We start from the raw sequence: 121801 nt of genomic DNA on the forward strand, positions 1-121801 counted from the left end.
CTTGGTATGGTGGTGGGGTTGATTCTATAAGAGGGAAGAAGGGATATGGTGTTGGGAGGGTGGTCTTGTAACAACCATTGTAGTTTTAGTTTCTAATGTTGATTTACACAGTAGAAGTTGCTTACAATACATTATTGCATGGTATGACCACAGCAGCAGAGAGGATGTAAGGGGTTAAATAGTTGCTCTTGTCACAAGGGAAGATGCTTGGTGTGGACAGGGGCTGCTGTGTCTTTAAGCAGAGGACTGGCTCTGGGGGAGGGGTGCACAGCCTTTTAAATTCTGCTACAGCTGAGAATCATTCACAGTGAGCTGAGATGTGTGAATGAGAAAAAACCAAAAGGATGCTGCCCACTCATTGTGATCAATAACGCCGGGCACTGCCCGCCACACCTCCTGGAGAGGGGCACCAAGCCACGGAACATGGAGCAGAAACAGCTGACAGAACCACAGAAAGTACTGATCCGGGACAACTGGCAGATAGTGAGCCAAGACCAAATACACCATGGCACTGTTCTCTTCACCAGGTAAGGCTGGAACTGGCTCCTGTGCTTTAGAGAGAAGGCTGGCACTGGCCTCTGTGCTGTGGAGAGGAGGCTGGCACTGGTCTCCATGCTTTAGAGGGGAGGCTGGCACTAGCCTCTGTGCTGTGGAGAGGAGGCTGGCACTGGCCTGTGTGCTTTAGAGGGGAGGCTGGCACTGACCTCCCTGCTTTAAAGGGGAGGGTATCACTGGCCTCTGTACTGTGGAGGACAGGCTGACACTGACTTCTCTGCTGTGGAGAGGAGGCTGGCGTTGGCCTCTGTGCTTCAGAGGGGAGGCTGACACTGGACTCTTTGCTGTGGAGAGGAGGGTAGCACTGGCATCTGTGCTTTGGAGGGGAGGGTAGCATTGGCATCTGTGCTGTGGAGGGGAGGCTGGCACTGGCCTCTCTGCTGTGGAGAGGAGGTTGCCACTGGCCTCTGTACTGAGGAGGGGAGGCTGGCACTGGCCTCTGTGCTGTGGAGGAGAGGGTAGCACTGACCTCTCTGCTGTGGAGGGGAGGTTGCCACTGGCCTCTGTACTGAGGAGGGGAGGCTGGCACTGGCCTCTCTGCTGTGGAGAGGAGGTTGCCACTGGCCTCTGTGCATTAGAGGGAGGCTGGCTCTGGCCTCTGTACTTTGGAGGGGAGGCTGGCACAGACTTCTCTGCTGTGGGGAGGAGGCTCACACTGCTTCTTTACTTCAGAGGGGAGGCTGGCACTGGACTCTGCTGTGGAGGGGAAGGTAGCACTGGCTTCTGTGCTATGGAGGGGAAGCTGGCACTGGACTCTGCTGTAGAGGGGAGGGTGGCACTGGCCTCTGTGCTGTAGAAGGGAGGCTAGCACTGCCCTCTGTGAAGTAAGGTGGGTGAGGTTACTGGCCTCTGTACTGTGGAGGGGAGACTGACATTGGCTTCTATACTGTGGAGGGCAGGTTGGCACTGGCTGTTGTGGAGGGGAGGCTGGAACTGGCCTCTGTGCAGTGGAAAAGAGGCTGGCACTGGGCTAGTTGCTGTAGAGGGAGGCTGGCACTGGGCTTGGTGCTGCAGAGAGGAGGCTGGCACTGGGCTTGGTGCTGTATAGAGGAGACTGGCACGTGGCTTGGTGCTGTAGAGAGGAGGCTTGCGCTGGGCTTGATGCTATAGAGGGAGACTGGACTCTGTGCTGTAGAGGGAGGCCGGCACTGGGCTTGGTGCTGCAGAGAAGAGGCTTGCACTGGGCTTGGTGCTGTAGAGGGAGGTTTACACTGGGCTTGATGCTACAGAGAAGAGACTGGCAGCCTGGCACTGGGCTAGGTGTTGTACAGAGGAGGCTGGCACTGGGCTTGGTGCTGTAGAGAGGAGGTTGAAACTGGGCTTGTTGCTGTAGAGGGGAGGCTGGCACTGGCCTCTATGCTGTAGAGGGGAGGCTGGCAGTGGGTTTGGTGCTGTAGAGGGAGGCTGGCACTGGGCTAGGTGCTGTACAGAGGAGGCTGGCACTGGGCTTGGTGCTGTAGAGAGGAGGCTGGCACTGGGCTTGTTGCTGCAGAGAGGAGGCTGGCAGTGGGCTTGGTGCTGTAGAGGGGAGGCTGGCACTGGGCTTGTTGCTGTAGAGGGAGGCTGGCACTGGTCTTTGTGCTGTTGAGGGAGGCTGGTGATGAGCTTGTCGCTGTAGAGGGAAGGCTGGCACTGCGCTTGGTGCTGAAGAAAGGAGGCTGGCACTGGGCTAGGTGCTGTAGAAAGGAGGTTGGCACTGAGCTAGGTGCTGTAGAAAGAAGGCTGGCAGTGGGCTTGGTGCTGCAGAGAAGAGGCTGGCACTGCGCTTGGTGCTGTAGAGAGGAGGCTGGCACTGAGCTAGGTGCTGTAGAAAGGAGGCTGGCAGTGGGCTTGGTGCTGCAGAGAAGAGGCTGGCAGTGGGCTTGGTGCTGTAGAGAGGAGACTGGCACTGGGCTTGGTGCTGTAGGGAGGAGGCTGGCACTGGGCTTGGTGCTGTAGGGAGGAGGCTGGCACTGGGATTGGTGCTGTAGAGGGGAGGCTGTCACTGGCCTTGGTGCTGTAGAGAGGAGGCTGGCACTGGCCTCTATGCTGTAGAGAAGAGGCTGGCACTGGGCTTGGTACTGGAGAGAGGAGACTGGCACTAGTCTTGGTGCTGTAGAGAGGAGGCTGGCACTGGGCTTGGTGCTGTAGAGAGGAGGCTGTCACTGGGCTTGGTGCTGTAGAGAGGAGGCTGGCACTGTGCTTGGTGCTGTAGAGGGGAGGCTGGCACTGTGCTTGGTGCTGTAGAGGGGAGGCTGTCACTGGGCTTGGTGCTGTAGAGGGGAGGCTGCCACTGGGCTTGGTGCTGTAGAGGGGAGGCTGGCACTGGGCTTGGTGCTGTAGAGGGGAGGCTGTCACTGGGCTTGGTGCTGTAGAGAGGAGGCTGGCACTGGGTTCTGTGCTGTAGAGGGAGGCTGTCACTGGGCTTGGTGCTGTAGAGGGAGGCTGGCACTGTGCTTGTTGCTGTAGAGAGGAGGCTGGCACTGGGCTTGGTGCTGTAGAGAGGAGGCTGGCACTGGACTTGGTGCTGTAGAGGGGAGGCTGTCACTGGGCTTGGTGCTTTAGAGGGGCGGCTGTCACTGGGCTTGGTGCTGTAGAGAGGAGGCTGGCACTGGGTTCTGTGCTGTTGAGGGAGGCTGGCACTGGGCTTGGTGCTGTAGAGAGGAGGCTGGCACTGTGCTTGGTGCTGTAGAGGGGAGGCTGGCACTGGGCTTGGTGTTGGTGCTGTAGAGGGGAGGCTGGCATTAGGCTTGATGCTGCAGAGAAGAGGCTGGCACTGGGCTTGGTGCTGTAGAGGGGAGGCTGGCATTAGGCTTGGTGCTGCAGAGAAGAGGCTAGCAGTGGGCTTGGTGCTGTAGAGAGGAGGATATCACTGGGCTTGGTGCTGTAGAGGGGAGGTTGTCACTGGGCTTGGTGCTGTAGAGAGGAGGCTGGCACTGGGCTATGTGCTGGAGAGAGGAGGCTGGCACTGGGCTTGGTGCTGTAGAGAGGAGGCTGGCACTGGGCTTGGTGGTGTAGAGGGGAGGCTGGCACTGGCCTCTATGATGTAGAGAAGAGGCTTGCTGTTAAGCTTGGGGGTGTAATCTCCACAGTCAGCATACAACACATAAGCTGACGTGAAGGAGATACACACACCAGCACAAGGGATCAGGATATCCCCAGTTTAGTGGAGGAGAGGACTGACTCCAATAGGAGATTGTGGTGCACAGAGCCGGTGCAGATCTGAACAGCCACAAACACTTTCGTAATAACGTCTCAGCGCAAAGTAGCGCTGAGCGCATAAACCAGGACTGAGGAGATCAGGACAGGTAGACAGAATGAACGCTTGCTAGCTAGCGATTACTTAGCGACAGCAAGCGTCCAAGACCAGACAGACTGGAATGAGGCAGCCAATGCGTTGCGGCGATGGCGTGCCTCACAAAGACAGGACAGGAGAGACAGGAATAGCAGGATCGAGATAGATGAACGTAACACAGATAAATATACAATAAGTATGTTTTCCTAGCGTATTACAATTACAGCTATCAATGAAACTATTCGTAACGTCTGACTAACATATGTATATATTGGCAATGAACCGATATATGACATAAGCAGGAACTCTGACTAAGACTGAAGTAATACAGGGAACAGGACTCAGAAGGATTCGCTATCTCTTCGCAGAGATGAACGCAATCCACAAACAGGACCAGGAACAGGATTCAGAAGGATTCGTTATCTCTTCGCAGAGATGAACGCAATCCACAAACAGGACCAGGAACAGGATAACTAGCTCAGCACGGGTGTTCACGATACGCGCAAACTACCAAAACGTGCTGGAAAACTGACTAACTGAACACAGGAAATAAACAGTTCGTGTACGTATATATCAGCGACACTGATATATTAACGTAACACGAATACAAGGAAAATAACAAAATGCGCAAGTATGCGTATATATTGGCGATGAACCAATATATGACACAAGACAAGCAAGTAGCAACTTCTAGAACAAGAGCAGAACTAGGAGGACTCGCTGACCCCTTCGCAGGAGTCAGCGCAGTCCACACGGACCAGGAACGAGGTGGGGCACGAGCAGAGTAACAGATAGAGTCTGAAACTATGATAGCCCATGAGGCATTGCAGGAAGCAGTTCTTTATACTGAGGTCATCCAATGGGAGCAGACCTGCAGATTCCCACACAAGTGAATGGTAATTAATCACAGGCTGATAGCAGGAAAAGGCAGACAATGATATGCAGCCTGCAGGAAAGGGACCGCCCCTCCACTGCAGCAGACAATGTTTGTTTACACAAAAGCATATTAAACTGTCATAAACTTCAGAGCGACTGCAGATGGAATCAGCAACTAGTTTAAGTGCAAACCAAACTATGCAAGCAAATGCATGTAGTGACATTAGAACTGCTTGGTTTGCAATACCAGTGCAGTCAGCAGTAAACGCTGCAGAAGCGATCATAACAGTACCCCCTCCCTTAAACGCGGCCTCTGGACGCCTATGAAAACTGACATATTTCTCCTGAACCACCCAAACCAAAAAATCAGAAGTGGGAAATCCAGCAAACTGATCTGACTGAAAATTCATGAAGGTCGGATCCGTCCGACAAAACCAAATTCCCGAATCAGTCTCACCAAAACTAGACCAATTGGAACCAGAACCTACCGAACCATGCCCGTCAGCACTACAAGCCTCAGTGTGACACCCATCAGAACCACGACTTCCAGAAAACAACCCCAAGAAACTCTCTGCGCGATACCCACCGCCTTCCAAGGACTGTCCAAAAACGCCAAAGCCTTTGCAATGCCCACCGGAACTGTCCCTACCAACACAAAACCCACCGTTGAACCAGTCCAAGGTACCAGGACAAGTTTCCTCAGAGATCTCCCAGAACACTTGGAAGCTCCAAAGAGATCCCCACAGGTCAGAACGCCCCTTAGGCTCACATGGAGAACTATCAAGAACCCCTATGGAACCCAGGGCAACTCCAGAGTCAGGGTCACAAGGACAAACATCAAGATCAGGGCTTTTAGGGACCAGAACCATCTCCGGGCATGCAGGCCAACCGGCAACATCAGAACATGTCTCCACTAGGGAAGCACGTGAGCACGCTAACACAGACACATCTGGGCAGTCTGGCATACGAAGCACATCTGGGCACACCGGCACAAGAGAAACCTCTGGGCATGTCAAGGAACTGCGAACCTCAAAGTCAGTCAAGACAGGACCGAAACCAGAACTGGGCAAAAAAAATTCATCATGACTAGACTTCATAGTTACTGGATTCTCACTAAAAACTGCAGGATCAGACTTAGATGTCGCTGATTCCAGCAGGGTTATTAACAAATCATGTTCAGGGGCATTTACAAGACAGGGCAAATCTTCTGATGTATGCACTGAACTAGACAGGGTTCCCATAGCTTCTTCTGGACTAGACAGAGACTCATCAAATACACTGGACTGGAGCTCATGAAGGGCTGCAAAACAAGTCAGTATTGCAGCAGCCCCCACTGAACTAGGCAAAACTGAGTAACTCACTGGACAGGAAGGGGGCTCTGGAACTTCTGCCACACCGGCCAGAGAACCAGAATTTTCCAGGATACAGGGCTGGGTTTCAGAAACACTCATTAACCCGGACTGAAATTCTGAGATTTCTATTATTTTTTCCAGCGAGTCAGAATTATCCATGTTACAGGGCAAGACTTTTGAAACATTCAGAGGACAGGGCTGGAGTTCCTCGGCTGTTACAACACTGGAGAGGGACTCAACAACATTGGTTAAATCAGACTGTGTACAGGGCAAGGTATCTAACACACTTGCTGACGAGGACAATATTTCAATAGCTTCTGCTTCGCTGGGCAGAAATTCATCAAGTTTTATTAGAGCAGACTGTAATTCCAAAACAGCTGCTAGACAAGTGAATATTACTGCAACACCAACTGAGGTAAGCAGTGCTTCAGCCTCCTCTGCTAAAGGGTTTAAAGTATCCAAAGTACTGGGTGAAGCATAAGACTCTGCGACCACAGCTTCACTGGACAGGATCACTGAACAGTCCATATTGCAGGGCAAAACCATGGAAGCACCTGCTGGACAGCATAATGATTCTGTGACCTGAGTTTCATTGGAGAGATCTACTGCACAATTCATGGTACAGGGCAAATTTATTGGAAAATTTTCTGAACAAGGTAATAATTCTGCGATTTCAGGTTCACATAGCAGATGCTCTGAGCTATTCACGAAACTAGAGCGAGGTGTAGAAACAGGAAGATCAAGACACAATGTTTGCGCATCTGAATCACCATTCATTTGTAAAATTGGAAAATTCAGATGCTGGGGTTCTGAGTTTACTAGACAGGATTGCTGGGACTCGGAAACTGATGTAGTGCATCTATTGGCATCTGCTGGATCAGACAGGAGTTGAACTTTATTAACACAGGTAATTTCTGCAGAAGTGTTTGCAGAGACAGGCAAGATTTTTCTGGTGTCTGTTTCACTAAACAAAGAGTCATGAGTACTGGCTAGGCTGGACTCAAAAGTCAGCAGGACCTCTGGGTCCTCTGCTGAGAAATTTGTGCAGGGCAAGATTAAGGAAGTATTAGTAATTTCTGTCTTACTGGGAAGTAACACTGAGTTATCCATGGTACAGGGTGGAATTACAGGAACTTCAATTTCACACAAAAGGAGCTCAGAATCACTCGCTGAATCAGCCAAAGGTGCTGAAGCAGGCGAGTCCTCAGGAACTGAGGAAGTGGAACAATCTCCACTTGACAGTGTGTCTTCCCTGGTATCAACTGATTGAATTGCATAAAAATCGTCCAGAATCATTCTCCACACATCGATCAATGGAGCCACAAAGTCATACCCACACACACCAGTTTTTATTAGGTTATAAGCAGACTTAATGCATGCATTCAATACTAATTCACTTTTTGCACTGTAAAACTGACAAAATGAACTTGCATCTTTCTTCCATTCATAGACCAGAGCTTCCATCTCTCCTTTCTCAAATGGAGGATCCCATACATATTTAACAGCTGAGCATTCCGGCTGATCATAGTTTGCAAATGTGTTAGTGGCAGAAACATACATTGGGTTATTTAGCAGGTGATTGGCCGATTTCTTATTCCTAAGGATCTCCAATACCTGTAGCAAGTATTGAACTGTAGTGTATGCAAATTTCCCTTGCTGCACGAATAAATTGATCTGTTCAATACTCTGTAATATATCTTCATAATCATATTCAGATAATTCATTTAAACAAGAACCTTTATTTTCCCTGGCTAGCAATGAAAGTTCATTAGTAGTTTCATAGGTCCATTTGACTCCCCTGAATGGTGACTGAATTTCATTATCTGCTAATGGTGGAGTCTCGTTACAGATCTGATGCGCAGTCGCCAAGGGCAACGACTCCGCTGATTGTAACGCTTTTCTTTTGGAGCGTTTACGTTTGGCTTTAGACCCTGCTGCCTTAGCAGAAGAAAAGTTATCAGAACAATTATCTGCTTGCTGATTATTTTTGTAGGCAGTAGAAGGAGCAGCTGATTGACAAGCTGCCAGGAGCTTATCAAAAGGGCTAGGCAAATCGGTTTTGCGCAGCCAGTTATGGATCACAAACGCTAGAAATTCCAGTGGTCTTTCTCTTAAATTGGTATGATCCAAGACATCGTAGGCCCACTGAAACAATCTTCCCTTAAATAAAACATAAACTAGCTGGGGGGCCCACGTTGAAACAGGAGTAGCCTGGAGCTCAGGATTGGCCAGGAACCTGGCACATTCAGAAAAAAACTCATTTTCTGTTTCAGAATTGAGCTTCTCAAATTTCTTAAAGGAACAGGAACCATAACAAACAGTGTCATTTTTGCTGGGAACCCCCCCCACAATGGGGATTGGTAATGGGGCTATCATAATGTTAAGCTTGGGGGTGTAATCTCCACAGTCAGCATACAACACATAAGCTGACGTGAAGGAGATACACACACCAGCACAAGGGATCAGGATATCCCCAGTTTAGTGGAGGAGAGGACTGACTCCAATAGGAGATTGTGGTGCACAGAGCCGGTGCAGATCTGAACAGCCACAAACACTTTCGTAATAACGTCTCAGCGCAAAGTAGCGCTGAGCGCATAAACCAGGACTGAGGAGATCAGGACAGGTAGACAGAATGAACGCTTGCTAGCTAGCGATTACTTAGCGACAGCAAGCGTCCAAGACCAGACAGACTGGAATGAGGCAGCCAATGCGTTGCGGCGATGGCGTGCCTCACAAAGACAGGACAGGAGAGACAGGAATAGCAGGATCGAGATAGATGAACGTAACACAGATAAATATACAATAAGTATGTTTTCCTAGCGTATTACAATTACAGCTATCAATGAAACTATTCGTAACGTCTGACTAACATATGTATATATTGGCAATGAACCGATATATGACATAAGCAGGAACTCTGACTAAGACTGAAGTAATACAGGGAACAGGACTCAGAAGGATTCGCTATCTCTTCGCAGAGATGAACGCAATCCACAAACAGGACCAGGAACAGGATTCAGAAGGATTCGTTATCTCTTCGCAGAGATGAACGCAATCCACAAACAGGACCAGGAACAGGATAACTAGCTCAGCACGGGTGTTCACGATACGCGCAAACTACCAAAACGTGCTGGAAAACTGACTAACTGAACACAGGAAATAAACAGTTCGTGTACGTATATATCAGCGACACTGATATATTAACGTAACACGAATACAAGGAAAATAACAAAATGCGCAAGTATGCGTATATATTGGCGATGAACCAATATATGACACAAGACAAGCAAGTAGCAACTTCTAGAACAAGAGCAGAACTAGGAGGACTCGCTGACCCCTTCGCAGGAGTCAGCGCAGTCCACACGGACCAGGAACGAGGTGGGGCACGAGCAGAGTAACAGATAGAGTCTGAAACTATGATAGCCCATGAGGCATTGCAGGAAGCAGTTCTTTATACTGAGGTCATCCAATGGGAGCAGACCTGCAGATTCCCACACAAGTGAATGGTAATTAATCACAGGCTGATAGCAGGAAAAGGCAGACAATGATATGCAGCCTGCAGGAAAGGGACCGCCCCTCCACTGCAGCAGACAATGTTTGTTTACACAAAAGCATATTAAACTGTCATAAACTTCAGAGCGACTGCAGATGGAATCAGCAACTAGTTTAAGTGCAAACCAAACTATGCAAGCAAATGCATGTAGTGACATTAGAACTGCTTGGTTTGCAATACCAGTGCAGTCAGCAGTAAACGCTGCAGAAGCGATCATAACACTTGCACTGGGCTTGGTACTGTAGAGAGGAGGCTGGCACTGGGCTTGGTGCGGTAGAGAGGAGGCTGGCACTGGTCTTGGTGCTGTAGAGGGGAGGCTGGCACTGGCCTCTATTCTGTAGAGAAGAGGCTGTCACTGGGCTTGGTACTGTAGAGGGGAGGCTGTCACTGGGCTTGGTGCTGTAGAGGGGAGGCTGTCACTGGGCTTGGTGCTGTATAGTGGAGGCTGTCACTGGGCTACGTGCTGGAGAGAGGAGAGTGAATATTTGCATTGAGGTGGAAGTTCTGCGGTTGTCCAGTGTAAGATGACCCACAAGGTTTTGCTAGAATTGCTAGAATGGTGCCGTTTTTATTAACAGCTGGATGCCAACTTGCCTTGAAGAGTTAAGCCTGCAGTCATGGCCAAGTTTTGAGAATGGCACAAATGCTGATATTCACAAAGTATGCTGCTTCAGTGTTTTTAGATCTTTTTGTCAGATGTTTCTGTGGTGTACTGAAGTATAATTACAGGCATTGCATAAGATTCATAGGTTTTCATAAACAATTACATCAAGTCAATAGACTTCTGATTCTGATTCTTTAAAGAGTTAATGTTTGTAGTGTTGGCTCTTCTTTTTCAAGACCTCTGCAATTTACGATGGCAACCTGCATCCAGCCTCATGACCAAATCCTAACTGATGGCAACCTATTTTTTTCATAATCAATGCTTGGAGTTTGTGAGACTTTGCAGGTTTTTCTTTGTCCACCCTCCTCTTGAGGAGCTCAATTGGAAGGTTTGAGGAGTTTTGTGGCCATGGGCCCACAATGTCAATGTTTTGTTCCCCAAACCGCTTAGTCACTTTGGCCTTACGGCACAATGCTACATCATGCTGGCAAATGCTTCATTGATAGCTGTGTTCTTAGGCAAAATTGTGAGTAAGCCCTCTTCCTTGCATGAGAAGCAGCCCCACACATGAATGGTCTCAGGATGCTTTACTGTTGGCATGACATAGGACTGATGGTAGCACCCACCTTTTCTTCTCCAGACAATCATTTAGCTAGATGCATCAAAGATTTGGAAAGGAGCTTTATCAGAGAAAATGACTTTACCCCAGTCCTCAGCAGTCCAATTCCGGTACTTTCTGCAGAACATCAGCCTGTCCCTGATGTTTTTCTTGGAGTGAAGTGGCTTTTTTGTTGCCCTTTTTGATGCCAGGTCATCCTCCAAAAGTCTTTGCCTCACTGTGCATGCAGATGCACTCACACCTGCCTGCTGCCATTCCTGAGCAAGCCCTGAACAAGTGGCACCCCGATCCCACAGTTAAATCAGCTTTAGGAAACCATCCTGGCACTTGCTGGACTTCCTTGGGCACCCTGAAGCCTTCTTCAAAACAACTGAACCTCTCTCCTTTCTTGATGAAGTTCTTGATGACCCAATAAATGGTTGATTTAGGTGAAATCTTAGTAGCAGCAGTATCCTTACCTGTGATATCAATACCAACCTCAAGGTTCCCCATCCTACCTCTCCATTTGCAACACAATAAGGAGTAAGAACTCAAAGCTCAAGTGTTGCCAGAACAAGAAATAAGAAGAGTCCTGCCTCTCAAACAAGCTTTCTGTTTTATTAAAAATTGCAAACCATTCACATTTATGAAAAAAGGGATACTAGGACCTGAGTTCACAGATCACGGCCAGATCCGCCAAGGGGGCTACAAACCTTCTAAAGTGTTTTATTTGTCTCCTCTGTGGAATAGATTCATAACTCCTGTATCTCCCAATGTTGAAGCTTCTCATAGTTACGTTTCTGAAATAATGTCAGCTGGTGTACAGGCCTGTTATTCTGCCTGGCAGAATGATTACGAGATTAAAAGGATGAATCATACAATGTATCTTATGAATTATCTCTCGTCACCTATTTCTCACTTTATCTGTAAATTAATGTTTAACACTTTCAAAGCAGAAAAAAAAACACTGAAAATAGGTTGTTCCTGATTAATTTAACTTCAGTATCACTTTTCTTGCCATAATTTTATGGCAAGAAAAGAGATTTTTTGTTGTTGTTGTTGTTGTTGTTGTGACGTGCTTAAAGGAACCTTAAGTTACATGTGACATGTGGCATGATGAAATAGACGTTTATGCAAACAAATACCTATGCTGTGGTCCTTTTCTTCTTTCTCTCCCTGAAAGAGTTAATATTCAGCTGTGCAAATGACAGTTTTTCTCCAGTCGGGATCCAGTCGGACTATAGCCACCCTCCCTCACTGATAAGGAATTACAGCCAGAAAAATCTATCCTGGCAGAGAACTGGGCTTCTGCGAGCAGGGGGTAGATTAAAAATGCCAATAGTTTATATATTTGAGCTCTCTGACACAAAGGACAGACTGTGTCATTGAGCTGAGACCAAACAATAAATCTACTTTTTAAAGTTTTTAAAACGTATCATAAAACTGTGTGATATCTAAAAGTCATTTTTAGAAGTAGGAGGATAGATAATTGTTTAACTCTTCAGTTTATTTTCACTTAAGGTTCATTTTAAAAGGATATGTATAGATACAGAAGCATATATAAGACAAGAGAAAAAAATTGTGAAGCATCCCTCTAAGTTCTGTTTGTAACAGGCCTGAGTAGATTCATCATGGCCATCACATGAATGGGACTCCTGTTGTGTCCTCTGTGTGGGCACAGAATCATGGACTGCTTCTGTAATGTGACTTCTGTATAACATGAGTTGTGAGTTGGTTGTATCTGACTTTCTTCAGGTCTCTTGCAGGTTATTTGAGTTGGAGCCAGACTTAGTCTTCCTCTTCCAATATAATTCCAGTCATTTCTCCAATGTCCAGGAATGTCTAGGTTCTGTGGAATTCACCGAACACATCCGGAAAGTGAGTAACTATTTCTACCTTCCCTCTCTGCCACTTCATTCTTCTTCCCTTCCATCTTCTCACTTTCCTGTCCTACCTTCTTGCTGCTCCATCGTTCCTGTTGTATCTTCTGGTTTTCCTTTCCAACTTCTGGCGTTATGATCTTTGATGTGTTAGCGTTTTACCTCTTTGTCATACATTGTTGCTTTTACTTCCCAAGCTTCTGGCCTGTTTCCATTCCATTCTTCACCATAATTTTCATCCCAACCTCAAGATTCCCCACCCTACCTCTCCATTTGTTCCCATTATTTCTTGCAGTTCTCCATCTGGAACTCTCCATCTCTCATTCCACCTTCTTGTCTTAGCATACTGTTGCAATCTCGCTCTTGGTGACCTTTCCCAATCTGATCAACCTCTCTGCTTCCACAGCCTCTCCCTCCTATCTTTCTATTTTCTGTCCTTTATTGCCTCTTGCTCTTCATGCTTCACATTTTCTGACTTCTCTATCCTTCCCTTCTCACCTTCCAGTTTTTTTTCATACACTCGCTCCAGTTTTTGGCACCTCTATCCATTCCTTACATCCTGCAGAACTCTTTCTATTTTGCTATCTTCTGGTCTTGTGATGGTTCATGTCCTAATCACAGCCTACTTATCATTTTCTGCTTCTATATCCACTTCTATTTCCCTTGTGTCTTCCTACCTCATCCTAACCTAACCATACAGTTACTTGTCCTATCTTTATGACACCTGTCCCAATGTCTGACCTCCCATCTTACCTTTACACCCCTTTCTGTTTCTTTGGCCTCTAGAATCTGTCTGTTCAGCTTTCCTTTGTCATTATAAGTCTTTCCAACCCAACCATGGCCTCTCTGTCCTCTCTTCCTGTCTTTCTATCGATCCTTTCCCAAAATGTAAATGTTGTAGCTTGAAAATCCTTCCTGTCCCTTCTTAATTAGGACTCTTGGTGTCCAATAATTGGCTCCCTATCTTAGTTCCCTGCCCGATATTCATGTAAGTCTATCTATCCCTCCCCATCTTCTGAACTCACCATCATCTCTTTCCCTCATTCTCAGGTCTCCATACTTTTCTTCCACGTTCTTGCCTCCTCATCTTTCCTTTCCTATCCTCTGGACCCCATATATTTTCTATCCCATCTCTTGGCTTTGCCATCCATCCCTTTCATCTTTAGTCTTTTCCATAATTCATAGCCCACCCTTTACCCTTCCACCTTTGCATTCTCCTGTTTCCCGCTGTGCCTCACATTAAGGCCTTCTCATCCTTCCTGAGTTTACTTCTGACCTCCTGAAATCCCCCTGTAGCCGTCACCCTATGTAGACTATTCCATATTTCTTATTCAACCTATTGACTGCTGCTGTCTCTGGCCTCCTTATTCTACTCTCTGTCCTTTGTCCCTTTATACACATGAGATGGATTCCTAAGAACAATAAAAAGAGAGTGGCTGGATAGCCACTGGCACAGGAGACCTGGGTTCGAATCTCATCTCTTCCTGTTCAGTAAACCAGCACCTAGTTGATAAGGAGACCTTGGACAAGACTCCCTAACACTGCTACTGCCTACTGAGCATGTCCTAGTGGCTGCAGATCTGGGGCTTTGAATCCACCAGGAAAAAAGCGCAATATAAATGTTTTTTGTTTTGTCTTGTCTAAAAAGCTTGCTGATATATTCAGCTTGGTAGAAGGTGTGATGTCTATCCTGAAGATGAGGGAACTGAACCATGAAGGAAACTGAACATTTCATTCTAAACTATTCCAGAATGTTGCATTTCCAGATTACCTGGATTAATGAATTGCATCAGACTCATCTGTTCAGAGTAATAAGACCTTGTAAAAATCTATTGTTATGAAAAGACAGATTTGCTCAGTCGAGTCACGTTCATGGATTGGTTTCCTCATTTTTAGACTTGTGTGCAGCTGCTGTGAATGAACATTCTGCAGTTATGCCCCAGTGCTTGTATCTTTTCTCTTTGAGTGACATGTTATTGGCCTGCTGTCATGGGTCACTTCATGTGACAGGTAATCTTTGCCCCCCAGGTGATGACTGTTATTGATGCAGCTGTCAATAGTGTCGACTCGCTGTCGTCTCTAGAGGAGTATCTGACAGGACTGGGCCGCAAACATCGTGCCACCGGTGTAAGGGTAGAATCATTTAAGGTGAGCTATCTCCATACTAACTATTGATCTATTCTACACAGCTTGGCTCCCCCATACCTAACCACTGACCTACATACAACTTCTCTGTCCCATCCTTAACCACTAATATACACACACAACAGCTCCACCCCCATACCTAACCACTGATCTGCGTACAACAGCTCTTCCCCCAATATGTAACCACTAATCTACATACAACAGCTCTTCCCCGTATACCTAACCACTGATCTACACACAATAGCTCTGTCCCCATACTTAACCTCTGATCTACACACAGTAGCACTGCCCTGTATACCTAACCACTGATCTACACCCAATAGATCTGTCCCCATACCTAACAACTGATCTATACACAACCACTCTCTCCAAAACCTAACCACTAACCTTCATACAACAGCTCTGCCCTGCATACCTAACTACTAATATACATACTACAGCTCTGCACCCACACCTAACCACTGACCTACATACAACAACTCTGCCCCCATACCTAACCACTGATCTACACATATAACCGCTCTCCCCGAAACGCCCCTGCATGTGACAGAACACCTGGGAGCTGGGCGGAGCTATGCAGCTGCACGAAGGATGGTGTTGTGAAGAGAGAAGAGCTGGCCTGACTCAGAGATGGAAGCAGGTAACATAAAGGGCTTGATTTATTAAGCTGTGCTGTTAAGTAGCGCACCTTAATGTGAAGGAGCGGCCACTAATGCATGCCTTACATAGCAGCGCTTGCAGCTATGTAAGGAGTGTGCCTTCCTTAGGAGCGTGCCTTCCTTAGGAGCGTGCCTTCCTTAGGAGCGTGCCTTCCTTAGATAGGAGCGTGCCTTCCTTAGATAGGAGCGTGCCTTCCTTAGGAGCGTGCCTTCCTTAGATAGGAGCGTGCCTTCCTTAGGAGCGTGCCTTCCTTAGATAGGAGCGTGCCTTCCTTAGATAGGAGCGTGCCCTTTTTAGATAGGAGCGTGCCTTCCTTAGATAGGAGCGTGCCTTCCTTAGATAGGAGCGTGCCTTCCTTAGGAGCGTGCCTTCCTTAGATAGGAGCGTGCCTTCCTTAGATAGGAGCGTGCCCTTTTTAGATAGGAGCGTGCCTTCCTTAGAAGCGTGCTTTACTTAGACACGAGCGTGCCTTCCTTATGCTGGGCATACACGGCTCGAGAATGCGCCAGTATCGAGCCAGCGGCTCGATGCCGGCGCGTCACCGCTTGTCGATTTCCGCTCGACCCCGCGGGCGCAGCTAATCAGCGTTTCGTTTGCTCCCATTGTTCGGACAGGTTGAATATTATCAATCGAGCCATCAGCAGCTCGATTGATAATATAAAACGAGCCGTGTATGCCCAGCATTAGATAGGAGCGCTTTACTTAGATAGGAGTGTGTCTTCCTATACATAGTTACTATGTATAGGAAGTCACGCTCCTATCTAAGTAAAGCGCTCCTATCTAAGGAAGGCATGTTCCTATCTAAGTAAGGCACGCTCCTATTTAAAGAGAACCCGAGGTGGCCTTGTATTACGTAAGTGGGGCACAGAGGCTGGTTGGGCACACTAACACCAGCCTCTGTTGCCCCATCGTGTGTGTCAAAGACCCCCCTGCTCGCCGCTATACCCCCGCAGAGCTGGCGACACGCAGCGTGTCGCCAGCACAATGTTTACTCTAGCGCTGTCTGTCAGCGCCGCTCCGCCGCCTCCTCTGCATCGCCGCTACCCGCCCTCGTCCCTTCCCTCCCGCTGATTGGAGGGAAGGGACGAGGGCGGGTAGCGGCGATGCGGAGGAGGCGTGGGAGCGGCACTGACAGACAGCGATAGAGTAAACATTGTGCTGGCGACGCGCTGCGTGTCGCCAGCACTGCGGGGAGTTTAGCGGCGAGCAGGGGGGTCTTTGACACACATGATGGGGCAACAGAGGCTGGTGTTAGTGTGCCCAACCAGCCTCTGTGCCCCACTTACGTAATACAAGGCCACCTCGGGTTCTCTTTAAGGAAGGCCCGCTCCTTGCATAGCAGTGAGCGCTGCTATGTAAGGTGTGCATTAGCGGCCGCTCCTTCACATTAAGGTTAATGAATCAAGCCCATAGTGCTCTCCATATCAGGGATGAGGACAGAGAAGCAGGACCCCCCGCCCCCCTTATTCCCCAGGCCCTGTAAGATGGTGGGAGTCATGCGGGATATCGCTATGCATGAGGGGGCCTGATGATTAGGAATGGTTAATGAAATGCAAATAATTCAAGGTTGATGCAAATTTATGCAGTTTGAAAATGGACCAGTTGAGGGTACAAAATTGTACAGACTGTAACATCACCCTCCATTTCCTGTTCCCTTTTGTCACAGGTTACCATTCAGCCCTCAGACACTGAGGATATTCTTAAAGGACAACTGAAGTGAAAAATATGGAGGCTGCCTTATTTATTTCCTTTTAAACAATACCAGTTGCCTGACTGTCCTGCTGATCTCTTTGGCTGCAGTAGTCTCTGAATTACACAAGAAACGAGCATGCAGCTAATCTTATCAGATCTGACAATAATGTCAGAAACACCCGATCTGCTGCATGCTTGTTCAGGGTCTTTGGATAAAAAGTATTAGAGGCAGAAGATCATCAGCATAGCAATGCAACTGGTATTGCATGGCAGCCTCCATATTCCTTGAAGGAATTTTAAAACTGCAGACAAAGTAACATTTTGGATTGGTTGATGAAGTCCACACACAATACAATGTTGATTGTATTTACAATCGATACAATCTGGAATCTCGTTTAGAGATGGGGAAGCCGCCATCACTTCTCATTTCAGTGGGAGAAGACGCTATGCTAACTCTTTAGCTAATCCTGTAGGAAAAAAGGTTTATTCCAACAACGTCACTAGATGTAACATTCTCTCCGAAATGCAGGATTATTTGCACAGGATAATCATAAGTCCCTTAGACAAACAATTTTTAATTGTTTATTTTATAACAAAATAGTGCATAAAAAGGAATACAGAAAATGACAAAAAAGGAACAGATTAATATTGTAAAATATAAGCAAAATAAAATATAATAACTGCGTAAAGTCTGAGCAGTCACCACCATGTCCTTTGGAATAAGTCCAAGAAGATGATATAAAGTTATTTTGTTAATAGTCCAAATATAAGCCCGGGTCCAGTTGGGCTCACAGGTGGATCTGTGATGGATGGATCAGCATTGAAGGACCCTATCAGTCTGTGTGTTCAAACTCTTTAACCCCTTCTCTCCTGGGGTGGAGACTCTGCCATCTAATACAGTTTCACCCCTCTCATTAGAGGGAGAAATCGGTTTGCAATATGAGGACATATTATAATTCCCTGACCGCAGGTCAGGCAATGAACATGACAACAATTTTTTAACTTATCATGTTCTCTCGAAATGTATACATACCAAACACTGAGTAATTATTATGTTGTATGCCTGAGATTTCCATATCTCTTGGCCGAAGGCAGGGGCGTAGCACAGGGACGTAGCAATAGGGGTTGCAGAGGTTGCGACCGCATCGGGGTCCTTGGGCCAGAAGGACCCTCCCTCAACTGCAGTATTAGCTCTCTATTGGTCTTGTGCTCATAATAATCACTTCTATAGATACTTTGAATAGCAGTGATCATTAACAAGCTGTTCCCCATCCCCTTCTTGCACCTCTGACACTGTAGGACCCATTGGCAGGTTTTGGTGCGCCGTGTCAATTATGTATAGAGTGTTTGGGGGGCCCCAATGTAAAACTTGCATTAGGGCCCAGAGCTCCTTAGCTACACCACTGGCTGAAGGTGCTATAATGAAGATTGTCACCTTGACACAATCGTGTTGTAACCAGCAACAATCCCACTACATTTTGTACGGCTGGCACTGCAGAAATTAAGGTATGAAATGACGATAACCTAAATTATGTAGTTCTTGTTGAATTAAAAGAGACATTATATTCCCTCTCCCTCTGCAATCCTTGGTGGCTGCTTCCTGCTCTCTTTGACGCTGTCAGGGGGGAAGAAACTTACAAGAGCTTATCAGTAAGCCTTTCAAAAGTATCACAGCTCTAACCTGGTGTCTGCATGTTGCTCAGCTAGATTGTTGCAGGAAGGATTTTATGGCTCGATTGTCTCCTTTCTGGTCTTTGAAATGTCATTCCTGACAGAAACACAAAAACTCAAACTTAAAGAGAACCTGAGATGAAGCATGTCAAATAATTGATACTTATCTGGGGCTTCCTCTAGCCCCATGATCACCGCTGCCTCCCTCACCATCCTTCCGGGTGGCTCTGTTTGCCCGCTATTGGCCCCAGTAATCTTCTCTCAGTCTCATCAGTCGAGGTCTTCTGTGGATGCCCGGTTCCGCACACGCACCCATTGCATTCACATCGTCCGTCATGCATTAGCCAATGCCAGTGTTTGTGAGTTCACCGTCAGGAGAACACTGACCAAATTTAGTGAGCATGGTGACAGGAGAAAGTCACTACTAGTGTTGGTGTTGAGTTCCTGCATTTGGAAACCTGGATAATTCTGAACACCTCGCTTCATCACTTCAGCACCTAAGCTAGAGAACAGAGTCACATGGTTGAGGTCCACATCACTCTTCCTGAAACTCCAATGCTGCCTCCCAAATCAAAAGAAGGAAGCATTGGAGTCGAGTGAATCGTGGCACAAGTGACCTTCCCGTGACCCTGTCCAATAGCTTGGGTGCTGAAGTGCAGTGTTTGGCATAATTCAGGCTTCCAAATGCAAGATCCCAAATTTAAACACTATCTGCTATCCAAAAAGAACATTGCTTCTTCATTTACAGTTGGGATGAAAAACCAAAAGGCTACCGGAGAATGTTCTGTAAATGGAGGAGATAAAAATAAAACTTTTTGGCTTGAATGAAGAGTGTTTTGTTTAGTTAAGGTCTTAACACTATTCCATCATGAGAACCTTATGCCATCTGTGAAGCATGGTGGTGGCAAAGTCATGTTTTAGGCCTCCTGTCCCACTTGTGGACCAGGATGGCTTGTACGATAAATGAAGATAGAGAAGGTAGTGTACATCCACCATAAAAAGAAAAACAATTTCTTTCATCCATGTTAAAATGCATGACAGGCAAAGTAATTAATTAAAATGTAGGAGGGTGTACACACTCATGAAGGGCCGATAGCTTTTTCGCACCACTTCACGCAGTACTTCATCAAGACAATGAGCACAAATGACAACCTCTCTTGGATGGCTTGTCTTCATTGATGGAATAATGAGTTGTGAATTACTAGAAAATTCTAAATAATATCAGTGTCCATCTAGTAACTGAAGTGAAAGAGGGATATGCAGCAAGACATTACCCTAAATACACAAACTGATCTGCCAAAGAATCGTTAAATAGCATTCTAATAGATTATAGGACTTGCAGACCATGTTTTGGGTCATCTTTAGGCCTAGATACTGAAGATTCAAAAAGGATCACAAACACCATTCATCATGCAAAAATGAAAGTATTTTTGGTTGTAAAAAAAACCCTAACCATTTTTGTGGCCATGGTTTGAGGGGATAATACACAACTCACACATTTTACGGATGTTGCAGTACCGTGTGTTAGGTTTCTGGTACGATGTGGGAGTTTGGCAGCTTAGTCAAAGTTCAAAGACTGGCCAACACACTGGACTATATTTCCAGACGTCTTTATTCCATGCACCACCGATAACCTGACAATTGTTTCGGGGCATTTCAATATAATCCTTTATCAAGGCAAGTCAAGTGTCATGACACTGAATTGCACTGAAACAATTGTCAGATTGTCGGTGGTGGATTCAATAAAGACGACTTGAAACATAGTTTGATGTGCTGGCCAATCTTTGATTGTGCATGGTATGTCCTTGGCTGCAGCACCCACAGCTCATGAATGAGGTGTGCCTACACAAACTTCAATGACTCCCAACACACTGCAGTCCCATGTTTCACAGTGGTGGGCCCGTTGACATTGCAGCGAAGTCTCAGTCTAGAGGTGACATTGGTAACCATTCTCTTTCCTGCAGACTGTGGGGGAGTCTCTGCTGTTCGCTCTGGAAACGGGTCTGGGAGAACTATTCACAGAGGAAGCACGAGAGGCCTGGAGCCTGCTGTATGCCACAGTGGTGAGCGCCATGAGCTGCGGGTGGTACAGAGAACCACAAGGAGACTAAGAGAGGAAGATGGGCGGTGGAGAATGCCGGACACCAGTCTCTGGAGATCTCATTGTGTACGGACATGGCTGTGCAATGACCGAGAGCCGTGTCACTATACATGTGTGTCTTGTGTTGTACATTGCGTGTCTGTACTGTGCTGTGTCTGTACAGTCTCTATATAGCGGCCTTGTCACATTGTCACTGTAACCTGGGTTCCTGTGCCATCTGGTGCCAGATGCCCCATTATTCACCCAACAATGTACAGAACCTACCAGAAAATGCCACATACACCATGTTTGTGTTGCCCGCAGCAGCCAGTCAGATGTTGTCCCTCAGAGGGTTCTCCAAAGGACAAAGTGCTCTACCAACAGTTTTAAACTCCCGGTTGCAATGGTGACACAGCAGCAAATTCAGTAACTTCTATATAAAGAGGTCATTAGGGGAGGTACGGCTGGCATCTGATTGGCTGCTGTGTGCACCAATGTGTAATGACATCATGTATGGTTTGTGGGGGTTTTCATTAATAAACTGGAAGAAACCATCATGGTCTCTTTACTGGGGGGGGGGGGGAGTGGAAAGAATTTAGCTCATTTGCCATATAGTTCTGCAATGACCCTTTGCTGTGACCCGTACCTGAAGCATCACCAGCTGCCCCCACAGCACCAGCCACTGCCTTTTGTATCTCCATCTGATGCACATAGAAACCAATCAGATTCACTTCCCCGGAAGCAGAGAGACAAGAGGACCCCGGCAGGGACCAGAAGAACCAGCGGCTCTCGTTTTCTCTAAACTACAATCTGATTGGCTAATAGAGGTCATTCTGAAAAGGTTTTGGTGATTGGCACGCTTCAAAGATGATCCACTAGAACACTTTAATCCGGAATGCAGATTATAGATATAGTGACCATGCACAGGACACACAGGTAATTATATACAGTTCCAATAATGTTCCGGGCCAGCCTCCCGCTCTCCAGCCAAGAAATGGGGTTTGTAAAAGGGTGGCTGGCCCGAAACAGCCTTGGCCATGTGCCTGTTGCCATCATCACTGGACACACTATAGACTTTTGAACCTTGAACTTTCTAGTCTGCCTGGTTGCAGGCCCGGATTTACATCACAGGAGCCTATAGGCACTGATGTCCTGGCACCCTAGAATTCGCCCTCCATGAACCTACAAACATCCTCCGAACTGCACCACAAGTGTGCTGGCTGGCCCATCTGTCACTCCTCTTACTTCGCTTGCCCATCATAGGTAACTACAGGTGTCCCTTAGCATTAAGTAACCAGAAGTACCCTAATATTAAGTAGCTAGAGATGCCCCCAAGTATTAGGTAACTAGTGGTGCCCCCGACTGAAGGGAAATCTGGTCAATAGAATGTTGAGATCCCGGTGACTAACCTCTCATTTCGATACTCATCAGGACTCTGCATAGGGAAGGAGGGAGGGAGGCACTTGGTGAGGGGAGTGAGATGCCTTTCCATTATCAGGCTCCTTTAGGAACGTATTCCAAGAATGTAGAAAAAGGCACTCCACAGGCTTCAAACTTGCGTTTGTAGTTTATTGAGCTTGACATACTACATGTTACGGGTCACCTGACCCTTACTCAAGTGTCAGATGACTCGAAACATGTAGTGTGTCAAGCTCAATAAACCACAAACGCAAGTTTGAAGCCTGTGGAGTGCCTTTTTCTACATTCTTGGATTACTTTGTTTGGCAGGAGTGGTGTACCTGCAGGAAAAGAGCACCGGCAACTGCTACCTACAATACGGTATAGCAATCCTCTGGGTACCAAGGTGACTATTGCAGTCCTTTAGGCACGTGTCTACAGTAAACTGGCCCTGCCTGGCTGTTGTTACCTATATATGCTTAGTGCTGGCTTTTTGAAAGGAAACCTATGCCATCTATTGGGACTATATGTAATTGCCTATGTGCCCTGTGCATGGTCACTATATCTGTAATCTGCATTGAAAGTGTTCCGGTGAATCATCTTTGAATAGTGCCGGTCTTATTTGACATTGTATCTGTATCCACCGGTGCTTGGGTGGGTTGACCATCATTGCACCTACAAGTAACACGGTGGGAGTGGGTACAAATGTTTAGTATCACTCAGTTGTGCAGTAACAAAGTACTGTGACATTTCAGAAAGTCAATACAAACATTTTATTTGCCAAAAGGTTGATACTAATTAAAGCTATGTACAGTAGTGGCCAAAATGTAGCCATGTTTGTATTGAGCAAAACTCTCTTCTGGTGCATCAGATTCCTGCCATTCAGCTGAAGATCTGCTTATTTGTTCGGGATTGCTGTCCTGTTGCATGACCAAATTTCAGTTTAATTTTCTGTACCATGTATCGAGCCGCTGATGCTGGGAGCTGATAATTTCCGACAGGTCCAATGACCCACCGGATCGATTCCCCGCGGGCGGACAATAGTGAGGAGTCGAGCGGAAAATAAGGAAGCGCCTGCGGGGACAAGCGGGAATCGATCCGGACGGCGGCGGGAGTCGATCCGGTGGCTAATCGAGCCGCCGGGTCGGCCCGTGTATCCCCAGCATTAGTTGTTGCACAGGTGGCCTTTGATTTTGGAATATTCTGGCATACAAAGGAATTCTTGGTTGACTCTGTGACTGTAGATGCAAGAGTACCCAGGTCCTGTAGATGCAAGACAAGCCTAAAACATCACTCTTCCACCACCATGCTTCATGATTGGTGTGAGGTATTTGTACTGATATATTGGGCTCTATTCACAAAACTTCTACTAAATGAGTTATCACCTAATTGATAAAAAATAACCTTTAGGCACATTTACAAGCAAAATAATCACTCAAAGTAAGTTGTTCCTGATGAACTTCATTTCAATATTAATTTTCTTACCTTATATACCTTTATTATTTTTTTTGCTATTTGGGAGCTTGAAAAAGTAACTTAGATAAAGTGAAAACAGGTGAAAAGCTTTGTGAATCATGCCTATTGTGTTTGGTTTTTCCAAATTTGGTGTTTTACATTGTGGTGAAACACCTCTACTTTAGTCACCTCTGACTGAAGTTCCGGAAGACTTGCGGTTAGTTCATATGCAGCTTTGCAATCCTAAGCCATGTTCTTTTTGGTGCATCAGAAAAGAGGAAGAGAAAACAACACAGCTACCTTTTAGCCACCGCTGCTCACAGTAATCCAAAGATTGTGTTGGGAACAAAAGTTTAAAAGAAGTACTAGAAATCAAGAGACTGAAATAGCAAGATTTCCAAGCAATAAGTTTCTGCTTCAGATTTGATTCTCGTCCATTCAGTAATCCAATAAATGGTCTAGGACTTTCTCCTTCCTTTGATAGTAGATCTGGGTTAGTATAGGCTTAGTGATGGAAAGGCTCAGTACTAGTACTGGATAGGCTTGCTATTACTAGAAAGGCTCAGTAGTGTGGGATAGGCTCAATAATGGACAGGCTTAGCAGCAAATAGTGGGTAGGCTCAGTAGTACCAGATAGGCTAAGTATTGGATAGGTTCAGTTTTATTGGACAGGTTTAAAAGTACTAAATAGGCTGGTAGTTTTAGATACGTTCAGTGGTGGTTCATATGCTTAGTAGTGGATAGGCTCAATAGAGGATAGGCTCTGTATGGATATGCTCATAGTACTGGATATACTCAGTAGTGGGTAGGCTCAGTAGTACTGGATAGGCTCAGTAGTGGATAGGCCCACAGTACTGGATAGACTCTGAACTGGAGAGGCTCTGCAGTGGATAGGCTCAGTAGATGATAGGCTCAGTAGTGCTGGATAAGCTCTGTAATGGATAGGATCAGTAGGAGATGGGCTCAAAATTGTATACGCTCAGAAGTTAATAGTGTATGTAAAGGATAAGCTCTGAAGTGAATAGGGTCAAAAATATAAAGGATCTGTAATGGATAAGGGTTGCTAGTGGTTATGCTCTGTAGTGGATAGACTCAATATTGGATAGTCTCTGAAGTGGATAGGCTCTGTAGATAGGCTCATAGTACTAGATATACTTAGTGGTGGATAGGCTTAGTAGTGGATAGGCTATGGAATTGATAGGTCCATAGTACTGAATATACTCGGTAGTACTGGTTGGGTTCAGTAGTATTTAATAGGCTAAGTAGTGGATAAGCTCTGTACTGGAAAGGCTCCACAGTACTGAATAGGCTCTGTAGTGCAGGATAGGCTCTGTAATGGACAGACTCTAAAAAGGATAGGCTCAAAAACAGAAAGTATCTGTAATAGATGAGGGTTAGTAGATGATATGCTCAGTAGTTGATAGGCTCTTGAGTTATTGGGCTCAGTAGATAGGCTATGTAGTGGATAAGCTCAGTAAAGGATATGCTCTGTAGTGGATAGGCTCAATTTTGGATAGTCTTTGGAGTGGATAGGCCCAGTAGAGGATAGCTGCAGTAGTGGACTGGCTCAGTAACGTATAGGCTCTATAATTGGCTCAGTAGAGGATAAGTTCTGTAATGGATGGGCTCAGTAGAGAATAGGCTCTGTAATGGATAAGGGTTAGTAGCGTATAGGCTCTGGAATGGATAGGCTCAGTAGTGGATAGACCTTGTAAGTAAAAACCTCAGTAGTGGATAGACCTTGTAAGTGAAAACCTCAGTAGTGGATAGACCTTGTAAGTGAAAACCTCAGTAGTGGATAGACTTGGTAGAGGATAAGCTCTGGAGTTATTGGGCTCAGTAGAAGATAGGCTCTGTAGTGGAGAGGATCAGTAGTGGATAGACTCAGTAGTGGAGAATTGCAAGAGGTGAGTGCAAGTCTGAGGTCAGGTTGCCCAATAGAATTAATGTACCTATTTTCACCAAGGTATTGCACTGATATGTAAACATAGTCCATCTCCCCACTCCCACACATTGATTGAGGCAAGCGTTCTGAGTGGTACGCATACATCCCTAGCGTGACCCCATCCTTTATGTAATTGGCGATCGTGAGGTGAGCCAAACAGTCCTCATTTCACCATAATAAGACTAGAGGAGGGGAGTGGTCTGTGTTGTCCGGAGCAGCCACTCCCATCATGTCCGACTCTGAGAAGATGGAAGGAAGCCCCATCACCTGCGTTAAGCTGAGAGCCAGTAGAGTTTCTAAGGTGCTGACTGATCAGTACCCACAAGAGGCCATTCTAGACATGTTACTGCCAGGGGAAAATATTAAAGGGAACCTGATGTGATGGAGGCTGCCATATTTATTTCCTTTTAAGCAATACCAGTTGCCTGGCAGTCCTGTTGATCTTCAGGCATACCTAGTGTCTGAGTTAAAACCCTGGAACAAATATATGGCTAATCGAGTAAAACTTGAGTCAGGGTCTATGGCTAAAGTATTAAAAATACCGGATCAGTAGGGCTGCCAGGCAACCGGTATTGTTTAAAAGGAAATAAATATGGCAACCTCCATATCCCTCTCACCTCGGATTCCCTTTAAACCAGGGCTGTGGAGTCGGAGCAATTTTGGGTACCTGGAGTCGGAGGTTTCATAAAACGAGGAGTCGGATGATTTTTGTACCGACTCCACAGCCTTGCTTTAAACTATGTGGGGCACACGCTCTACAGACACTCTATAGACACTCTGACGGGATCACATATGTGAGCTCCAGGTACCACCAACGGTAGTGGATTAATCCATTACACAAACACTATACACAGACGACACATACACCGTACAAGCACACACACACACACACTGAACACACACACACTGAACACACACTGAACACACACTGAACACACACTGAACACACACACACACACACACTGAACACACACACACACACACACACACACACACTGAACACACACACACACACACACTGAACACACACACACACACACACTGAACACACACACACACACACACACACACACACTGAACACACACACACACACACACACACACACACACACACACACACACACACTGAACACACACACTGAACACACACACACACACACACACTGAACACACACACACACTGAACACACACACACACACACACACACTGTACACACACACTGTACACACACACACACACACTCATACATACACACACACACACACACACACACACACACACACACACACACACACACACTGAGCAGCACATGAGTCAGCTCTGGTTCCCACCAATGATGCTGATCCAACACCTGAAATCTCCCTGGGTGATATTTACTGAGATTGCACTATTGATGTTGTGGAGGAATATTTGTGTGTCGGAGCCTCGTGGTCAGACCATTCGATCATGGCTGAAATATCCACCGGAATGTATAGAAAGCATGTATAATGCTTGTCCAATGCACTGTGCAAATATTCACCCCACTACACCTAAAACATTGCTGACATGGTTGCAACTGTAACGTCACCACACCCAATATAACTTAGGTCATATAAAAAAAGGCAGTTTTACTTACCTTGGGCTTCTACTGGCCCCCTGAAGTCGTCCTGTGCCTGCGCCGGTACTCAATGATCCTCAGGTTCCCCGCTGCGGCTCAGTTTCACTTTCGACGACTGAGCCTGTAGCCGCCCACTGTCGCGCGTCCTTGGTTGCACTCCCGCCGCTGGTACAGATTTTCTCATGCTGCGCAGGACACTCCCGGTGACGGGAGCGTAAACGAGGACACGCGCGGTAGGCGCAGTGGCTGACAGGCTCTGTCGCCAAAACTGATCCGCGGCGGTGGACTGGAGGATCGTTTGGTAACAGCGCAGACACAGGGCGACTGCAGGGGGCCGGTAGAAACCCCAGGTAAGTAAAACTGCCTTTTGTATATGACTTAAAGGGAAGGTCCGAGCAGCTTAAAAAGTCATTTACTTACCCGGGGCTTCCTCCGGCCCCTAGCAGCCACTATGTCCCTTAATTCAATGCATACAAACAACGGGGTTTTTTAATGAACCAAAGTTCTCTATTATTCTTTAATATAATCCTTCAGAAAGCAGGTGATAAGCGTAGATATGACATCAGACCTTCACTTCACAGAAAAAATGCCTGACACGTGTTTCACGGCCGTAAGCCGCTTCCTCAGAGGCACATCACATACAAACATCCAAGTCGAGGACATAAAAACACCAACGCAATCTGAAATGAGTGAAGAGAACCACCTTCAGCGCCGATCCCAATGTGAATGGGCCGCAACTATGTCCCTCGCCGCAGCTCCGCACTCAGTGGCGCTCACACAGGCGCAATACGACCTCGTGAGGTTGGCCTCTGCAGCGGAGAGGACCGGGAGCCAGCGGCTGAATGCGGAGCTGCGGCAAGGGACATAGTGGCTGCTGGGGGCAGCCCCAGGTAAGTAAATGACTTTTTTTTAAACTGCTCGGACCTTTCCTTTAAGTATCCACTTTAAAGTGGACCTGAACTCTTGCACAGAAAATAAGGAAAACTGAGAGGAATGCACCCTGTGTGTTTATAGAGAGGAGTCTGTCTAATTCCACCTCATCTTCAAGTAATCACAAGTGTAATTTGATCTCTCAGCTGTGTCCGCACAGAAATTCAACAGATACAGCTAATATGTAAAATTAATATGCAAACAGAGTGTAAACCCTTTGTCTGCTTCCATGAAGGCAGGAAGTAGGCACACTGCGGATATATTGCAGGAGTTCTGTAAGCTGTAACAAAGAAATGTTTTTCTTTAAAGGTTATTATGCTGTTGCTTATCATTTAGAGCAGAGAGGAAGTTCTGAGTTCAGGTCCACTTTAATGTATAAAGACTGCTTTCCCTCCGGTTTGTAGCAGCGCCAATCATTTTTGGCCGAGCTTTAGGGGCGGCGACTTACTGCCCGGGAAATAAACGTGATGTGAGTTTCTGATGGTCATTCCGCCAGTACCCCGCATGAAGTGCGCAGCACATAGACAGACACAAGTGGCCACATACCTCATGTAAAATTATATTTGGCAAAATTCAGCAACTTCATAAATAACATCTCAGAGGTGCAAAATGCGTACGCGGTCCCCATGCAAACGCAAAAAATCCAGCCAGGGAGCGCAGATCACCGGAGGAACGTACATACACATATGGAACATACAGGATCAGTGTTTCGGGGGACAGACAGGTGAAATGTGAAGTGGGAGGAGCCTAGGTGTGTGGCTCCACCCCCAGGAGGTGACGCTATCTACAGCAGAATTCCTTGCGCACAGCTGGTTATATAGTGACCTCAGCAACAGTCAGCAGGCGCACAGTCTCAGCAGGAAAACTTACACTGGACGGAAGTTCTCTGGCCACAAGAGGGCGCCAAGACACAGACTGCTCTCTACACTGAAATGCAGCCCGACTCACAGAGGAGAGAGGAACCTCGGGGCACAGTGTGGCACCCACACATCTTCTGACAACACCTCCTTGTGCCCAGCATGTTATGGACCGGTGTCATCTGAGCTTTCTGGGGCCTCTTCATGCACCTCCCCGGGGCTGTCGGCTCGAGTTTCCAGGGCCCCATATGAGGGATGAGCAGGAGAGGCCAGAGGCGAGAGGTCCTGTTCTTGAAGGACTGACGCAACAAAGACCTGCACAATACAGGAAAACTCGTTATAATGCCCTTTGTGCACAAATGTATTACACATAGGGGGCAGCACTGGGCTCTGGAGGAGAGGGTGACAAGGGACAGCACGGGGCTCTGGAGGAGAGGTGGACACAAAGGGGACAACACTGGGCTCTGGAGGAGAGGAGGACACACGGGACAGCACTGGGCTCTGGAGGAGAGGAGGACACACAGGGGACAGCACTGGGCTCTGGAGGAAAGGAGGACACATAGGGGACAGCACTGGGCTCTGGAGGAGAGGAGGACACACGGGACAGCACTGGGCTCTGGAGGAGAGGAGGACACACGGGACACCACTGGGCTCTGGAGGAGAGGAGGACACACAGGGGACAGCACTGGGCTCTGGAGGAGAGGGGAACACACGGGACAGCACTGGGCTCTGGAGGAGAGGGGGACACACAGGGGACAGCATAGGCCTCTGGAGGAGAGGGGAACACACAGGGGACAGCACTGGGCTCTGGAGGAGAGGGGGATACAGGGACAGCACTCAGCTCTGGAGGAGAGGGGGGCACACAGGGTACAGCACTGGGCTCTGGAGGAGAGGAGGACACACAGGGGACAACACTGGGCTGTGAAGGAGAGGAGTACACACAGGGGACAACACTGGGCTCTGGAGGAGAGGAGGACACACAGGGGACAGCACTGGGCTCTGGAGGAGAGGGGAACACACAGGGGGCAGCACTGGGCTCTGGAGGAGAGGAGGACACACAGGGCACAGCTCTGGGCTCTGGAGGAGAGGAGGACACACAGGGGACAACACTGGGCTCTGGAGGAGAGGGTGACAAGGGACAGCATGGGGCTCTGGAGGAGAGGGGGACACAAAGGGGACAACACTGGGCTCTGGAGTAGAGGAGGACACACAGGGGACAGCACTGGGCTCTAGAGGAGAGCGGGACACACAGGGGACAACACTGGGCTCTGAAGGAGAGGGGAACACACAGGGGACAGCACTGGGCTCTGGAGGAGAGAGGCACACATGGGGGGCAGCATTGGATTCTGGAGAGTGGGACATGGGGCCAGCACTCAGCTCTGGAGGAGAGGGGGACACACAGGGGACAGCACTGAGCAGTGGGTGATAGAAGGACAGAAGAGAGAGGGCACTTACACTGGACTGTAGGGTGGAGGAGATGCTGCTTCGCTCCGTGTCCTGTGTCGCCACATCCCCTCCCTGCTCAGACATCTGTAAACAGAAAACATGAAGGTGAAACATCGCCCGTATTATCCCCAGAGACCCCCTCCCCATACAGCTACATATGCACGCTGGAATTCAAGTGTGATCTCAGCCCTTCCCTAACATTGTGGACTCCATTTTCTGAATATAGTGGAACCCCCATCTTTCTTACAGAACTGAGCCCCAAGTATTTCAGGGTTAAACTATCAGCCAAACACATCACACAAGACCACTTCAGGTGATGTGCATTCCCCTGTGTGTTTTCTGCATGGAGAGAAAGGGTAAGAGTTTAGACCAGGGTGCTCAGGATATATTGTATAGTCAGTCCTCTGCGGTTCATGAAGGGAGATAGTAGGGGTGGGGCATAGACTGAGCCACTCCTCCCACTGACTTCTAATGAGCTTAAAGAGGAACTCTAGTGAAAATAATGTAGTAAAAAAAGTGCTTCATTTTTTACCATAATTATGTATAAATGATTTAGTCAGTGTTTGCTCATTGTAAAATCTTTCCTCTCCCCGATTTACATTCTGACATTTATTACATGGTGACATTTTTACTGTGGGCAGGTTATGTAGCTGCTCCTAGCTGTTTTGGCTGTTAGAGACAGCTGTAAACAGCTAATTCCTGTCTGTGAACATTGTTACATTGTGGCAGTTTGCCCAGAGTACCGCGGTACTCAGAGCTTCTTGTGGGAGGGGTTTCAGCACAAAATCAGTCATACAGCGCCCCCTAATGGTCTGTTTGTGAAAATCATTATATTTCTCATGTAAAAGGGGGTATCAGCTACTGATTGGGATAAAGTTCAATTCTAGGTTGGAGTTTCTCTTTAAAGGACAAACACCAAGTTATTCTGGAAACCTACCAACAGGTCTCAGTGCCTCTAAGCAGCAGAAATTTTGGAAGAACTGGAATCTAAACCCATTGTTAATAGACGAGACATGACATTTTATAGCGGAGTGACTATTTTAAGTTTAATTGTGACGTTTCTATTTTTTATTGCTCGTCTTCTCTCCCTCTCCGCTCAGAATAGAAACCAATAATGTATGTGGGGCTAAGTCAGGTGGTAAGAGAGGATGGCATCACTGAGCACCAGCTTCAAGTGGGATGAAACTCTATATTAACTAAAAAAATTCAAATAAATCCAATAAGAAGTTACTTATTTAGCTTACCTACCCTGTTGTTTGTGTTCACTGTCAAATTCCATCGTTTCTCTGTGTTGCCAAAAGTGACATCACTTCTGCCCCCTTTTTATTTTAACCCAGCTTGGTGTTTTACAGATTACTGTCCCTCCCACAGCAAACATGACATAGATAATAGGCTTCTCGCTGGGACCCTTTGCGGCCGTGCTCCCATATGTGAATGAGTGTGGTCACACTGCGCAGGCGCTGGACGGCTCTGTGCCTGTGCAGTGTGGCCATGAGTGAGAATTTCGAACTGCCTGCACAGATTTTTACTGATTTGTATAAACAGGCAGAGTGTTGGTAGTGTGTCACCACCAGGGGGAGCTCTAATATCCACATAGCACATACATGTCAAACTCCGGCCCGCGGGCTAAATCTGGCCCTCAGAGCCATTAAATTTGGCCCTCAATTAGTTTCCCCACTTTTCATTATGTTTGGCCCACTCTAGACCTCCAGGGAAGCTATATTGGAGGTGACGCCCTAGAACATCAGAGAAGCCATATGGGGAGGTAGGGGGAAAGCACTAGACCCAGGGAACTGTATAGGGGAGGATGGGGGCCTCTACACGCCAGAAAACTATATGGGGAGGGAGGACTACTAGACACCACGGAACTGTATAGGGGAGGGAGGAGAACCACTAGACACCAGGGAACTGCACCAGGGTTGGAGGGGGGGGCGTAGATACCTGTGAACTGTATGAGGGAGGAAGGTGGCCAGTAAACATTGAGATTGGCCCATAACTAGGTAACAGTGTACAATTTCGTCCCACTTTGCATTTGAGTTTGACACGCCTGACATAGCACCTTCCACCTCACCTGATAGCTGGACGGTCTCTTCGGTCGCAACTTTCTCAAACAAAGTCCAAAGATGGAGAAGAGTAAACAGCAGAGAAGAGTGACAAATGTGAAGAGCGTGACCGGATGTGTGGACCCTGCAGAAATAAATTATATTACGTGACCACATGCATCCACTCCTTCTACACCTTGAAACCACATGACTCCACCACATCAGGTGATCACATGACTCCCCCACATCATGTGACCACATAACTCTTTGTACACCACATGCCTACATGACTCCTCACACCACGTGACTACATGACACCACCTTATAATGTGACTGCATGATTCCCTCTACACACCATGGGGTTGATTCACTAAACCGTGCTATGACAAATAGCATGCCTTATCAGAGATGGCACGCCTTGTCAGAGATAGCACACCTTATCAGAGATAGCACGCCTTATCAAACCGTGCTATGACAAATAGCACGCCTTATCTAAGTTAACACGCCTTATCAGAGTAGCATATCGAGCGCTACAAACGTATGCCTGCTAATTGGCAATGAAGAGAGCTCCACTCGCCCTGCCCTGAGCCCCTGCGGGTTCGTATCGCTCGCTATACTACTCTGATAAGGAGTGTTAACTTTGATAAGGCGTGCTATCTCTGATGAGACGTGCTATTTGTAATAGCAGGGTTTAGTGAATCAAGCCCCATGTGACTACATGACTCCGCCTTATAACGTGAGCACATGACTCTCCAACATCACAGGACTACAGCAAGCATATTAGTATAAAATGTCCAGGAATCTCCTCCGCCTACTACCGCTGAAGACATCACTTTGTATTGTGATGAAACCAGGGCCGGATTTTCCATTTGCACCGTTTGCACCATTTATGCCTACAGGCAGGGCCGGTTTAAGCAACAATGGGGCCCCAGGGCAAAATAAACCTGGGGGCTCCCCAACAGATACCCCGGAACAAAAATCGGCATTAAGGGACCTTTTTTGCAGCTGGTATAGTCAGGGCGTGAAGCCCCAATCGGTCGGAGCTCCACATTCTGGCTATCCCAGCCTGCATGGGGGACAAGGGGTTGAAAAGTTTCAGGAGGAGGGACCCCACATAATTAAAAAAAAAAAATTCCCACACTAAACATAAAAAAATAATAATTGGGAAAATAGGAAAAAATGCCAGGGATCTTCATACAGCCATATTGCGGCTGTATAGCGATCCCTGGCCAAATCGCCGCGGCTGCGTATAGACCCCCCTGGAAACCCCGTCAGGAAATGTATTGCTCTTTCTTTTGATACATGTAAAATTACACTACCGTTAGGTTTGCTACTAAAAGTGACATTTACCGCATTTTAAAGTATACTTTTTTCCTTCAAAACTTTAAAATCGATTTTCTCAAAAACTATAAGGTCTTTTTGAAAAAATTGTTTTTTCCTCTTATTTCCAATGATCTCATTAACATATCCTGCAAATTTAGGGTTTCTTGAATTTAAGGTGGATTTGCTATTAACCGTTAAAGTCGGTGGGTTTTTAAATGTGTATTTTTTTCCTTTGAAACTTTAAAATCGATTTTCTCAAAAACTATAAGGTCTTTTTGAAAACTTTTTTTTCCTCTTGTAGCCACTGGGGGCCCCTACAAGCTCTGGGGCCCTGGGGCAATTGCCCCCTTTGCCTCTATGGTAGCGCCGGCCCTGCCTACAGGCGCTTGATGGTTCAGATTCCAGAGCAGAACGTAAATGAGAGGCTACTCACCTGGCTCTCTGCATTCCACTGACGAGATCTCTCTACAGCCGGGGTACATCAAGCTACCTAATACTTGGGGGCACCTTTCGTTACACATTTAGTTACTTAAAGGGGAACTTCAGCCTAAACAAACATACTGTCATCAAGTTACATTAGTTATGTTAATTAGAATAGATAGGTAATATAATCTCTTACCCACCCTGTTTTAAAAGAACAGGCAAATGTTTGTGATTCATGGGAGCTGCCATCTTTGTCATGGGGGCAGCCATCTTTTTGGTTGAAAGGAGGTGACAAGGAGCAGGAGACACAGTTCCAACTGTCCTGTGTCCTGATAACCCCTCCCAGATGCACACGCTAGGCTTCAAATGTCAAATTCAAAATGTACAAAAAAAAAAATTGCACCAAAACAGCAGAACGAGAACAATAACATCAGAAATCCCATCATGCTTTGCACAGCATCAGGGGAAAAAAGCCCGGGCAGTTTTCTTCTGTGCAGCTAAAAATGAGGCTTGTATAAAAGAAACAAAGTTCTGATGCTGTGAAACTGTTAAAGAAACACCAGGCCTTTTCAGCGCTGTTGAGTCAATTTTTAGTCCGGAGGTTTACTTTAATGATGAGGATACCTCTGGCTACACACCACTGAGGGGCACCCTTGGCTACCTGGGTACATATTATTTATGTAGCTACCTTTCATGTGGGTGCAGAGAGAAGCTGAAAGATGGATCTACCTGCGCTAGGTAATCTTGGGAAATATAAGGAATATAATTACCTGATTTCTTCCTCTGGATGAGTAATTTGGGGTTTGGCTGTTGTCGGCACCCAAATTACATCAATTCTATTCAAATTCAGGCTGCGCCGCTATAGCCATAATTAATATTACACCCTATGGCGGTACCCAAATCAGGCCCTGGAGGGCGAAGTCTAAGGTGCCAGAACATCTGTGCCTATAGGCTCCTGTGATGTAAATCCAGGCCAGGATAAAACATCCCATACAACAGTTTCAGCTGCCTTAGAGCCGGTTCACACTCGTTTTAAAAACTCATCCGTGAGATACGTTTTTAAAGCTCTGCAGAAACGCAGGAAGCGGATCCTATGTTAAAAATAGGACCCTCTTCCACTCTGAAGAGCCCGGAAGCCGACAGAAACATGGGGATTCTCCATTGGGATGCAATAGACCATTGGGAATCCTCAGCAACAGAGAGAGTTCTCATTGGTTCATGTTGAACCAATGAAAATTCTCCCTGTTGCTAGGCAGAATTGGCCTGTTGCAGCCTAGGAGAGCCTCGCTTCTGCTGGCCTCCAGGCTGTGGAAGGGACCGAGTGGCGGGACAAGCGGTGGCGGTGAGACAGGTGAGCGGCGATGCGTATGTACCGACATGATCGACGTGCAGACGTGGAACATGCCCTACCATCCAGATCAGATCCATGTCAATCGGATTCGTTTTTCATAAAACCGGATCCATTTGACACGGATCCGATCTGGAACCTGACAAGTGTGTACCGGCCAGTATTCTTTTCTGTGTATATGCAGCTGACATCATACAGTGGGTTGCAAAAGTATTCAGCCCCCTTGAAGTTTTCCACATTTTGTCACATTACTGCCACAAACATGCGTCAATTTTATTGGAATTCCACGTGAAAGACCAATACAAAGTGGTGTACATGTGAGAAGTGGATCGAAAATCATACATCATTCCAAACATTTTTTACAAATAAATAACTGCAAAGTGGGGTGTGCGTAATTATTCAGCCCCCTGACTCAATACTTTGTAGAACCACCTTTTGCCGCAATTACAGCTGCCAGTCTTTTAGGGTATGTCTCTACCAGCTTTGCCCATCTAGAGACTGAAATCTTTGCCCATTCTTCTTCGCAAAACAGCTCCAGCTCAGTCAGATTAGATGGACAGCGTTTGTGAACAGCAGTTTTCAGATCTTGCCACAGATTCTCGATTGGATTTAGATCTGGACTTTGACTGGGCCATTCTAACACATAGATATGTTTTGTTTTAAACCATTCCATTGTTGCCCTGGCTTTAGGGTCATTGTCCTGCTGGAAGGTGAACCTCCGCCCCAGTCTCAAGTCTTTTGCAGTCTCCAAGAGGTTTTCTTCCAAGTTTGCCCTGTATTTGGCTCCATCCATCTTCCCATCAACTCTGACCAGCTTCCCTGTCCCTTCTGAAAAGATGCACCCCCGAGCATGATGCTGCCACCACCATATTTGACAGTGGGGATGGTGTGTTCAGAGTGATGTGCAGTGTTAGTTTTCTGCCACACATAGCGTTTTGCATTTTGGCCAAAAAGTTCCATTTTGGTGTCATCTGACCAGAGCACCTTCTTCCACATGGTTGCTGTGTCCCCCACATGGCTTGTGACAAACTGCAAACGGGACTTCTTATGCTTTCTGTTAACAATGCCTTTCTTCTTGCCTCTCTTCCATAAAGGCCAACTTTGTACACTGCATGACTAATAGTTGTCCTATAGACATATTCCCCCACCTGAGCTGTAGATCTCGGCAGCTCGTCCAGAGTCACCATGGGCCTCTTGACTGCATTTCTGATCAGCGCTTTCCTTGTTCGGCCTGTGAGTTTAGGTGGACGGCCTTGTCTTGGTAGGTTTACAGTTGTGCCACACTCCTTCCATTTCTGAATGATCGCTTGAACACTGCTCCTTGGGATGTTCAAGGCTTTGGAAATCTTTTTGTAGCCTAAGCCTGCTTTAAATTTCTCAATAACTTGATCCCTGACCTGTCTTGTGTGTTCTTTGGACTTCACTGTGTTGTTGCTCCCAATATTCTCTTAGACAACCTCTGAGGCCCTCTCACAGAGCAGCTGTATTTGTACTGACATTAGATTACACATAGGTGCACTCTATTTAGTCATTAGCACTCATCAGGCAATGTCTATAGGCAACTGACTGCACTCAGATCAAAGGGGGCTGAATAATTATGCACACACCACTTTGCAGTTATTTATTTGTAACAAATGTTTGGAATCATGTATGATTTTCGTTCCACTTCTCACGTGTACACCACTTTGTATTGGTCATTTACGTGGAATTCCAATAAAATTGATTCATGTTTGTGGCAGTAATGTGACAAAATGTGGAAAACTTCAAGGGGGCCGAATACTTTTGCAACCCACTGTACATAAATTTAATGACTGAATGTACAGAACTAAGCTTTCAAAATTTTAAGTTTCTTCATCAGGCATGATACAGAACTGGATCAGAACCCTACAGAACGGAATGTTACATGGCTTGTTGTAGGCTTATTCAGCAATCTGACACCATGTCGTTTTGTCACACACAGTTTTACCTCCTCTAAAATGTACAGAAATGACCTCATCAGGCAAAAAAAAAAAATGATTTACCTTGTTCCTATCCTTCTCCTTAACATACGTAGCAATTTTGGTAGCAATAGTATGTATGAGGGCTTTGCTATTAACCACTAAAGACGGCACGAAATTACGCAAACATTACACGAAATTACAAATGGATTACACAAAATCAGCTGAATGTCCAAATCGTAATTATGTATGGTGAAAATGTACACAGAATTCGTAAATAGCAGTTTACGATCATCACTAGATAGCTCAGTAACACGACCCTGTATTGTTGCTGGTTTTCAAACCTTCAGACTCCATGTGACAGCATAATTCTACCCTATCGTGTACAGCCATGACTATAGCACAGGTCAGTCCCCCTCCTCCCAATCTTACCCAGTCGAAGGACGGAGAAGAAGAGTAGCCAGAAGATGCAGAGGATGGGCGCTGCCAGGAGCTGTCGGGCGGCTGCGTTGTGTATGCTGGGGCTCAGCTTGGTGGGGATATAGGCGTAGTATATGTTATATCTGTCTGTCATGTGCTTCAGGAGAAGATACAGGAGACCTGCAGTGAATGACAACAGAGGGGCACCCTCATCAGCCAAGACATGGGGGTAAACTGAGGGGGGCTGAAAACATGGGGGGGGGTTAGAGAGAAACAGGGATATGGGCGGTACTGAAACTCAATGAGGGTAGCAGGAGACATGGGGAAGGAAAGGGGGGGGGGAGTGCAGGGACATACAGAGTAATTGGAGACATGGGGGGGGGGAGGGAGGGGGTTCAGGGACACACTGAGAGTAGATCACAGCCATGCTTACCAAAGGGTGCAATAACCGGGCACGTAATACTGTAGGTCATCACCACAGAGAAGACACACGTAGTCCAAGCATATTCCAGACCAAACTGAAATTCATAGGCCTGACTCTGTAATGAGACACCCAAGAGTCAGCAGTCATATCCAGAACAAACACCTCCCACAAGGATCAGCTATTGACAGCTAAAATGAGCCCCTCCCACAAGGCCCAGCTACTGACACCAAGAATGATCCCAGAAACAAGAAAGCCTAGCACATCTGGCCCAGAAAAGATGGGGCAGAAGCCTTCAGGACCCAGGAACACCCCCAAAAAATCTTGCTGGGACTCCAGGTAATTAGGCAAACAAGTATGGGGATTGGAGAGAATCCCACTTATTTATACATAAGGCAAAGTACACTTTTGAAAGAAACAGAAACCCGCCCCCACATGTAAATTATCTGCCCTAATGCCCTAAATGCAGTTTACAATATGCAAATATATACCATTGTGTATGGGAATGCCCTGTGGTAATGATGTTCTGGTGAAATGTATGTGCGCTTGCACAAGCTAAAAGAGTGTGCAAACTCAAAAATGAAAGGGGTCCATTCATACTACTATTTAATTATTGGTATAACTGACTGACACCTACAGTATGAGCCCTCCCACGAGGATCAGCCCTCTTCCACAACATTCAGCAGCTGTCTATAATGAGACTCCTCTCCCCCAAGCAATGTCAGTAAAGATCAGTACCCGCTTCACATGTAGACGTTCTGGCACAGATTTGGCAAGGCACAGGCGCACCGCATATACAGTGAGACCCGGAATCCGGAGTAGCTCCATAGCTGTGCCAATCAGACTGGCAGTGATGACATAATTTACAAAGAACGCTCCATTGTTTGGCAGGAAAACACATCTGAAACAGAAAAAAGCTGTCATATATGGTAAAGGATGTTGGGTGGGGGATGGAGGGCACAGAGGATGTTGGGTGGGGGAAGGAGGGCACAGAGGATGTTGGGTGGGGGTTACAGTGAAATTAAGGATTAATGTATTAAGGTAGAACTTACTGAAACTTGACATTTGTGGCCTCCAGGAAATGAACATCAAACAACCATCGGAAAAAAAAATCCAGACTAGAAAAAAAGATGACAAATGGGAAAGGTTAATTTTCTTCTCTAGAACTGGAATTCGTATTACAAGATGAACAATCCATCAGAATGTTTCCCCCACAGTCTGGGAACAATTACAAATATGAAAAGTGATTTCCACATGGACATCTTGGCTGATTGACATACATAATAAGTGACAAGAACATGTATATATCCTGGAAGATCTCTCTGGACTGGGTGGAGAGCCAATCTTTATATGCATGGTGTGTGTGCTCAAAGGGAAATCAATCACCCCTCTTTACCACCTGAACCTGAGAAGCATATTAAATATAAAACGAGTGGACCTCTTACACCGCCACTGCCAGCCATCACCTATCTCACCACCACTCTTGTACCCCTGCTGGTCTCACCACCCGTATGAATCCCCCTCCCCTCCTCATGCCGGTCCTGTGACTGTTAATATCCCACCACTACTGTAATAAACTAAAGTATTAAGAGCAGTGGTGTGCTTCCTATACCCCCCTCCCCCCCCCCCCCCGCACACCCCCCTGCAACCGGCCACTACTACTTAGCCACCAGTGGTTATCCTTCCTCCTCAATGCAGAGCTACAATGAAGAGGAGTAAGTTGAAGGCCTAGTTTTCCCACCAATCCTGCAATCCACCCTCCATGCTTTTCTCTTTGGGCGTTGCCTCTCCTGTTTCCTCCAGGTTCACTCCACTGTGTTTCGGGTCTTCCCTCTGCTTCTTAATATAATGGCAACAGAGAGCAGGATCGAAAGCAAGGGCAGAACACAATGGTTTCAGAAGACACCGCACATAAAGTAACTATTATTTACATGTTAATGCATTATTTCTGTGCACTCTTCCAGCAGACTCAATGAACAGAAACAGACGAGAAGAGCACATGATGGGGAGTACACAAGATGGTAAGCTGCCTACGTAGACAAGTCTCATCCTAGATAGGATGATGAGAAGACAGTCTGATGTCCCCCTGAGCCTAGGAACCTGCCATGGATGAGTACTCCGACGACTTTCCTTCTTGGATAAAGATTACTGCAAGAAACCGTGGGTGAAGCTCAGCCAAGTATGAAGCTACTGTCCATCTCCTGCTTCTCCAGGGAACCCAGTCCAAGAAAAACGTTTCTTCACCTTCAATGTCTTCTTATCACTCAGAATGTTTTGGCATTTCTTTTGACTATCATCAGGGATGAAAATTCTCTCATGTGGGGTTATGATTGACACACAGTAGAATTTTCCATCCAAAAGTCTCCTTCTAAAAGATGGACTGTTGCCATGGACAACCAGAAAAGCATTCTTTTTTTTTAGAAGAAAAGACCTTGAAACAACTGCCAATAATAAAAAGAAACCCTAATAAAGGATATTGGAGGTGAAAAACAGTTTCAGGACTTCCCTATAGAAGCAGAAGATGGACATCACTGCAGAGGGAGTACACATTGTATCTGGAGAGGCTACACCACCCCAAAGACAGACCCTGAACCACGTGAGCGCCAACAGCCTGGAGATAGAGACAGGGTGGCACAGACAGACATGGAAGCCCCGAGAGGAGAGACTGTGCAGGCAGTGTGACCAGGAGGATGAGCCCCATTTTCTACTACACCGTAGCAAATACGCATCTGTGAGGACTGAGCTCTTCCAGAGGCTCTCCACCCACAACCAGGACTTCACCTCCATAGATGAGGAGAGGAAGCTCTACATCCTACAGGTAGAAGAGGAAACAACCGTGCAAATAGCTGCCCGATATCTCAACACCTACCACCAACTGAGAGGAACATGATACCCCACAGACTGTATAACCCTTGTACCACCCCCTATACCCTCCTTACCCCTATGGACAATATATCCAAGCCCCCTGTACTGTCCCATATAATATAATATATATATATATATATATATATATATATATATATATATATATATATATATATATATATATATATATATATATATATATATATATACCGTACATACATGCTCCACACCCTTATGGACTGTATACCTGTCCCTCAATCCCACAACCACCCCTTCCCATGCTAATGTTTTGCTTTGGTAATGCTAAATGTATTTGGTCCTACCGATAAAGCTTATTTGGATTTGGCTTCATATTATTCCACTACTCCTGTAGTAATCTTCAGTCATCAGGGCACTTATCCATGACTACTTATTCACCTCACTGAGACACTTTCCTGTCTGCACTCCACTAGCTTCAGCATGAACGTTATGGAGCAGGACGTACAGTACATGTTACAGACTCACTTGTCCTTCATCAGGGCAGCTGTCTGCAGGTTAACCTATATGAGCTCACCAGTAAACTTCAGCCCACAGACAAAAAGCAACCAGAAAACTCATCCATTGTGTGTTCTCTGGCTCAGAGGGACGTCCGTCTGTCTTCTAGCTATCCTATATTGGCACACCATCCACTATCTCAGCTAAGGTCTGTCTGAATAGGTATCTAGCCAGCCTGTGTACCTCCCATTGTGTGCACTCCTCTAGTCTGTCTTTCCAGAACCTGTTGTGAACCCCTTCTTCCCATATGATCACTGCCTGATCACTACCTTAAAGAGGAACTTTAGCAAAAAGGGGTAAAAAAATAAATCAATACATTGCAAAGTGATAAGTTAAAAAAATAGAAGAGAGATCAAGAAATGATTGATATTTGCCATGTAATTTGTTCATCTTGTTTAATCCACAACCAGCCTGCATGCAATCATCTTTACTGCTGGCAGACATTAAAAACAACAACACACACAAAAAAAAAAAACAGACAGCACCAACTGCCATTATCTATAACCACCCCCCAAAACAATGCGATAGGCTAAAAGGCTGTTTTTATAAACATACATGTGCACAGAGGGAGATACTGGTTACTTGGCACTTGGACATTTCCCATAACGCAACAAGGTTTACAGACAGGAAACTGTCAGGACCATAGTCCTGACATCACCTGACATCACACTGTGGGAGGTGTTTCACCACAATATCAGCCATACAGACCCCCTGATGATCTATTTGAGAAAAGGTAAAGATTTCTCAGGGGAAAAGGGGTATCAGCTACTGATTGGGATGAAGTTTAATCCTTGGTCACGGTTCCTCTTTAACTTTCTTCTTTGTGTACCATTAGAAGACTCATTGACCAATGTAAGCTACATTACATTGTATAAGGCAACAACTCTAGATTTCTATTTTCAGCCTGTGCTATACTCTACTCCCTAAACTGAAGCAAAGCCAGGAGACATATGGCAATCCTAACCCCTGCGTGTCTTATAGATAAATCTGTATACTGGATAATAAAATCACATTACAGACTAAGCCCAAGTTCTGGCATAACTGAAAATCTTTTTCACAGGAAACAATATGGAATTAGCAACGGGAAACAGGTGCATTGGGTGTGATATCTATGGTTGCAGTACCTGGTCAGACCCAGAGAGGGCAGAATGATGACCATGAAAACCAGGAAGAAGTAGCACTTGTGCATCGTTAGTCGGTTCTCGCTACATCTGGAAATAAAGTAGCCGAGAATTAGAAGCTGCAGGATGGAGGCTATACACTGATCACACAGACAGGCCATTACCTGGTCCAGTGACACTCCATGAAGGCAGAGTAATAGACGATAAATGGCAGACACACCGAGAACATCCATAGCAACAGGGTGGGCAGGAACTGAGTGATGACTGGGTTCTGGGGAAAAACAGAAGTGAGAGGGTTGCCACCCAACACATGCACACGCTACCCCAACACATGCACACACTATCCCAACACATGCACACGCTAGCCAACACACCCACATGCAACCCAACACATGCACACACACCTCAACACATGCACACGCTAGCCAACACACCCACATGCAACCCAACACATGCACACACTATCCCAACACATGCACACGCTAGCCAACACACCCACATGCAACCCAACACATGCACACACTATCCCAACACATGCACACCAGTGTTCTCCCCAGAATTTCTAACCAGCCGGGTGGCATGAAAAAGTAGCCGGGTGGGGAAGTAAGGTCACGTTGGGTGGAGTTGGAGGGTGATGCTGGGTGCCACTACTAGGTAGGGAGGGGCAGGGTGGATTGTGTTGGGTGCTACTTGGTAGGGACGAGTGTAGGTGGATCATGCTGGGTGCTTTTGAATGAGGAAGTGGGTAAGGAGGAAACACACTGGGAACTACTGATGAGTTACACTGGATGATCTCACATGCACACAAGCATGATGTACACATGCTTGTTGCTTGTCTATGTGCTAAACAGCGTGTACTACAGAGGGGGAAAAAAGGACTGGGAAAGAAAAAACAAGGAGGAATGTGTGAGAGACAAAGGGAAATGTGTGAGAGGGAGAGACAGACTAAAGGTAGAAGAAAACATATGTATATCAGTGTGGAAAAGGAAGGAGGGGGGGCAATAAAAACAACACTGTGTGGGTCAGAGAGGAGAGGATTGCAAGCAGTACCATCTAAATATGAATGTAATACAAGAATGCAGCACTCTCACAGCTCCTAACTTGCTCAGCACACTGCAGGTCTGCAGACAGGTTTACATCAATGTAATATCTCTGAGCAGAGCAGTTGGGGGAAGGACAGCAATAGGAGCTGTAAAAATGTCTGTCTCCTCTCCTCCCAGCAAAGCGCATCTGAAAGGGGGGCATGCCTAGAGGTGACGCTACACCAGGCACAGCAGCAGAGGCAGCTAATGGCTATCAGTCACCACCTTACCAGGGATTAACAGATAACCATCTGCCCTGCAATGCTGTCTCCCCGGCATGAGCGAGCGCTGCCCCACACTCTTCCCTGTGCTCTGACATCTGACCTGCGAGGCTGGAGGTGAGGCTGGAACACATGCTGGGAAGTTTGCTGGGATGTGAAGACTTGCTGGAGGAAGGAAGAGGGCCCGTCCTCTGCATAATAGTCATGCAGATCGGGATGGGATTCACTAGCTCCAGCTCCTTTGAAGTTCCCGCGGTGCCTGTAACTTCAGTTACCAGACTCTCCCCGCCCCTCTACATCACGGTAATGCAGGAGCTGAGAGGAGGGCGGAGATAGTGTAAGTGACAGCGGCTGGCTCCAATAACACAGCCGCTGCTCACTGCATTGAATGTGGAGAAGAAAATCTGATGTACGCTGTAACCACAGGCGGGCGGGAAGCTGAGACCAGCCGGGCGCTCCGCCCGGGTAATAGGCTCTGGGGAGAACACTGCACACGCTAGCCAGCCCAACACACCCACATGCAACCCAACACATGCACACACACCTCAACACATGCACACGCTAGCCAACACAACCACATGCAACCCAACACATGCACACACTACTCAACACATGCACACGCTAGCCAACACAACCACATGCAACCCAACACATGCACACACACCTCAGCACATGCACACGCTACTCAACACATGTACGTCACCCAAAACAAGCACAAACTACCCTACACATGCACATGTTGCAAACAAAGCACACTACCTAACACATGAACATGCTGTGCAACACATGCACACTCTACCCCAAACAGGTTACTCAACATATGCACACATTGCCCAACACATGCAAATGCTACCCAACACGTGCACACTCGTCTGGACCCGTATGCAAAGATTTTCTCCTGAGTTTTCTCCGAGGTGATATTTTCAAACTTGTCAATAAAATGCCTTTTAAACTACCAGTAAGCAAAAAAATACTCAAAATAATTTGGATAACACTTTTTCACTTACTTTTTGATACTTTTTCCATTGCAAAGTACTGGAAAGTTATTCTAAATCGAAGATGAAAAATTACCTCTTAGGAGAAAACTCAGAAGAAAAAGTTAATTGTACAGTGGCTTGCAAAAGTATTCGGCCCCCTTGAAGTTTTCCACATTTTGTCACATTACTGCCACAAACATGAATCAATTTTATTGGAATTCCACGTGAAAGACCAACACAAAGTGGTGTACACGTGAGAAGTGGATCGAAAATCATACATGATTCCAAACATTGTTTACAAATCAATAACTGCAAAGTGGGGTGTGCATAATTATTCAGCCCCCTTTGGTCTGAGTGCAGTCAGTTGCCTATAGACATTGTCTGATGAGTGCTAATGACTAAATAGAGTGCACCTGTGTGTATTCTAATGTCAGTACAAATACAGCTGCCCTGTGACGTCCTCAGAGGTTGTCTAAGAGAATATTGGGAGCAACAACACCATGAAGTCCAAAGAACACACCAGACAGGTCAGGGATAAAGTTATTGAGAAATTTAAAGCAGGCTTAGGCTACAAAAAGATTTCCAAAGCCTTGAACATCCCACGGAGCAGTGTTCAAGCGATCATTCAGAAATAGGAGTATGGCACAACTGTAAACCTACCAAGACAAGCCCACCCACCTAAACTCACAGGCCGAACAAGGAGAGCGCTGATCAGAAATGCAGTCAAGAGGCCCATGGTGACTCTGGACGAGCTGCCGAGATCTACAGCTCAGGTGGGGGAATCTTTTTATAGGACAACTATTAGTCGTGCACTGTACAAAGTTGGCCTTTATGTAAGAGTGGCAAGAAGAAATGCATTGTTAACAGAAAGCATAAGAAGTTCACTTTGCAGTTTGCCACAAGCCATGTGGGGGACACAGCAACTATGTGGTTGCTGTGTCCCCCACATGGCTTGTGGCAAACTGCAAACTGAACTTCCCCCAACCAGGTGCTCTGGTCAGATGAGACCAAAATTGAACTTTTTGGCCAAAATGCAAAACGCTATGTGTGTCGGAAAACTAACACTGTACATCACTCAGAACACACCATCACCACTGTCAAATATGGTGGTGGCAGTATCATGCTCTGGGGGTGCTTCTCTTCAGCAGGGACAGGGAAGCTGGTCAGAGTTGATGGGAAGATGGATGGAGCCAAATACAGGGCAGTCTTGGAAGAAAACCTCTTGGAGTCTGCAAAAGACTTGCGACTGGGGCGGAGGTTCACCTTCCAGCAGGACAATGACCCTAAACATAAAGCCAGGGCAACAATGGAATGGTTTAAAACAAAACATATCCATGTGTTAGAATGGCCCAGTCAAAGTCTAGATCTAAATCCAATCGAGAATCTGTGGCAAGATCTGAAAACTGCTGTTCACAAATGCTGTCCATCTAATCTGACTGAGCTGGAGCTGTTTTGCAAAGAAGAATGGGCAAGGATTTCAGTCTCTAGATGTGCAAAGCTGGTAGAGACATACCCTAAAAGACTGGCAACTGTAATAGCAGCAAAAGGAGGTTCTACAAAGTATTGACACAGGGGGGCTGAATAATTAAGCACACCCCACTTTGCAGTTATTTATTTGTAAAAAATGTTTGGAATAATGTGTGATTTTCGTTCCACTTCTCACATGTACACCACTTTGTATTGGTCTTTCATGTACTGATTCATGTTTGTGGCAGTAATGTGACAAAATGTGGAAAACTTCAAGGGGGCCGAATAATTTTGCAAGCCACTGTATATGGCCCCCTGATGTCTCAGTGGTGTGGCAGACATGAAAGCTGCTGTAACAGCACTAGTATATCATTAGGTTACAGCTGTGAAATCATGGAGGAGGGATGAGGACAGGGAGGGGGTAACACTCACCCGCAAGTTCTCTACAGGACGGGTGACATTGAATCGGTCCATAGTGCTGACAATGACAGCTGGGGTGGTGAGGAAGAAAAGCAGGATAAATAGCGCCAGGTTCACACCTGCAAAACGAGCCCACCAAACGGGCCCCGAGACAGCCAGATTCTCCCTGGGGAAAAGAAGAACAGTAAGATCACCACACCTGGACAGAAGATCATCATAACACAGAGGACAACCACCACAACTATATCCACACCTGGACAGAAGATCATCATAACACAGAGGACAACCACCACAACCATATCCACACCTGGACAGAAGATCATCATAACACAGAGGACAACCACCACAACCATATCCACACCTGGACAGAAGATCATCATAACACAGAGGACAACCACCACAACCATACCCAAACCTGGACAGAAGAACATAACACAGAGGACAACCACCACAACCATACCCACACCTGGACAGAAGATCATCATAACACAGAGGACAACCACCACAACCATACCCACACCTGGACAGAAGATCATCAAAACACAGAGGACAACCACCACAACCATACCCACACCTGGACAGAAGATCATCATAACACAGAGGACAACCACCACAACCATACCCACACCTGGACAGAAGATCATAACACAGAGGACAACCACCACAACCATATCCACACCTGGACAGAAGAACATAACACAGAGGACAACCACCACAACCATATCCACACCTGGACAGAAGAACATAACACAGAGGACAACCACCACAACCATACCCACACCTGGACAGAAGAACATAACACAGAGGACAACCACCACAACCATACCCACACCTGGACAGAAGAACATAACACAGAGGACAACCACCACAACCATACCCACACCTGGACAGAAGAACATAACACAGAGGACAACCACCACAACCATACCCACACCAAGGAGATCCATCACAGAGAAACCCAAAGATCATAACAGAGGTTCCCTAACTTAGAGGATATCTGCCACACCCAAACCAAGGAACACATCCTCACAGGCCAGAGGAAGATCACCACATGGGTACACAGCCAGGGGAATATCACAACATGGGTACACAGATAGAGGAAGATCACCACATGGGTACACAGCCAGGGGAATATCACAACATGGGTACACAGATAGAGGAAGATCACCACATGGGTACACAGCCAGGGGAATATCACAACATGGGTACACAGATAGAGGAAGATCACTGCATGGGTACACAGATAGAGGAACATCCCCACATGGGTACACAGACAGGGGAAGAGCAGCATATGAGCACACAGACAAAGGAAGATCAGCACATGAATACAAAGACAGGGAAAGATCACCACATGGGTACACAGAAAGGGGAAGATCAGCATCTGGGTACATACAGACAGGGTAAGATTACCTCATGGGTACAAAGACAGTGGAATATCCCCACATGGGTACACAGGGGATGATCAGCACATTGTACACAGAGAGGATGATTACCACATGGGTAACACAGACAAAGGAACATCACCACATGGGTACACAGATAGGGGGAGATCAGTACATGGGTACACAGACACGGGAAGATCAGCACATTCAGCACATTGGTACACAGACAGGGGGAGATCACCACATGGGTACACAGCCAGAGGAAGATCAGCACATGGGTACACAGCCAGAGGAAGATCAGCACATTGGTACACAGGCAGAGGAACATCACCACATCAGTACACAGACAGGGGAACATCAGCACATGGGTACACAGACAGGGGGAAATCGCCACATGGGTACACAGACAGGGGAAGATCACCACATGGGTACACAGAAAGATCAGCACATGGGTACACAGGCAGAGGAACATCACCATATGGGTACACAGACAGGGGAAGATCACCACATGGGTACACAGACAGAGGAACATCCCCACATGGGTACATAGACAGGGGAAGATCACCACAGGGGTACACAGACAGGGGAAGATCACCACAGGGGTACACAGACAGGGGAAGATCACCACAGGGGTACACAGAAAGAGAAGAAGTGGAGTACGACATGGACAATATCTCACCAGATCACATCATTAGGTGCTGGAGCATAGCGTAGCCCCCACTGGTGGGAGTGGAGGACAGGGGTGACTGAGGACTGCTGAGGAGCCCAGCGGCAGTGCGGATGACTGTAATCCTGAATGATCCTGCAGAGAAAAAAAATGTCATACCTTCATCATCTGCCCATGTATTTCATTATACAATCACATCTATGTCACACTATCGCACAGCAGAAATAGCATGTGATCTCTGTGTGACCAGTGATCTCTGTACAACGCTATGGATTATGTGAGAGCTATATAAATGTATAATAATGATAGTGTGTAGCTGTGGTGGGGGCATTAGAGTGTAAGCTCCTCTGGTGCAGAGGCTGATGGGAGTGGATCAGTGATCTCTGTACAGCGCTGTGGAAAATGTCAGAGCTATATAAATGTATAATAATAATAATAATAGTGTGTGATTGTGGTGAAGATATTAGAGTGTAAGCTTCTTGACTCAAATTAAATGTATTGTGATTAGCAGTGTGAGATGGTCATACACTACAGAATACGTGTAGACTGTGCACTAAGCAGTACAGGGCACATGTAGCGGACACTCGCGGCATTACGGGTCACTCACACGGCCGTCATCCTCTCGTCCTGGAAGGTGATGAATGCGATGCCGAGACGTTTCAGGGGGATGCGATTTCTCTCTGCTGTGAACTCATCAGTCAGTTTCTCTTCCAGCTCGGCGTAGTACTGTTCTGCTTCCACCTGGAGGCAGCAAACCAGAGGGCAGCTATGACAATATATATAACCTTTTGTTTGTGCTATTCAAAACATTGTATTAAACTTTAATCGTATTATTAATCAGTCAGAACCGGAAAATCGACAAAAACATATTGATTAATGTTTCCTGCATCAGCAGATTCCAGGCAGACTTCATCATAAATAATACGATTCACAGACATTTGCAGGCTCTGGGGGCAGGTCTAGGGGACACTGCTGTGCCTGCCTGGGATATCAGGGGGACTCACACACCAGAATATATGCATACAGATTGTTTCAGACTCAATGGCCCTCATCAGTGCATGGCATGAATTAATGTGGCTCTATGTGGTAGGACTTGAAGCACCCAGAGTTACAGATTGCCCAGCAAGCTCATGGTGAACCAGAACTCCTAGGCCTTATCATATGTTTACTCCAACCTGAATAATCGCAAATATCTTCTGTTTTAAGAAGGTAAACTTCTGTTTTGCAAAGCAGAATCTAATGACTGAAAATGACTACAAACTGCATTTACAAAGACATACATTTGTAAAATCAGCATGATAGTTCCACCTCCTGGAGAATTTGTGATACTGCAGCCTCTATTCAAAATGATGAAACCAAGGCAGCCAGCCAAATGCTAACAGGAAACACAATATCCAGTGCTTGTCAGCTTTCTCCAGAACTCACCCTGCCCTCCCATGAATGTGCCAACATTGTCTAGAACTCACTAGTCCTCTCATTATCTCACCAACAGTTTCCAGTGCATATCAGCTTTCTTCAGAACTCATCAGCCCTTGCATGAAATCACTGAAAAACTCTAGAACCCCCCTGCTCTCTGTCTCTGTAGCCCGAATTCGAACACACAAGCCCTCATCAGCAATCTCCAAGACTTACCAGCTTTCTCTAGAAATCACTAGGCCTCTGATGAACTCACCACCACCAGCTTTCTCCAGAACTCACTAAGGACTCATAAACTCACTCACAATCCCCAGAACTTGCCAGCAGCTTTCTTCAGAACTTGACGGGCCTCGGACGGGCCTCTTCTTAACTCACTAATAATCTCAAAGACTTTCTGGGTTTCTCCAAAACTCACCAACCTTCTTCTGAACTTGCCAACATTCTCCAAAATGTATCAGTCCTCTCACAAACTCACCCGCCCTCTTTAGCACTCACCAGCAAAACTCTAACCTAATTAATTTCAGCCCAATATTCTCCAGAATCTCCACAACTTACTAGAAATCTCTAACCTAGACCATCTTTATCCAGCAATCTGAAGAACATACCAGTTCTCGCCAGCCTTCTCCACAACACACCAGCCCTACCAGTGTCCTCCAGAACTCATCAGAAATGTACTGTGTGTTGCTGGAGTGTGCGGTCAGAATCAACCTTATAAATAAGTTTGCAATTACAGGAATTTGACTTGGCGGTTGCCAAGAGAGCCCGAGGTGGGTTTTAAGAACGCTATTAGGACACAGAGGCTGGTTCTGCATACTATCACCAGCCTCTGTGTCTGTACTGTGCCCCGAGCCATCCAGCCCCCCCCCCCCCCCCCCGCTTTGGAGGGAAGGCACGCGAGTGGGGCGCGGCGATATATAGGAGGTGGGGGAGCGGCGGTGACAGGCTTCACAATTGTAAACAGCCTGCTAGCGACAACATGTAAGTCGCTAGCACAGCGGTTTTTTTTTTTCTGGGGGACAGCAGAGCGCAGGGTGGACGGCTGGGGGCACAGTACAGACACAGAGGCTGGTGATAGTATGCAGAACCAGCCTCTGTGTCCTATAGCATTCTTAAAACCCACCTCGGGTTCTCTTTAACTCTTTAAATTCTAGTGTGGTTCTGCATTAAACATGGCTACCGCCTGATGGTCAGTTTTAGTTGCGACTGACTGGTATCTCACTCCCGAAGGCATAAGCTGGAAGATGGAGTGAGCAAGGTGAGATATGTCCTAGGCAATTTAGCTCACTCTCTTCCTGCACCTGCAGGGAAGTTAAACTACAGCCAATTATTCTTTCAGTAGGCCAGTAGTATAGTTGTATGTGGTGTATGTGTTGTTGCGGGGTGTGTGTGTATATGTGTGTGTAGGAAGGGGTCGGTGCCGTGTGTGTGTGTGGAAAGGGAGTTCTGTGTGTATATGGCTGCTGTATGTGCATGATGTGTGCAGGCTGTGTGTATGGCTGCAATGTGTTTGTGTGTGTGATCTGTACTGTGACTGTGATATATCTGGAGAGCTAGATTTAGGAATGTGGACAATCTATTACAGATAAAGTCAAGGACATGTGAAGACATGCCTGCAATGTGTGGAAAGACCAGAAGGTGGCAACATTGGAGCCTGCACTCCCAGTTAGAGATGGGAAGTTCGGATCTTTTCAATGATCCGGATGATTCGAATCGGATCATTGAAAAGATCCGGATCTTTGATCCGAATCTCGGATCATTTTACTACCGAAGCATTCGGGGTGAAATGACTAGCAGGACAGGTCTTTCCCTGCTGTGGACAGGAGAAGGGGAGGGGGGTGGACACACAGAGAGAAGGGGAGAAGATGGACAGAGGGCAGGGAGTGGACAGAGAAGGGAGGAGGGACGAGCAGAAATGTTTGTGCACACAATACCCACATGCTGCAATCATATGCTTTACATGTATTTATTTCACCTATATGCTCATCTGTGTACTTTCTATGCAAACGTCACACAGTGAAGGAAAGCATTCCCAGAAGATAAGTGCAGCTGTTTAGTGCCCAGTGGAGGAGGATCATTTTGCCCTGCAATCACAGTGCCTGCAAAGTTACTGAGCTGTGCTGAGCCAAAAGCTTCAAATGTGATCACTGTGCACAACTACGGAACAGCCAGCCTATAATGAGAAGCACGTTTCAGCCAGTATGTGTGCTCTACACATATCTGGCAGTGGCACCCATGTCCCCTCTCTCTTATCTACCTGCTGTCCCTGCAAGGCTGGCTCCCCTCCAACTCAGCTATCCATCCCTGCTCTGCTTCCAGGACCCCGCTGCCCGCTGAGAGGGGGCGTATCGCTCCTGGCCCCGCCCCTTTTGCGATCCGAATCGTTCATTTTGATGATTCGGATGATCGACTCATTAAATAGATTCGGATCAAAGATCCGAATCGTTCATGATCCGGACAACACTACTCCCAGTGCCCACAATGACCTTCAGAGGAGGTGTAATGCTGGATACACACGGTGCGTTCGTGCACTCGATTTTCCCGTCGATTCCCGTCGATTCGTTTATTTCCAACATGTCCGATTTGGATTTTGATGGATCGTTAGGTCGATTCGCATGCAAAGTATGCCGAATCGACCTAACGATCCATCGAAATCCAAATCGGACATGTTGGAAATAAACGAATCGACGGGAAAATCGAGTGCACGAACGCACCGTGTGTATCCAGCATTAGATGTTCTCACCACTGACCAGCTTTGGAGCTCTTTTTGACTGTTGCGGATCACCTACCGTCTGAAAGCCACAGCAGTCACAGGGGCACAGTCGGGCACATGGATGAGTCTTAATGAAGATTCTCCCCTCTTTTTGGGACTGTCCAGCGAAGTACATGCGCCCCTTCATAGCACGGCGCCTGCGGGGGAGGGAAAAGCATTACACACTACCAAGGATAATACATTCCATATAACATGTGTAATGTACACACACGTTATGTAGCCTTATCATGCAATGGTTGAAGTAACACATTAGTGGTGCACTCCACGGCATAGTGTACCAAGGATGGAGCGTCATGCAATCGATGGGTTGTCCATCTGCCACCTCTTCCCCTGATGGTCCTTCTGACGCACTCCTTGGTACAGCGCTGTTACGCATTAGTAATGTATAAAATTAGTCCCACATTTATGGCATACACTCCACGAAGCAGTCTTATGGGGTGTCCCAGTTTAACCTAAGGCTCCATTCACACTGCCCATAAAAATCTCCAATTTATCAGAACTGAACGGAACAGATTCAAAGGGATAGAAACGGATTCCATGTAAATTTTAGTCCTGCACGATTTTTCCAGATCGCCCAGATGAAGCGAATGGCAATGGAGGCCAACAGAATCAATGCTCAAAACTATGAGGACTGAGGACGTCCAATCTCACTAGGGTGTTTGCCACGTGCGTTTTGCAAAATACTCACCTGCTGCCATCCGTTCCAGTCCTCTGCCGCTGCTGACGCTATCCATTCGGGTCACTGCACACTAGAAATGCCGGTATACTGAATTCCAGAGCATCATGGGAAGCATCAGGCTCCCACTGAGGTGCTCAGAGCTCAGTCACTACTGCTACTAGGCACATTATTGACCTGAGGAAGTTGGAGTATAGCCCACGAAATGTGTTGTCTTTTTGAGCAATAACATTTTCCTGCATACACAGGCCTAGATGACCATATATAGGTAAGCAAACCTTACCCCATTTCCTTTATTATTGTTTTAAGCATCTACACACATTGGGCACCTCTCACCCGAGTACCGGCTCAAAGAGCACAGCTTGTGCAAAATTGCATTTGCTTTCGCTTGCCAGAACAGTGGGGCCGATTCATGCTGCTCCCCTCTCATCGGAGCATGAGGAGGCCTACTCACAGCTCCCCCGGTAATGTGCAAAAATGTCTTGCGCGGTCAATACAATACTTACCTGGGGCTTCCTCCACCAGACACAACCCCCCCCTCCTCCCGTAGCCGAGGTCTCCCGGCATTCCCTGGGTCCCTTCCGTGGTCCCGCTGGCAGCTCCGGAAATACGGTGACTTCAGTTAAAGTCACGCATGCTCGGCCCGTGCACAGGGCTGGGCCAAGACAGAGGCGAGGGAGGCTCCAGCCTCAGGGCACAGTGTAGAAGGGGGCAAACACAACTCACTCAGCTATCATTACCCTATTGTGTTTGAAGCAGAGAGAAATAAGAAAAGGGGTACATGGCAGTGACTGCAAGCCAGATAACTGGAGATTAAGGTGTAGTTCGGGGTGGGGGCCCTGGAGCACCTCTAGTCTAATAGCAAGCAGTGTGTGGCAGCAGGGGTGGGAGGGATGGAGGGGTGCACTTAAGTGTCTCAGCCTTAGGTGCTGGAAAACTGTGTCCCAGTTCTGCTCGTGCACACACCCAGCGCGTTATCACGCTGGTCACCGTAAGCGGCCTGCGCATACGCGATGCCAGGAGACCTCGCGGGCAATGAGGGGCTGGAGGAAGCCCCAGGAAAGTCCAGATTTTAATTCTATGCCTCTGCTCAGGGTCCCTTTAACCCTTTCAGGACCAGCCGCCTAACCCCCCTTTAAGGAACAGGCCCTTTTGCATTGGAGGGGGGGGGGCGCATTTAGAGGGTCAGGCAGCCGGATCCTGTTAGGGCTTGCTGGTGTGTGCCCCCCCTGTGTGGCCAGGTGTCCCCCCTTTCAGCAGCAGCCATAACCCACCTTCCAGGCTCCAGCGATGAGCCGCTGCGGACACCACCGTTCTCTCCGACATCCCCACTCGTTCTGACGCTAAGTCCCGGGTCGCGGCTTGATGACGTCATCAAGCCGCGGCTGGGGACTTACGTCACAACAAGCAGAGATGCCGGCAAGAGCGGTGGGGAGCGCCGATCATCGCGGGAACGGCAGGGAGGTGAGTGGATCCTCTTCTTTCCCCCTACCGCCGCAGCTGTCAAAGTGATCACTACGATCCGCCGGCGATGGCTGCTGATCACTCAGGGGAGATGTCAGCTGTCATATGACAGCTTAATCTCCCCCTCCGGGTGTGCACGATCGCGTCGGGAGTGGAAACGGCGGGCCGGCGTATATTCTACGCCGCATCAGGCTAGAACAGCCACAAGTGCGGCGTAGAATCTAATGCACGCGGTCCTCAAAAGGTTAAAGACCCTGCATATTCTGCCAAGAGACAGCAAATGCAAATTTGCACAAGCTGTGCCAATAATTGAGCCGATGATGCTAAGTTTGCAGCCAGAAGAGTCAGGTTCAGCTTGGTGAGCACACTTCTTCTTATTGCTTCCCTGTGATCTCGCCGCCAGGAGACTTGGGCGTAGGATACAGACGATATATGGCTTATCCTGCTGCTGCACAAGTCCCGGCGGTGTTAAATACTATTCCCCCTCCAGGTCCACGTGGATGGTGGGGAATGATGTAATTCGGCTTCCACCTATTGCTGGTGGCTGAATTACAGTGTTTTAAAAATAACTTCAGCTCAGTCTTCTAACGGTGCCGAAGTTACTTACTGTGCGCCGCTATTGCTGTAATTCCTATTACCGCCTATGGTGGCGCCGGCTGCACTCAAATCTACTGTGCTGTTATTACAGCGCTCGCTTCTTGTTATTTACAGTGTATGAATCATACCAGAAACAAGCATGCAGCTAATCTTGTCAGATATGATTGGCCTCAATTCACTAAGCTTATCTCCTGTCTTTAATAACTCTTCTAGAGTTGTTACCATAGTGATAAGGCATGTAGTATTCAGGAAACCTTTTACCTCAGGCAAACCTAAAGTTAACTCTTCTGTCTTTAAGTTAACTCTTTAATCCTTAAAATAACTCCAGAGTTAAAGACAGGCTGTTCATTAACTGCATGTGAAAATAACTACAGAGGAGATAACTTAACTACAGAGGAGGTAAATTAACTACAGAAGAGGTAACGTAAGGAATGAAGAGATAAGATAACTCTCTTACTAGTGGAGGTAAGTTTTCTCTTGCCTTATTATCTCCAGCATGATCTTAGTGAATTGAGGCCATTGTCAGAAACACCTGATCTGCTGCATGCTTGTTCAGGGCCTGTGTATATTACAGAAAGAGGATCAGCGGGAGAGACAGGCAACTGTCTATGTTTCCTCAAGGTGGCTCTAACATATTAGGACCTGATAATGCGGACCTGAACTCAGAACTTGCTCTCTGCTCTAAAAGATACGCAACAGCATAATAACTTTTAAAGAAAAAACATATCTTTGTTACAGCTGATACAAATCCTGCAATAAATCTGCAGTGTATCTACTTCCTGCTTTTACCAAAGCAGGCATATTGTTAACATCCTGTGCTTTCAAATTAACCTCTCTGGTGTGGCAATCAGCTGACACAGGGGAAAGATCAAATTACAACTTGTGATTAGACACAGAGGAGGGGGGAATTAGACAGATTAAACTCTCTAAATACATACAGGGTGCATTTCTCTATGTTTTCCTTCTGTCCTGTGCAGGAGTTCAGGTCCACTTTAATAAATCCGTCTGTTTCCTTTAAGCAGCACTCTGCAGTTATTAGTGGGATTTCTACATTTAATTCAGAAGTTTTTGTTTGCTAACTTTAATACAAAGAAGAATTAAAGATTTAAATGGCAAATTTTACTCCTGATTTATTCCTAGTCCAGTGGCACTCATTGGAATTCTTTTTTTTTTTTTTACAGTGCTGGGAGGAAATTGTGGGTGGAGCAGCAGGAGGGGTCTGAGAAATGGGAGGGGTTACGTAGGCAAGGCAATGGCAGGAAGCAAAGTGTAAAATCCTAACCTTTTGATGTCAAGTTTCATGAGGCGCCGGACATCATAGCAGAACTGCACATCAGTGACGGTACAGCTGGGATACGCCTCGCTGAGAGCACAGAGAGAAACATTACAAGCCTGTCCCAAAGACCCTCCCACAAGGAACTTCAGCATCACACAGAAGGCATTTTACACCACAGTGAGTCACTAATAAGAGGGGACACATATTCCTGTCCAAGAAAGACTGCACATCATCACCAGGGGTGAAGGTGTCACTATCAGTGTCAGGGGTGGAGGTGTCACTAACAGTGGGAGGGGCAGAGGTGTTACCATCAGTGGGAGGAGCAGAAGTGTTACGCTAAATGGGAGATTGACTAGAAGGGTCGGGAGTGTCGCTCTGCATGGGCGGGATAAGGTACCAGTGGGAGGAGCAGGTGGAGGAGTCACTCACTGGAAGTGTTTGGTAATGAGGGAGGTGTCGGAGATCTCGCGAGGGATGCGGGTCACCATCAGTGTTCGTGCCACCTGAGGAAATAAGTGTTTGGATAAGAGATGGTATGAGGGTCATCAGACACCAGTATGGGGGGGGGGGGTCACACAACCAGTGACATCTCTCTTACCTTCTCATCCTCCCGGTAATGCAGCGAGGCGGAGTGATGCCGCATGCACAGAACTGTCATCAGGAAATACAGGAGCGCAAATACACTATGCAGCCACAGGAAGCGGTCCCTAATGGGGTGACAAATACAACATGTCACTGAGCGTCATAGAAAGTCCTTGTACCCCCCATATTCTCTGACTACTTACTGTACGGGGACATTGACGATGGTGGTCCGCCCGAACTGAGCGGGAGCATCACCTGCGGACACAGAGGGGGAGGGGGTATCAATGGTCGCTACGGCAGAGGCGGATAGTAAGGGAATGGTGGTCACTTACCTAACAGATCTCCTGAAAAATTGACTGGCAGAATGACCGACACAGAGAGGACACAGACCAGAAGCATTAACACCAGAAGGTGGCGCTGATAGGACAGATAGGTGATGGCGTCTATGCCACATTTACTCTGAATTTCTTCATCCCTGAGGAGAGATGATACCACAACTAGAGTTATCTGATACTGCATCCACCCCACATTGGCACTCCTGCCCCCACCATACTGCCCCGTCCCTTACATATTCAGTTTTCCAACCTCACCATCCTACCCAGTATGTCCATCACAACCAACATCAACTACCCTAACCCCATCATTCCCCCTTATCCTCCATGTATTCTACCCCACCCCATACCCAACCCCCATCCCATGCCTATATCCACCCCGACCCTCACCACTCCTCCTCATCCTCCATGTATTCTACCCACCACCTAACCCACCTCATACCTCAAGCTACTCCCCCAATGCCAATATCTACCCCAACCCCACCATTCTTCATCCTCCATGTTTTGTACCCTCCATCTACCCCACCACACCATCTTCCACCACAACCTGCAATACCTAAATCTACCCCACCCTAAACATCTTAATATACCATAATGTGACTAAGCATACCATAATGTGCCTAAACACACTATAATTTGCCTAAATATACCATAATGTGCCTAAACATACCATAATGTCCCTAAAGATACCCATAATGTGCCTACATTTAACATAATGGTCCAAATGCAATTCACTTTTTCGTCTAGAGAAAATGGGAATTGCATATTCACTTGACAGTCAACCTATTGGGCCAATTAAAGTGCAGGATTCTCATCCTTTGAAGCCACTAAACCCACCAGGGCTCAGGGTGGGTTCAGTGGAGAGCTTGTTAAGTTTAACGAAGCGCTCATTAAAGTATAGGAGCATAGCCTAATTTAGCAGCGCACTCTATGGCAGCATAGCGTCGCTGGAGATAATTACCATGCGTTGCTGTCACTAAGCTTAGTGAATCAACCTCAATGTGCCTAAAAATACCAAAATGTGCTTAACTTACTCATAAAGTTCCTAAACATACCAAAATGTACCTAAACATACCCATAATGTGCCTAAACATACCATAATGTGCCCAAACATACCATAATGTGCCTAAACATGCCATAATGTGCCTAAACATAACATAATGTGCTTAAAAATACCCATAATGTTTCTAAACATACCATAATGTGCCTAAACATACCATAATGTGCCTAAACGTGCAAAAATGTTCCGAAACATACCATAATGTGCCTAAACATAACATAATGTTCCTAAACATACCATAATGTGCCTAAACATGCAATAATGTTCCTAAACATACCATAATGTGCCTAAACATACCATAATGTGCCTAAACATACCATAATGTGCCTAAACATAACATAATGTTCCTAAACATACCATAATGTGCCTAAACATACCATAATGTTCCTAAACATACCATAATGTGCCTAAACATGCAATAATGTTCCTAAACATAACATAATGTGCCTAAACATACCATAATGTGCCTAAACATAACATAAGGTGCCTAAACATAACATAAGGTGCCTAAACATACCATAATGTGCTTAAACATACCATAATGTGCCTAAACATACCCATAATGTGCCTAAACATGCCATAATGTTTCTAAACATACTCATAATGTGCCTAAACATACCATAACGTGCCTAAACATAACATAATGTTCTTAAACATACCATAATGTGCCTAAACATGCCATAATGTTCCTAAACATACCATAATGTGCCTAAACATAACATAATGTTCCTAAACATACCATAAAGTGCCTAAACATAACATAATGTTCCTAAACATACCATAATGTGCCTAAACATGCCATAATGTTCCTAAACATACCATAATGTGCCTAAACATGCCATAATGTTCCTAAACATACCATAATGTGCCTAAACATACCATAATGTTCCTAAACATACCATAATGTGCCTAAACATGCAATAATGTTCCTAAACATAACATAATGTGCTTAAACATACCATAATGTGCCTAAACATAACATAAGGTGCCTAAACATACCATAATGTGCTTAAACATACCATAATGTGCCTAAACATACCCATAATGTGCCTAAACATGCCATAATGTTTCTAAACATACTCATAATGTGCCTAAACATACCATAACGTGCCTAAACATAACATAATGTTCCTAAACATGCCATAATGTGCCTAAACATACCATAATGTTCCTGAACATACCATAATGTGCCTAAACATGCCATAATGTTCCTAAACATACCATAATGTGCCTAAACATAACATAATGTTCCTAAACATACCATAATGTGCCTAAACATACCATAACGTGCCTAAACATAACATAATGTTCCTAAACATGCCATAATGTGCCTAAACATACCATAATGTTCCTAAACATACCATAATGTGCCTAAACATGCCATAATGTTCCTAAACATACGATAATGTGCCTAAACATAACATAATGTTCCTAAACATGCCATAATGTGCCTAAACATACCATAATGTTCCTAAACATACCATAATGTGCCTAAACATGCAATAATGTTCCTAAACATACCATAATGTGCCTAAACATACCATAATGTGCCTAAACATACCATAATGTTCCTAAACATACCATAATGTGCCTAAACATGCCATAATGTTCCTAAACATACCATAATGTGCCTAAACATAACATAATGTTCCTAAACATACCATAATGTGCCTAAACATACCATAATGTTCCTAAACATACCATAATGTGCCTAAACATGCAATAATGTTCCTAAACATACCATAATGTGCCTAAACATAACATAATGTTCCTAAACATACCATAATGTGCCTAAACATACCGTAATGTTCCTAAACATACCATAATGTGCCTAAACATGCAATAATGTTCCTAAACATAACATAATGTGCCTAAACATAACATAAGGTGCCTAAACATCCCATAATGTGCCTAAACATAACATAAGGTGCCTAAACATGCAATAATGTTCCTAAACATAACATAAGGTGCCTAAACATACCATAATGTGCTTAAACATACCATAATGTGCCTAAACATACCATAATGTGCCTAAACATGCAATAATGTTCCTAAACATAACATAATGTGCCTAAACATACCATAATGTGCCTAAACACTCTCCCGATCATCACCTCTCCTTTGGAACACACAGCCTATCCGTCATGCTCCAAGCCTGGAAATTTTCAAACATACCCTCAAGACTCGCCTATTTAGGCAAACTTATAAATTTGCTACAGCTAGAATTTAAAGCTCACTGCCTCATCTACTAACCCCTTTGTCTAATCCCCCAAAGTCTCAAACCCACTCAGGGCCGGTGCTACCATAGAGGTAAAGGGAGCAATTGCCCCAGAGCCTGTAGGGGCCCCCAAGGTGTCTCCTCCCTTAACTGTTGCTCCACGGGGCCTTTCCAGAGTCTTTGGCAGAGTAGTGCCTCACCTGTGCTGGTGGGCAGGTGAGATGCTACACAGCCAAATGGCCCAGTAGGGAAATTTGGCTGCTACAATGGGCCCCTAATGCTGCTTTTTGGTCGGGGGTTTCTGTTGGAGGGCCCCTGGGTTAATTTTGCCCTGGGGCCCCACTGTTACTAGAACCGGCCCTGACCCCACTACCCTCTAGATTGTAAGCTCACAAGGGCAGGGACCTCCCCCTTTCATTTCCTGTTTCTGTGCAATTTATCAAATGAACATCTATCAGTACTGCTGATGTTATTCAATCTACGCAACAGTTGTATGTATCGGTACTTGTTTCACTGGTTGTCCCGATTGTACAGTATGTTGAACAGCTTTTGTGTCTATGCTCCCCATTGTTGCATGTTTTGCACTTTGTACAGCGCTACAGAATTTGTTGGTGCGCTATAAATAAAAGTAAACATACCATAATGTGCTTAATATACCATAACCTACTTCCAAAATACAGCCCTACAGCAAACCTGGAATGCAAATAAACTGGTGCAATAAACAATTGCATCTACTGCATAATATGTTGGTGCCTTATAAATACAATAAATAAATAATACTATAATAATAATTACAGTCCTAATCATAAATATGACTTTCCTGACCCCCCCCCCCCCCCTTCCTATTTATCCAATAACTGATCTGTTTGGAGTAACGTGCATCTCCCCCTCCAATTTGTTTGAGCCAATCACAGCTGCTTACTTCATCTGATAAATGGAGGTGAGCCACGAGCAGAAACCCTGCAAGTGAGAGAGACAGAGAACTAGTTACACAACATGCTTAGCCAACCATCCAGACATACAGAACGTACATGTCACAGTGGACAATACCATACTGAGCCAATCATCCAGACATACAGTGATACAGGCCAAGATATAGGACATACATATCATGGTAATAACCTACTAAGCCAGGCATTTGCACACACACACTAAGATACAGGACACAGGGCTATCATGATTGGAAAGATGGGGGCAGGACATGAAGGTGGAGAAGAAGGGAAGAGAGTTGAGAAAGAGGAGGTTCTGGATCTGAATAGGAAGGAGAGTTAGAGTTTTAACAGTATTAGGAATTAGGGGATCAGTTAGTGGAAGTGGTATTACTGCCTCCATTCTGGAATCTCATGTGATTAGACTATGGGGGAGTCAGAAGACACTCACTGGATCTTTGTTGCTGAGGTCTGGTGGACTGGCCTCACATGGTGATTTCTCCTTATCACTTGGCTCCCCGTAGAATAGCGACGTAAGGCTGCAGAAAACATAAAGATCCTACGTGAATATCTGACCATGATTAATGCTCCCTCCACCAAAGCGACCACCAGTTCAGCCGCATCCTGCATTCCACCGCATGCTTTCTCCTCATCATATCCTACGGTGCTTTATCTCATCTTGTGTTCCACCACCTCATCTCCCTCCTTCTCTCTCCACTTTACCTCCACTCAAATGCCTTCACCTCATTTCCATTCTTCTCCCTCCACCTCATTTCCCTCCTTCTCATTTCCCTCCTTCTCCATCAACCTCATTTAATTTTCTTCAAGTGCCTCTTTATTGTGCATCTTGAAACTGCCATACCACATTTTTTCAGAAGGTTCTTGCAGCATGCAAGATTTAGAAAGACAATAAATGGCTTTAGCTAGCCATTCACCATGAGTGAAAGAAATGTTTTTTGTGTTATAGTTCATATTTAAAAAAAAATGGTTAAGAAATCATAAATTCTGCCAGGGTATGTAAACTTATGAGCAGAACTGTAAATCATTATAGTAATAATCCACCTCTTCTCCTCCTCCTTTGTGGCTCCACCTCTTCTCTAAACATGTTCTTCCATCTCAGCTCCTTCATGAACCTTCACGTCACACCTTTCCATGTGCTTCAACCTAACCTTCAATGGCTCTAACTTCTCCTCCTTTCCATTTTCTACGCTTATTCTTCCACCTCACCACCAGCCCTTATCCTCAACCTCCCCACCTGCCATGTGCCTTAACCTCCCAACCCACCATTTGCCTCAACCTCAACACCTGCCATTTACCTCAACCTCAACACCTGCCATTTGCCTCAACCTCAACACCTGCCATTTGCCTCAACCTCACCAACTGCCATTTGCCTCAATCTCACCAACTGCCATTTGCCTCAATCTCACCAACTGCCATTTGCTTCAACCTAGCCTCTTCCCATATGCTTCAGCCTAACCTTATTTCATATAGCTCTAAATCACCTCCTTTAATTTTTCTCCACTTGTTCTTCCACCTCACCACCTGCCATTTGCCTTAACCTCATCACCTCCCATTTGCTTCAACCTCCCCTCCTCCCATGTGCTTCAAGCTAACTTCATCTTATGTACCTCCACCTCACTTCCTACATGTTCTAAAAACTCATCTCCTTCATGCTCTTCCACCTCATACTTTATCACATGCCTCTACTGCTCCTTCTCATCTTCACATTGTTCTATCTCACTTTGTCCATGTTTCTGCATCTCACTTTCTGGCAGGGTTCCACCTATCAACTCACCTTGTTCTATATTTCTCCACCTCACCTCCTGCATGTGCTTCCACCACATATCCTTCCTTATTTCTCCACCTCATCTCACATGGTCTTTCAGTTCTCCATCTCTCATAAGGATGCATCTAACTTCTTCCACATATCTCCACCTCACCTAGTTCAATGTTTTTACACCTTTTCTCCTCAAATTTTCCTCTACATCACTTTATGCCCCCATGTGTTCTTCCGCTTCCCCTCTTCTCACATGGGTACACGTCACATCATGTTTGCCCACCTTACCTCCTCCCATTTTTCTTCACATGTTATACCGCCTCACTTCCTCAATGTCCTTCCACTTTCCCTTTTCTCATGTTACCTCATCTCCTCCCATTTGCCTCCACCTTACTTCCACCCATGTGCTTGGTCATATCATCCCGTATCCCTCCACCTCAGTTACCCCCATGTCCCTCCACTTCATCCTGTCCCATGCGGGTCTGCCTCACCTTTTTCCATGTGCCACATTTTGATCATCTGGTGAATTTGTAAGTCTCTGATTGGTAGTTCACTATCATTTCCTCTTTCAGACTACACAGAAAACAGAAGTAAAACATGAACGTAACCTTATATTCCCCATGTGCCTCCCCCTCACCTCCTCCCCTGAGCCTCTGCCCCAACATATTTCCCATGACTGTGTCTCACCTCATTTTCCATCCATGCCACCCTATCCAGTGTCTTACACGCCACCTAGTCCCATGGGCCTCTTCCTATACTCATTCTGTCCCATCCACTATCTCCTACTACACCTTATCCCACTTGTCTCCACCTCTTTCCATTCCCACATGATTCCATTGCAAATCAGCAAAGAACCCAGCACCCACATCATCCACATTCATATCAGACACAGAATGGAGAGCCTGGAACTCTTGGATTTCACAGGCTAATGCTTCAGTACAGAAGATACTTCCAGTCAGCTGCCCTTCCATATTGAGGGCACTATGAAGTCTTCTAAGGGTACAATACATGACCACACATGGGATGGATCTGGTCACCCCACCCTGGGTTATATACGCCATAGCTGTGCCTGACACATGAAGGGATGGTTTAATTAAAGACACCAAGCGCCCAAAAAGACCTTCACCAATTCACATTACTCATATGAGGTCCATCTACGTCGTACAGCTGGGCTGGAGAAAGAGTTCACGAGTCAAATGTAGCCAAAAGGAATTCAAATGGGGTAGAGAGGTGTAAAGAGGATAGCAAAATAGGGACAGATATGTGACTTAAAATGTTAAAGGTGGACAGGCAATGAAGGGGTACGGAGGAAGAAAGGACAGATGGAAAGAAGACAGGGAAGAGGAGGGGGGGGGGGGGGGGGCAGAGAAGCAGAAGTAGAGGGACACTGGAGAGAAGAGGGGATAAAGAGAAAACAAAGGGAAATAAAAAGAATAGGGAGAAAGAGATTCCACCTGTCATTGTCTATAAGGAGAGCAAGGCGACCATAGTCCCAGGCGGCTTTACGTAGACATGAGAACACCAAGAGCAGCACCTGCAGAAAAGACAAGATAGCAAAATGAAACATCTAATATCATAAAATTTTTCAGCCTCTTCTAAATCAAGCAGCCTCTTACCAGCCAGGCCAGGAAGTTGATGGCAAGGACAGTCGGCACCCCTCCAAACGGCAAGCCTTGGAGAACCGTGCTGTGCGATCGAGCACTGTAGCACTGGTCAGTTATGTTTTTCAAAGGCTCTTCTGTTGTCAGATGCTCCACAGAGGTGGTAAAATCAAGGTTGGTGTCCATATTGCTTCTGTAAAATAATAAACTCTTATTTAATGAGACAGGATATCGATGAACTTGCCAAAGTTATGTTGGACAAAGTAAGAATGAAAACACTACAGGCTGAAGTGTGGCACCTCAAAAAACCCATAAGATCTTCTGCTCCAGGTGTACAAAACGTCCTCAAGCTGTTCTGAATGCCCCATGGAGACAGCAGCTACTGAAGGATGCAACCAAACAAGTCACTTTCAGGGGGACTGTTTCTTTACTATCTTTGGGGATGCTTCTCTACTAAAGATGATCGTTCACAAGAGAAATCATGCAAAAGCCATCCTCTGGTTGCAATCTATTCTTATTTTCCCGGAAGGCAAGTCACAGGTTTGTAAATCTACCAAAGGAGGTAGTTGATCTCATTTTCTCCATTCTTACTCTATTCAACACAACGACTGGACAGCTTGGATTAGCAATGAAAATGCTAGAATACAATAACATAACTCAGTTGATCCATTTGTTGTCTATAGTATGCACAAACAAGAATAGCCAGGCTCATCCTTTTAGGACTTAAAGGGACTCAGAGCTGACAAAAGCAAAAAGATTTATACATACGCCCATACGCTCAGATCGCCCCCACGCCACCGTCCTCCTCTGCCCACAGCTTCGTTATCTGGTCCCTGCACTTCCGTCAGTCCGGGCCAGTCTACGCCGGAGAAGTGTGCCCTCTACGTATCTCTCCAGCTGCTCCTGGAGAGATACGCAAGAGCGCACTTCTCTTACATCAGACTGGCTCTGACTGACGGAAGTGCGGGGACCCGTTCCCGAAGCTACTGGCAGAGGAGGACGGTGGCGTGAGAGCAAACTGAGCGTATGGGGCTGGAGGAAGCCCCAGGTATGAATAAATCTTTTTGCTTTTGTCAGCTGTGGTACACTTTAAATAAGAGAAAAGGGGGGTGTAGGAACCAATTATTATGAGGGTACTTAAATGCTGGTGAATTAGTCCAGTACAAAACCACTGCAGTCCATTCTGGATGCTGCTAAGATCCTCCCCTTTTTGCAAACGACTACAATTTTGCAACCTAGTTGTTATTAACCAATACTAAAGTTCAAACTTGTGAGTGTGTGTTTTTAATGCAGATGGCTATAGATTGTTTGTCTATAGCGTGACCTCGATTAAAAAAAAAAAAAACACAGGTGATTTAAAGGGGATGCCACAACTCTATTCCCAACACAGCTCACAGACAAGGGATATGTATGCAGATGGGTTTAGGGCGAAGGAGGTAGACCATATTATGGTACATAATTGTGATTAATAACAAAAATCAGAGGTCGCAGTCAGTCTTTCCAGCAGTGGATATTCTATAGGTAGCCTTAGTGTTGATGGTCTTAAGGTGAGTATTAACTAAACTATTTTAGCGAATGATCAACCTTCTGACCTGGCAATTGTGATCGGAAAAATATGATTGGGCACATAAACGGGCTAAAAAAAAAATAACCTGTCCAATAATTTTAAATGGAATTAATCCACATTACAAATCAATGAAGTGATCAATAAATCGATCGGTAGGCCAATCGTTCACTAAACTCTATGGGCAAGGAGCTGTAGCTCCTGTTTACTATTACAAAACATGAACTGGGACACACGAGAAAAATTCCCAGTGCATACAATCGTCAGAACATGGGCAGCTTGACCAAAGGGAATGTGCAGCCGTTTCGAGATCTACCAATCTACCAGACTTCCATTCTATACTGGGACAGCGATTATGAGGCTGTGGCTGGCACTGCCCTGAATATCACTGTGTCACATCACTATGAAAGTACCTTGTCATGTTCTACTGATCAGCTGGGCGGCCTCTTCATGACTTCTGACCTCAGGTGTTCCCACAATGCACTGCAGAAGAGGGAATAATTGTCATGTTTCACAACCTGCACCAACCCACCAAAATAACAACTAAACTTCCACAGTCACTAATACCACATACTTCTACTAAACCCAACATTACTTTCTTCTACTACCACACCCAGCCCTGCCATACCACACCGAACAATATTGTCTACTATTACCACACCCAATTCATCACCACTACACCACAATTCCTTCCTACTACACACAACCTTAAACCGCTGATGCCACACCAAACATTACTGTCTACGATTACCACACCCATCTCATCACCACTACTTCACCATTCCTTCCTACTGCACACTACCTTACACCGCTAATACCACACCAAACATTACTGTCTGCTATTACCACATCCAACTCATCACCCCTACACCACCATTCCTTCCTATTACACATAACCTTACACCACTGATACCACACCAAATATTACTGTCTACTACCATCACACTCAACTCATCACCACTACACCACTATTCCTCCCCGCTACATAAAACCTTACACCACTGCTACCGCACCAAACATTACTGTCTATTACCATCACACCCAACCTATCAGCACTACACCACCATTCCTTCCTACTGCACACTACCTTACACGACTGCTACCGCACCAAACATTACTGTCTACTACCATCACACTCAACTCATCACCACTACTCCTCCCGGGTACATACAACCTTACACCACTGATACCACACCAAACATTACTGTCTACTACCATCACACTCAACTCATCACCACTACTCCTCCCGGCTACATAAAACCTTACACCACTGCTACCGCACCAAACATTACTGTCTATTACCATCACACCCAACTTATCAGCACTACACCACCATTCCTTCCTACTGCACACAACCTTACACCACTGCTACCGCACCAAACATTACTGTCTACTACCATCACACTCAACTCATCACCACTACTCCTCCCGGCTACATACAACCTTACACCACTGATACCACACCAAACATTACTGTCTACTACCATCACACTCAACTCATCACCACTACACCACCATTCCTCCCTGCTACATAAAACCTTACACCACTGCTACCGCACCAAACATTACTGTCTATTACCATCACACCCAACTTATCACCACTACACCACCATTCCTTCCTACTGCACATAACCTTACACCACTGCTACCACACCAAACATTACCATGTATTACCATCACACCCAATGTATCGCTACTATTCATCCCTACCATGCACAACCTTACACCACTGCTACCACACCAACCATTACTGACTACTACCATCACACCCAACTGATTACCACTACACCACCATTCCTTCCTACTGGTCATAACCTTATACCCTCTACCAATGCCTAACCTTAACCACTCCCCCTAGAACCTAATCTTAACCACCACCTTTGGCACACACCCCGGACCAGGAAACCTTAAATACCCCCAATCAATCCACTGAAAATCAAAACACGAATTTTCGGGTTCCACCATAGGCACCATATAAGTACCAGCTATGGGGTGAAATTTAGGGGGCTCCCGACACCTGCTAAACATCGAGGGCAGAGCCACCCACAACGCAAACTACAGCAAATAGCACCTTGGGGTGAGGAGGGGGTCACAGTGTCCACTGGTTGGGGTGAGGAGATGGCTACAGTGTTCCCTGGTTTGAGTGATTGGGTGATGGGATGAGGAGGGCAGTGTTCCCTACCCTAATTGAGCTGAGAAAGGTGACACAGTGTACCCTGGTTGGGTTGACGAGGGGGCACAGTGTTCCCTGGTAGGGGTAATGGAAGAGGTTACAATGTTCCCTGGTTGGGGTGATAAGGAGGCACAGTGTTCCCTGGTAGGGGTAATGGAAGGGGTCACAGTGTTCCTTGGTTGGGGTGATAAGGGGGCACAGTGTTCCCTGGTTGGGGTAATGGAATGGGTTACAATGTTCCTTGGTTGGGGTGATAAGGGGGCACAGTGTTCCCTGGTTGGGGTAATGGGGGAAAGTCAGTGTTCCCTGGTTGGGGTGATGAGGGGGTTCAGTTTCCCTGCTTGGGGTGAGAAGGGCATAGTGTTCCCTGATTGGGGTTATGAGGGTGGCACAGTTTCCCTGCTTGGGATGAGGAGGGCACAGTGTTCCCTGGCTGGGGTGATAAGGGGGCACAGTGTTTGTTTCCTGATTGGGGTGTTGAGTGTGGCACAGTTTTCCTGCTTGGGGTGAGGAGAGCATAGTGTCCCCTGGTTGGGGTGTTGTAGGGGGACACAGTGTTCCTTGGTTGGGCTGAGGAAAGGGCACTGTGTTACCTGGTTGGGTAATGAAGGAGGGGGCACAGTTGTCCCTGGTTAGGGAGGAGGGAGTACAGTGTTCCCTGGTTGAGCTGATGCGGAGGGGGGGGCATCGGGATCGGTGGTCGCGTGAAGTTGCCCCCCACCCCCGTTACTCGGCGCATCTCCAAATCTCACCTGTCGGGCCGCAGCATCCTCCGAACACGGATCACTCCAAACGCCACCGCCTCCTGACGTCATCAGTAGGCGGGCTAAGTGGGACCCGACTGACTGTGTGCTCCGGTACAGCATCGGCCCTTACCCGGGTCACCCCTCCTCACGCTGTCGCCTCTCTCCACCCATTACTGTCACTGACAGTCTGCCACCCCTCCTCACCTAGCGCTGCCAGCTTTCCTCGCTGTCACTTTTACCTTTCAACACCCATCTCTGTCATCGTCCAGAATCAGCACCGTCACCCCTCCTCGTCCAAGCAGCTTCCAAACGTAGGTACAAGAGGTTAGATTAGTGTAGGAGAGGGCAGTGGCGTAGCTAAGGAGCTGTGGGCCCCGATTAAAAATTTTACAATGCTCCCCTTCCCCCCCCCCCCAAGCACTCTATACATAACAATTGATAAGGGGCACCAAAACCTTTCAATGGCGACTACAGTGTCAGAGGTGCAAGAAGGGGGCGGGGAACAGTGTGTTAATAATTACAACTATTCAAAGCATCTATAGAAGTGATTATTATGAGCACAGGACCAATAGAGAGCTAATACTGTTGAGGGAGGTCCCTTCGGGGCCCCTCTGGCCCAAGGGCCCTGATGCGGTCGCTACCTCTGCACCCCTTATGCTACGCCCCTGGGAGGGGGGTTAGTGTTAGGCATTAGGAGGGGGGTTAGGCATTAGGAGGGGGTTAGTGTTAGGCATTAGGAGGGGGTTAGTGTTAGGCATTAGGAGGGGGTTAGTGTTAGGCATTAGGAGAGGGGTTAGTGTTAGGCATTAGGAGGAGGGTAGTGTTAGGCATTAGGAGGGAGGTTAGTGTTAGGCATTAGGAGGGGCTTAGTGTTAGGCATTAGGAGGGGAGGTTAGTGTTAGGCATTAGGAGGGGAGGTTAGTGTTAGGCATTAGGAGGGGAGGTTAGTGTTAGGCATTAGGAGGGGAGGTTAGTGTTAGGCATTAGGAGGGGGTTAGTGTTAGGCATTAGGAGGGGGTTAGTGTTAGGCATTAGGAGAGGGGTTAGTGTTAGGCATTAGGAGGAGGTTAGTGTTAGGCATTAGGAGGGGAGGTTAGTGTTAGGCATTAGGAGGGGGGGGTAGTGTTAGGCATTAGGAGGAGGTTAGTGTTAGGCATTAGGAGAGGGGTTAGTGTTCGGCATTAGGAGGGGGGTTAGTGTTAGGCATTAGGAGGGGGGTTAGTGTTCTGCATTAGGAGGGGGGTTAGTGTTCGGCATTAGGAGGGAGGTTAGTGTTAGGCATTAGGAAGGGGGTTAGTGTTAGGCATTAGGAAGGGGGTTAGTGTTTAGCATTAGGAGTGGGGTTAGTGTTGGGCATTAGGAGGGTAGTTAGGTTAGTGTTCAGCATTAGAAGGGGGGTTAGTGTTAGGCATTAGGAGGGTAGTTAGGTTAGTGTTCAGCATTAGAAGGGGGGTTAGTGTTAGGCATTAGGAGGGGGTTAGTTTTAGGCATTAGGAGGGGGGTTAGTGTTAGGCATTAGGAGGGGGGTTAGTGTTAGGCATTAGAGGGGAGGTTAGTGTTAGGCATTAGGTAGGGGGTTAGTGTTAGGCATTAGGAGGGGGGGTTAGTGTTAGGCATTAGAGGGGAGGTTAGTGTTAGGCATTAGGTAGGGGGTAGGAGTAAGTGGTCAGCATTTGGAGGGGGGTTTTGTTAGGCACTGGGGGGGGGGGAGGGTTAGTGTTAGGCATTACGAGGAGGGTTAGTGTTAGGGATTAGGAGGGGTGTTAGTGTTAGGCATTAGGAGGGGAGTTCGGTTAGTGTTCAGCATTAGGAGGGGTGTTAGTGTTCAGCATTAGGAGGGGTGTTAGTGTTAGGCATTAGGTGGGGGGTTAGTGTTCAGCATTAGGAGGGGGGTTAGGCTAGTGTTAGGCATTAGGAGAGGGGTTAGTGTTAGGCATTACGAGGAGGGTTAGTGTTAGGCATTAGGAGGGGGGGTAGTGTTCAGCATTAGGAGGGGGATTAGGTTAGTGTTAGGCATTAGGAGGGGGGTTAGTATTAGGCATTACGAGGAGGGTTAGTGTTAGGCATTAGGAGGGGGGTTAGTGTTAGGCATTACGAGGAGGGTTAGTGTTAGGCATTAGGAGGGGAGTTAGGCTAGTGTTCAGCATTAGGAGGGTTGTTAGTGTTAGGCATTAGGAGGGTTGTTAGTGTTAGGCATTAGGAGGAGGGTTAGTGTTAGGCATTAGGAGGGGAGTTAGGTTAGTGTTAGGCATTAGGAGGGTTGTTAGTGTTAGGCATTAGAAGGGGGGTTAGTGTATCGATTTTTCCTATGATAACTTCCCCAAATCAATAACATTAATGATCAGGAGCCCATCGGACATGTCGGGAATAATCGATTCGATCCCGCTGTTTCACTGTGTGTTTCATCGTGTGTACACAGCGTATGGGGCATTTAAAAGGAACCCGAGGTACAAGAACTATGGAAGCTGCTATATTATTTCCTTTTAAACAATACCAGTTGCCTGGCAGTCCTGCTGATCTTTCTGGCCAGCAGGGTATAAATCACACACCTCAAGCAAGCATGCAGCTAATCTTGTCAGATTTGTCATAGACATCTGATCTGCATCCTTGTTCAGGGTTTTTAGCTTTAAGTAATAGAGACAGAGGGGGTCAGCAGGAAAGCCAGGCAATGTGCATTATTTAAAAGGAAATAAACATGTCAGCCCTTATATCCCTCTCACCTCTGGTTCCCTTTAACAATAGATTGTGGAGAAGGAGTGCTGTACAGGTACACTGCTCAGCTGTAGCCATGTACCGTCAGCGGAGAGGGGAAGAGGGATGATGGGTGGCATCCTACAACTGGAGAGTGTAATGGTTAAGTGCTCTGCCTCTGACATAGGAGACCTGAGTTCAAGTCTTGGCTTTTCTGATTTCAGTAAGCCAGCACCTATTCAGTAAGGAGTTCTTGGGCGAAACTCACTAACACTGCCTACTGAGTGCACTCTTGCGCCTTTGAATCCGTCGGGAGAAAAGCGCTATACAAATACTGGAATTATTATTAACTGTGTGTTATCTGGCAAGATGGATCACTAAATGATTGGCTATGCCCTCCAGGGCTGTGGAGCCGGAGCAAATTTGGGTACCTGGAGTTGGAGTCAGAGTCAGTGGTTTCGTAAAACTGAGGAGTTGGAGTCGGAAGATTTTTGTACCAAATCTAAAGCCCTGGTAAGTATTAGGCTAAGGAATCGGAGTCGAGGAGTCGGAGCCATTTTGGTACCTGGAGTTGGAGTCTGAGTCGTGGTTTCATAAACTGAGGAGTCAGAGTTGGATGACTTTTGTACCAAATCTATAGCCCTGGTAAGTATTAGACTAAGCAGTCGAAGTTGAGGAGTCGGAGTTGGAGTCGGTAGTTTCATAAACTGAAGAGTCTGAGTTGGAGTCGGATGATTTTTGTACTGACAGCCCTGGTGCCCTCACTAGATTATTGTCTGAGACCTAGTAGACTGATGTGACTGTTTTGGCTTATATGTATGTATGATAAGTTAGGTTTGATCACTTGTGACTGCTACAGTGTTTCCCCCGAAAATAAGACATCCCCTAAAAATAAGCCCTAACTGAAATTGTGAGCATGCTCGAAATATAAGACCAACTCCAAAAGTAAGCCCTAGTGGCACCGGCGCATTCAGATGGGGGTTACGGATGTATGGAATCCCCCCTTGAGACTCCTGTACCTTTAAAAAAATTCCCTGAAATCGCTGAAGCGGGCAAGCTGGTAAATATACAGAGACTTACCTCCTGCAGGGTCTGTGGGAAAAACTCAGCTCTCCCACTATTGTAAAGACTGATGTGGACAGCTACATAAGGTATTTCACAGGATGAAAAGTTTTTGACAGTCCCTAAACTCTAGGAGGGCTGCCTGCTGCTTGTGTGAGAGGTCCTGCCAATAAAGCAACATTAGCCAAGCGCTTTTCATATCACTGTTGATTTGAAAAACGCTCAGAAGCACTCTTGGTGTGCAGCAGCCCTCCCTCACTCACCTTTGTTTCCCTCTTCCCCTAGAGCTGGCTGTGTGTTCTTGTCATACAGGAAAGCTAAATAAAAGTGCAATCCTGGTGAGGCAAATTATTATTATTTAGTATTTATATAGCGCCGCCATCTTCATCATATATCCCTGCATCATATGGGTATCGCTTGCGCTATGTGACACTATGTGGCATATTCCACTGAGTTGACCAAACTATCTCCCGTTCCTCTCTCGGGGAGTTGTTCCAGCGCTGCTCCCCCCCCCCCCCCCGGTTCAAATTTGCTGCTACCGGAAGCCCTCAGAAACACTTGTGTCCTTGAGTACTTCCAAAGATAGGCAGCTCCGTAATACGCCAGCGCACTTTTGTGCATGGGCAGTATGGAGCCACCTGTATTCGGAAGCACTCGGGGACATAGGTACTTCTGGACCTTTCAGGAATCCCCCCCCCCCCCCCCCCCTTAAAGGGAACCTGTACTGAGTAAAATTATTTAAAATAAACACATGAGGTAACTTCAAATGAACATGACATAGTTACCTTGCCATTAGTAACTATGCTCAGAAGCTCACCATTTTCTTCGGACAATAATCCCTTCTAGTTCTGACAACATTTTGTCAGAACTGAAATATATCAGTTGCTGTCAGTTATATATCAGTTGCTGTCAGTTACAGCTGAGAGGAGAACTGATGTGACTATGTTTCTCTATGGCTCAAGTGGGCAATGTTACAGTTTAACTGTGTGCTGACCAGGAAGCTGTTATGGGGTAATGGCAATTTTCAAAATGGAGGACGGAGAATTCCATTGATCACAGTGGACAAACAGGATGCAGGAGAGGAGAAAGATATTGAGGAGTAGACTATACCGGAGGCAAGTAGGACTTATGTATGTTTATTTTGACTTTTAAATTTCAGTTCAGGTTTTCTTTAAAAATCCTGCGTTTGCCCCTGAGTGGCAGTTATTATAAGGAAAAAAGTATGGCAGTTTGTCAGTGTCATTACTGTACTGTATCCTGTCCTCTGCTGCTTCCCTGTCCACCATTGCCTCCTGGACCTGGTGTCCCCCCGTGTCTTCTGCTGTCACTCTGTGTCCATCCTCTTTGGTGTTCTGTTCTCGTTTCCTATGATGTCCCTCAGCTCCATGCTTGTGTCCCCAGCGCAGCTTCAGTTTCAGGCAACTTGTGTTTGTATTGGATTCGATGGTCTCGCGGGCGGGACCATGGCTCCATCACTGGACCAATCACTGCGCTCGCTCCTACTCTGCAAGTGCAGTGATTGGCCCAATGATAGAGCCATGGTTCCGCCCACTGGACCATTATCTCTAGTACATTACATGCTCCAGTACAGTACAATACAATGCACAGGAGGGAGAGGCGGCCAGCAGCAGGGCCACAGCAGTGCAGTGCTGATCGGGCACCAGTCCTGTCATCCCAGCACACAGCAAGGTTATCAGCTGTGTGCAGGGATGACAGGGCAGGTGCATAATCAGTACACAGTGTTCATTGAAATATGAATCCCTGAAAATAAGCCCCAGCACATTTTTTTTTGTAGCAAAAATTAATATAAGACACTGTCTTATTTTCAGGGAAACATGGTATCATGTGCTGAGCAAACCTTTGAGCCTTCAGTGAAATATGAGTTGTGAGAAGAGAAGAAATCCTCCTCTCAGACACAGATAGTCTCTGAGGACATTAGTAAGTGGCCGGGCCGAGTCAGAGGCGAGAGAGGCTCCAGCCTCAGGGCGCAGTGTAGTAGGGGGCGCACAACTCACTCAACTATTATTCCCCTATTGTGTTTGAAGTAGAGAGAAAAAAGAAGAGGGGATACATGGCATTGACTGCAAGCCAGATAACTAGAGATTAAGGTGTTGGGGGCCATGGGGCACCTCTTACTGATAGCAATCTGTGTGTGACGGTTTGGGGTGGGAGGGATGGAGGGGCGCACTTTGGTGTCTCAGCCTTGGCTGCTGAAGGAGGAGGACCTTGTCCCGGCTCTGGTAAGCTGTGATTTGTGTTTCCGATCTCCTCTGCAGACATACTGTACATTCCGGACCCTTCTACGCAGTTTATTATACGTCAACTTTTCTCTTTATGTACTTTGTGTATGTGGACATTGCTGGGCAGAGCTGAGCTGTCACACAAGTGTGGTTAATCAGTAATCCTGGCACACCCCCTGTGCTCAGCATCTGCACCCCATTGGCAAATAATGATGTCACAGCACTGAGAACACTGCCAGCAAAGTCTGCTACAACAAAATGGCTAATGATCCAGGAAGTACCGTCATCCCAAGCAACCATTTCTGATCACTTAATGGTGCCCATACACGGTACAATAAAAATGTTTGATTTTCCCGTTTATTCGTCCAAAACGATTAAAATTGAAAAAACTGTACCATGTATGGGCACCATAAAGGTGGTCGCACAGGATACAATAACATGTTTAGATTTTACAGCAATTCGATAAAAATGATTGGATTTCTGGAAAAATTGGAAGCTTTTTATTTGAGCAAGAAATCTGATCAGGTTTCCCGTTTTTATTCGATATAAGTCGATCGGGAGTGGTGGCGTTTCTGATCAATTTGTATGAAAATTGAATGGCGTAGGGTAGATTGTCAATTTATTCATATATACACCCAAGCAATTTTTCTCAGAGTTTTCAATCATTTATTTTCATAATTGGTTAAAAATTGAACACGTGTGTGGTACATTGGTCAGATTTTTAAAATGTTACGGGCAATTATAAAAACTGATTGTGATCCTTGAATGAAAATTAAATTTAAAAATTGTATGGTGTGTGGCCACCTTAACCACCTTAGCGGTATGGACGAGCTCAGCTCGTCCATTACCGCCAGAGGCTGCCGCTCAGGCCCTGCTGGGCCGATTCGGATGAAATAAAAAGCAGCACACGCAGCCGGCACTTTGCCAGCCGCGTGTGCTGCCTGATCGCCGCTGCTCTGCGGCGATCCGCCGCGAGCAGCGGCGAAAGAGGGTCCCCCCAGCCGCCTGAGCCCTGCGCAGCCGGAACAAATAGTTCCGGCCAGCGCTAAGGGCTGGATCGGAGGCGGCAGACGTCAGGACGTCGGCTGACGTCCATGACGTCACTCCGCTCGTCACCATGGCGACGAGGAAAGCCAAACAAGGAAGGCTGCTCATTGCAGCCTTATTTGTTACTTATGCTTGCCGGAGGCGATCGGAAGAACGCCTCCGGAGCGCCCTCTAGTGGGCTTTCATGCAGCCAACTTTCAGTTGGCTGCATGAAATAGTTTTTTTTTAATTAAAAAAAAAACCTCCCGCAGCCGCCCTGGCGATCTCAATAGAACGCCAGGGTGGTTAATTAATACCTGGTGCACACAATGCGATTTTCCATCAGATTGACAGTCAGATTGATTATTTCCGACAGAACCGATCTGATTTCTGGATCATTTTTCTTGTATAGAAGTGATCTGAAAATTGATCAGAAAAAGGATCAGAAATCAGATCAGACCTAATGGAAATAATCAATGATCTATTCGAGAAACGGTAAAGATTTCTCCTGGGAAAGGGGGTAACAGCTACTAGGGCTGCTCAAATCCGGATCCGGGAGATACCCGGATAGTTGCTATCTGGATATCTCCCAGTAAACCTGTGCGGGGTGGACGGGGGGTCAATCTTACTTGTCTGACGTCTTCTTCGTCTGTCCCTCGGCACCTCCCATGATGCGCTCCACGCGCGTCACGTGATTACAAAACACTTCCCCCTTCAACCCGGAAGGAGGAAGTGTTTGTAATCACGTGACTGCTGCTTGGACCGCATCGTGAGAGGCGCCGAGGGACGGACCGAAGGAGACGTCAGACAGGTAAGATTGACCCCCCGTCCACCCCGCACAGGTAACTGGGAGATATCCGGATGTCTCCCGGATCCAGATTTGAGCAGCCCTGTCAGCTACTGATTAGGAGGAAGTTCAATCCTTGGTTAAAGTCCCTCTCTAAGGTGCCCACTAACGTTATAATATTTTTCTTCGATGATTCGATCAGATTTTTACAATCGATTTGTATGGCAAAATCACACAGTTTGTAGAAAACTGACGTAAAACAATTCTAATGCTGGGTACACACATTGCGATTTCCTGCTTGATCCGCTGGATCGATCGGGATTGATTATTTCCGACATGTTTCATCGGGTGAACAGCTACAACAAGCCACGCTATAGGTGGCGAATCGCGATAGCGGCGGTGGGGACCCGTGGAGACATTACACTGGTAGGATCTTATCCATCACTTGTTGACTTTAGTACTTGGTTCTGCCTCTTTCACTATCCTTATCTAGAGACTTTATTCCTCATGCACCATTTTCTATGTGGTCACTATGAGATGACTCTTTGGCTGTTTCCTCTGAATTTATTTTTCACTTTTTAGGGGTTGTACCCCTCTTTGATGCTATATAGTCTCCTTCTCTTTTCCTAATTTGGTTTATGTATCGATTGTGGATATTATTATTATTATTTTTAGTATTTATATAGCGCCGACATATTATGCAGCGCTGTACAGTGTATATATATATTGTCTTGTCACTAACTGTCCCTCAAAGGAGCTCACAATCTAATCCCTACCATTGCCATATGTCTATATTATGTAGTGTAAGTACTGTAGTCTAGGGCCAATTTTTTAGGGGGAGCCAATTAACTTATCCGTATGTTTTTGGAATGTGGGAGGAAACCGGAGTGCCCGGAGGAAACCCACGCAGACACGGAGAGAACATACAAACTCTTTGCAGATAGTGCCCTGGCTGGGATTCGAACCAGGGACCCAGCACTGCAAGGCGAGAGAGCTAACCACTACCATTGCACATGTATATATTTCTACGTTTCTATGTTATTGTATGTGCCATAACAGCATCATGCACGCTTAGTGCCATGTATGTGATGTTTGAGGATGAGCATGTTTGTCACTAGCACTTTATATTCCGCCAGTTCTCCGATACTGTGGGTTTATACATTCCCCCATCATGTTTTAACAGTTTTTAATGTTTTGTAATTTCAAATAAAGGATATATATTGTAATTTTATAACTACTGTTCTGGTGCGGTTATTTTGAGGTCATTGCTTTTGTTTTTTGGTATATGTTTCATCGGGTTTCGATCGATACACCTGTCGATTTTGCATGTTAACCCTCGTGCAGTTCCAATTATGTTGGCAAGGGGGCACCGCTGCACTTTAAAACATTTTTTTTTAAAATTCATGTAGCTAGCCTAGCGCTAGCTACATGATAGACGCTGACAAGCTGCATCCCCCTACCTAGTCCGATCGCCGGCGATCTTTGCAAGCAGGAAATCCCGTTCAGAACAGGATTTCCTGCCCGGCTGCCCCCGTCGCCATGGCGACGATCGCGATGACATCATTGACGTCGGGACGTCAGAGGGAATCCCGATCCACCCCTCAGCGCTGGCTGGCACTGATTGGCCAGGCTGCGCAAGGGGTCTGGAGGGGAGGGGGCGGTGTGGCGGGTAGCGGCGAATCGGCAGCGATCGAGATATGCACGCAGCTAGCAAAGTGCTAGCTGCGTGCAATAAAAACAAATTTGAAAATCGGCCCAGCGAGGCCTGAGAAATCCTCCTGCGCAGGTTACCCCGAGCTGAGCTCGGGATAACCGGCAAGGAGGTTAAGTATGCAAAATCGACGGCTGTATCGATCGAAAACCGATCGAACATGTCGGAAATTATCAAATTGATTCCGAGATCGAGCGGGAAATCGCAACATGTGTACCCAGCATTAGGTTGGTTGGATGCAGAACTTTGTTGGATTTTATGGTTGTATCTGAAGAGAGAAAGTGCCCTAATTGTCACATTGATGGAAACAATGGATAATTACTTTCTAACAACTTCGGATCCCACAAATCTGATCTAATAATCACATCTAAGGAAAATATTGTACCGTTAATGGGCAGCTTTAGGATACGTTCATTGATTTTCCCATTTGATTGCCTGCAGATTTGATACATCTGCTGGGAAACGATAATCCCAAAATGTCCCATTAATTAAATTTCAATCGATTTTGACCAACAATCGATCAAAAGTATTAATCAGTTAAAGGCACGGATTTACCCCACAGGAGCTTATAGGCACAGATGTCCTGGCACCTTAGACTTCGCCCTCCAAACCCCCACCAAACTGCACCACGTGTGTGTTGGCTGGACCAGCTGTCACTTTACTTTACTTCTCTTGCCCATCATAGGCAGCTACAGGTGCCCTTTAGTATTCGGTAACTAGAAGAACTTTCAGGCTAGGTGCACACATAGCAGAAACCCTAGCGTTGCGGAAAATGCAGCTTTTTTGCCGCTAATAGAAGCCTATGGGCCGCAGGAAAAACCACATATAAAAACCGCATATGCGTTTTATATGCATACGTTTTCAAAAACGCTGGTTTTATTGCATAGTATGCAAAAACGCCTCAAAAGTCACATAATGAAAGTCAATGGGAACACAATGGTATGCGTTTTTATATGCGTTTTTCCCCAATAAATTGTTTTGTGATGTACTTCCGCTTCCTGTCTTCCTAGCGATTATATAGTGAAATATAAAAATGCATGGAAAACGCATATGTGCATTAAGGGTCTGTTTCCACTACACGCAGATTGGATGCAGAAAAACTGACTCTAATGAATGCCTATGGGAAAATCTTCATCAGCAAAATTGCTTTTAGTGGAAACAGGCCCATAGGCATTCCTTGGACTCAGTTTTTCTGCATTAATTCTGCATCCAATCTGCGTGTAGTAGAAACAGGCCCTAAATTGCACGCAAAACGCTTAAAAAGCGCATCTGCGGTAAAAAAAAAACCGCGAACACAGCAAAAACGCACACAACATAAAATGAAAACATGACATAAGACGCAGCCTTTGATGTTATGTTATGTGTGCACCCAGCCTCAGTATTAAAGGATACCAGAGCCCAAATGACTGAGAAACGGGAGGAGCAGGCATGTATGGTGAGCTGTTCTGATGCTCACCGCTTTCCCCTTTCTCAAATCTGCCCCTCCGTCCACCTAAATGCCCCCCAGCACCCTCCTTCTGGATGGCCGTGTTGGCATCACTGTGCCTGCGCTGGCCTGGCTGTGCGCTACCGCAGCCGGGAGTGCTCTGCACAGGTGCATGACGTCATTGTGTTGTAATACGCCTGTGCAGAGTGCTCCCAGCCACGGTCGCGCGCTGTAAACCGCGCGCAGCCGGGCCAGCCGTCCAGAAAGAGGGTGACGGGTGGCATTTAGGAGGATTGGAGGGCTCTGGTATCCTTTGAGTAGCTAGAGGTGCCCCTAAGTATTAGGTAGCTAGAGGAACCTCCGCATTAAAAGTAGAGGTGGCCCTGACTGAAGGGAGATCTCTGTCATTAAAAGTAGTGTACAAGATACAGAGGCGCCAAAAGAATAAAAGGTAATTAAATGAACTTAAAAAACCAACTGGTTAAACAGAGGAGGCAGCGGTGGTCTTACCCCCTCCAAACAGACACAGGCAAGGACTGCGATTCAGACAGTCAACAATTTATTCGGAACTCCAAAAAACAATGCAACGCGTTTCACGGGCCATACATCCCGCTTCCTCAGGCAAAATACAGTAGGAGTCACAGCATCTGTATTATATCAGCGAACTCGGCGCCTCTGAGGCCTCACAGAGGCGCCGAGCTCGCTGATATAATACAGATGCTGTGACTCCTACTGTATTTTGCCTGAGGAAGCGGGATGTATGGCCCGTGAAACGCGTTGCATTGTTTTTTGGAGTTCCGAATAAATTGTTGACTGTCTGAATCGCAGTCCTTGCCTGTGTCTGTTTGGAGGGGGTAAGACCACCGCTGCCTCCTCTGTTTAACCAGTTGGTTTTTTAAGTTCATTTAATTACCTTTTATTCTTTTGGCGCCTCTGTATCTTGTACACTACATTGAGTCCACCCTGGGTGGAGGGTTGTTACCCTATTTTCCTGTCTACAGAGAGCGACTTTTTATTCCTGAGTGGGGTCAGGATTGTTCTCCCCACCTGCCTATACAGTGCTTGCCTATTGGTAACCCTGGTTTGTGAGTATAATTTTAACTTCTCATTTATTTTGTTGTCCCCAAGACGAATTACACTATTGGGGCTCTTGGTGTCCCTCTGCTTTATTTTATGTCATTAAAAGGTAGGAGGAAGAGAGCACTCAGGGAGTCAGCCACCTTTCCATTATCCAGTGCCTGTAGGCACATGCCTACAGTGTCTTATGGTAAATCCGGCCCTGAAGGGACAGAATGGAAGGTCTAGGTTGATTGGGGGCGGGGCTGGAGCGGCGGTTGATGGATAGTTTATAGCTTTACACTGCATCCAACTCTGCAGGTCCATCGATATTCAATTCCCTGCTGGAATGTATTAAAAATCGATGTGCTGTGTGTGGAAGGGATCAGAGTCTGGTCAGAAAAGAATCAATCACCTTCCCGGTGCGGCGATCTATCGTTTATGCCCAGCTGTAATTAAATAAATCGTGAAAGACTCGTCTCACTAGGCCTCTGGCACACTACATGCTATTCTGATTTTTTATACGATCCGATTTTTGATTCCGATTAAAAACGTAGCAGCATGCAGTACTATTTTTAATCGGAAACAAAAATTGGATCGTATAAAAAAATCGGAATTGCATGTAGTGTGCCAGAGGCCTCATATCTGTTGTCTGGACAGCAGTCTCATCATAACAGATCACTAAGCAACAAATGAGTTTACTGCTCTTCTTGCTGCAGGTGCCTCCATCTGCCCTTTCCATAGAACAGGACAGGCGGTTCAGCTAATGTGCCTGTATACTAATCCTTCCTATAGCTGTCATCCTGGATAATCACTAATGATCATAACGGGTGACAGTACTTGCCCATCTTTAGTTATTCTGTGCAGATTTTGGCAATGGCAGGTTGGGTTGGTCAGCTAATGTGGGCATGGCTAACTGCGGATTGCTGACGGGACGCTCCCCTGCTACACACAAGGGTGAGAGCTCGGTGTCCGCTCTCGGGCTGCTGAAGCCAGGTACCTGGTAGTTGCGGGACGCCGCAACATCGCTGAAAGTATCCACACACTTCGAGGAGAAGGTAAAGGCATGTGCTGCCGTTGTGCGGATGTCAGAAGATAAAGCCTCACTGTAAGTGATAGTGAATACCGCATTGAGGTCGGGCATGACTGTTGTTGTCATTACAGTTGTCAGTTTATCATACAGGCGGACTTTGTAAAATAGGACGGTGTCTGAAGGAATGGACATTTGACCATCGATGAAGTAGCATTTGATGCTTTCATTGACCCGTTGGGAATAGTGGTATCTGAAGAATTGTATCAGCAGGCCTAGAGTACTTGGACATTTGGTTGCAATCCCACAGTTTACATACAGGTGCAGTCTGAAGAGATCGGCCGATCCTGATTGTATGTATGTGGTATAGCTGTTGGAGTGTGAGCTCAGGAGCCATGGTAGCCTATGCATGGTAGCCTACCTGTCATGGTAGCCTATGCAGTTTTTTTATGGGGGGAGGTTTTTGGGTTTGGGGATTCCAGTTGGTTTTAGGATAATTGATCCAAATAAAATTTTGTATTTTTATAGTTCTTTGAGTGGCGGTCACTCCTTTTTGTGCTTGGTCAGCTAATAACAGATCGAATGTAACTTCCATGTCCTGAATGTTCCCCAGGCCAGAGAACATCTAAGTGGCATTTTCTGTAGTGAGAGGCCTTGGAGGAGAGGTGACCCGTTTCTGAATGACCTGTATACGGTATTATAAACATTCTGCACTCTGTTATAGAGGATACAGGGGCAGAACCTCTTTCCTGTTCCACTCATTCTGGATCCATGCCGGGATATGTGCTGGTCCGGAATATACTGTCCACATAGTCTGTGTGTGGCTATCAGACTTTGTGGTATTTGGGTTGTGTGTGCTCCATACCGGACCTCACAGGTTCTCAGGGATTGGGTCGCCCACCCAGGTACTCCTGAGGTGGGCTTTGTGTGATAGCTGATCCTGTCAGGAAGGATGCTTTGTGGCTGGGTGACTACACTGTAAAAATAGCCCCTGACAACCACTAATGAATGCCACTATTCACATTAATGTATGGAGGCAGCAAACTACAAAAATAGAGGGAGAAGACAGGAGCATTACTCACCAGAATGAGGTGACCCCATTACTGCGAAACACACATCAACCAGCAGACACCAAACACAACATACCCTATATACACATAGCATCACAACATACACAATGTACACACAACATACACAATGTACACACCACACCTCGACATAACAATGGGTACTCCAAACCACAATATACACAATGTCCACACAACAATGTACACACCACACCACAACATACATAATATACACACAACATACACAATGTACACACCACACCTCGATATAACACACAACGGGTGCTCCAAATCAAAACATTCACAATGTACACACAGCATCACAACATACACACAACAATGTACACACCGCACCACAACATACGTAATATACACACAACATACACAATGTACACTCAACAATATACACAATGTACACACCGCACCACAATATACACAATGTGTGCTCCAAACTACACCATACACAATGTACACATAATAACATACACAATGTACACACCGCACCACAATATACACACAACATACACACCGCACCTCGACATACACAATATACACACAACATACACAATGTAAACACAACATTATACATACCGCACCACAATATACACAATGTGTGCTCCAAACCACACCATACACAATGTACACACCGCACCACATCATACACACAACATACACAATGTACACACCGCACCACAACATACACAATGTACACACCGCACCACAACATACACAATGTACACACCACAACATACAGACAACATACACAATGTACACACCGCACCACAACATACACAATGTAAACACCGCACCACAACATACACAATGTACACACTGCACCACAACATACACAATGTACACACCACAACATACAGACAACATACACAATGTACACACCGCACCACAACATACACAATGTAAACACCGCACCACAACATACACAATGTACACACTGCACCAAAACATACACAATGTACACACCGCACCACAACATACACACAACATACACAATGTACACACCGCACCACAACATACCCACAACATACACAATGTACACACCGCACCACAACATACACAATGTACACACCGCACCACAACATACACAATGTACACACCGCACCACAACATACACAATGTACACACCGCACCACAACATACACAATGTACACACCGCACCACAACATACACAATGTACACACCACAACACAACATACACAATGTACACACCGCATCACAACATACACAATGTACACACCGCACCACAACATACACACAACATACACAATGTACACACCGCACCACATCATACACACAATGTACACACCGCACCACAACATACACAATGTACACACCGCACCACAACATACACACAACATACACAATGTACACACCGCACCACAACATACACAATGTACACACCGCACCACAACATACACACAACATACACAATGTACACACCGCACCACATCATACACACAACATACACAATGTACACACCGCACCACAACATACACAATATACACACAACATACACAATGTAAACACAACATTATACATACCGCACCACAATATACACAATGTGTGCTCCAAACCACACCATACACAATGTACACACCGCACCACATCATACACACAACATACACAATGTACACACCGCACCGCAACATACACAATGTACACACCGCACCACAACGTACACAATGTGTGCTCCAAACCACACCATACACAATGTACACATAATAACATACACAATGTACACACCGCTCCACAATATACACACAACATACACAATGTACGCACCGCACCTCGACATACACAATATACACACAACATACACAATGTAAACACAACGTTATACATACCACACCACAATATACACAATGTGTGCTCCAAACCACACCATACACAATGTACACACCGCACCACATCATACACACAACATACACAATGTACACACCGCACCACAACATACACAATGTACACACCGCACCACAACATACACACAACATACACAATGTACACACCGCACCACAACATACACACAACATACACAATGTACACACCGCACCACAATGTACACACCGCACCACAACATACACAATGTACACACCGCACCACAACATACACACAACATACACAAAGTACACACCGCACCACAACATACACAATGTACACACCGCACCACAACATACACACAACATACACAATGTACACACCGCACCACATCATACACACAACATACACAATGTACACACCGCACCACAACATACGCAATGTACACACCGCACCACAACATACACACAACATACACAATGTACACACCGCACCACAACATACACAATGTACACACCGCACCACAACATACACACACCATACACAATGTACACACCGCACCAGAATATACACAATGTAGACACCGCACCACAACATACACAATATACACACAACATACACAATGTAAACACAACATTATACACACCGCACCTCGACTACACAATGGGTGTTTCAAACCACAACATTCACAATGTACACACCGCACCACAACAAACACAATGGGCCTGATTCACTAAGACAAATAGCATGTCTCAAAGTTAACATGCCTTATTAAAGTTAACATGCCCTATCAGAGTAGCATAGTGAGCGCTACGAACCCGCAGGGGCTCAGGGCAGGAACGAGTGGAGCTCTCATCATTGCCAATTAGCAGGCATAAGTTTGCTATGCTACTCTGATAAGGTGTGTTAACTTTGATAAGGTGTGCTAACTTTGATAAGGCATGCTATTTGTCTTAGTGAATCAAGCCCAGTGTACAGTGTTCCAAACCACAAAATACACAATGGGCTTGATTCACTAAACCGTGATAACTCAAATATCACACCTTATCAAAGATACCACACCTTATCAAAGTCAACGCGCCTTATCAGAGTAGAATAGCAAGCACTACAAACTCATGCCTGCTAATTGGCAATGGCGCTCGTCCTGCCCTGAGCCCCTGCAGGTTCGTAGCGCTCGCTATGCTACTCTTATAAGGCGTGTTAACTTTGATAAGGTGTGATATCTTTGATAAGGTGTGATATCTGAGTTATCACAGTTTAGTGAATCAAGCCCTATGTGTGTTCAAATGCACAACATATTCAATATAAACACCACAACATACACAATGTATACACCAAACATAGCATATGCAATCTGTGCTCCAAACCACAATATACACACCACAGCACAACATACACAATGTATACACCGCGTCACAGCATCCAAAAAACAATGTGTGTTCTACACCACAATGGCTGGATAGTGTAATGGTTACGGGACTCTGCCTCTGACACAGGAGACCTGGCTTCAAATCTCAGCCAGCTCCTAATTAGAAAGGAATTATTGGCAGAGACTCCCTAATGCTGCTACTGCCTACTGAGGGCCCGCTAGTGGCTGCCTTGCAAGCGCCTTGAGTCCGACAGGAGAAAAGCGCTATACAAATACTGGAAGTATTATTAACATATACATTGGCCTCAATTCACTAAGATCATGCTAGAGATAATAAAGCAAGAGAAAAAACTTACCTCCACACGTGAGAGAGTAATCTTACCTCTTCATTCCTTAAAGAGAATCTGTATTGTTAAAATTGCTCAAAAGTAAACATACCAGTGCGTTAGGGGACATCTCCTATTACCCTCTGTCACAATTTCGCCGCTCCTCGCCGCATTAAAAGTGGTTAAAAACAGTTTTTAAAAGTTTGTTTGTAAACAAACAAAATGGCCACCAAAACAGGAAGTAGGTTGATGTACAGTATGTCCACACATAGAAAATACATCCATACACAAGCAGGCTGTATACAGCCTTCCTTTTGAATCTCAAGAGATCATTTGTGTGTTTCTTTCCCCCATGCACTGAAGTTTGAGGCTGCTCTTTTCTTCCTGCAAACAGCTTTGCCCTTGTTTGTAATTCCTCAGTATGTGAAAGCCCAGCCAGCTCAGAGGACGATTTATCCAGCTTGTAAAAGATAAGAGAGAGAAGAGAGAAGCTGCTCTAATCCTAAATAACACACAGGCAGTCTGCATAAAGGGGAGTTCATAGCAGAACCACAACACTGAAGAACTTGGCAGCCTTCCAGACACAGACCGACAAGTCTGACAGGGGAAAGATACAATGGCCTCAATTCACTAAGATCATGCTAGAGATAATAAGGCAAGAGAAAACTTACCTCCACACGTGAGAGAGTTATCTTACCTCCTCATTCCTTAAGTTACCTCTCCTGTAGTTAATTTACCTCCTCTGTAGTTAATTTACCTCCTCTGTAGTTAATTTACCTCCTTTGTAGTTATTTTCACATGCAGCTAATTAACAGCCTGTCTTTAACTCTGGAGTTATTTTAAGGATTGGAGAGTTAATTTAAAGACAGAAGAGTTAACTTTAGGCTTGCCTTAGGTAAAATGTTTCCTGAATACTACATGCCTTATCACCATGGTAACAACTCTAGAAGAGTTATTAAAGACAGGAGATAAGTTTAGTGAATTGAGGCCATTGATTTATTACAGAGACTGTGTTAGTAGAAAGTGCTGCAGTTAGCCAGAACACATTAGAATAGCTTTTGGAACTTGTAGGATGATAAAAAACAGGATGCAATTTTTGTTACGGAGTCTCTTTAAGTTACCTCTCCTGTAGTTAATTTACCTCCTCTGTAGTTAATTTACCTCCTCTGTAGTTATTTTCACACACAGTTAATTAACAGCCTGTCTTTAACTCTGGAGTTATTTTAAGGATTGGAGAGTTAATTTAAAGACAGAAGAGTTAACTTTAGGCTTGCCTGAGGTAAAATGTTTCCTGAATACGACATGCCTTATCACCATGGTAACAACTCTAGAAGAGTTATTAAAGACAGGAGATAAGCTTAGTGAATTGAGGCCAATGTGTGCTCCAAACCACAACATACACAATACAAACACCACAACATACTCAATGCATTTACCAAACACACTTATACAATGTGTACTCCAAACTACAACATACACAATGTACCACAATATACACACCACAACATACACAATGTATACAGCATATACAATGTTTGCACCTGATGGCAACACAAACATGTATACAACAAATTGTAATTTGAACAGAGGCGCCAAAAGAATAAGATCAATATTTAAAATGTTTAAAAAGTGCTTGGGAGGCAGTAGTACACAACAGCACTATGTCAGGAACACACCTGGCGCCAGGTGTGTTCCTGGCATAGTGCTGTTGTGTACTCCTACCCCTACTGCCTGATGAAGCGGGTATAGGCCTGCGAAACACGTTGTGATTAACCCTTGAAGTATACCAATAAATATACCCTTTTGTTGAATACACAGCTTGTTGTGTCTGCTTAATGGAGGTAAGTCCACCACTGCCTCCCAAGCACTTTTTAAACATTTTAAATATTGATCTTATTCTTTTGGCGCCTCTGTTAAAATTACAATATGTTATACATCCACCCTTGGTGGAGGGGGATACCCCTTTTTCTTCACGTCTACAGAGAGCGACTACTTAATACTGAGTGAGGACAGGTTATATCCTCACCTGCCTTGCCTATACAGTGGTTGCCTGGAGGTAACCCTGGTTTGTGAGTATATATTTTACTCTTTCTCATTATATCAACTGCCTTGACTTATTACACTCTATTGGGTTCTCGGTTCTCTTTTTACATATATATGTATACAACAAAGCACAGCACACACAAGGAGGTGGTTTTATAAAGTCATGTGAGGACAGGCGCTTCGGCAACCTCAGATGTCAGTTTGGGAAATTAGCAGTTGGTACATGGTCATTGCTATGGGCTGTTACGGCCCTGGCCAACTGGCAACACTGCAGCCTAATCACGGACTTTGTCAGCAAATATGTTCAAAATGACAACACTGCAACTGTTAAAAAATTATATAAATAGCAAAATATTTAGCCAACTAAAAAGCTCAGTAGTTGGTCCATAGGCTTCCTGGAACAATTTGGTCATTTGGACGCAGGGATTGGCAGGCGTCTGATACACACAAGTGTTAAATTGGGCGCCCCATGCGGGTATTAGCTGATCGGCTACTACATAGGAATAAATAGCTTTCAACTAGCGGTCGTTTGGTTGTTGTGGATAGGAGGTTTGGTTTTGCCACTTAGAGGCAGGAGTTAGGGTGAGGGTTCAAGTGAGAACGGATGCCGGATAGTGCATTGTAAAATACTGTATCTGTAATATAAATTAAAGATATTTTACTACTACGGTAGCAGTGCCACCTGGAACTCACGTAGTGCTGCCACGATACTACTACTCTTCCCAGATACTCGTATCGCCCACACTCTCCTTCTCCAGTGGCCTCACTTCTGCCGAGTGTATCCAGACTGGCCATGCATGATTATGCCCAGCAGAATGAGACCTCCCCAGGGTCGTAACTATAAATCATAGCCCCCCCCCCCCCCCCAGCTTTGATGGGGACCCCCAGGGTTTACACCCTTTCAGTTGCCACCCCCTTGTGACCCTCAAAGCCTGCATCTTGCAAGGGTCATAAAACAAGTGTGGACATCATGATTATCACACACTTAAAGCGGACTCAAACCAAACATTTTTTTAAAGTAAAAATATTTAGTTGCACCACTCTGACACATACAAAGATAAATAAACACTACTTCAAACCTATGAGCATTTCAGTGCATGCTTTTCACCCTTCTCTTTTCATAACTAGGGTTATACTGGGGGCAGCCATTAGCAATTACTCCATTGCCGGACACCACCTACTCCACCAGTTTGCCGGATTTTGTCCTGGCAATTTGAAAGGAAGGGAGGGGTTCCTCCAATAAATGTAAAATATTTTATATTTGTCATCCTGCAGCTGAAAAAAGCTGCTATTTATTATTATAATTTAGAAAATAGATTTTATTTCTGAAATCTTGTATTTTTAATTTGGGTCCACTTTAACAAGTGTAGCCACAAAAACACTTCTTCTGAAGGATGGGCCTCTTTATCAGAGGGAGTGAAGTAGGGGGCCCCTTTAGAGCTCTGGACCCCCTGTTGTCGCAGGGACTGCTCCCAGGGCCGGTTTTAGACTTTTTGCCCCCAGTATAGGTAGCCTGGAGGGGGTAGCTGGCAGGAAGGGGGGCAGCAGGCACAGCAGTGGGGAGGGGGGGATCGGACCCCCCCCCTTTCTCATTTGTGTCGCCCCGTCCGCTCTCCCCCTCCAGCTATTACCGCCGTGTATAAGTAGGCAGCTGGTGAGGAAGCAATGACACCTCCTTCCGTGTTCCAGTGTGCGTTCCACCTATCGTCACTACTGTGGGCAGCATTGCAGGAAGTGACAATAGGTGGAACGCACGCTGGAACTCTGAAGGAGGTGAGTCATCGCTTACCCATCGGCTGCCTAGTTATACACTGCGGTAATAGCTGGAGGGGGAGAGCGGACGGGCGACCCAGGTGAAGGAGGAGGGGGTCTGATGCCCCTCCCCACCGCTGTGCCCGCTGCCCCCTGCCTGCCTGCTACCCCCTCCAGCTCGGCAGCCCCCCACCCATGGCCAGGTGGGCGCCCCCCCACTTCTGCCACCTGAGAAACCAGCCTCACCCTGCCTCATGGGCTTCCCGGGGCTGACTGCTCCCCTCCAGTTACACCCCTGCCTGCACAGCTTTTTTTGTCCATGGACGGCACTCAGTTGTATTGGGCTTGCGCAGACCCTAATTGCACCCACCCAGTCTGGATGTGATTGTCCGTGGCATGGATTGTGACCAGAAGAAACCTGTTCAAAAAAGCTCTTGCCAAATAGGTTTAGAGGGACCCAGCACTGGCACGGTGGCCTGCCGGGGGATCCGGGCAGCGTCAGCACTGTCCAGAGCCTTCCCACTACTGAGGAAAGTAACTTTTTGTTCCTCCCTCAGGTACGCTTTAATAAAAGTAGGTGATTGAGCAATGCCTGTGGATTTCTCTGTCAACCTCTGCTTCGGCTGTAAGCTCACTCTGTGCCAGTGAACACGTCAGAAGCAACTTGTCTTACCCTCTGCTCTCATTTACACTTTATAGTTCCTCAGTCCTTCTCAGTGGGGAATCGTGGCTCTGGCTTTGTGATAAACTTTATACCTTGATGTCCAGGTCTGTGCTCAGTGCTGCTGGGACAAACATTCAGCCATTGCAACATATCCCACTTCCTGTTCTATAGAAAGCTTAGACCTAGTTTGGGGGAATTTCACAGTCATCTGTGTGTCTGTATGCTTTGTAACAATCAAGTTAAAGGAGGGCTCTGATTGTTAGCTGTGTATGTGCATGGCCTGGGACTCTTCTGCCTCTATCGCCAACTACCTGTGCTGAAAGGCCAACATTGCCTCTACCCAGAGGAAAGTCCAGCAGAGACTTCTTCCTTCACCAACTGAAGAAGCTTGGCATGGCCCAAGAGCTTCTACACCGCCATTATTGAATCTTTCCTCTGTTCGTCCATCCTGGTGTGGTATGCTGGTTCCTCTACTAGTGACAGATAAAAACTACAGAGGGCCATCAGATCAGTGGAGAAGATCATCAGGATACCCCTCCCCCACTTGATCTCCTCTGCAACTCAAGACTGCGCTCCAGAGCGTTTAGGATTGACAACAACCCCTCCCACTCAGGCCACTGTTTCTTCAGTCAGCTCCCATCAAGCCAGAGGTTTTGGGTCATCTCCACCAGGACCTCAAGGCATAGGAACTCTATTTTCTGCTGTCAATTTCTTGAACACTCTCCACACACCCCCACCAGCACCCCCTTCAGCGCCCCCCCCCCCCTTAAAGGGAAGGTCCGAGGAGCATAAAAATAAAAAGTCCACTTACCTGGGGCATCCTCTAGCCCCTGGCAGCCGTCCTGTGCCCTCACCACAGCTCCGGTGGCTCCCCTCCGGTGGAGATGCCGTGGTTGTCTTCTCCTTCGCTCCACCATGAAAAAAAAGACATCTGTCCATCAAGTTCAAACAGAAAAAGAAAAAACACCATCCTGAACCCGCACATATCCCAGATTCCCAGTTGATCCAGGGGAAGGGGAGAAAATTCCTGACGCTAGATGATACTTCAAGGCATGGCGATTTTGATGGTTTTTAAATAATTTATTAAAAGGTACGAAGCATAAAACATAAATATTTACAGAAAACACAAAAATAAACAAAACAGACCTCGATATGAAATAACAAGGAAAAAAGGAAGGAAATTATACTGCAATTCCCTGTACTTTAGTTCCGGCATTCAAATAGTCCAGAAAACTGGATATAAAATCCAGTCTTGCTGTGTAGAGTCTCTTGGCTCATACTTGAAGGGACTCATGCTGGGACCATCAGCAATAAGAAGACCAGCAGACAGCTCTTGCCACATTTCTATATGGTATGTAAACACCATGTACACTAATAGGTTTTTTTTGCTGAACCTTGTTTTGCAAAGTACAAGCCATGCCTAGAATGGAAATAAAGATACAAGGATCATATTATATATTTTCTATGTCACAGAACCTGTCTCACTGGGGAATGAGGGCTTTGGTAGGCAGTATAGCAATATGAGCAGTACAGGGGGAACAGGGCAGCTAATAAAGTAATATATTGTGCAGAGTGGGCACCGGGCAGGCATTATACAGTAGTAATGCATACAGCAGTGTGGGCACAGGGCAGGCAGTATAGTAATATACACAGCAGGGCAGGCAGTATAGTAATATATACAGCAGAGTGGACACAGGGCAGGCAGTATAGTAATATACACTGAAGGGCAGGTAGTAGAGTAATATATACAGCAGTGTGGGCACAGGGCAGGCAGTATAGTAATATACACTGAAGGGCAGGTAGTAGAGTAATATATACAGCAGTGTGGGCACAGGGCAGGCAGTATAGTAATATACACTGAAGGGCAGGTAGTAGAGTAATATATACAGCGGAGTGGGCACAGGGCAGGCAGTATAGTAATATACACTGAAGGGCAGGTAGTAGAGTAATATATACAGCAGTGTGGGCACAGGGCAGGCAGTATAGTAATACATACAGCAGTGTGGGCACAGGGCAGGCAGTATAGTAATACATACAGCAGTGTGGGCACAGGGCAGGCAGTATAGTAATATACACTGAAGGGCAGGTAGTAGAGTAATATATACAGCAGTGTGGGCACAGGGCAGGCAGTATAGTAATACATACAGCAGTGTGGGCACAGGGCAGGCAGTATAGTAATATACACTGAAGGGCAGGTAGTAGAGTAATATATACAGCGGAGTGGGCACAGGGCAGGCAGTATAGTAATACATACAGCAGTGTGGGCACAGGGCAGGCAGTATAGTAATATACACTGAAGGGCAGGTATTAGAGTAATATATACAGCAGTGTGGGCACAGGGCAGGCAGTATAGTAATATACACTGCAGGGCAGGTAGCATAGTAATATATACAGCAGTGTGGGCACAAGGCAGGCAGTACAGTAATACATATAGCAGTATGGGCACAGGACAGGCAGTATAGTAATATACACTGCAGGGCAGGCAGTATAGTAATATACACAGCAGAGTGGGCACAAGGCAGGCAGTATAGTCATATATACAGCAGTGTGGGCACAGGGCAGGCAGTATAGTAATATACACCCAGTGCAGGGCAGGTAGTATAGTAATATATACAGCAGGGCAGGTAGTAGAGTAATATATACAGCAGAGTGGGTACAAGGCAGGCAGTATAGTAATATACACTGCAGGGCCAGTAGTATAGTAATATATACAGCAGGGCAGGTAGTATAGTAATATATACAGCAGTGTGGGCACAGGGCAGGCAGTATAGTCATATATACAGCAGTGTGAGCACAGGGCAGCAGTATAGTAATATACACTGCAGGGCAGGTAGTAGAGTAATATATACAGCAGTGTGGGCACAAGGCAGGCAGTAGAGTGGTACAGGACAGGCTGTACAGTAATACACACAGCAGTGTGCAGGGAGTGCAGACCAGAAGGGGATGTGAAGGTTAATCCATCGCACAGACGCACAGAGGCGGCTGGCTGGTCCCTGGATGGGAGGGATGCAGAGGAGGGGGGGCATCTATCTGGGTACAGGATGGAGAGGAGGGATGGAGAGCAGGGATGGGAGGGCAGGTATCTGGTACAGGGGGAGGAGAATGGATGGAGAGGGAGATATTACAGGAAAGGATTCTCAGGATGAGCCAGGGACAGCACAGGAGACAGACGGAAAGCTCCTATTCTTCCCAAGGTCAGTGTGACACACAGACTGGGCATGGGGGTTATTGGGAACACTGCAGACTGAGCATGGGGGTAAATGGGCACACTGCAGACTGGGCATGGGGGTGACTGGACATACTGCAGACAATGGGGGTCCCAGAACTGTTTAAACTATTTGGAAATGCTGTAACTTTTTACCATCTACTTTATACACTGCCACTAACATACAGTGCAGATCCCAAACACAGATTACCGGGTGCAGCTACAGTGCAATATACAGAGTGGCAGAACAGTGCAGTGTATAGAGTGGCAGAACAGTGCAGTGTATAGAGTGGCAGAACAGTGCAGTGCATAGAGTGGGAGTACAGTGCAGTGTATAGATTGGGAGTACCGTGCAATGTGTAGAGTGGGAGTACAGTGCAATGTATAGACTGGGAGTACAGTGTAGTGTATAGAGTGGGAGTACAGTTCACTGAATAGAGTGGGAGTACTGTGCAGTTTATAGAGAGGGAGTACAGTACAGTGTATATAATGGGAGTACAGTACAGTGTATATGTTGGGAGTACAATGCAGTGTATAGCGTGGCAGTACAGATCACTGAATACAGTGAGAGTACAGTACAGTGTATAGAATGGGAGTACAGTACAGTGTACATATTGGGAGTACAGTGCAGTGTACATATTGGGAGTACAGTACAGTGTATATGTTGGGAGTAAAGTACAGTGTACATATTGGGAGTACAGTGCAGTGTATAGAGTGGGAGTACAGTGCAGTGTATAGAGTGGGAGTACAGTGCAGTGTATAGAATAGCAGTACAGTGTATAGAATGGGTGTACAGTACAGTGTATAGATTGGGAGTACAGTGCAGTATGTAGAGTGGGAGTACAGTGCACTAAATAGAGTGGGAGTACAGTGCAGTGTATAGAGTGGGAGTACAGTGCAGTGTATAGAGTGAGAGTACAGTACAGTGTATAGAATAGGAGTACAGTGTATAGAATGGGCGTGTATAGATTGCAAGTATAGTGCAGTGTATAGTTTGGGAGTTCAGTGCCGTGTACAGAGTTGGAGCACAGTGCCATTTACAGCGTAGGAGTTCAGTGCAGTGTGCAGAGAAGGTGTACAGTACAGTGAATAGAGTAGGAGTTCAGTGCAGTGTATAGGGAGGGAGTACAGTGCAGTGTAGAGGGAAAGTACAGTACATTGGGAGTATAGTTCAGTATATAGAGTGGCAGTACAGTTATTGTTATTTATTATTTAGTATTTATATAGTGTCGACATCTTCCGCAGCGCTTTACAGAGTACATGTTCATGTCCCTCAGAGGGGCTTACAATCTAATCCCTATCGAGTCATATGTCCATTGTAGTCTAGGGCCAATTTAGTATGAAGCTATCACCTTAAAGGGGAACTGAAGTAAGAGGTATATGGAGGCTGCCATATTTATTTCCTTTTAATCAATACCAGTTGCCTGGCAGCCCTGCTGGTCTATTTCTCTGCAGTATTTGAATAACACCAGAAACAAGCATGCAGCTAGTCTTGTCAGATCTGACTTTAAAGTCTGAAACACCTGATCTGCTGCATGCTTGTTCAGGGGCTATGGCTAATAGTATTAGAGGCAGAGGATCAGCAGGGCTGCCAGGCAACTGGTATTGATTAAAAGGAAATAAATATGGCAGCCTCCGTATACCTCTTACTTCAGTTCCCCTTAAAATTGTGTTTTTGGGATGTGGGGGAATCCGGAGTGCCTGCAGGAAACCCAAACAGACACAGGGACTTGGAAGCCAATTTACCTGTGGAATTTCAGAAATACATACAAAGAGAGGTGTGCAAATCAGGCAGGATCCCACAAGTCACATAATAGTAGTAGGGCCCCTATCGACTACTGACGGTGAAAGATTCTAGTATGAAAAGCCTTTGCCTGCAAACCCTTTTGGATGCAAACATCCTGTGCAACTGAATGCAAATGTATGCAAATAGTGCAATTGAATGTAAAATGTATGCAAGTTGCTTTTATCATTACTAGATCTCCACCTATTATGTGTAGTTGAGGGTCTCCTTTTAATTTTGAGGCGATTGAGGGGTCAATTCACCATTTGCATAATTTGGTACTGCGGTTTGAATGCACACACTGTGTCTTTAATCTGCAGACTATTTACAGTATAAGGCAAGTGGCTGCTTGGATGTGAGCTCTTACCTATTTTGTGTTTTGCAATAGTGTAACTGCAAAGCAGGGAATACTGTGTTAGGTCAGTGCAATGCATACAGTGTGAGGAGAGTGCAGTGTAGACGGAATGAGGACAGTGCAGTGTGGACAGTGTGAGGAGAGTGCAGTGTAGATAATGAGCGGAGAGCTAAGTGTAGACAGTGTGAGGAGAGTGCAGTGTAGATAGTGAGCGGGGAGTGTAGTGTAGACAGTTTGAGGAGAGTGCAGTGTAGGCAGTGTGAGGAGAGTGCAGTGTAGACAGTTTGAAGACATGTCCACCATTTTCCACTGTTTTGGCAACGCCTGTATGAATCTTGATCATGCTAATAACGTTATCTTTGATTTGATTTGAGTGTAGTGTAGATAGTGTACATGGTGTGAGGAGAGTGCAGTAAAGACAGTATGAGGACAGTGCAGTGTAGACAGTGTGAGGAGAGTGTAGAGTAGATGGAGTGCAGTGTAGAGAGTGTGAGGAGAGTAGAATGTAGACAGTGTGAGGAGAGTGCTGTGTAGACAATGTGAAGAGAGTGCAGTGTATACAGTGTGAGGAAAATGTAGTGTACACAGTGTGAGGAGAGTGTTGGGCATTAGGTGTAGTGACATTCCCACAAATCAGTGAATGCAGTGATGTAACAGTGGACTGACCTGTGATAGGACTGCATGCTGTTAGTGTAACAGCTTCCATAAATGGAGGACAATAACCACCTTTTGCATTGTCACTGCCTAGGAATGTTGGACACTCTGGCAATCTGGTTACAAGTTGGGCATTAATGCTCCTGGTGTCCTGCGTCTCAAGTCTCAGCAGATATCCTGCCATGCCAAGGCTGCCGATTCCACCACCATGCTTCTTCTGCACATACTGAACCTTATGGCCCCATTCTACTTTCTGTGCCTCCTTGCATTGACATTCTGTCTACAAGTCTTCTTCTTCCTTCCCAACATGTGTTATGGGCATTGGCTACCCCTGTCTGGCCTCCTACATGCCTCTGTGTTCTTCTTCTTCCTGGTCAATGTCATTGGTAATTACATCCTGGTAATCTGGATGAGCCCAACCACCAGTGGACACAGTGAAGAATCCGAAGCTTTGGAGAAGCCATATTGTCAGATATGTTCCCGGGTGATGGGGAACCAGGAACATCACTGTTTCTTCACTGGGACGTGTATTAGTCGCAGCAATCTGCGCAGCTTTGTCTTGCTATGTCTCCATTCTTCTTGCAGCTGCTTCCATGCCATGGTGGTGGGCCTGGGCTACATCTCCAGTAGCTTCTCTCTGTCCTTCTCTGAGCCTCTGACCTTCCTCCGAATGCTGCCTCTATCAGTCAGCCGCTTCTTCTCAGGTCAGAAACGAGAACATGACCTTTTCTGTACAGACAAACCAGACTGCTGACATAGAGGAGGGAAGATACTCAGGCCTGGCTTTACCTTATGACCAATGTCTCACACACATCTTATGTTACAAGTTATTTTATTTTAAATAAGGTGGAACTCCAGTCAACGTTGCTTCTCTTTTTAATTAGCTTTGAATGGAACCTAGAAGGGATGTGATCAGGAAGATTCTTGAGATGTTTGTATTATTACTACAGGGATCTCCCTTCACTTCCTGTTCTGATGATTGGAATGACCACATAAGACTGGGATGTCCAACTTCAGTCTTTGAGGGCCATATCCATGCCAGTGCTTAGGATGGACAGATAAATGGAGAAGTATCTCCTACTTGATGAACCCCCTTTTTTCTGATTCCCATCAATGAATTTGAGTTGTGCCAAAAATATGTGAGGACCCCGGCCCCCAAAGACTAGAGTCTGACAGCCCTGACATAAGGGATGAGGGGAATACTTTTCCAGTGGGTGCATGGGAAATTATGATTATAAAAGCAGTTCCTTAGTTAGAAACTCTCTCAAGTTGTAATAGTCATTTGCACCCCTGCTGAGATGTCTCCACACTTCCTCTCCAGGAGACTGTGGTGGATTAAAAAGAAAGTGAGAATAAAAAAAAGACAATAATAAAAACACAACTCAGGTTCTAAATTTTACCTAATCTTTGTCTGGAGGTTTTCCAGAGTGCAGCTACTTCAGGAGACATATGGGCAGTGCAGACAGAGTTAGCTGCAGAACACAGATATAAAGGATTACAGAACTGCACAACTTGCCCGCTTCAAACAGGAGGGATCTGCTAATATCAACCCCACAAAAGTGATAACAGCCATACTGCACCACAGAAGTGCGAAATAACAGCCATATTGCACCACTTTCTTTACACCCCTTCATTCCAGGCTTACATTGAGAGCTTGGGGTGTATGGCACATACATTTCTTGCTAATGGACAGAGCCATATAATCCAGCTTGCAGGCAGACAATGCATGGATTGGCTATGGCTCTATGGTGGGTCACATGGTACCCAGTGATGTTATGGGTAACAGGAATCATATTTTTTTTTCAGTCCACTAAAGTCCCATGAACCCCTAACAAAGATGTACAACTCCAGTTCTTTAGGGCCATGTCCATGGCAATGTTTATGGTGACCAAAAAAATGGGTTCTACTTGATGAACCATACCTTTCCTGATTTGGTCCCATCAATTAATTTGACCTGCAGCAAAAATGTGTGAGGAGGTCCTTGGCCTTTGAGGAGTGGAGCTGGACATCCCTGCAGCCTAGTGGAAAAAAACTCTGTAGAGCCCAATTTTGTCTTCTAATAAGAGACTATACAAAAAAATCCTGGAGGCTCTTGTGCTCCATAACTGGGTACTTTGGAACTCCAAGGGTAACTAACATGAAAGGTCCAAGTGCTGTCTGCGTGACAGCTGTGCACTTTGAACACGTCTCATTGACAGGACACACCACTTGTGAAGGCCTGTATGAGCTGAACTTGGGGTAAGGTGAGATGTCAGGATATATCTGGCAGGAGATGGTCACCCTTTGGTTTGAAGCCCTCATTAGCAGGCAATACACGTGTATCTGCAGCTTTGTCTTTGTGTAAATGTAATTAAGCTTGCTACATGTGACACAAGAGCAGATGGTATAATCGAGTCATCGTTTAATTTATCTGATTGATAGACTCTACAGATTTCGGCGGAATGTCATTTGGAAAGTTGGATACTGGTTACGTGAGAGACTCAATAAATTCACCACACCATCACTGCAGTGGGCAGACACGCTCCTACAAGTGTCAGAGATAGAAGTGGTTAAATTGTCTTGCGCTGTGACATTGATAAACACTGCCCCACTTTAGCGTCTTCATATGACAATGACACATGGAGACCCAGCCAAGTGTCGGGCTCTATTTATAGAAGTCGGGTAGGAGAGGATGGACCTGGTGCTGAAAACCATCTGTCATTTGTCTGTTGTTATTTTCACCCATCTCTTGCTGTTCCTGAATACCATCTCTTCTTAGACTGTCATTGTCCACTGTGACCTGGGTGCCACCCCTTCCATCTCCATCTTCTCCACCATCATGTTCAGCTCTTGGCTGGTCTTCAGTCTGTCTCTGTCTTTGTCTGCAGGTTCTCTCCTCAGTTCGGAGATGTTGGCTGTCCTCATGCTTTATCTCTGGTTTGGGGTGGGTATTGCCTCTGCCGCCTTCTGTTGTCACCAGCTGCTGCTCATATCCAGGGGACCGGCCTGTCACCAGAAACCAGGAGCAGAAGCCATCTCCATTCGCTGGACCGCCAACTTGACAAGTGTCTTTGGGAAAAGATGGATATTGACGCTTCTTGTGCCTCAAGTGAAGAAAAAGTGGTGAGAAGATCACGAGACTTCATCTGTCACCTTATATTATGCCGCAAAATACTACGTGTTTACCAAGTAGTGGAACTCTTGCTACTGCACAATAGTGAATGCACTTTGTAGTTGTCTTCTGCTCTCACCAAGGATAATATGCTCTCTATAACCTAAACCACAAGCTATGTCTTCCAGATGTGCACTAGAAATAAGTATACAGAGTATTACTAGATAGCCTCCTAGAGTAATACTGAGGGCTTCACAAACACAACCTGTATATCACTAGCTAAACCTGCCAACTAGATCCTGAGGGCTAGAGAATGCAATAACTTGTACATCACCAACTACACCTCCCAGTTGTATTCTGAGGTCTGGAGAAGCACAATAACTTTTATCTCACCAACCAAACCTCCCAGCAGACCCCTGAGGGAAAGAGAATGAGGGAAAGAGAAGCACAATGACTTCTGTATCGCTAGCTAAAGATCCCAGCAAGATCCCGAGTGCTAGAAAAACATGATAACGCGTACCAGGGCCGGGCCGAGGCAGAAGCGAGAGAGGCTCCAGCCTCAGGGCGCAGTGTAGGAGGGGGCGCACAACTCATTCAGCTATCATTCCCCTATTGTGTTTGAAGCAGAAAGAAATAAGAAAAATAGATACTTGGCAGTGACTGCAAGCCAAATAATTAGAGATTAAGGTGTTGGGGGCCCTGGGGCGCCTTAGTCTAATAGCAATCAATGTGTGACGGCTAGGGTGGGAGGTAGGGGGGGTGCACTTTGGGGTCTCAGCCTTGGGTGCTGGAGGACGTTGTCCCTGCTCTGACGTGTACACCACTTACTAAACCCGTCAGCTGTATCCCGAGGGCTGGCAAAGCACAATAACTTGTATATTACCAGCTAAACCTCTCAACTGACCTTGAGGGCTGGAGAAACACAATAACCTGTACAGTATATCACAAGCCAGTTTTCCCTGATTTTAGTCATATGGAGGTTCTGTGTAATGTAGGTCACCAGACATTACATCTTATGCCTTCTTGAGCACCATGTACTTGGAATAGGCCTCCAATTTCTGTAATTGGTATTTTCTAGAGAATCCGTGTGGCTCAGCAGATGTTTAGAGGTTTTTCTGGGATTCTGGCCACCGTGTACTCACAGCTTCATATCAGTTTGAGGGTTAGGCTTAGGGATTATGCTTAAGTGGTTGGCATAGCATATTCATGTTCAGAATATTTATGGGCCATATTTAGTACCCAGACTGCAATATATCTCATAGCTTTATTCTGACATGTAGGAGTAGCCAAACAGAATCATTATAATTAGGTCCTCCGAATATCCAGCGAGTGTAACTAGACCCCACCTCTATAGTTTTGGTATCCCCAGGTGTCACACTGGACCATAGCTCAGCTGTGTCTGGCTAGCCTCCCATAATGCCCAGCAATGTCCTCTGTAGGAAGGAACTCATGCTGCTAACAATGTACTTGTTGCCTACTAAGTTAGTATACAGCTGTTTGCACTGCTATCCAGGCCCCTTATAGACATATAATCAGTCTGAAGACCTTTTAGCTGAACTATATTGGCATCTAGAGCTGCTAATGCCTCTATCCGTAGTCATTCAATTCTCAGTACTGTTTGCAGGATCCTACACAGGACTTCAATGTCCTAACCTGTGGTTATGGATAGACATTATGTAATATAATCTGCGCTAGCTATAATAATGCCTATGCAGTATAAGCACTGTGTTCTACCCAAATACATGGGTTCACATGCTGCTCCATCTACTTACACATGTCAACTCTTTGCTCGGTCTCCATAGGTGGGTAAACTTACTGTATTTTCCAAAGACACAGATCCATTTGCTGATCCATCCCATTAGCTTAGTCCAGTGATCTGCAAACTTGGCTCTCCAGCTGTTAATGAACTACCCACAATGCATTGCTCTCCAGCTGTTAAAGTCCCACAATGCATTGCAGGAGTCTGACAGCCACAGTCATGATTCATAAAGGCAAATGCATTGTGGGACTTGTAGTTCCTTAACAGCTGGAGAGCCAAGTTTGCAGATCACTTGCTGCTCCATCCCAGGAGTCAGGTCTACTTGCTCCTCCATCCCACCAGCTAAGTCCACTTGCTGCTCCATACCATGAGTCTGGTCTACTTGCTGCTCCATCCCAGTAGTCTGGACTACTTAGTCCTCCATCCCATCATCTAAGTCCACTTGCTGCTCCATCCCAGTAGTCTGGTCTACTTGCTCCTCCATCCCACCAGTTAAGTCCACTTGCTGCTCCATCCCAATAGTCTGGTCTACTTGCTGCTCCATCCCAGTAGTCTGGTCTACTTGCAGCTCCATCCCATCAGCTAAGTCCACTTGCAGCTCCATCCCAGTTGCAGGGCCGGGCCGAGGCATCGGCTGGAGAGGCTCCAGCCTCAGGGCGCAGTGTAGGAGGGGGCGCACAATTCATTCAGCTGTCATTCCTAATTGTGTTTGAAGCAGAAATAAATAAGAAAAGGGGATACATGGCAGTGACTGCAAGCCAGATAACTAGATATTAAGGTGTTGGGGAGGTTGTGGGCCCTGTGGCCCTCTTAGTCTAATAGCAATCAGTGTATGACAGCTGGGGTGGGGGGGATGGAGGGGCGCACTTTGGTGTCTCAGCCTTGGGTGCTGGAGGACCTTGTCCCTGCTCTGCCCAGTTGTCTGGTCTATTTGCAGCTCCATCCCAGTAGTCTGGTCTACTTGCTGCTCTGTCCCACCAGTTAAGTCCACTTGCTGCTCCATCCCAGGAGTCTGGTCCACTTGCTGTTACATTCCAGTATTTGGATCTTGTCCCTACTCTATCCTTAGAGTCTAGTCCACTTGTTGCCACATGCCAATGGATGAATGCACTCTGCTCCATACTATCATTGGGGTCCACCCATTATTCCAACCCAACATCTGCTGCTACATCCTGATAGTTACAATTACTGTTCCATTCTAAGACCTGCATTCATTCACTGCTCCATCTACATTATTAGATCATCTCATAAACTTACTTCTTTAGGTCGAGAACCTCTCTTTGCTTTGTTTACATAGCTGCTTCCACTCAAAGCTCCATCTACATATGAAGTTTAACTTACTGCTCCACCCCGACATACCTCTTCTCATCTCAAAATGCTTTGGCCATTTTCTCATCTCTCTGAGTAACCAGGAGCAGCCCTCACTATTTTATTTTCAAGCCAAAGGTTATGTACTGCTCTGTCCAACTAACGCATATACCTATTTCTGAGTTCTCTCATGCACCCTGGCTGCTCACTGCTCATTCTGGAGTCCTTCCATGCTCAGTCCAAGTAACAAAGGTGCCCTGCCTGCTCACTCCTGAGTCTTCTCATGCTCAGTCCAAGTAACACATGTGCTCTGGCTGCTCACTGCTCATCCCGGAGTCTTTTCATGCTCTGTCCAAGTAACGCAGGTGCCCCAGCTGCTCACTGCTCATTCCTGAGTTCTCTCGTGCTCTGTCTAAGTAATGCATGTGTTTTGCCTGCTTATTGCTCATTCCTGAGTTCTCTCATACTTTGACCCAAGAAACATGTGTGCCCTGGCTGATCACTGCACATCCCTGAGTCCTCTCATGCTCTGTCCAAGTACCATAGGTGCCCTAACCACTCACTGCACATCCCTGAGTCCTCTCATGCTCTGTCTAAGTACCATAGGTGCCCTAACCACTCACTGCTCATTCCAGAGTCCTCTCATGCTCTGTCAAAAGCAGGTGCCCCAGCTGCTCAATGCTCATTACTGAGTCCTCTCATGCTCTGTCCACGTAACGTATGTGCCTTGGCTGCTCACCCCTGAGTCCTCTTGCTGCTCACTCCTGAGTCCTCTCATGCTCTGTCCAAGTAGCATGTTCTCTGCCTGCTCACTGCTCATTCCTGAGTCCTCTCATGCTTTGACCCAAGAAACACATGTGCCTTGGCTGCTCACTGCACATTCCTGAGTTTTCTCATGCTCTGTCCAAGTAACACAGGTGCCCTGCTTGCTCACTGCTCATTCCTGAGTCCTCTCATGCTCTGTCCAAGTAATGCAGGTGCCCTGGCTACTTACTGCTCATTCCTGAGTCCTCTCATGCTCTGTCCAAGTAACACGTGCCCTGCCTGCTCACTCCTGCTTTGACCTAAGAAACACATGTGCCCTGGTTGATAATTGCATATCCTTGAGTCCTCTCATGCTCTGTCCACTTAGGGCTCGATTCACAAAGCGGTGCTAACCCAGTTAGAGACTTTAGGCATGATAACCATTGCACCACGCTGGTGAGAAGCCAGTTTAAGCGTGATAAGTTTAGGCGTGATAAGTTTAGGTGTGATAAGTTTAGGTGTGAAAAGTTTAGGCATGATAAGTTTAGATGAGTTTAGATTGTGCGCAAAGTCCCGCACGCAAAGCAGCGCCATTAAACTCTATGCGAAGTGCACCAGACTTTGCTGGCGCAAAACTTTTGATCAGCTGTGCACTGCGGTGCTAACCCAGTTGGTGCTTAAACTTATCACGCCTAAAAACTTATCACACCTAAACTTATCACACCTAAACTTATCACACCTAAACTTATCACACCTAAACTTATCATGCCTAAACTGAGTTTAGGCGTGATAAAGGGCCTTTCACCAGCGTGCTAACTGTTAGCACCGCTTTGTGAATCAGGCCCTTAATGTTTGTGCCTTGGCTGCTCAACCCTGAGTCATCTGGCTGCTCACTGATCATTCCTGAGTCCCCTCATTCTCTGTCCACTTAACATGTTCCCTGCCTGCTCACTGCTCATTCCTGAGTCCTCTCATGCTTTGACCCAAGTAACACAGGTGCCTTGGCTGCTCACTGCACATTCCTGAGTTTTCTCATGCTCTGTCCAAGTAACACAGGTGCCCTGCTTGCTCACAGCTTATTGCTGAGTTCTCTCATGCACTGTCCTAGTAACAGTTTCTCTGCCTGCTCATTGCTGAGTTCTCTCATGCTCTCTCCAAGTAACAGGTTCTCTGCCTGCTCACTGCTCATTGATGAGTCCTCTCATGCTCTATCCAAGTAACATAGGTGCCTTGCCTGCTCATTGCTCATTCCAAAGTCCTCTCATGCTCTGTCAAAATAACACAGGTGCCCCAGCTGCTCAATGCTCATTACTGAGTTATTTCATGCTCTGTCCACGTAACGTAGTGTGGAAAACAAAAGTTTGTTTTCCTAAAACAGAAAGAATTTGCAATAATTCAGGTTGGAGTGAGCTTGAGATGTCTCCCAGTGCATCACTGCTGAATATATGCAAATTAACCATTGTTACCATTGTAACGTACTGTATGTGCCTTGGCTGCTCACTCCTGAGTCCTCTGGCTGCTCACTCCTGAGTCCTCTCATGCTCTGTCCAAGTAACATGTTCTCTACCTGCTCACTGCTCATTCCTGAGTTCTTTCATGCTCTCCCCACATAACGCTGCTCATGACTCCCTGCTCTGTCCATGTTTCTGTCTGCGCACTGAATAATTTAAGTGACTATTCCATCCAGAAATGTGTCCACTCATTGCTTCGAACAGATGATCAGGCCATCACTAATTTCAGCAATAAGGTAGATCTCTAGATATAAGCCGATTAAAATCACTTGTGTAATCAAGACATGATGCTGGCCATACACTATACCAGTGATGGCTAACCTTGGCACTCCAGTTGTGTGGATCTGCAAGTCCCATGAAGCATTGCAATACTCTGACAGCTCTAAGCATAACTCGGGGAGGCAGAGGCATGATGGGATTTGTAGTTTTGTCACGGCTGGAGAGTCAAGGTTAGCCATCACTGCACTATACAATTTAATTATACAATGTTTACCCAATCTCTTCACACATTCTACATGAAATATGTATTCCGATGACATCCAGTGTGTTAGTCATTATTATTACACAGATGCTGCTAAGATTAAACATGGATTGTATTGTGTATGGATGACTCGAGGATATGGAAAGCCTGGCACAGTCTGTCTGTCATCTCACAGACGCTGAGCCTGTATAATATTATGGAGCAAACTATTGCCACTGTGACCATTGACCAATAAATCACAATACTGCAATCTGTGTACTGGCCTTGTGTTTACTATACGTGACGTGGTATCTGCAAAACCTGTGCAGCAGAGAGGTGACAGTGACGTTCCCACATCAACTTCATCAACTACAGGTCAGAATCTATGCAGATTTAAAAACTTATCATGCTGTATAGTAAAGGAAGGCTGTAAGTATGTACGGTTGCACCTGTGCGCACACACCACAATCACTGCTGAAAGCCGCCGCCCACATTAAGGCAGTGCCCATACTACGCTGCCACCCACAACACAAACGTCAACACAAAGCCAAAACCTTGCGCCTCTCACCACAATGCCAAACTACGGCTATACTGTAGGCATGCACAGACACACTTACACCTGTTTCTTTTGAGAATTGCTGGAGGAGGGGGAAGAGAGCAGTCTGAGTTGATGGATGGAGGGGGAGAGCAGTTTGAGTTGATGGATGGAGGGGGAGAGCAGTCTGTGTTGATGGATGGAGGGTGGAGGAAGTTGACAAGTCGGGTTGGTGGATGGGAAGGGGTGGGGGGGGGTGCTGGAGTGTGGGTACATTAGTCTGGGTTGATGGATGGCGGGGGGGGGGGGGGAGCGTAGAGATCTGGCTTGGTTGATTCATGGTGGGGGGGTGGAAGAGAGCAGTCTGGGTTGATGGATGGAGGGGAAGTAGATTGGTCTAGATTGATGGATGGATGGAGTGGGGAGGTAGATTAGTCTGGGCCGATGGATGATTGGGAGTAGTCTGGCGTGGTGGATGGAGTGGGGGGTAGATTACTCTGGGTTGATGGATGGAGGTGGGGGGAGAGCAGTCTAAGTTGATGGATGGAACAGGGGCAAATAGATTAGTCTGGGTTGAAGGATCAAGGGGGGAGCAGTCTGGGTTGATGGATGGAGTGGGGGGAGGTAGTTTAGTCTGGGTTGAAGGATCGAGGGGGGAGCAGTCTGGGTTGATGGATGGAGTGGAGGGAGGTAGATTAGTCTGGGTTGATGGGTGGAGTGGGGGTAGATTAATCTGGGTTGACGGATGGAGTGGGGGGAGGTAGATTAGTCTGGATTGCTGGATGGATAGAGGGGAAGCAGACTGGGTGGATGGATGGAGCAGGGGGGGCAGATTATTCTGGGGTGGTCGATGGATGGAGGGGGGGGCGGTGTGGTGTGGGTGGATAAGGGGTGGGTGGATAATTAGTGTGGGGGTTGATGGATGGATGAGGGGAGAGCATTCTGGATTGATGGAACAGTCTGTGTTCATGGATGGAGGGGGGTGGAGAGCAATATGGGTTGATAGATCTGAGGGAGGATTAGATTAGTCTGGATTGACGGATGGAGGGTCTGTGATGGTAGATGGGGGGGGGGGGGTAGATTAGTCTGGGCTGATGGAAGGGGGAGTGTTTTGGTATGAGAAGGAAGGCCGCCATGTGACTCTGCTGGCCACACACACACAAAGCATGTCATCTCGGTCCAGAGATGAGATTTTGTGAGGCCCAGCTGATCTCTGGCACACTGGTGTCCTGGGGTGTTGTGAATAATGCATGCGGTATTCTGCCTGATGTTGTGTCACATATGATTTGTGCAGATCTGTCGCCCTGAATTACATTGAACATGGTAATATTGCCTGGTGCTGGCTGATGACTCAGCCTCCCTGCAGCTCGGTGTAGAAAGAAGGTTCAGCTCACGTCTCTTATCATCTCTTAGCTCTGCAACACACACAATGGCTGGTAGAGATTTACAGCTGGCAACATCTTCAATCTTCATGCAGAAAACATTCCCCCTCCGATTCACCAATATCAGCTGCCTGCCACCCCCGTACAGGCCGACAACGCCCCTGTAAAGGCCAGACACCGCTGCCATCTAGGCAGGGCACCGCCTCCATACAGGCAGGACACCGTCCATTATACAGGCACGGCACTAGCCCCTATACAGGTAGGGTACTATCCCCATTAAGCAAGGCCAGGCCCCCCCATTCCATATGCAGCCCCTTTTCCATGTGTATCATCCATATACTGTAGCTCACGAAAGAGAAGGTCTTTCATGAACAGGTTGCTCTCCATTTTCAGCCTCTACATGCGCAGTAGACCCGGACTGACGGGACTGAGACAGTTACCGGGGCTGATTGCGGCTGAACGGCAGACCGTGGGAGGACAACGAGAACCTCAGTTGTGTTTATGCTGCTGGAGGAAGCCGCGGGTGAATATTAAATCTTCTTTTTACAACAGTTCTGATTTACTTTAAAGGACTACTGTAGGGGGTAGGGAAAAAAAAAAGAGTTGAACTTACCTGGGACTTCTAATGGTCCCCCGCAGATGTCATGTGCCCGCACAGCCACTCACCGATGCTCCGGTCCACGCCTCTAGTTCACTTCTGGAATTTGCGACTTTAAAGTTGGAAAACCATTGCGCCTGCGCGGTCATGTCCTCGCTCCCGCTGACGTCAACAGGAGTGTACTGCGCAGGCGTAGACCGTACTGGGCCAGCACAATGCACCCCTGGTGATGTCAACTGGATCGAGGGAGCGACCGCGCTGACGCAGTGGTTTTCCGACTTTAAAGTCACAAATTCCAGAAGTGAGCCAGCGGCAGGGACCGGAGCATCGGAGACTGGCTGCGTGAGCCCAGGACGTCTGTGGGGGACCATTAGAAGCCCCATGTAAGTTTAACTCTTTTTTCCCCCTAAAGTACTCCTTTAAGTTATATAGATGGCCAGGCAGTTTTATACCACGTGTTTCCCACATAAGAAACCCTCTATGTTGTATTGTGGGAGGAAATTCAGGGTTTCCCCATAAGGTCATATATTGGAGATCTGAAATGGTTATTTCAACACTTTCCTGATTTCTCTCCAGGCAAGAATGGTATCCTTTAACATTATATAGATTATGCTTAATCTGGATTGGTAGATTTTTGTATCTAATATGTAGTACCCTCTTATGGGTGAAGGTATTCCTAGCAAATCATCATTTGACATCATTCTACTATATGTAGAGTGGATACATAAAAAGCTACCTGGTTTTAAAATTAGAGGCTGCTGAAGTTTGGAAAAATTATCAGAATCTGTTCAAAAGGAAGTATTAAATAAACAGATTGCTCTTTTGGAGGAGACTTTGGTAAAATAGGATATTGAACAAACAAAAAGAAAAATTTGTGAGATATTGTCGTGATTACATGTCTCCTTACGTTTATAAATGGCAGCGTGCAAACAATCCCCTCCTCCCCCACACACACCCACCAGGGAGTGAAAAAAGCAATGCCCAAGACAGGAACCGGAACTACCAGGCTCACCCACCCCCTCTACTGGCTCGTCTGCATCTACGTCATCTTTTTTAGGGGCAGCAGGAGAGCTGTCGGATCAACCGCCAAAGAAAAAAACTCCCAGACCTACACCCAAGAGAAATTATTACTTCCGAGATCAGTCCTAGTTTCTGCATTACTGTACTATCGAATGCAACCCGTCTGTCTCCCGTAATTAATATTTCACAACATAGTTTGACCGATGAAGAAATCTCAATACTATGTAAAGGGCTATCATATAGCCCTATAGCCACCCTGGATTTTTTCAACCTGGACATTGAATTAGAAAAGTGTTATGACCAATTAAGGTGCTATTTCTAGAGTGATGTCTCATAGGACATAAAATAATGCTAAAGATTTAGACCTGTATGTACCAACAAGTAATAGACCACCACAGGGTGATGTCCAGGTAGAATCATATATTAGGCTGGTAAAAAGGGACATAGCACGAGATCATGGCTTACCTGGAGGAAAAAGGTAACTATTTGCTATCCTCACGCGATTCTTGAACCTCTATATGATAAAACTAAGATCCCTTTCACAATTCAGGAGTCCAACTGGGGTAGATAGAAGCGGCTGGGCATCAACACCCTCAACTCTTATATTCAAGATGCTCTCTTGGGAGGCGCTGAAATCTAAGTTTAATCTACCAAATTCTGATTTTCGATGCTACCTCCAACTTAGAAGTTATATGTCAACTATTTTGAAAACATGACCGGAGTGGGATCTCATTCCAATCGAGTGTCAATATATACAGGGGGCGGATAGACCAAGCCTAATCTCCCGTTTATAAGCTATATTATGATATGATGCTCTTCCCCTTCTCATCCCACCTATGGAAAAATGGGAGGTTTTTTTTAGCCCCAGAATGATGAATGGTTTGACATTTTTGACAATAAGGCCAGGACTTCAGCAAGTATAACAATTAAAGAGAAGGCCTACAAGATTTTATACCGTTGGCACTTTACCCCTCAGAAGCTGGCGAAGATTAATGCTTTGCCGGTTCCACAGTGCTTTTATTGTCAGTCTCTTCATGCTGATATGGTGCATTCAGGTCTGGATTTGTACTCTTTACCGCCCAAAGCCACCAGCCTCCCCCATTCAGTATAGGTAGCGAGATGACCCCTCCCCCCTTCCCTCCAATATAGGTAGCCAGATGACCCCTCCCCTTAGTATAAGTAACCTGATGACAACCCCCCCCCCCCCCCCCCCCAAGTATAGGTAGCCAGATGACCCCTCCCCCCTTTCCCTCTAGTATAGGTAGCCAGATTACTCCCTTAATCCCTCCTTTTCCCACACCCTTCAGTATAGGTAGCCAGCTCACCTTCACGCTGCAGCAGCCATCAGTGTTGCTCCTTTCTCCGCTCGTCTCCAGTGCAGAAGCTTCCTCTTCTTTTCCATCTCCAATGCTGCCAAAGTCCATAGCCACTGGCCACAATGCAAACGTGCACAGAGAGCAAGGTGGCTGCTGCACAGGCGTCTGGCAGCAGAGTACCATGGTCAGGTGCTCGAATAATCTCCCTGCACTGCAGCATTTGCAAGCTTGCAAATGCTGCACCAGTTTAGCTTGCTGCTTTGGTGCCCTTGCTCCTGTGATGGCCTAGGCCTATATCCGGCCCTGGGTGCATTGCTGGTGGACCTGCCTTGCTATCTCTAGGACCTGGAAGGATTGTTTCCACCAGATAACTTTGACTCTGGGGTTCCCAGTGCCTAAAGATATTGGTGTCGCCCTGTTCAGCAAGGACTGTCTTGGCCTTCTTAAATATCAAGATAAGCTTGTATCTATAAGTAGGGTTGCCAGGTCGGCTGATGGAGAAAACCGGACAGGGGGTGGAGTTAGGGGTGGAGTCAGAAGCGCACTTTTATGTAGAGTGGGGCTAAGCAATGGGCTTTTTAAAAAAAAAAATGTATAGTATTTATATCGCACTGACATCTTCTGCAGCACATTACAGAGTACATAGCCATGTCACTAACTGTCCTCACCAGTAGTACTGGTCCAGTGCACATAAGAGACCCTTTTTTCCACCAGTAACTGCACATAAGAGACAGCTTTTCACCAGTAAATGCACATTATAAGAGACACCTTTTCGCCAGTAAATGCACATAATAAGAGACAGCTTTTCCCCAGTAAATGCACAAGAGACAGCTTTTCACCAGTAAATGCAGATAATAAGACACAGCTTTTCACCAGTAAATGCACAAAAGAGACAGCTTTTCACCAGTAAATGCACAAAAGAGACAGCTTTTTCACCACTAAATGCACATAATGACAAACAGCCAGTGTTCCCAGTATATGTAGCCAGGGATATATGTGCCCAGTATATGTAGCCAGGGGGTATATATGTCCCAGTATATGTAGGCAGGGGTGTAAATGTCCCAGAATACGTAGGCAGGGGTATATATGTCCCAGTATATGTAGCCAGGGGGTATATGTGCCCAGAATAGGTAGCCAGGGGGTATATGTGCCCAGAATAGGTAGCCAGGGGCTATATGTGCCCAGAATAGGTAGCTAGGGGCTATATGTGCCCAGGATAGGTAGCCAGGGGCTATATGTGCCCGGAATAGGTAGCCAGGGGCTATATGTGCCCGGAATAGGTAGCCAGGGGCTATATGTGCCCGGAATAGGTAGCCAGGGGGTATATGTGCCCGGAATAGGTAGCCAGGGGCTATATGTGCCCAGAATAGGTAGCCAGGAGCTATATGTGCCCAGAATAGGTAGCCAGGGGCTATATGTGCCCAGAATAGGTAGCCAGGGGCTATATGTGCCCAGAATAGGTAGCCAGGGGGTATATGTGCCCGGAATAGGTAGCCAGGGGCTATATGTGCCCAGAATAGGTAGCCAGGGGTGGGGGGAAGGGGGGCAATCTCCCCCCCCCTTCTTCCCTCACCTTAGGGTGCTGTCTCTCTCCCCCGCTGTCTCCTCCAATATTGATGTGCAGGCTGGCGGGTGGCTGCGGGCGGAACTTACCTCTGTGTCGCAGGCGCCGGAAGTTCGGGTCCCGCAGCCGCTGAGTTTCGACTCAAAAAAGATCCGGATCAAAGATCCGAATCATTCATGAGCCGGACAACACTATTCAGACTGATAGTGTTGTCCGGCTCATGAATGAGATTCTCAGCGGCTGCGGGACCCGAACTTCCGGCGCTGGAGCGACACAGAGGTAAGTTCCGCCTGCAGCCACTCGCCAGCCCTGCACATCATATTGGAGGAGACAGCGGGGGAGAGAGAGCACCCTAAGGTGAGGGAAGGGGGGGGGGAGATTGCCCCCCTTCTCCACCGCTGCTCCCAGCTCTCTCTCTGCTGCGCTGTTCTCCTCCTGCGCTGCGGGGGGGCTCTAAAACTGGACAACTTAATTGTCCGGTTTAGCATGTTTTTTTACACTGGACACAGCGCACAAAAACCGGACTGTCCGGTGTAAAACCGGACACCTGGCAACCCTATCTATAAGGCCTGGCAGATCTCTTGACTTCCTTCAGCCTCCATACCCCAATCTAATACCACGCTCTTCACCTATACGCCAAGCCCCCTCATGAACAGGAGGCCAGTGTGCCTACCCGACTCCGGTTACCACGCAGGACTTCAGCGTGCAAGGTATAGAGACTGAGGCCGGGAAGACAAGAGTACCACCAGAGCCCACAAAGCAAGACTATGCGGCTGGGTAATATCAGGTAATAGTGCGGGATGCACGTGAAGGAAATAACACAGATCACAGCAGGTGCTATGAACTAGAGAGCAAGATTGCTCAGAGCGATCGCAGCTTTGAGCTTCTGATAACCACCACAATAAACGACACAATGGTTGCTCAGTGCAACCGCAGCGCTGAGCATCTGATGTCCACCACACTGAGTAAACAAGGACAGACAACAGACAGACAGAAGGAATGCTTGCCAATGTAATTGCTGCCCCAGCGATAGCAAACATCCGCACAGGCACAGAGAAGACAAACAAAAAGGAGCGTAACTAATAGCAACCGCAGCTATAGTCATGTCCACAGGATCAGAACTAGCTGGAACGCCAGCCAATGACGACCGTAGTGATGCCAGCGTCCAGGCTAGTAAAACTGGAAGGACTTCGCTGTACCTCCGCAGGTACAGCAAATGTCCAAGCAAACAAGGCAAGGCAAGCAATGTAATTCACACTTCAACTGAGGGACCCAGCAACCAGCTAAGACAGAACTGAATGCTATGATAGGCAAGGTGTGAGAGGCTTACAGGGGCGAAGAGATCATTTGCATATTCAGTAGTGGTGCATTGTGGGTAACCACAAATGTTCACTTAACCATCCTGGCGTTCTATTAACCTCCTTGCCGGTTATCCCGAGCTCAGCTCGGGGTAACCTGCGCAGGAGGATTTCTCAGGCCCCGCTGGGCCGATTTGCATAATTTTTTTTTTTGTTACATGCAGCTAGCACTTTGATAGCTGCTTGTAACATTCGATCGCCGCCGCTCGACGCCGATCCGCCCCCCCCCCCCACCCCTTGCGCAGCCTGGCCAATCAGTGCCAGGCAGCGCTGAGGGGTGGATCCTGATTCCCTCTGACGTCCATGACGTCATCCCGCCCCGTCGCCATGGCAGGACTGAACGGGATTTCCTGCTTACTCCGATTGCCGGAAGCGATCGGAGTGGCTGCAGAGCTGCCGCTGCTCAACGGCTATCATGTAGCGAGCCCGTAAAAAAAATAAAAATAAAAAAAAAAGTGCTGCGCTGCCTCCTTGCCGGGGGAATTAGACCGGCAAGGAGGTTAACTGCGCCAGGGTGGTGGTGCAGCAGTTTTTTTTTAATATTCTTTTTTTTTAATCCTGTAGCTAGCCTCCTCCTCCCTGCGGCGTCTGCCCTTACCTCTCGATCGCCGCTGGCACGTACCCACGTAAGGAAATCCCGTTCTGAACGGGATTTCCTTGAGGGCTTCCTCCGTCGCCATGACGACGATCGGCAGGGGTCTCGGCGCGCGCGGGGGGGGGGGGTGGGGTGGTTACGCGGCGGGTAGCGGCGCATCGGGACCAACACGTGTTTTAAAAAAAAAATTTGTGAAAATCGCCCCAGCGGGGCCTGAGCAGCGCCCTCCAGCGGTCATGGACGAACTGAGCTCGTCCATACCGCCAAAGAGGTTAAAGCTGAATTAAAAGTTTCCTTCTGTTTTAAGAAGGCAAATTCCACCAAGCATTGCTTTTTTAGTAGGAGGGCTTTTCGATGTTTTATCCCCCTATACATTCCTAGTGGTTTGGGTCACCCCGAGCTGCTTGGTTACTCTGTTGAGAGGAGGAGACTTTTCTATGAACATCACCCAATGGGAGCAGGCATGCAAATACCCACACAGCTGAATGGTAATCACTCAACCCTGTGCTACTCTGATTGAAGACTACAGGCTGACTGTGGATGGAAAGAACTTTCATTACAAATGCATGCAATATTATGCAGCAACATGCATGTAGGGAATTCAGAGCTGTCTGGCTGCAGTTAAACTACAGCAAGCCATAGGTGGATTCATGACAACATCCTGAGCTGCTGTGAACTGCAGAGTGATTGCAAATGGCAATGACACCCATTGCGAATGCAGACACCCATTGCGAATGCAATCAAAACTAAACTAAACAACCGAATGCAAGCAGAGAAATCAGAACTGCCCGGTTGCAGTTCCACTGCAACCAACAGGACATTGTAATGATCTGCTCAGCTGCCTGTGCAGGCAGGCAGCTTTTTGACCATTGTTTAGGTTTGCATGCTGCAGGACTCTGGAAAGAAGAGCTTCTGTCAGTTTTGCAGCTTGTGCTTGCTGAGGAATTTGCATACGTTGTCATGCAAATTGCCTGGCCACATTCATTGGAGGCGTGTCCTATAAGTACTATGTGTTTCCCACAATGCTTGGCTGGTCAAAAGGATTCCTTCCTGTGAAACACTCCTGGAGGAGTGTCAGCCTTACTCTTTGTTTGAAGTTCAGCTTAGAGTAATTTCTGAAACTGCGCTAGGCAGGTACCCCTAGTGCAGTTAGGATTGCTTATCTGTTTTGTTTGTTCTGTTGCGATTGTCCTGTCCCAGCGGTGGTCGACAGGAAATCGTTCTGATCTCTGTTCTTGGAGTATAGCTGGTGCAGCGGTTGCTACCAGCTATCTCTTCTGATCTGTCTCACTTGGATCGCACTAGCATCTTGCGCTAGCGCTGTGGATCCTTCTGTTCTGTCTCCTTGGATCGCACTAGCCACTTTCCGCTAGTGCTGTGGATCCTTCTGTTCTGCCTTCCTGGATCGCACTAGCATCCTGCGCTAGTGCTGTGGATCCTTCTGTTCTGCTACTCTGTCTGCCTGGATCGCACTCGCCTAGCGCTGTGGATCCTTCTGTTCTGCTACTCTGTACCTGGATCGCACTAGCATCCTGCGCTAGTACTGTGGATCTTTCTGTTCTGTCTTCCTGGATCGTGCTAGCCACTTTCGCTAGTGCTGTGGATCCTATCTCTCGCTTGTCCCTGTTTTCGTGTGTCTGTCTTCTCTGCTACGAACGCTTGCTGGAGGCTCGGTGAGGTAACCGTTAAGCAAGCGCTCGCGTCCTCTGTTACATGTTTGTCTGTCGATGGTTAGTTAGGTGTGCTTTTCTCTATTGTGCTTATCACGTGGAGACCGCGCATGAACGCGTGCACTGTTACGAATGAGTGCGGTGTTCGCGTTCAGTTAGCGTTTGTTATTTTCCGTATCTCCTCATTGTATGATTTGCTGTGCCTTTGCTATCCTTGTATTCTGTTCTGATCTGCCTTGTGTCACTTTTGGCAATCGCCTTTCTTGCGGCTGCGTTTGTTTCGTACCTGCTGTTGTGTGTGCGCTGTCGCGGGGTGGCGACTAGATTGGCGCACACACAACCTGTCCCTTTGCTCGTTCTCATTCGCAATCGCTTCTCTTGCGATTGCGTTCTGCGCTTCGTACAATTCCTGTCTGGCATTTGTGGAGGTACAGAGGATTGGTTCCTCTGCACTCCTCAGCGCCATCTGCCGACAGGAATTTCCCTCTACGGGGGCGTAGCACCTTTTGCTGGGTTCCTGCAATTATACGCTTGTGGAGGATTTCCGCCGTATCGGCGCACGCGTTGTGCGCCGATCACGGAGAAAGTTCCACAATCGTTACAGACATGCTACAGTAGAGATCCTGACAGTATCTCTACTTTGTGCTGCTAATAGATGCTTGATTGCAAAGCACTGGAAAGGCCCTATGCCCCCTTCATCGTGGTTGTTACATAAAATCTGCTGGATTTACCACAGGGAGCAGATTATGCACACACTCAAGTCCACCAAGCATATAGTCGATCATGTGTGGGCTCCCTGGATTGATAAATGTTCGCTTGGAAAACCCCCTTCAATATGAGTTATGTGCCTGTGGACTGTTTCTAGTAACAACGTACCATTCTTGATACCAGGGCTGTGGAGTCAGAGTTGGAGCAATTTTGGGTACCTGGAGTCAGAATCTGTGGTTTCAAAAACTGAGGAGTCAGTCGGGTGATTTGTGTACCAAATCCACAGCCCTAGTAAGTATTAGACTAAGGAGTCGGAGTTGAGGTCGGAACCATTTTGGGTACCTGGAGTCAGAGTTGGAGTTGGTGGTTTGCTAAAGTGAGGAGTCGGATGATTTTTGTACCGACTCCACAGCCATGATAGCAACTGCACATTTTTTGTATGCCGACTGTTATATTGTTTCTGTTTATGTTATTTCTTGAAATTTTGATTGTGATACTCTGTTCTACACACTCCAGCTAGACAGTGATGTGTTATTGGAGACATGTATCACTAAAAATTCAATAAAAATCATAGTAAAAAAAACAAACAAACAAAAAAAACAGGGACATAGCACTTCTGGAAAAGAAATGTAAGAGGGGTTCCTCACCTTTTGCACAGCATACTTTGAGACAAGCTGAAAAGAATGCACTTTTTAACCTCAAGAAAAATCTATCAATTATAGTAAAACCTGCCGATAAGGGGGAAGCTGTAGTTATTATGAAGAAAAGTGATTATGTGCAAGAGATCTTGAGACAATTTGGAGACAACTGTGTACAAAAAAAATTGGATAGTACCCCACGTTTAGGTTTCTGGAGGAACTTAAAAAGATTCTGGATGAGGCACTTTGAAACAATATACCGTATTGAGGTAGTCCCCGGTTAACGAACGAGATAGTTACAGTAGGCTCGTTTTTAACCTCCCTGGTGGTAAGCCCGAGCTGAGGATTTCTCAGGCCCTGGTGGGCCGATTTGCATAATTTTTTTTTGTTACACGCAGCTAGCACTTTGCTAGCTGGGTGTACAAACCGATCGACGCCACTACCCGCCGCCCCCCCCCAGACCCCTTGCGCAGCCTGGTCAATCACCGCCAGGCAGCGCTAAGGGGTGGATCTGGACTCCCTCCGACGCCATGACGTCGATGATGTCATCCCAATCGTCACCATGGCAACGGGGAAACCAAACAGGAAATCCCGTTCTGAACGGAAGGGGGGATGCCGCTGCAAAAAAAACAACAACAAAAAAACAAAACATTTAAAGTGCTGCGCTGCCCCCTGGCAGTTTTAATAGACCGCCAGGGAGGTTAACCTGAATCCGTTCTTAAGTCGGAACTCTATGCCGTTTCTGCCCCCTTTGCCTCCAGTGCCCCCCTCTGTCTCTCACTGTGCCTGTTTGTCCTCCCTCTGTGCTTGTTTGTCCCTCCCTGTGCTTGTTTGCACCCCCATGTCTCTGTTTGTCCCCCTATTTGTCTCTGTTTGTCCCCCCATGCGCCTCCGTTCGTCTCCCCCTTAGGTCGTTTGCCCCCCACTGTGCCTCCATTGGTGTCCCTCCCCGCAGAGCTGGACTCACCTTCCAGCAGGAGTCCAACGTTGTCCATCTAGCCACTCCGCCTCCTGCTCACTCTATTGGTACAGCATCGCCTTGCTTCCTGACTGTCATGTGACATACAGGAAGCGGTGCTGTACGTGGCTAGAGGGAGCTGGAAGAGAACAGACAGCGTTGGACTCATTCGGAGGTGAGTCTAATGCTGCTGCTGCATGTGCCGGCACTTGGGGGAAGTTTGAAGCCACTTCGTCAAACTTCCCCCACGCAGAAAAATGACGTCATCGCGACGGGATCGGGCTGTTCGTATCGGCGGGTCGCTCGTAAGTCGGGCGTATGTAACCCGAAGGCTACCTGTATACTCGAATACTAGTCGACTCCAATATTCAACCGTTAAGCTGGAATTTTTTATTGACACAAGTATAAGTCTACCCAGCAAATTTAATGGCTGCACTTGGGGCCCAGGAGGGGTTAATGACTGCACTGCATATAGTACTGCAGTCATTAACCCCTCCTGTCCCTTAAAGAGAACCCTAGGTGCCATCTTATAATCCTAATAGGACCCAGAGGCATGTCGTGTGTACAATGACATGTCTCTGGGTCATTGTATCGCCGCTCCCAGCCCCCCTGCGCCGTGCTGCACCCCCTTAAAAGATCGCTAGCCTAGCGACAATCTGCTTGTAGCAAGCCTGCTTTATTTATGTGAGGCTGTCAGTCAGCCTCACAGCATCGCCCCCTCAATAACACGCTCCCCCCGCCGCTCTCCGTCTGTTTGCTTCCTCCAATAGGAAGCCAAGCCGCGACCTAGGAGTACTTTGCAGCGTGGCACGGGGAGGGGGGGGGGGGGGAGTCTTGCTGGCAGTGGCGATAGTGACCCAGAGGCATGTTATTGTGCACACAACATGCCTCTGGGTCCTATTAGGATTATAATATGCCACCTCGAGTTCTCTTTAAGTGCAGCCAATAACTCCTCCAGGCCCTTAAGTGAAACAATTACTCACTCCCCTTCCTGAAGCCCAGCATTTCCCCCCTGCCCCTTTTCTTGTTAATTGTTGTGGCCAGGACTTTCAGACCTGTGTTTAAGTATCACTTACCACTGGATAAATTGCTGCAAATGGGAATGTCACTAATAGTACACACATAACTCAGTGTGCTTAGTGTTGCCCGTGACTCGTGTATAAGTCGACCCCTATACTTTTATGAAGTGAATCAGACCTTATTTTCCAGACTTATACTCGAGTATATACAGTAATCGATGAGAAATGGATTATTTGTATTCTGCTGTCTATTGAAACTGCATATCGTTTGTTATGGAGCTACTCTCTCTAGGTATCTCCAAGTGTAGGGGTCTATATTTGGTTACCCCCCGTGGACACTCTTTTAGTAACTGGAGATTCTCTTTTCTTGAGTGTAGAGGTCTATATACCGAGTATTTTCACTGATCTCTACTATCCTGGTTTTTAACCTTCTTTTCCTCTTTGGTTTGGGAACTTTTCCCATCTTTCTTTCTTTTTGATATTGGATTTTAATCTGAGTTATGTCTGTTTTGTTTTCTTTTTAGAATTTTATATACACAAAGGCCTGAGGAAGGGATTATCTTGCCTGAAACAAACTTGTGTCATTGCCTAAACAATAATTGCTAATTATGTCAAGCTAGACTACATATTCAGTCAGTCTCATGAAGGATTATTTTGTCCTGTCGCTAGATTGTGATATTCATGAAGATTGAATACCTGGATGAGAATTATTATGAAAAACACCATTTTTGTGTCAATAAAAGTTAATTAAGTTTTCTACTGCAATATTTTGTTCTGGTGTCTTGAAGAAACCATATGTCCTTATAAAGTTATATAAGGGTGCAGACATCAGCAGATGTTTGACAGAGGGCAGTAGGAGATGCAGGCAGCAGAAGAGGAGTGACAGAAAAAGAAGGTGGTGGCTGCAGGCAGCAAAGGTGAGACAGAGGAAAGGTAGGGATTGCAGGCAGCAGCAGTGGTGTAACAGAAAGGGAAGGTGGTGGATGCAGGAAGCAGCAGCAGAGATGTGACAGAGAGGGAAGGTGGTGGCTGCAGGTAGCAGAGGTGTGACAGAGGTAAGGTGAGAGCTGCAGGCAGCAGCAGACATGTG

General features: G+C 46.4%; 3 protein-coding genes across 7 annotated transcripts; 2 read left to right on the plus strand and 1 right to left on the minus strand.

Annotated features, from left to right (window-relative positions):
- Positions 1-267: 267 nt before the first annotated feature.
- On the plus strand, positions 268-21494 carry NGB (neuroglobin). Its single transcript, XM_068252194.1, has 4 exons — positions 268-527; positions 12579-12690; positions 14721-14840; positions 20825-21494. The coding sequence occupies exons 1-4, from the start codon at positions 424-426 to the stop codon at positions 20969-20971; spliced, it is 483 nt and encodes a 160-aa protein (XP_068108295.1). The 5' UTR covers positions 268-423; the 3' UTR covers positions 20972-21494.
- Positions 21495-28813: 7319 nt separating this feature from the next.
- TMEM63C (transmembrane protein 63C) lies at positions 28814-70744 on the minus strand. 5 transcript variants are annotated; one of them, XM_068254489.1, is made up of 25 exons: positions 70640-70744; positions 67895-67964; positions 65933-66110; positions 65771-65850; positions 65456-65488; positions 62991-63078; positions 62533-62570; positions 58333-58475; positions 58204-58255; positions 58017-58125; positions 57848-57921; positions 57425-57505; positions 53422-53542; positions 49827-49960; positions 49232-49354; positions 47183-47336; positions 43168-43274; positions 43007-43093; positions 39536-39601; positions 39222-39384; positions 38496-38601; positions 38075-38242; positions 32641-32756; positions 30579-30653; positions 28814-29438 (listed from the first exon to the last, which is right to left on the minus strand). In XM_068254489.1, exons 2-25 carry the CDS (start codon positions 67900-67902, stop codon positions 29289-29291), a joined length of 2454 nt encoding a protein of 817 aa, XP_068110590.1. In that variant the 5' UTR covers positions 67903-67964; positions 70640-70744; the 3' UTR covers positions 28814-29288. The 5 variants fall into 5 exon arrangements, with proteins under 5 accessions (XP_068110590.1, XP_068110589.1, XP_068110591.1 ...); XM_068254488.1 differs by lacking the exon at positions 70640-70744 and adding an exon at positions 70407-70530; XM_068254490.1 differs by lacking the exon at positions 70640-70744 and adding an exon at positions 70248-70372.
- Positions 70745-95610: 24866 nt separating this feature from the next.
- Positions 95611-102314, plus strand: ZDHHC22 (zinc finger DHHC-type palmitoyltransferase 22). The gene is made up of 3 exons (XM_068254493.1): positions 95611-95674; positions 98572-99181; positions 101345-102314. Exons 2-3 carry the CDS (start codon positions 98686-98688, stop codon positions 101581-101583), a joined length of 735 nt encoding a protein of 244 aa, XP_068110594.1. The 5' UTR covers positions 95611-95674; positions 98572-98685; the 3' UTR covers positions 101584-102314.
- Positions 102315-121801: the final 19487 nt, after the last annotated feature.

Source organism: Hyperolius riggenbachi, chromosome 9, assembly GCF_040937935.1.
Source record: "Hyperolius riggenbachi isolate aHypRig1 chromosome 9, aHypRig1.pri, whole genome shotgun sequence".
NCBI lineage: Eukaryota > Metazoa > Chordata > Amphibia > Anura > Hyperoliidae > Hyperolius > Hyperolius riggenbachi.

What these genes read in the sequence shown, in the direction of transcription:
- TMEM63C (XM_068254489.1), bottom strand. An exon ending in CTCCTTATAGACAATGACAG is followed by an intron (nt 65,489 to 65,770) that starts GTGGAATCTCTT and finishes CTCTTTCTCCAG; the next exon opens with CCCAGCTGTACGACGTAGAT. An exon ending in GACGAGAGGATGACGGCCGT is followed by an intron (nt 49,355 to 49,826) that starts GTGAGTGACCCG and finishes TTTTCTCTGCAG; the next exon opens with GATCATTCAGGATTACAGTC.
- NGB (XM_068252194.1), top strand. Translation starts at nt 424, where the DNA reads ATGGAGCAGAAACAGCTGACAGAACCACAGAAAGTACTGATCCGGGAC. An exon ending in TCACCGAACACATCCGGAAA is followed by an intron (nt 12,691 to 14,720) that starts GTGAGTAACTAT and finishes TTTGCCCCCCAG; the next exon opens with GTGATGACTGTTATTGATGC. An exon ending in TAAGGGTAGAATCATTTAAG is followed by an intron (nt 14,841 to 20,824) that starts GTGAGCTATCTC and finishes TCTTTCCTGCAG; the next exon opens with ACTGTGGGGGAGTCTCTGCT.
- ZDHHC22 (XM_068254493.1), top strand. Translation starts at nt 98,686, where the DNA reads ATGCTTCTTCTGCACATACTGAACCTTATGGCCCCATTCTACTTTCTG. An exon ending in AGTCAGCCGCTTCTTCTCAG is followed by an intron (nt 99,182 to 101,344) that starts GTCAGAAACGAG and finishes CTTTGTCTGCAG; the next exon opens with GTTCTCTCCTCAGTTCGGAG.